Here is a 105,357-nt window from a genome sequence, read left to right as displayed (position 1 = left end):
TTGTTCCAGAACTAGACTGGCCTGAGATGCAGGAGTGGACAGGAGCATTTCATGGTACTGAAGGCTGATCACTCAGGCTTTCAGGAGGATGCTCATGCAAGACTCAAGTTCTGTCTGAGGCTAGCACCAGACAATAAGATGTTAAATCCATGTGATCCAATTACTTCTAAACATTACATTTTGATTTCCAGAAGAGTTTCTTCGGATCCTTTTCCAAAAGCTCTGAGTATCAGAGAGTTCAGGTTTTTTGTCTTTGACTAATGTATTTGGGTCTTTTGTACTAAACCAACCTGATTTCTCCAATTGAAAGTGTAACTTTCACCAAATTTTCTGTAACGCTTGGGAGTTTTCTGAAGAGGATACAAGAGATAGTTTTTTACTGAGATGTATTTGGAGCAACTAATATACCTTATTTGAATCTTTGCCTCATAAATGGTATAATAATTTCAAATACATGCAGATTGAACCTTTATGCTTTTGTGGCTTCTCTGTTAAAGAAGAGTGCCAAGAGGGTTTGTGAAGCATGGTGTGGTAGGTAGGATTTACTGACGTGCATTTGGCTGCATTACTCATCACCAGTTGGACTAATGGGCAGGACACCCTAGATATTGTCATTCCTATTTTTATCCAGCAGGACATGTTGATACAATAGGCACAATTCCATCTGTAGAATTTCTGAGGTAGTTCCTCATTTTCTATAAATACCAACACCTTTTTTGTCAGTAACTCTGATTTAATAGCACTTCCTCAGAGCGCCCTGTCTGAGAGAGGAGTGTGTCCTGCTGGATACTGCCAGTGCTGGGAGGCATGGTGGGAAGGAGTTCCAGCTGGAAGGAGCAAAGGGGAGTTTTGTAAAATTAGCATCAAAGGCTGGGTCTTTTAAATATTTCAGTGCATGCATAGACATACTTCTGTGGGCAGCACTGTTTACTGCGTTTTCACAGTTGGAACCTAGTTTTATAGATTATAACAAATCTCTCACCTCAGAGTAACTAATGATATTGCACACCATGGCCTTTCAAAGCCTCACAAATGTATCCTGAAATGAGCTCAAGCTTTCTGTCCTGAAAGACAAAGACTCCTCTCCCTGAAGCTAAAAGAATACCCATGTGTTGTAAGGAGGCCTCTGCCAGGGATGTGCAGTGCCAAAGACACAGCTGAACAGAACTAATTTCATTTTGCCAGGAGCATTGACACAAATGCAAAGTAGGTAGCTTGATAAATCTGCTTTGCTGTTATTGTAACAACAGTGTTAGCAGGAAAACCTTGATGTAACTTTTTTTTTTTTGAAAAACATAGTTCATGGCATTAATCTAACCTGACTTTGTACATCTCTAAGCTAAGCAGTTGGCCTAGCTATTTTCCTAGGCTTCCTCTGGAGAGGTGGAGGCAGCCACAAAGGTGATTCATCCCAGATCCTTATCATGGGATGGGGTGTGTGGCTTTCTGGTGTCTTGCAGTGACACTGCAGGAGCCTAGCCCAGCGAGGTTAGAGCACATCACTCACTTGTAGGTGAGTAGACTTGAACGAGGTGAATTCTGGCCTACATTCTACCACTGTGGTTGTAAATTTGGAAATTCAAACAGTGTCACATTGGCTGTGAGATGCCAGTGTGGCACTGACAGCCTCAGTGAGCTGTGGCAGTGGAGCACTTACTCCCGTGTTACTGGGAGGGCAGCCTGTGCCTCAAGGATTTGGGAGCTGGACCATCACATCCCTTCTTGGTGATCTGTCATCATCTGTCCTCAAGGTCATAATGGCTCCTGAGACCCAGCTGTGGGAGGAAACCAGCCAGGGATGTTCAGGCCAGTATAGACAGGTCACCTGAAGGAGCAGAAGGTCTCCAGGGACGTTGGCAGGAAGGATCCAGGATGACCCTTGGGGATCTCTGAGGGTCTAGACCTACCACATCTTATCTTGAAACTGCTGCCAGGGCTCTCTTGAAGCTGCTCCCAGGGCTCCCCATCCTCCTGATTCTTCAGGGGATGTTTCTTGTGACCCTTGGGCCTAACTAGAGCCTATGTGCAGTTCATTAGATAGTAAAGGGTAGTCACTGATGCTTAATTCGTTTTGTTACTTTAAAAATATGCACACTATTAAAATTATTATGGAAGTAATAATCAGATGAACAAAAAGCAAGGTGAAAGGTTAAAAACCTTTCCTGATTAAGTGCAGTAAACATTTTGTGTTTACAGAACTGCCAGCAGTTTCTCTCCCTACCATCTCTCATTCTTTGTAAAATTAAAGAAATACAAGTAATCCATCTTGAAAATAAAGCCTTTTCAACAAAACTCTAAAATAAGCACTTTTGTTCACTAAGCCCATTTTTCATATTAATTTTTATATTTTATAAGGTCAATTACCCCATAACACATACTTGCATGCCTTCTTCAACAATATTTTGATAGCATTATTTCAACACTGAGAAGAGACTTAGGATCATCTACTTCATTGTTAGAAAAGTTTTAATATGCAGATATCCTAAAATATCTTGCATAAACACAGTATGACTTCTCTGAAATCATATGAGTTATTTGATGCTAAAACACCCTTAATCTGTCTTCTACATAGAACTAATATGTTACTCTACATCTTACTTTTATAATGTATTAAATATTTGTGTTTTATTAATATTAAAAAAATATTGATAATGAAATACATTGCAAATATTAAGTGGATAATAAGACGATGCTACTTCACATATGATCAAAAGTTTGTCATAGGAACAGCAATTTTGGCTAGGTCTTTCAACACCTTTAATGGCTTTTTTCATTTTACCTATATAACACAAACACGTATAAACATTAATTTAAATTGTAAATAATTTAATATATGGAACAAACCCTATGGATATTCAGTACCCTATGGATATACCCTATGGATAGTCTGGATTTTTTTGACTAGAAGGCAGTAAATTGAGGCAGATTCATATTGTCAACAACTGCTTCTATGACTTGGCTTTTGAAACAAGCCTTGATGAATAATATTGCATAGTTATTGCACTATCAAGCATTTTCAAAAAATAATTAAAATACTAATTTCTTTTTAATGAAACTGTCTAGAATGCTCAACCTGCTGAATTTTACATTGGACCTTTGTATTCCTTAGGGAATAACACTAGCAATGTTTCAAAAGGGACCATTTTTTCAGGGGCAAGGCAATATAAAACCTCTGAGATAGGAAATTTTTGCTGCTTGGATAAACATAATCAAAAATAGAATAGTAGAAATCATGTCTTCTGTGGTGTTCAATCTGTGCTGATTTATGCTTTTTGTTTCTTTATCAGTGGATATCAGACTGATATCAGTCTTCTCATTTCTAAAGTTGTTTTTGTTAAGAGTTTTCAAGTTCACCTATCATTTTCATTTGTCATTACATTGGATTTCTCTTTGTCCAGATCAGGCTGAAAATTTTTCTTTCAGTTTTCCTCCAAGGTTTTCATAGGGAGGAAAGAGGATTGTTCTGAGTGACACTGGCATGCAAATAAATAACACTGAAACTTGGAAGAGTGCTAATTAAAATTTATTATAACCTGACTGACCTGACTTGGCACCATGGTATCTCGCCAAACTGGCTCTTTATTCTTACACGTGTCTGATTTGTGTTTGTGGTGTGCAGCTAATGAGCTCATGGAATTGTTTGGCCTAATCCTGCTCTCTTTACACTCCAGAAGTCTTCTGTGAGGAAGAACAAGGAACATCAAAATGAGGAAGAAGAACAAGGAATATTAAAATGAGGTTCACTGGGTATGACTCGTGGTGATTAGCCCAAGTAGTATTTGGTATAGACTGCTATTTTAATGAATTCAGGTAGATGACATATTGAGGCTGTTGTTTGTACACCTAGATGGGATTTACATTGTTTTAACACTGGCTTACACCTGTGTGTAAGCTCCATTGGCTTCAGTGCACATTTTTTGTGATTCTTACCTGTGTGAGGCCACATAGGGTCCACTGAAACAAATTAGAATGTGTTTAATGATGTAATTAATCAATAATAATGTAACACTCAATTTGCTGTGACTTCTGATCACATTGCCATCATTTTAGCTCTGCAGAAGAAGAGCAATTTGGGTGGTTGTGAGCAAGAAGGACTGGAGTCTTAGAGAGGTCTCTCAGTTAAAAGAGAAGCATTTATAGCACTTTATATCCATTTGTGCTATGTAGACAGCAGAAGGCTGTTTCTTAGAGTCCTTGAAGTGAGATGGATCTAACAATTGTCCTGTTCCTCATTCCCATTCCCAGAGGGACACTGGGCTGGGGCTATGGAAGGTGCAGGTCTCCACCTCAGCCCTCCTTCCCAGCTGCTGCTGTGCTCATTACCGGGGTGGAGCACCCTGGTGATACACCTCTGCAGCATCTTGTTTTGGAGTTACTTGGTAGGAGTGCTGTGCTGAGCTGTGCAGCCATATCCTGCTTTTAACTATAGGCTTACATGAGTAATAATTCAGGTAGTTTAACCAAAGTTATTGAGAATATGTAGCACAGGTGATGCAATTAGCAAACACACGCTGTGGGACCCCGCTCCGTGGCCTGTTCTGTATTCAGGAATGCTCAGTGTGGTTTGACATGTGACCAGCACATTCTCAATATGTTTTATCACACTGTCCTTTTTTGGCATCTCCTTTTTTTCATAAATGTTTGTAATATTTCAAGAAGAATGCCTCGATTATTCTCTCTGTTTCCTGAGGTATGCAATAGTAGCCACAGTCTGACATTACATTACATTGCATTATTTACAGTACATAAATGCAATGTTTTAATGTCCATGCACCAGTAATCCCAGCAGACCCAGGCAAAGTAGATATTTAGATATTTAGTAGATATTTAGACTTTTGTAGATATTTAGTTTGAATTTAAGTCTGTCCATGCCCCTGCAAGCTTACAGTTTAGAAAGAGGAGACAAAATGGAAAGGTAACATGGACAGAACAGGTTGAATAGGGGGGATTTCCCTCCCTCCTTCTGTACATTCATTCTTAATGTTGGCATCACTCTTTCAAACTATTGGAAGGGAAATTATTGCTGAGAAGTGAGGGGAATGGGAAAGGAAAGACAAATAGTGGCACAGCAGTGTGAAGAGAAAGAGCAGAAAGAATGAATTTGACTCAGAGAAGCTTTTGGTGACTGACTTCATAGAAATAATACAATAGAAAGTGGAGAAAAAGTCCATGGTCAAATCACATGAGGAGTCAGTCCAAAATTTCCAAATAGGTCGCTGATGTTTGCTGGCAGCTTTTAACTTCAGCTGGAAGAAAAGAGCCTCTTTTCTCCACAAACCAGAATTAATCTGTAATGCTTTTCTCCTCCAGCTCAAGTGACTTGTGTTAAGAGGGCAGCTTTGGGACAAGGACCTTGGACCGAGTCCTGTTTGGGTACAGTGGAAAATTTCCAGCTGTATTTTAAAGCACCATTCACCTCTTGTGTCTGAACTGTTAATTTGCAGTGGGGTCACTCCCAGCTTCCACTACTGCTAGGACATTAATGGTCTAAATAACTGCACCTGCTATGTTAATGAAAGTGTGCAGAAAAGCTCAAGTAATTTAGAAAATTATGTATTGTGTTGGGGTGCCAAGAAGGACAGAAAGGTGCAAGTGGCAAGAAGTTGGTCAAAAGAAATGGGGATTTCAGATCACTTGCTGTATTATTGCCTCAGTGTTAGCAGTGCTGCTAATGCTTTCAGTATTTTACTGACTCTATTCAGCTTTGTAGTTGAATGTGTTGCAGAGTGGGAGGGCTTTTTGACTAAGAGAAGGCATTGGAATAATGTTTATTTTTTAAGAAGTCCTTCTTATTATTTTGCTGGCAGGTTTTTAAGATTGTGAGATTTGTTTAAGACCAATCCTTAGTAAAAAAATAGGTCATTAGGCATCTTTGGATCAAAAAACCACAGGAGAACAGAACTTTAAGCAATCCATTCCTTGCTCCAGTCTGCAAACACGAATCCTACCAATATGATTCCTGATAAATGTTTGTCTAACCTGTTTTTGAAATCTTTTGCAGCCTCCTCAAGCAATCTATTCAAGTCCTTATTATGCCTACTGGTAAAAGAAGCCATTTCTAATGTCTAGTCTAAAACTCCCACCTGCAGCTCACACCCATTACTTCTTATCATGCCATGCTGGGCATGAAGAACAGCTTAATTCTCTTCCTCTCTGCATCCATCTTTTATGTATTAGATAATGCTTGCATTCTCCTGCATGTGCCTTTTTCTGTGCAGCTGGACTTGGATGAATATAGATTAAAAGAAGGAAAAAAAGAAAATAAAAATCACGTTTCTGGCTGAGACAGTCATTTTAGCTGCTCAGGCAGCAAGTGGCTGAAATGGAGGAGTTAGAAAATGCTGGGCAGGGCAGGGTGATTTGCTAGAGAGAGAGAAAGAGGGAGAGAGGCTGGTGCCTGCCATGTGTTGCACATCTCTCATGACAGTGCCTGTTTGGCATTTCTGTCTCACCTGCCCATGTCTCAGCCTGCGTCTCTCACCTGAACTGTGGCCAGGAACCGTAGGTGCTTCTGTGGAGCCTGATTTTCAGGGATTAGGTCAGTTCTCTGCTTCCATTTTTAGTTGTCCCCATTTTTGAAGATGGGTAAGAAAAAGTAGGGAATGAGAAATGTGGCAGTTGGTAACTGACCCACGCTCCTTAATTCAGCCCTCAAATGTCATGCTCCAAGATACAGGAGATATCCATGAAATACCTTCCTCCTCCTTTCTTTACATCTTACAGGTCCTGGCAATGATCCCCGAGACTCTGCTGTCCAGAATTATCCCAAACATGAATCCCTGAGTGCTCTTAGCATCTGCTCCAGACCAGTATCCCTTAACACAGGTAAGACAGAGGCTTCCCAAGTATCCTGCAGCCATTCCTAAGCACTTAGGAGCCCCAGTCCTTTGGCTGTCCACTCTGCCTTCCCCCAAGTGTCCCAGCCATGCCAGCCTTTCCTCATGGCTCATTTGCATCACCTATATGGTGACACAGCCTCTGGAATTGCAGGTTCACTTGGTGCTTGGTTTACTTGGTGCTGCCCGTGCTTTGGGTGCACAGAGCAGCTCTCCAGTTCTGCAGGTGTGAGATACACACGTGGGTGGGTGAAATCCTCATCTCATGGGGATTTGGGGAGGTGAGCAGCCCTTTGTTCCTTTGGGGCTGACAGCTGAACAAAGACACAGAACAGTTTGCATGATTTAAAGCTGTTATTTGCAAATCTGAATAGTCACTGGGGTCACAATTTCTTTTCTGTGGTGAAGGTCATACACTTACTTTTAAATTAAGAAAACTCACGTTCTCCTGCTAGTTGTGAGATTCTGAGAGCTGGGACCTGAAGCATAAGGCTATGCTATTTATAATGCCAAAATATTTAGAGTGAATGGGATTCTTATGAAGTGGAGAAGACATAATTGTTTCTCATGTCACTTAATTTTTGAAAGAGAAAGCCTATGGAAATTTTTCCTCAAGTCCATGAAATCTAGAATTGCCTCATTCCACTCCAGTAGTGAACTTCACAAATGTGCAGTATGACAAAATCTTACCTGTAGGCTAAATTTGAAAGACAAATCTCCATTTTGCTACATTTTTTTAAAAGAACACAGTTTGTATTAACTCTGATTTTTTTTTTTTAATTGAGGAAGCCATTTTCTCCTCTTGGAATGGGAGTGGGTATTAACATTACAGGTATAGGAATTGGTTTGACCTCTGATGATCTGAATCCCAATTGAAATGAACCTGGAGAAGTCCCCCAAGCATTTTCTGTTGATAACTGTGACACCCAGTGGTTATTTAAAGAAGTATAAAAATGTAGTACAGTAATCCTAAAGGCTGCACAAAGTACTGAGGTTTATACAATAAATGTGTGCTTTTAGAGTAGTACTCTTTTCTTTAGTAATATGTTCAGATACTAAATTTAAATTAATTTCAGGCTTTAATCCATTAGGTTTATGTTTTGTCATATTTTAAAATACACACAAACATACACAAACATATAAATATATTTATGTATTTACTTATACAAAGCTTTTTAATACATTGTGAGGCTGAGTTTATAACTCTGCTGAAACACTGACAAAAAGTAGCTATGAAGGATGAAATGGCTTTTAATTCTTGTTGGCGAGGAGCTGGCTCAGGAGAAGTCTGGCAGATAAAGGAACCTTGTTTCCTCTCCTTTGTTTGCCACTGACTCATTGTGTGGCTTAGAACAAATTGCTTGTGTGCATGGCTGATAAGTGCTTCAGTCTGTTCATAAAGGTGCAAGGTGTAATTAGTATTAATCTAGGTGGCATTCACCTCCAACCATTTATGCCAGAGTCAAGAATGATTAAGTTACATGCTGTGTATAATGCCTCATATTTATATTCCAAAGCATAATATTACTTTATGAGCTGTGTTTTATTACAGGGCACTGAATACAGATTTACTCCCATATTCCTGGTAAATGAGAAATTAAACCCTATTGTTTAGGGATCACTGCCCACTAAATATTTACTCTTGGTGGCATGTTTAAAATAAAGGAATGCCGTTAAAATTCAGAATATCAGTGCAGTGGACCAAGCAGCAGGAGCCCATTATAAACAGATTACTGTAGCTATTGTTTGGGAATGTCTCAGGGAGCTGCTGAAGCTTTTTCTTACAGGTAAGAAGAGTTACAAAGCAAAAGGGGCAATGTCAGAAGGCATCCCCTTATAAGCCTGGAGATTAGACAGAGCTGCAAAGCCAGTTGCTGCCTAAGGCCCTGTCTTGGCTGCATTATACTGCATGCCTCAGCAGTGCTCTTCAGCTCCCTGTGTGCCTTGTCTACATCCAGAACTGGGGTGACATCTGTATTCCCACCCTTTATTCATCTCTACCCTATCCAGTTTTCATGCAGGGAAACTGCAGCCAGAAGGGGAGAAATGAGACATTCTGGCAAGTCCAGCCATATCAGGGTGAGGAGAGAACACACACACACACAGAGAAACACAAGCTGAATGGCTGTGCTGCAGCATCACCTTGCAAGAACATCAATATTATCTATTTCACACTATTTTTTTATTTTTATGATCATCGGTGTTTCATATTTAATAGGCTCACATGAAATATCAAATTGTCATAACATCCTTAAATGCTCAATTCAGGATAAAAATACCTTAAAACAACTGCACATGTTGGAGCTAAACGTGTTTATCATGAAACAAAGCAGGCTTTGGGTGTATTACTTGGAATTCTGTAACATTTAGTAGTCCTTGTTTCACACCTGCTGCCCAGTCTTTACAAGGACACAAAGAGATGGAAACAGAAGAGTGAAAATGAAGTAATGCTTGATAAAGTGCAGTGTTTACTCTGCTGCTAACAGATTGTCACCTGTTGTTGTTAAGTGCAGGATGAAGAGTGCTTTTGTCTTTCAGCCTCTGATAAGAACAAATGTATGTGATAAAATCTTCTTCTAACAGAAGAATATACCCTGGTGCTTACTGATATACTAGCATATATCCTGGTTTAGTCTCCAGAAGGAGATGGTGAACAGACCTTTTGCTCTTTAACCTAATCCTGAAATATGGATATGCAGAAATTTGGTTTTGCTTGGTGTCCCTCCACTGTTTATTCTATACTCAAATGACTTGACTTCTTGAATTCTGGCTCTGGGTCATTGATGCCTACCTTTGGTTTGGTTTTTTGAATTATATGTAGCTCATTTCAATCCTTCCACTAGTTTGGCTGGTTGATTGTGTTGGGTTTTAGTGTTAAAAAGTTTGCTTTTATTCCTCAAAGACTGGACAAATCATGTTAAAAAACAGATTGTCTTCTGCTTTGTTTATGGCATATTTTGCTAGCCAGCGTAAACAAAGCCTAGGGCAATTTGCCATCCTATTCTAGACAGGATGTCCAACAAGTGGAGTAAGTGCAAAGTCTTCTGTTTACACTGTGAACTGAGTCTGGAGTTTTTTGCATCCCTGTTCTGGGTTCTTTATCCCAAAAGTGCCTTCTGCTCCTATGAGGAGAAAACTACAACTCACAGTGCACAAATCTGCATTTTTAGGTCAAAATATGTAGTAGGTGGAAGAAATATGTCCCAATACTTGGATTACAGGAAAAAGAGTACTCTGAGGGAAGAAAGAAGTCTGCCATGTATGTTGACATTCACCTTAGTTTCTGTTGGGAAGTTGGGAAGAGCGTACTTGAAAGACATGAGAAGTGATGTGCTTTATCCCTTCCCACACACTGGGGCTTGGCATGCCCTGGAAGAGAGTCTCCCAGTAATTGTTATTTATGGCTGGGATGCAGCACTCCAGCGGCTCATGAAGTGCCTCTGGTGTCTCACTGAAATGGAATGTTTCAGATACAGACATGAATATCATAAAAGCCACTTTTCCCAATAAAGCTACACCCCTGCTGATTAGCCAGTGCCCTGAGGTCTTGTGATAATAAGATGTGACTTAAACCTCCACACTCATCCCTCTGCACGCCTCCCTTCTGTGTCAACGCAGCTCTTCCAGCACTCAAGTTCATTTCCATAGCAAAAATTTGGCTCCTCACCCTCAAGAACATCAAGGTCTGGCTCTTTGCAAGTGGTGCCTGCTAGATATGCACGTTAATTTATTAATTTCAGGGAGAAAACAAGAACAGGGGAGAAAGAAGAGAGCTTAGGAGTGGAAAAGGGGCAAGAAGGTGGCTCAGGAGCAGCCCCACAGCCTGGTGGTAGCAGGGTGAGCCACAGTGCTCTGCCAGGAGATCAAAACAAGTGGATCCACCCTCATAATCTTCTTCTTGCACAACCCCTGACATGGCTGTGTGTGCCTGTGTTTCACACTGAAAAGAGGTGAATAGAGGACAGACTGCTGACTTAAACAACATTTAGAGGAGATAGAAGTGAATTTTTAGACAGTCCTTGCAGCCAATTCACTGAATAAACTGACAAGTATAAAGGGTGTGGTAAGCAAGTTGGTTTTGTATCAGGGTGCAACTAATTTAATAGTTACCAGACCAAACTCCTGCCTTCTGGTGTTTTGACTTCTGAGGTATGAAAATAAAATGTGTGAAGTACAAAATAGGATTTCTAGATGGTGGGAGCGATCAAGATTTTATTAAGGATGTTTGTTTAAATACTGCTACAGCAGATGTAATACAGATCATAACATCTCACTAAGTCACAGGAGTTCAAGAGTTGAAAATGGCCATTTAAAACTTGTGTGTATAACTAAGTGTCAGGGAAACTGAATAAATTCTTTTCTCTTGAAGTTGAAAAACCTTCTCAGACACCATAAATGACAGAAATTTCATCTTATTCACCAGTAAGCCTTCCAGAGCAGTCAGTGACTCACAGATTCAATGTCAGTCCTAAAAGCCTTCCAACCTGAGGAGAATATGAAATGATGAAGCATCCTCTGCTGCACATCTGCTTGAAGTACAGCATAATGCTGTTTTAGCACCCTTGATTTCAGTAACACAAGCACCAGTCTCAAGCCACTGAACACCCCTGTTGTGGCAAGACAGGACTGTCCCTTTCTGTGGAGTTTTTTGTTTAGATTTGGGGTTTTTTTTGGGGGGGTGGGTTTTTTGTTTTTTGGGGTTTTTTTCCATCTTCAAGCACAGATAGCCAAGGGGGGAAGTAACTGACTGATTGATTACTTGTGACTACTGAGCAAAGGCCCTTTTAAAGAAATGTCTCTGAGCTTAAGCAGACAAAGCCATCACTTGATAGCCTGTTGATTTGCAGTAGGAAATCACTTAAATAGATATTCCTCCTGGAAAAGTCCTGCCTGCTGCTTTGCAGAAGTTCAGATGGAGCACTGTGCTTTGCTTCATCATCACTTACAATGTAGTATTCCTGCAGGAGTGCAAAGAACGGGCAAGAGACCAACAGAGAAATTTTCAAAAGTTAGTGATATAATATCTTGGCCATTGATTGTAGCAGGATTCAGCCCAGCTGTGCTGGAAATGTGCTCTGTTAGTTTGGACAAGCAATTGCACCCATTGGCACCTCATGGCCTTATTTGATTTAGGACAGAAGTTTCATGATTAGGTTAAGCCCATCTGAGACTGGACTGCTGCCAAAGGGACATTCCTCCCCCTCTTACATGAGAGCAGGCACCCACATGCTCATACAATAAACTGATCCATCTGAAAACCAGCCTGGAGGGTGGGCAAAGAGGGAGAGATTACTTGTTTAAACCAGAAAGTTAAGCAAGAAGCCAGAAGGTTGCTGGGGCTTATGAAATGGGTGGACTGGTAACAAGGATCTGGGGGATGGAGAGGTGAGACCACCACCTCTGAGGCAGTGGGATTCAGCAGGTGAGTGACATTTGAAGTCCCTTTAGCATGCAGTGTGGCCAGCCAAGAAGGTTTGTTCTGGAGTGTCGCAGACATCTTTCATGAAAAATCCTTTCTTAGGATTTTTCCTTGTGAGAAGCTGCATTTTCAGCAACCAAAGTAAACAATGGTTATCTGCTGCTGTGGAATGCAACAGGTAGACCTGGGATTGGTCTCCTGTGGATGTTGGGATTTCCTGACCACTCATGGCAGAGCTGGCTCTTGCTCTGTCTGAGACACAGATCTTTGTTATTCATTCTTGTCTATTCTTAGCTAAGCTAGCTTCTGAAGAAACCTTTTCCTTGCTATTGCTTTTTAGTATAGTCTTAATGTAACATATATCATAAAATAATAAATCAAGCCTTCTGATCATGGAGTCAACATTCTCGTCTCTTCTTCATCCTGAAAACCCTTGTGACCACAGTCACACTGGAGAGAGCAGCAGCTGTGCTGAGTGTGTTGGAGAGGCTGTGCTTCAGGTTAGCTCTGGGCTTGTTCCTGTGGGTGCCTGCTGTGATGGGTGAGCTCCTAGAGTGTCTCTTCCACTTTAGCTGATCACAAAAACTTGTGTGGATGCACCCAGTGTGCACCTGGGGACACCACTGGTACTCATATTTTCTGAGATGTCGAGGTGCTCCCATCATATGGAAATATTTAGGGTCTGTTTAAACTCTCCTGTTTGGGGGTGAGAGGCAGGAATATAGCAGAGCCAGGGTGGAGGCAGGGTTGAGCAAGTGTTTCTTCCACTTTAGTTGATCACACAAACTTGTGTGGATGCACCCAGTGTGCACCTGGGGACACCACTGGTACTCATATTTTCTGAGATGTCGAGGTGCTCCCATCATATGGAAATATTTAGGGTCTGTTTAAACTCTCCTGTTTGGGGTTGAGAGGCAGGAATATAGCAGAGCAGGTGTTGAGCAAGGAAAGAGAGACCACAGGGATTTAGTCTGGTTTTATCCCCACAAGAAACTGAGTCTGCTCTGTGGTTCTGGTTTGAAGCAATGAAGGTGTGCCAAGGCTGAAGCTCAGCTCTCTGTGTGGCTCCTATTGGCCATGGTGCACTCAATGTTTTTCATTTTTGTGGTCATTCCCAACAGAGAGCTCTGCTCTTCTCAGCTCCTGGCTGCTTCACCAAAGCAGTCTGTGAACTCACACTCTTGTTTAAATGTGCCTTTTTGAACAGCATCCTTAATTTGCCCTTTGGGGGTGTTTTGTGCAGTTCAGTGTGTTTAATCACTTACTCATATTTTTCATGGGTCATTCTGGTAGTAAAAGACAGCAGGGGGCACCAAATCTGCATAATTCTGTTAAAATTGCAACATCTTGGTCCATGCTCATAAAATTTAAGTTATTAGGCATACTTTCAGTTTAACAGTTATTAAGCATACTTTCAATTTAACATCTGTAATTTCATTCTAGTACCAATATTTTCTAAGATACCTTCTTGCTTCTCAAGAGTTGCAGTGCTGGAAGTTGGGGCTGAATTTCCATGCAAGTATACATTTGGGCCAGTAGCAGATTTTCTCCTGCCTGTTGTCATCCCATTTCCTTCCCTACTTGGGGCTGTAGGCTCCAGAGTTCATGGCCAGGAGGATACTCTCTCTAATACTTCATTCAGGGAGCTGTTTGTATTTGCAGAATTGGATTACCTGAAGGCTGTGCTTTTCAGCTCCAAAGTATCCTGGTATTTGCATTGTGAAAAGATTTTGTGCTGAAATCAGTGTTGAACTATCTAAAGGACTTCTCAATGGCCATGCAAAATATTTTCAAGCCTAGAATAACCAATGTAGCTGCCTCTGTTCTTTTGGAGAAGCTGGAACTCAACTGTCTTACAGGTTTTTCAAGAAAAAATCCTCTGCAAAATAAAAATGAAATGCAAAATATATTCTCTAATGGCTCTTTGAGTATTGATTTTAAAGTAATCTGTGAGCATGGATCTGATTCAAAAGCCTTCCTAAACTGAGTGGTTCACGCTCATGAGACAGCTGTGGGTGCACTCAAAGAAGTAAACCCTATTATTTGTGTATATAACACACAAGTATTATTTGTACTTTGGAAATGCTTCAGGGTTGGATCCTCATTTGGTAACATACAAAGAAAAGTAACATTGCAGTTTGACAGACACTTTTAGAAATGTATTAATAGTGAGCTACTGGTAGTGTATTTCTGTAATGCACTCAAGCCTTGCTGAGATGGTCATCACACAATTTTTTTTTCCTGCCCTGCATGCCCAGTCTTGGATTTCTGTTCTCCTAAATTTAAAATCCTTCTTTGAAAAATCAGACCATAAAGAGAGAGAAAGTCATGCAACTAGAAAGAGAACCTGGGTTTGAGATATGACTGCTCATCCTGTAGCTTCTGGTAAGTCATTTTAGTGTCAGATTCATAAAGTAATTTGGTTGTTTGAATTATAAGTTCAGCTGGGTAGCTGCATGCCTAAATAAATAGCATTTCCAGGCTTATTTATCTACTTTAAATGTAATCACTCATTGGGTAAAACAGGCAAACAACAGACTTGCTAAGCTTTCCAGAACAGCATGTTCTTACAGGCAGTTGCTATTGTTTCAGTCAGCAGGAAAGAAATCATCTTGTCAGATGACCAAGACTCAGGTGAGAGCAAATAATGTGCATATTAACAGCTTGGTAAGTGTCTAACAGCACCTGTCCTGCTCTGTGCTGAACTGATGGCACATGCTCCACTGCTCTGTGCATGTACAGTCCACCCCGTTTTTTTGGAATTCAGTGATTTGGGCTGATCTGAAATGTTAAAAGCGGGAGCTAGAAGTGTGATTTCCTCCAAAATACAACTGGAATTACTCTTCATGATTGGTTTCCTGAGCATTTTCTCTTTGGGTTCACAAATCTTGTATTTTGGACTGTGTGGTCTCACAGATTTGCTGACCTTACAGCATTATTGTGAAGAGAAGTACATTAAATATTGGGAAGAGTACTAATAATACTGCCATAATGGGGATTGCATAAATATTTTGTGTAGGTAGACTCTACATTACCATTGATTTCTTCTGGAGAAAATTTACATCCCTGAACTTTTGGCTTCTCACAATAGCAGGTTAAAATAATGATTTCAAACCCATATTTTACAGTCACCTGCCAAAAACTGTGTAAGACTATAAATAATAGATTTGGACAGTTCCTTAATCATCTGTAGGATTGCTGTGTTTTTTGTGTCTCCATGGTTCTTAAACCTTGTCAGCTGGAACATCTCTGGAAGCATCCAAGGTCAAGCTGGATGGGCCTTTCAACAACCTGATGAAGCAGAAGATATCCCTGTGTGACCATGGTCACAGGGGTTCCTGGATGAGGGAAGAGACAAGAATGTTGACTCCATGATCAGAAGGCTTGATTTATTATTTTATGATATATATATATTACATTATAACTATACTAAAAAGAAAAAGAAAGGAAAAGGTTTCCTCAGAAGGTAGCTAAGAATAGTAAAGAAAAAATGGTAACAAAGGCAGCTCTCTCAGACTCTGTCCGAGATAGCTCAGTCCTTGATTGGCCATTAATTATAAACATCCAAGATGGGCCAGTCACAGGTGGAGCTGTTGCATTCCACAGCAGCAGATCAGCATTGTTTACATTCTGTCTCTGAGGCCTCTCAGCTTCTCAGAAGGAAAAATCCTAAAGAAAGGATTTTTAGTGAAAAGATGTCTGCAACATCCCTGGATCTGTGTGCATGACAGTTCTGAAGGTGGGTTATGGAAGCATGGACCATGGTTTGGTTGGCATTTTTACATTACCATTAATGTCATGTAGGGAACATGCAAGTTTAGTGATGTATTCTCACTTTCATTTCTTTGTAATTTTTACCTCCTAATTTAAATCACTTTTTGTAGTTTCAGACCATTACATTTTACCCTGTCTGTGGTGGATAGAGAATGTTGTATTTCCACACTTACTACCACTTTACGTTTATGTTTTCATATGTGTCTGCAGAGTTTTCTTTTGGTGGAATGAGCTCAGTTCTTTCTGGCTTATCTCCAAGGCCAATAGCTCTAATATCTCCTGAATTATCTCAAATATGTGCATGCAGCTTTAAAAAGTGTAATGTCCCAAAACGTCACTTCTTCACATGGTCAGTGTTACTTTTTGGCTTATGCATCCCAGTACAGTGTTTTCTGTTTTCATTCTGGATTGATATAATTCTGTTTGTTCCATTTGTGATAAAACATGCAGCTATTTGTTCTGAGTACTGCTGCATCACTGGGAAAATGCAGCTGGTTTTACTAACCATGATTCATCATCAAAATGAAAGGACTCTGCACATGGGATTTGCAGGATCCTACCTCAGGTCTAGCACTAGTCAAGACTTCCATTAATATTTTGGATGACATGGTACAGAGGATTATTAAATAGCATCCAGCCATCAGCTGCAGAGGATCCCTTAACTGCCTGTGAAAGGGTAGGGTGGAAATTGAGAATCATCATGAGAGTTCAAGAAATCAGTGTGAAAATATACACAACTCAACAAATTAAAATGAGAGCTACTTCATTTAGGTTGGAATAATTAAATACACAATAGTAAGAGTGGGAACAATCAGACACCACTGTGAAACATTTCAGGGCTAGTATATATGGCTTTAATTGCTCATTCTTTTTCCCAAGACCTATTACTTTGTTATAGAAAGAATTTTGTTTAGTTTCATACAATTTCTGTTTGATTAATCATTGGTCCTTGCTATTTTTTTATTGCTCTCTTCTGGATACTTGTTTAATTTAAATCAAGAGAAAAATAATAGAATAAGCAATTAAACATGCCAAAATGTTGACTGTTCCATGGCTATTCCTTTTTCTTAAGATAGTTTTTATCTTTACCAGTCTTCTGGAACCTCATCTGTCTTTCGGGATTTCTCAAATATGCAGTCAGTCTGAGATTACAGCAACTTCTGAAATATAAACCAGACTGGAAATGTGTGTCAGTCTCCTTAAATAAACTCACTTTCCTGGAGGGATGTTTCATGCATATCTCAGACTGCCTTACTATGTCCTATAGTATGTAAGAAACATTTTTATTGCTGCCAAAGATAGTAAAATATTACTTTTTGTGGAGAAGCACATTTTCACAGTATATAGAGATGCCATAAAGCTTGCATATTGAAGCAGAATCTCATTGAAGAAGTTGTATGGACAGAAGGGAGAATATCTGCTGCACTTGTGAATTTGAGAAATATTCAGATATAGAGTTGTGTGGCAATCCACTTTCACAACATAATATGACAGTAAATTCAGATACCTCAGATTTGCAGGGTTTGGAAGGCATGTATGATGTTCAGAGACAGAAGACACTAAAGTTAACAAAAGAGACATAAAATACATAAAATGTGTTTATACAACTATGATCTGTGCAGCTTTGGACTGAAATACAGTCAGGGAATTGCTCTTGGTTTATCTGGAGACTCCCCCCTGTTTGGTTTCACACCTTGCCTAGGAATTCAAATAAGCTGAATGTATCTTTGCCTTGCAGCACTGTTAAATTAGTGTTCCTACAACTGGGATTTCTAAACTCAAAGTTATCTTTTTAAAGAGGACCCTGGCTGTGTAGTGGGGAACAATGGAAGATTTCATGCAGTTTCTGTGTGCTTTTGTAGTTAAGAGCATATTCTTATTGATTTAAAATAAAGTCCTACACCTGACAACAAAGAATACTGATAAATACAAACAAAGAACAGCAAACAGTCTAATGTGTTTGGGCTCAATTCAGGCCTGGCAACCCTACAGGATGAAATAATCCATGCAGGATAATTCTGGAATGGACAAAGGCATAGAGAGCCTCCGGTGCAGTCTCTGGATTTTAGTGTGGAGTTACCATTTGTTGGAGCAGAAGGATAATTAAGATTTTTGTTCCTCTTCGCTTGCACCAAGATGATTAGCAGGGGAATCTCATGCTTCTGAATTTTCCAAGGCAGACACTTTTCTGATAACAATTGAATTTGCTCATTTCAGCCAGTCTGATGAACAACCATCAGAGGACAGCTTCTCCCAGCCTGTGTCGGGCACACCTTGCCATGCTCAGCTCTCTTGGCTCCTCAGCTGAGCTCTTAGTTAGCAGCACATCAAACTCTTTGCTCAGCTGCTTCAGGCCATTTGCAGTAATTCTGCCTTCCTTCCTTCCTTGGGATGCAATACTTCCTCCTCTTCAAGGTGAGAGGAGTTCTGTAACTCCATTTGTGGACACAGCTCATCTTAATTCGTTTTCCAAGTGACTTGTGCTACTTCTATGATATAATTTTTTTTTTTTCTTTCTGGGCGTCTATTACCCTGTCAGTCTGCTCCAGCCACCTGCCCTATTTATGGGCATTTTAACAGAAGGAAGTTTATAGAAACTCATATTGGGTGTGAATTTTCATTTCACTAATTCTCACCATTCTTGCTGGGAGCAGGTCAGTGTTAAAGGAAAAATAGTTTACAGTACTTTCAAAGCCAGATTGCTTTCTCCCAGCCAGACAAAGTGGCCTTAGTGGGAACTAGGGCAGCTAAGCTGCAGTGCTTGGAAATTTACACCCTAATTATCACAAATTAGCTTCTCCACCCGGACCAGAACAAATATCTGGAGAAACTCAGAAGATTGTCCAGTGAGTTACCTTTTCCTACAGGGTGATCTCCACTGAGTGCACGTGGGTCATACTGAGAGCATCTCAGTGGAAAACCCTTTTGCAGTTCAAATTAGCAAAAGTGCTTTCTGATTTTCAGTTCCCTGAAAGTTCAAAGTACCTCTCAGAAGGCAGCATGCATGTAAATTACAGCAGTAACTGATGGATTGGAAAGACCTGTACTGCTAAAATGTCGTGTTTGCTCCCATTTCAAGCCTGAGTTCCCCAGCTTGGCTGGCTTGGCTTAACTCAATAGCTTTGCTTATGTTAATTGCTTTAATGGACACAGAATTATTGTCACTAAAATGAATGCTTCAGAAGCCAAAATAACCCCTCACTGGAATAATTGTTGAAAAAGATTTTTCTTTTAGAGCACTGTGTCCTCAAAGAAAACCTACCTGGAGTTAATTTGATTTTGAAAGTTGCTTTACTTGCAATACAAAGCAAACTCTTACAAAATCTCTTTGTAAGAGAAGAAAAAAAAAAGTTAATTTCTGTTATGTGTTGTTTCACAGAAGTTTATAGGTCAACAATTTATGTAGCCCAGTCAGCAAGAAACACACATAGAGCATCTACTTCTCTGAACCAGAGAGCTGGCTGATGTCAAGGTAATTACATTGATATAAGGCTGTTGTAGGCTCAAGGAGATGAGAGCTGAGTTTCTCTATAGAAGAACTAAATGCCTTGAACGGAGAAGAAGACTCTGTGTGTATGGGTGCCTTTGTGAGCAGTGCCTGTGAGTCATGATATTTTCCAAAAGGCTGTTTAACTTTCTGAAGTTGATGTGAGTCACAGTTCTCTTCTCAGGTAATGACTAGTTAAGATCCCATTTAGCTCTTCCATTTCTCTAGTAATCTCTGAGACCTGTGTTTCATTGATCTTCCAGTGAACAGCAGCCTCAGAGCTCTGAGTGACAGGTGAGAGCTTTAGGAAACAACACAGATCCTTCCATTTGGAGAGCAAATGGATGACTAGGGCTGGAACCTGTCACTGCTCAGCCACTTTTGTCACATTAAAGTGACAATTGGTTTAACAAAAGCAAGCTTGTACTAACTGTTTAATGTAGGTACAAAACATACAGGATCGGGATAAAGGTGACTTTGAATGACACAGAATAAAAATAGGCACAAGGGCAGGTTTTTTACTTATGACATCACAAATTCTTTTTCTCCTAACTATTGCTAGCGTTAAATTGAGTATTTCAGAGGGCATACAGAATATTTTAAAGATCTAGACCCAAACTTATCTTGTGATTTAGGGAAGTTTATCTAGCCATTTCAAGGTTACAGAAAGAAAAAGAATCACAGAGTGGGTCAGGTTGGAAAGGACCACAGTGGGTCATCTGCTCCAACCTCTCTGGGGTCATCCTAGAGCAGGTGGATTGTGTCCAGATGGTTTTTGAATATTTCCATGGAAGGAGACTCCACAACCTCCCTGGGTGACCTGTTCCAGTGCTCTGTTACTTTCACAGTAAGGAAGTTCTTCCTAATTTGCAGGGGGAGCAAATTTCTGTGTTCCAGCTTCTGCCTCTTGTCCTATTGCTTGGCACCAGCAGAAGGCAGAACAGAAACTGAAATGCTTGCAATACAAAATGCACTGGAACCTTTCACCAGGATTTCAAACCTTCTCTTCTTTGTAAGAGATAGGTAAATTGCAGAGAATCACCTTGTCTTGCTTGCTCTTCTTCAGACTGGCAATAAAAATATATGAGGATGTTCAAGCCAGGATGTATTAAATGTATTAAAGATTTATATTTAGAATAAAAATGATCTTTCAGCACAGTGTTCTCATGAGATTTCTTGCTAAACATGTTCCCAACTCCTCCATTGCCACCTCCAACCTTTTCTTCTGGTATTTTTCCAATTTACAATATGAATTCTTCAGTACTTGTTGTCAAATGCTAAAAGAGTTTTTATAAGGGATTTTAGCTGAAGTGACTAGAAATTCTAAGTGATACAGAGTGCTATAATCATTAGTTTTACTCCTACAGTTAAAAATATCCCTATTTATGGCTTTTCTATTTTCTCTGGTTAAACATGAGGAATATGTTCCAAAGTTACAAAAGCTTAGGGGATCAGTTTGGAGAGAGTTTAAATTCAGTGTTTGATAAAGAGTTGCATTAATAATACAACTCATGGTTTTTTGGCAACTGATTTATTTGTTATTTTCAAATAGAGATCAGTCAAACCTGATACTAATTTAATGAGTTAGAGGACAAGGAGACAGGGCTACAGGGGTCCTGAGCTGATGGCAACCAGATAATTCCTACTGTTACTGCAGCACATGCTGCTGTACACCTGCATGGCCTCCGCTTCCTTTTGTACCATAGATGAGCTCACCTCTCATAAAACTGCATTAAAAACAACTTTTCCGAATTAATAAAGCCATAACTGAATGTTTATATATTCATTAGTCAACACTGTTACTTATGCAGACCATATTGTAGCTATTCATTTATGCCTGCAAGTTAAAAATGACTAAGACCATTAATTCACTGAGAACACATATGTCAGTTTGGTGAAATAATGATTTTTTTCCCTAAATTATAGCAAAGACACCAGGTCTAGGTTTTCTGGAACAGATTGTTATTTTTGGGACAGCAGGGATGAGCATTCAGTATCAGTCTCAGTACAGAAAGACAAAGAGCATTTGGTTTAATTGGAGATAATTTAATCATCCTCTGAGAAGGAGAACTTTTGAAGGGCATTGCATATTTGACTTTGCTCTGGCATCTCTGTTCACAGTGATGGAGCCATGGGGTGTGATCTGATACAGCCTGCAGTGGGTGGAAGCACCAGCAGGTCTTGGAGGTTAGCAGAGTTTTACAGGTAAATGAAATATTGTCAAAATCAGAGGAATCTGGCCCAGAATGTTATTTCAGTGTTTGGAAAAATGCATATCTTATGCAAATTGTCTTATTAGAGGTCTGCAGGGTCTTCAGTGACTAATGAAGGATTTCTTATAAGAAAGCTTATTCAGAAATTTGTCATTCCTTTTTCATTTCTTTGATGGAAATCAGTTATTCAGAATTGATGAAGTTGTAACCCACTCTCTCCCCAGCACAGACACAAATTAAATTCCTTCTTGGCATGATTAAGCTATGTTAGCAAGAATTACTTCTGTATGCTTTCCTTGTATTGATTTGAAGCAAAATAGGTAATGTAAAAGGCAATTAAGACTGTTTCAGATATTCTATGTTAAGATCTTACTTTCTATTCCCTTCACGGACTCCCATTTTTATGTTTGGCTTCCCCTCCAGACCAAAGGTCTTGACCAGTTCAGAAAAATCTCCTTGGGAAAAACACACAGTTGCTATTTTGCCAATGCTGAAAATTTCATTACTAATTTATGGAAGGTTCCTGCCTTCCATGTGTTGGAAGAATTTCACATCTGGAAGGAGGTAACTTTTGCACAATGAAGATGACTTCTCCCGTTGCCATGAATAATTATGGTTTTGTCTAATTCTAATCCTTCTGAAAATTCCACACATAGACATTAGAGATGTGTTGTAATTAAGCAAATCCTTTCCCCAATCCATCTCACTTCAAAGCAGGACCTCCCCTGCAATAGCCTTTTCCACTTGCTTTTTCTCCTCTGCCCTGGAACCAAGGGCAGAGATCCTGTCCTTCTGGGGGGATGAATATGCTGTCAGATATTTCACCACTGGTGAGAAAGCAGTCTTGATGAGTTCCCAGGAGTTAAATCTGGATTTGGAGATTTAATATGGAAGTGAAAGGCAGTAGATGGACCAGGCTGAGACTATGAGCTAACAAGAAGATAAGGGGAAAACAGGCTAATGGGAAAGAACTGTGCAGTAGAGGGACAGAGGAGGCTGGAGCAATAGAGGAGAAAAGAATATTTTAAAAAATACGAGGTGGAATGGCAACTATGCTCACAAATTTGCTCCACTAACCCTGCAGGTAATGGGAAAAGTCACAGATTCCCTGATGACAAACACTCATCTAATTGCTAGTAGATCACTGGTGACATGAAGAATCAGCACGAGTGCCCTGCCTCTGTGGTTATCAGAGCATGGCACAGAACATGGCAACAGTACTGAGATCACTTTGTTTTCAGCTGGGGGATCTGAGCTGCAAACCTGAAGCCCCAGTTTTGCCACTGTCCATTATGGATATGAGTGGGATTCTGTGTAATTCTACACATTACAGGCTGGCAAGGGAACAGTGGAAGCAAAGCAACTATAGTGTCATGCTCTGAAAAGTTTGTTTTGCTCTTTAGGAACCTTTCTGTATCACATATTAATTAATTCATGCTTTTAAAACTGGATTTCTATAATATGGAGTTTGTAGCCTGACAGGAACCTTACAAACTTCACCAGGGCCAAATGTAAACTTGTGCACTAAGCAGGGAATAAGCCCTGGCAATGAAACAGGCTGGGACCTGACAATTCTGCTGGAGATGACCTGAGACAGGCAGTGGAACAGGTTGTCCAGGGAAGCTGGACTGTCTCTGTCCATGGAGGCTTTCCAGACTGGTCCAGATGAAGCCTTGAGCAATAAGCCTGACCTTGCCTTTGTCACTGCTTTGCACAGGAAGTCGGACTAGAGACAGCCTGAAGTCCCTTCTGACATAAACTTTCCTGTGATCTTATGATAATGTACTTAAAATTTATTCATCCAGGTCCTACAAAAAAAAGGTGGGAACAGCTGGCAGTAAAATGAGATTATTGTCAGTGGGTTTGTGAACTATCTTATTCTTGGAAATCTGAAAATGAGACTTCATTAACAAAATGTCACTTGCCTCTATTATTGCAAAGGTAACCTTTGGAAAATGAACTGACCATGAAATAACAGAGTAGTTTCATCAAGAATCTGCAGATAATCTGAAATAATAATGCACAGGGGTATGAAATGCTTCTATTAATCTCTGTGGGATATTAGTGGTAAAGCCCAATGATAGCAATTTGTATATAAGCATTGTTAATAATTTAGTATTACTTAAGGTTCACAAAAGAGAGAGTCACATGTATTATTAAAAAATAATCTGTGAATGAGAGTTCTCTAATTAATATAATGGCTTTAACAGGCATTCAGTAACATGTTACACTTAAAGAACAAGAATGTAGCAATAATATATAAATCTTAAAAAACTATTAACTACTTTGGCTGAGGGTGTATCACGTGTTGGGTGGATTTACAGTGATTTTAGCCTCCCACTTCAGGGACTGCAAGCCTTATAAAGACTTGTCCTTTAGGTTTATCCAGTTGTGGTAATTATTTGGGAGTTGAAAGGACTCATTAGCAGTCCCTTCTCATCTCTGATGCTGTTCTGTAAATTAGCCACTGGAAATTTCTTTGAGTACCTTCGAATTCTTTCATTATCTAGCACAAAAGGTCATTTCACATAAAATCAAGTGCTCTGAGACCTGCTAATGTAAGGACATGCTGAACTTGTGAATCTATTAAATCTGTTTTCACAATCTGTTTTCACAATTGGGTGTTGTTTGTTTTTGAGGGCTGTCTACTGCTCACCAGATGTTCTCTCTTATTATTTACCTAGTGACTGAATTTTTACGGCTCCTTCACAGAGGTCCTCACAAAGTAAAAAACCATCCTTAAGTAAAAAAGTCCCTGATCCTGTTTGTGCTTTGAGCTATGGTGATGTTTGCAGAGTGATAGCTTTGAAAATCAGCATCTCAGTACTACTTGTACAAATGCAGCACCACCATCTATCTGCTTGTGATGACTCTGTGTGAAATTGGGATCAGACTGTACTGCAATCATATCTTTCAACAAATATGCAAAATAAAGAGAAATTCTTTCTGTTTACAAGCACCAGATCCAAAGAGGGATAACTAGCATTCCAAAGTTGAACCTCCTCAAGGAAAGCCAGAGCCCTCACAATCTTTTGTAAAACCCTTTTCTCCACATGGTTTACATATGCCCTGTCACGATGTCTTTGTGGATACTGTGGGACAAAGCCAGCTCATGTAAAAACTTGTGCTAGGAACTGTTGTCAAGCTTGAAATGCCTTGTGTACCTATTATCAAATATATTTAAAAGAAAGAGCCTCTGGTTAAAGATGAAACCCTTTTTTAATCAGTCTGAACAGAAATTACTTTCCATTTCTTACCGACTCTCTACTTGGTCTGCAATTCATCTCATGGTTCAGCTTTCTGACTATTTTTTCTGTTTTCACAGAGTTACAGGTGTGAGCCACAGAGAGAGAGAGCAGCTATCCCTGGAAATGGCTTGGGAATACCATGGAGGAAGCAGGAGCATTGGTGAGATTTTGAGGACGGAAGAGTGAAAGATGAAGTGCTAAATCTGAGACTGTGGCTGCTAAAATGAGCTGCTGAACATCAGAGAGCAGGAATTACTGCATTTCCTGAGATTGCTGCAGAACCTCTGAGCCTTTTATTTTTTAGTAGTAGAAATCCACATGGGTCTCAAGAAGTGTTAAAATAACAGCTTTTGAAAGCAACAGTTTTCCATCAAGGCAAAAATATATTTTATATGCATAAAATAGGTATCTTATGCTCTGTGTTTATCTGTTTTGCCCATTCCAGGTCCCCTGAGCAGATAATGCTGCAGTCTCAGCTCCCACAGCCTCCACCCTCAGCTCCCTCTCCCTCCACCCTGGCTGCTGTGCTGTACATCATTTCCAAGGAGCACAGTTGGGTACTGGACTGTAATTTCTCATGCAGCTCAGATCAAGTCCATTAGTTTATTTGAAGGTTAGGACCAAGACCATGGAGGTGCATGAGGAGCTAATAGACAGACCGGTGCTCCTGCTGTGCTCACGGGGGCTTAAACCAGGGAGAAAATAGTCAGGCACATCCATATTATTTTCACCTTTTGCTTCACGATTTGCAATAGTCTCATTCATAAATGACAAAGAAACAGCTCCCTGCTGTGAGGTCCTCATACCACAGAGAGCTGTAATGAGTTTGTAACGAGATGGAGATAAGGAAGATTTTTTGTGATTACTCAGACAAATCTCTGAGTGCAAATCAGAGATGTGCTGAGCGAGGGGTATGTCTTTCCATCACTCTCCATGGCTTAAACATCTGAGGATACTTAAGGTATTCTCATGGTATTTTGCAAGAAGAACTCAGTAAGACAAAAATGTTCTAAATGCATCTTTATGGATTTCTTGCCTTCTGTGTGTGTCAGAATCTTTTGTAATTTGACAGCCACTAGCAGTGATTAATGGCTTGCAATATGGCTAGGGGCAATGTGTGTTTCAAAGTCAGTATCAGGGAAGCCTCTGTGATCTGGGAAGTCTTTGGCTCTGGAACTGTCTCCTTGCAAAATCAGAAACAAGTGTTTTGCCTGTGTGCTCCTTGAAGAGCTCCAAATAAACAGCTGGAATATTAATGAAGATGAGAGTGAAAAACAGGGGAATATTCACCTTGGAGTATGGTGCTAAACTAAGATTTAAGGGTTGTTTCTGTTTCAGTCTTTTATGACAGCTATAGTAAATTTATATTTTTCATATGTATGCATATATATTCATGGAGGTGTATACATATAAATGCTCCAGAAAGAAATATTTTATTTTCATTTCCTTAGAAGAATCAGGTGTTTTCTGTGTTGAATCTTAGCATGGGTAATATATATCCAGATATTAAAGTAACCATGGCAAAATAATTAAATAAATATTTCCAAAGATGACTCCTGTACCTCATTCACTGTTCTTTTCAAAAGGTATGGTTATGAACAAACTATTTACATCCACAACTACATGCTCTACAGGATTTCAGGTACAAAAAAATTAAAAGGTTAGAGAATTACAATAAATAGATTTACTGCATCCCTGTGTAACATAAATCTCTTTTCTATTTGCCATGTCCTGTCCTTCTTAATTAACACATCGGACCACACGTACAGTCTGGAGCAGCTCAATTATGAAAGGTCAGATCCATCAGTTTATTTCTGATTGGTTTATTAATTACTGGCCTTGACTCTTGATTCAAATCAACACTCTTTCCTCAGGATAAAAGTGGTTATTATGTTACAAATAATATACTGTACTTTTAAACAAAAATATATTGGAAACATTTACAAAGAAAGCTTCCACTTGACTTGGCTTTGATGGAATTATGTTCCCTTGTGCCATGAAGCCTGACTTTCATAGGTGACCACTGGCAAATTTCTAAACAGTGTTGTTACTGAATCCCTTTAATCCATAAAATGAATGAAAAAAAATGTAATGTTTTGTACAAATGTTTTGTAAGGATGTTTCAAATACATAACTTTCATCCACAGTTTTCAAGATATTTTTAAATGGGATTTCTGATGGTTCTCTGATATTTTCTCATGAAAACTTTTTGCTTGCAAACCTGCTGTATTGTGCTAGCTGATGTGCTCCAAAGAAGTGGAAGAACTTTTGATGGTAAATCAAAACCAGATCTACAGAAACAGCTAAGTTGTGTCTGGAGACACTGTGGATGCTGTTAAAGACAAGGCACTAATGGATCTATCCATTAAAAATAAGAGAAGGCAGGAGCTTGCTCTTCCTTTGTTATTTTACCTACGTACTTCAGCAATTTGGGTATTGCATAAACCTGAAAGCAGTGGCAGTTAAGAAAGGCTTTATTTATTTACTCCAACAGTAGATGCCTTTTTCAGCTGATGAGAAAGGGCAGACTGATCTTGCTTTGCTCAGCTGCTCTGCTTTGGTTCATGAGCTCTTGGGCTGGGCTCCTGTCCCCTCTGCCTCAGAGGATGGACATCACCGCTGGTCTGAGCCTGGGGAATGCTTCACCCTCTTTAGCTGTCCCCGAAAGGAAAAAAAAACCCAAAAAACTTCAAAAACCCCCATCAAAGCACTTCAAGTTTAGGCACATAATTATCTTCCCAAGATTTGGCCCGAACTGATCCCAGCCTACGCTCCTTCCTCTCACGCTGTCGTGACAGGATTTCAGTCAGGAACACGCGGCTCTCTCTGCCTGCAGAGACGTTCGAGCGGCAGCGGAGCCCCCGGCCAGCCGCGCTCCGCCGAGCCCCGGACCCCCAGCGCATCCCGCCGGGGACCCGCCCCGGGTGGAGCCTCCGGGGGAGCGGATCGCGGCCGAGGGGCCGGGCCGGGCCGGGCCGGGGGCGTTGCGGGGCTCGGGGCGGGCCCGGGCGCGGCTGCGGGGGGCGGCGGCCGCCCGGCCCCGGCTGCGTGAGGCACTGCCCGCTCCGCCGGCCGCGCCGCCGCTCCGGGGGTCGCCGCTCGCCCGCCGGCACCTCCCGCCCGGCGGAGGGGGGCGCGGAGGGCTCTCCCCGCCATGGCCTTCACCTTCGCCGCTTTCTGCTACATGCTGTCGCTGGTGCTGTGCGCCGCCCTCATCTTCTTCGCCATCTGGCATGTGAGTACCCCAGCCCCACAGCCCCCGCGCCGGAGGCGGCTCCAGCCCCGGCCCGCGGAGGGTCCCGGTGCCGTGAGGGAGCGGGGCGGGCTGAGGCGGGGGCGAGCAGCCCCTGGCCCGGGCAGCCGGGGCGCAGCGTCCCGCGGTGGGGCCAGGGCGGACGGAGCTTGCCTGAGACCTCCGTGTGGGGGACGGTGTCAATTACAGCGCTGGGAGCGCACGGAGCCGCGGCCACGGGGCTGTGGCAGCCCGGGGACCGTCCGTGGCAACCCGGGGTCTGTCCGTCCGTCCGTCCGTGGCAACCCGGGGTCTGTCTGTCCGTCCGTCTGTGGCAGCCCGGGGTCTGTCCGTCCGTGGCAGCCCGGGGTCTGTGGCAGCTCGGGGTCTGTCTGTCTCTCTGTGGCAGCTCGGGGTCTGTCTGTCTGTCCGTGGCAGTTCGGGATCTGTCTGTCCGTCTGTGGCAGCCCGGGGTCTGTCTGTCTGTCTGTCTGTGGCAGCCCGGGGTCTGTCTGTTTGTCTCTGGCAGCCCGGGGTCTGTGCCAGCTCGGTCCCCGCTGTCCCGGCCCCGCGGTGCTGGCGGCGTTCGGCGCTCTCCAGGTAGCATCGTCTGCTTCTCTCGCCTGCGAACAGAGCGCTGTGACGGGGAAACCACCCCGTGTCTGATGAAGCAGATACGGTGTTTTCCCTTAATAACTTCCTAAAAACTTGGGTGAGAAACTCTCTCGTCCTTCGGATACGCGACCCGCACGCACATTGTGGTCCACCGTCGTTAATTGCACTCCACAGGGCTGCTGCTCGCTCCGTACTGCTCTGGGTGTCTGTGGTAGGCGTAAACGTGTAACTCGGAAGATGTGAAATCATTCTAATGCGTAACTTGCAATTCTTTTCAACTGTTGCAAATTTTAGAATTAATTACACTTCGTGTGTGCTACACGATGACTCCGTGCTGTAAGCATTCAGGATGGAACAGGGTAAGTTGGAATATAGAGCGAGTCTCATGGATGCTTCTACAGCTACCTGATGGAGTATGATTAAAAGAAAAACCCTCCTTTCACTAACAAGCAAGGGAGCTGCAGAATTTGTTTTTATTGAAATGGAAGTAAAACTGCTAGCTTAGTTGTATTTGCACTCTGAAAGAAATCCTTCTGTTGCAAGAATGCTTTGAAATTTAATTATTTTATACTCTTTGTGGGACTGTTACGAGTTCTTTTTTTATTATTTTTTTATTAAAGAAACCACAAAGCTGTGATGGTATTGCCAAATGCTGTTGTGATGTCAAGTACTGCAGGGCTGGAAAGGATCTCTAGCAGCCAGCTACTGCACTACTCTGAAAAAAGGAGTAGTAAAATTTAGATTATTACTCATGTTTTCTCTCCTCCTCTTCTGCAAACCTTTAGGTCTCCAAAAGTGAGAATTCCACAGCTTCCTCAAGGGGCTTAGAGTTAGAAGTGTGTTCTCCTTTGAATCTCTAGCTACAAATTAAACTGCAGCAATTTTAATGGTTGTTTTATGTGTTTTAAGTCTGTCACTGTGTCCTCTTTTTTTTTGAGTCTGGAGTTGATGTCCTGTGAATTCATAAAGGACTTACAGCAAATCTGGCAAATAATTCTCCCATAAATGACTGCAGTTACTGCAAATTTACTCTTATTGAAACATTTTTTAAACTTTCATTCTATAAACTCATGAAGAGCAATACCTGAGTACAAGAGCTCTGTAAAGGCAACTAGGAAAGAAAACCTTTTCTTGATACACTTATGTTTATGCTGCATGTTTCTTACATCTGTTAATAAATTGTTGAGGGATTGAAATGGAAAATGGCTGGAAATGCTCTTGTGTTGTAAGAGAAAAATAATTGGCACTATCTTTTCTAGTAAATAGAAAAATACTAATAAAATACATGGTTTGTGAAGGAAAGTCATGGAATAACAGATTTAACACCCTGCCAAAATAAACTTTTAGGTGTCCATGTTATCCACATACACAGAACACAAGCATTTTTATTATCCTTTCTCTATGAACTGGTACAGTCTGGTTTCTTCTCTAAGTTATGTATTGAGTCATAGGAGTTTCTTTCACCTTAAACATCTCAGTAGTGAAAATCTTCCCAAGAAACAAAACTCCTACTCCTTCCCTGTGACCTGATTTTTCTTCCACTGTAATATACTGGTAAGGGACAGTAAATATATTGCACATAGGTTCTAATAATGGCAGAGGAGTGTTCCAGTGATTGTGTTGTTCTGTTTATTTTTCTAAGACATTCTGCTGCTAAGAATAAGTTGAGTGTCCTATCACTTTGGAAGATTTCTGAGAATAAGAATTTATATTTTGTAAATTATTTTAAAGGATAAGAAAAAAACTGTAGTATTTGGACTTGATATTGTTCTAACCTGAAGCTGAATGAGGTTTGGGCATATATCTGGAATGATTTAACAGCAGATTAAGTAAAACTTCATTTTCTTCCTGCTGGCAAGTCAGATGAATTATGAGTTTCATTCATATTGATCTAAGAAGTATAATAAAAACTGTACAACCAAACAAGAGAGTAAGATGAGGACTTTTATTTTTGGACACTGTGCTTTTCTGGTGCCTTTCCTCTGAGAAGTTAGACTGTACATTCCCATGCTCCTTACTCTTTGGAAGCAGATAGAATGAAGCTGCTCAGAGCATTTTAAAGGAATTGTGAACAAAATGCACACAATCCAGATACCTGGAATATATTGTAATGTTTTTCCTGCCTCTGAGTGATTTTCTTGTATAGGTAGCCAGAGGAGTCTGTCATAAAAAAACCTCCCAACAAAACCAAATTAGATATTATCAGAAACATTTGTTTAAGTTCTGAACAAGAATTATCTTACTGTATTATTGCTGGAATTTCACTCATATATATTAAATGGAAGAAAAAGGCTTGAAAATCTTCATGTACTGCATTAAACCAATGTGACACTCTGTGGTGCAGGAATTTTTACAGCATTTAGGTTGTTCAGTGACCACATTACCTCTGGGTGCAATGTCACAGTATTAGAAACACCCTATAGAAGTGTGTGATACAACTAACAGCAGAATTTGCTCTACTAACTACATAATTTGATATTCTCATCTGATCTTGTTGGAAGCTCAAGAACAGTGTTAGTCCTCCTACTAACCATCACAGGCACTTTGTTTTGCTGTCCTCAGCTCTTTTTCTTCTCCATATACAACTTTTTACTGATCAGTTTTATTCTATTCCTAAATGATATTGAGCTGAGATTTTAGCTTCTTGCCAACATTGAACCGAGCTGGATCAAGTCTGTTTGAACTCCCAACAAGACTTGACACACCACATTCATTTCTAGTGTAGCTCCACTGAGTTGTGTCTCAAGTGAAGTTAACTGAAGTTGACCAAGTTGTGCCTTATTTCTCCTCAGTTAAAAAGGGATATGCTTGTGTTGAGTCCTGCAGCACTATGCTCCCTTAAAGCATATTGGTTTTGAGTAATCTGAGTCCTTCCCTTCTGGTGATGTTTTAAGATGAAAAGACTTACTTTGAGATTTGTTATTTAAAGGAAAGCTTTAAGAAAACAGTTTTTCAAAGTGGTCCATGGCAAAGCAATTCATAAGTACGAAGAACATTACTGTTAAAAAGAAAAGAATTTCTGTGGTGGGCCATCTCTTTTTCAAGTTGTACAAGCAAATCTTTGCATGTGACTGCTTCATAACCTAAGGATTGCCAGAAAGTTTCAGGGGTATCATGCCAATGAAAAAATTGGCAGTGCCAGTGTGAGAAGTTGTGCCACACTGGATGCTTTTTGGAGTATTTTGATACAGTTGAGAACACAGATGAATCCAGGAGCAGCCCTTTGGCACAACAAGAGCAGCGTGTGTTGAAAGTGATGGCAGCTACTTGAGCCAAGCATAAGGAGGATAAAACAGCAGAGGATGGAGCTTTCTTGGTTTATGCCCCCCACACCACCTTATTTTTCTTTTGGATAGTATTAATCTTGATAAACTACTTAATATAACTTTGGCTTCACTTAACAGTTACAAGTTCACAAGTATAATTAAAAACAGTGGCAGGCTGTGACTGAACAGAGTAATTTAGGCTAAGATTGACTTGTAGTTTTAATCAAAGCATCCTTTTTTTCCTTACAAACACCAGGGAATTAAGCCCTTGTGATCTGTATTCAGTGTTGTTTCTGCTAATGGCTTTATGTGTTATGTTTATCAGATACCTTGAGTTATCTATGCCTTGTTTTCTCATTTGCAAAGTGTGAGAACTAAACTGCAAGTACTGCCTGTCACTTTATTTAAGACTATTCTTAAAATGTCTTTGCTTTCTGACAGAAGGCGCTATACACATGTAAAATGTTGCCACTTCTGGTTTTTGTCACTGTAGCATCCTGGTGATGTGGACTGTGTTTTATTAGCACTCAGGTTTCAATAGCTCAGGTAAAAAATTCAAAAGCTCTCAAAGAGTTGCGGATGCAGAATTTGATGAGTATTTGGTTTCTGACTTACTTAGGCTTCTTCATAAAATTCCTAGTTTAATTTTTGATAAATTGTACAGCCTTAATTTTGAAGATACATAGAAAGCACATAAGCTTGGCTTGATAGCAAATTCAGTTGAGCAAAACACTTGGGTCACAAACTGTGCTGATCTATCAATGTTCTCTGTGTATCTGTGTCTTATTGTTTCTGTAGCTTAGGTTTGGAGGAGAGCTCTGCCCTACCTGAAAGCTGTAAAGAGGTCTGTGATCTGACTCGAATCTGTGCTTCTCTCTGGTGAAGGCTGTCAATCATCTCAATTTAACCTCTCTGCAATGCTTTAGAGCCTGTCTAGAAAAGAAAGTCTGTAATCTCTTTGCAGACTTCTGGTCAAGCCTGAATTCTTTTCAGACGTTGAAGTTCAGTACTGTTCTCTAATGAGTCATTAATGCATTTCTCTGAGAATGTTGGATAATTATGTGCTTAAAAATAAAATCAGATTAAGGCTTGATGAAGGGGAGCACAAATGCTATTGCTGTGTGTTATACATATTTCTTGAAAATGTCTTTTCTTGCCTAAGCAGCTAAGCACATTGTCCCTCAAGGTTTTATAGTCAGGACAGTTTAAGGAATGAGTCTGATATTTCCACTCTTTTTAAAGACAGAGCACAGCCAGATTGCCCTGGATGTAACATAGCTTGACAGTTCCCTTACAACTTTTCTTTCAGAAGTTTGTCACATTAATGCTGACAGACAGATATTAGGCCAGGCAGCACAGGCTGTGGAGCAAACTGTATCTTTTATATTGGAAAAGAGGTATATCTCAGTTTATTAACCTTGCCATGCTTAAATAATAATTAAAAAGATCATAGAAGTCAGTCTATGGGCTCCAGCACAGACTTAAGCAGGATCTCTGTGTATGCTTGAACTGTCATGGTGAGATTTATTTGGAGAAAGATTTTAAATTGTGTGTGTTTGCCACTGGCTGTAATTCTGGATGCCTCACAAGTCACAGTGACTCCATTATCTGTGTAAAATAAATTATTCTGTGGAGTCTCGTGCCTCCCACAATATGTGCAGAGAGCTATTTAAATCTTATTTGGTTGTCACATATCCGAGGGGTTTTTGGTCTTAGGATTAGTTGTAAAATCTGCTTACTAAAGGGATTTATATCTAAATTGGTAAAGAATGTATTTCTAGTGCTTTTAAGTAACTGCTATGCTTGTTAATAAGCAAGGCAATATAGCTGTCATATTTTATTAGACCATGAGTAAAACTCTTAGACTGAGTTGGAGGCATGAGTTTATAGCTCATTACATGTGTTTGTTTATTCAGCCACCACATACTACATTAAATCAAATTTAAAACATTGAATTCAGCCTTCAGACCTCTGGCTTAGTGGATTACCCTCACATAAATATCCTTTTAGCAAAGTATTTTTCAGAAGGAGGAGGAAGCTCAGCAGAGAATGTTTTCCATACAGATGACAGACATCTCTTTGACCCATTACTCTTTGTCAGACATGCCCCTCATTTGTAACTAGTGTGGCTGCTGACAGCTGGAGGTGACTCTACCAGGCAATGGAACTAGGTCTCATTTAAGTTGTAAACTGGGGATACTGGCAGGCTTACTCTTCTGGTGATGATAGTTTGGAAAACACTTCCAATTTCTGTGGAAACAAAGTGTCTCTCCCACATGAAACAGGTAAGAATTGTTGTTACTTCCACTCTGAAAAGAGTCACTTAAAGTCACAGGGCAGAGTCAGCTGATGGGGTAAAGGCAGAAGAATGTCAAATACTGTTTGATTTACTAGGTCACCTTCCAGGGTTTCACAGTTGGAAGTTCCCCGTTAAAAATTCAACTTGTGGCCGTGATGGTGTGCAGAGAGCAAGAAGCAATTTTATTAACTGAGTGGTTCCTCTATTCCTTGATAGTAGTTACAACTTCAGAAATGTCTTGTTCCTGTTAAAAGAAATGGTAAAAGGTTCATAGAATAATTTTGATTGGAAGAAATCTAGGAAATCATGCAGTCAAATCTCTTCTTCAAGGCAGGCCTAATTTCAAAGTTAGGCCAGGCTGCTGAAGGTCTTGTCCAGACCACTTATGAACTCTCCATGGGTGGAGAGATGGAACACTGCCTGGATGGATGAGGGGAGAGCTGTGGATATTGTCCACCTCGACTTCAGCAAGGCTTTCCTCACTGTCTCCCACAACATCCTCGCAGGCAAACTCAGGAAGTGTGGAGTGGATGAGTGGACAGTGGGGTGGATTTGGAGCTGGCTGAATGCCAGATCTCAGAGCGCTGTAACCCGTGGCACAGGAGAGTGGTGTCCCCTAAGGGTTGATACTGAGCCCAGTGTTGTTTGGCTTACCCATCCATGACTTGGATGAAGGGGCAAATGCGTCCTCAGCCAAGTTCACTGGTGGCACCAGGCTGGGAGGAGTGGCTGATACCCCAGAGGGTTCTGCAGCCTTCAGAAGGACCTCGGCAGGATGGAGAGATGGGCAGAAGAACTGCCTGAAGTTCAGCAAGGGCAAATTCCAGGTCCTGCACCCGTGGAGGAATAACCCCAGGCCCCTGTGCAGGCTGGGGGCCAACCTGCTGGAGAGCAGCTCTGTGGAGAGGGACCTGAGGGTTTGGTTGGACAGCAAGCTGTCCCTGAGCCAGCAGTTTGTCCTTGTGGCCAAGAAGACAAATGGTATCCAGGGATGCATTAGGAAAACTGTTGCCAGCAGGTCAAGGCCCATGATCCTGCCCCTCTGCTCAGCCCTGGTGAGGCACATCTGGAGAGCTGCGCCCACTTCTGGGCTCCTCAGTACAAGGAGAGATGTGGAGCTGCTGGAGCAGGAGGCTGCAAAGGTGATCAAGGGACTGGAGCTTCTCCCTTCTGAGGAAAGGCTGAGGGAGCTGGGTCTGTTCTGCCTTGAGAGGGAACCTCATCAATGTCAGTATCTGAAGGGAGAGTGGCAGAGGTTGGACCAGGCTCTTCTAGAGTGGTGCCAGTCAATAGGACAGGAGGCAACAGGCAGAAACTGATGCACGGGAAGTTCCACCTGAAGATGAAGGAGAAATTCTGTACTTGCAGGTAACTGAGCACTGGGACAGATTGCCCAGAGAAGTTGTGGAGTGTCCCTCACTGGAGATATTCCAGAACCATGCGGACACAATCCAGTGCCATGTGCTCTGGGATGACCTTGCTTGAGCAGGAGGTTGGACCAGGAAAACCACTGTGGTCCCTTCCAACCTGATCCACAGGTGCAGCTTCTGACTTTTATGTCATCCTCATGGTGCATTCCCCTGAGAAAAGTTTTGTGCTAACTTCTATGGAACCCGCCCCAGGAAACTGAATGCAAGATCATGGAGCAAATCCTCCTAGATGCCAAGCTAAGGCACGTGGAAAAGAAAGAACTGGCTGGTGACAGCCAACACAGCCTCACCCCACGAAACTGAATGCAAGATCATGGAGCAAATCCTCCTAGATGCCATGCTAAGGCACATGGAAAAGAAAGAACTGGCTGGTGACAGCCAACACAGCCTCACTAAGGGCAAATCACACTGAGAAATTTGGTGACCTTTTACAACTGTGTTGATGGATGAGGGAGGAGCAACAGATGTCATCTGCCTGGACTTGTGCAAAGCATTTGACACTGTCCTGAGTGGCATCCTTGCCTCTAAACAGGAGAGACATGGATTGGACAGATGGATAACTCAGTGGAATCAGCTGGACAGTTGCACTCTCAGAGCTGTGGTCAGCAGCTCGATTGTTGAGACCAGTGACAAGCGGTGTTCCTTGGGGGTTGGAACTGGAACCAGCGCTGCCAAACCTCTCTGGTGACATAAGGGTGGGACCAAGGTCACCCTTGGTGTGTTTAATGACACCAGGCCATGGGTGTGGTCAACATGTGGGAGGGAAGGGATGCCATCCAGAGGGACCTTGACAGCTGGAGACAGCTGTGTGTTGCAATAAGGCACGAAAATGAACGACACTTGCATGCTGAGATGTCCAAGGCAAAAAAAGGCCATTTCTGGACCTCCATATTTATAGAATTCTAAAAGTGACCGTGGATTGGAGGATGAAATTGCCACTTCTCCAACCACACTGGTTCATCAATTCTCTCTTCCTCCAGAAGGGAATGCAAGACAATAATTATTTACGTGAAAGTGCGTGAGAAACTCCATTACAAAAATGTAAACATCAGAAGGCTTAGAAGAGCTTTAGAAGAACAGGGCAACAGAGGTGGGCCTGTGTGAGCCTTGTGACATTCAACAAGGCCAAGGACCAGATCCTGCACCTGGGTCAGGGTAACCCCAAGCACAAACACAGCCAGGGTGGAGAATGGATGGAGAACAGCCCTGAGCAGGACTGGGGGTGTTGGTTGATGAGAAGCTCAGCATGACCTGGCAATGTGTGCTCACAGCCCAGAAAGCCAGACATGTCCTGGGCTGCATCAAAGGAGCTGTGACCAGCAGGTCAAGGGAGGGGATTCTCCTCCTCCACTCTGCTCTCCTGACATCCCACCTGGAGTGCTGCGCCCAGCTCTGGAATCCCTAACATAAGAAGACCTGTTGGAGTGTGTCCAGAGTAGTTCCACAAGATTTGGAGCACCCTGAGAAGGCTGAAAGAATTGGAATTGTTCAGCCTGGAGAAGAGAAGGCTCCAGGGAGACCTTACAGCACCTTTCAGTACTGGAATGGGGCCTACAAGAGAGCTGGAGAGGGACTTTTTACAAGGAACAGAACAAGAGGGAATGGCTTTGAACAGAGGATCAGTTTAAATTCAGAGAGCCGTCAGTGCACTTTGTGAAGTCAGGACAAAAGTCTTTACGTTTTTCTCAGCTTCCCATTCAAAAGGTATTGCTATAAAGCAAGGATTTATTTTAGGATTGTCATTGTGGAAAGTTACATTAAAATCACAAAACATTTACAATGGAAGTAGGTTTTCTCAGCAAGATACTGCAGGAGTGCTGAACTTGTGGCTGCAGTTTTGATAATGTGAGCACATGAAGCAGAACGTAGGGCAGATGAAGAGGTAGTGCCATCGCTGGGTTCTCCCATTGTACACAGGTTGCAACTCCCTCACCAATGTAACAAGTCATGAAAAATCTGAGTTGGTCTTGGATCCTTTTGTATTTCTATGCTTTTGCAGGTCATGTCATATTCTAGCTGTCAAATATAGGTTGGGCTTTTTTAAATACGTCCAGAAGTCTAAGCACATTGCTGGAGAAACCAAATCTTAAAGAATTAAGGAAACTGACAGTAAAATGGTAATAATTAGTAACTTATAGCCCTTGCAATTATCTCATACCAGATAGTGTGCAAGTGCCAGGCATTGTTGATACAAGCACCATTTTTTTAATAGAATGACATTTGATTTTTTAAATGCATTTAAATGCCAACCATCTTCACGCTGTGTGTGAGTCACAGTTTCAAGTGTGTAATTGTTTAGTCAATCTTCTGTTGCATTATTATTTTATCATGCTATGAGTTTGGCTAAATAGTTCACATTGTATTACCATCTAACTAGAAACTTCTTTATACATTCACAGAATGGGCAATTATAAGCAAACATAATGAAGGCTCCATTGAAATCAATTTGATTGCATGTGCTTCAGAGTTGTTCATCCCTCAGTATTATATAAACACTATTAGTAGATCCTTTAGAAAATTGATTTGCTGATCATCCAAGTGACAGACCTGTTTGGAGCTATGCTGGAATGTATCTTTATCCTTAATCATGCTTTTGTACTTAAACTAAGGAGTTTTATGAGAACATGGCTGAACAGATGAGGATGTTTTTGGGTGTTGTTCTTTTAATCTCAGTTTTTGATGACTTTTACACGTTGTTGTGTCCCTTGCCCTTGCCTCTTTTCTGCAACCACAGCTCCAGTGCTGCTTTATTGCTTCCCCTTGCTTTAGCCCTGCAAACACAGCTGTGTGGCTGAGGGCCATTTCACATGTGTCTATGTGTGTGTCTTGGCCTTGGAGTTATTTCCTCCAAGTTCTGCCTGGCCTCTTTTTGGCCAAGAAAGAAAACTTGGGAAGGTCTTTAATGTTGTCATCCCTGCCTGGTGCTGCCCGCATTTAGAAGAGCCCCTGTTCCATTGTCCTGCCTCTTGCTGGTCCAGCAGGGCTCCTGCTGTGCCCCTGAAAGTCAGGAAGCACAGATCCAGCAGAATTTATGCCTCCCACGGGCTTCTTTCTGAGACAGCTTTAGTAGAACCCCACTGCTGAGTGGGTAACGGGGAATAAAAATGATGTGGGAAGGGAGAAAATGGAACTGGGGGAGGGAAGACTTCAGGGAGAAAGATGTGAAGGAAAGAGGAAATGAGAGGAAGAAAATCCATGTATGAGCAAGGGGACTAACAAGAGGGAATATTTCTGTGTTCTCATTCTCATTTGGGAGGCAATTATTTGGGCAGAAGAGGCTGCCTGAAGCCAGAAGGTGTGGTTAATTCAGGTAGTGGATGTTTTTGGACAGCCCATGTTATGAGTCTTCTGTGTGGGTATGGTGTAATGTGTGACATGCTTGAACAGATTTTTTAGTGACAGAACCCAGATTCCTTTATGTGACTCCTGGGTTTTTGTGAATGTGCATAAATTGCTGCTCGTAGGAATGGAGAACACGGGAGAGGGGGGGGAAAGTATCAGCAGCAATGAGAGGAAAACTAAGGAGTGTGTGGGGGAAAGGAAGGCAATGCTTCTCCCAAGCATGTATCAGCATAACAGAACTTTAAAATATCAAAATAATAACTTGTAGCAATGTGTAGGAGTCTTTGGAAGCTCAAGAAAAGAACAAATTGTGTTGTGGTGATAAGACTGGATACTTGCTTAGAGACAGAACCAGCCAGCTGGCCAGTCTCTCACCCATGACTTTTATCTACTGATACTGAAAAGAATCTTCTCTTTTGATCTCATTCTCTTACCGTCTTCTTTGGGGCAAATATTTTTTTCTAGTTGTACCTATTTTGGTACATTTTCCCATCTGTTTACTACCCTTTCCCTGAATTTATTCTGCAGAAACAGTCTGTTTATTCCGAGCTTTGGATTTTCAGCTTTGAGCTGTTAAGTAATAGAAAAAGTGCTTCAGTTCACTTTGAGAATAATTTATGAAGATGGAGCTTTGTGGCTGTAATGCATCTGTGTGTTTCTCCTTGCATATACTATAATTCTGATGAGAACTAAAAGATAAGTAGAAACATTGCATGGGAGCACACTGCATTTGAAGTGAGATAGATTAGAGATTATTTGTAATTTTGAGGAAAAACAAGGGCAGAAGAATAAACCCTCACCTCCATAGGTAGGCAGTTATCTTGCTTCCATACAGAATAAACCAGAATAAAGCAGCTATTGGTCCACTGTAAGCAGGCCACCTTTCCTGCTCCCTTGTGCACCTGGCCAGCCTCTTGTACAGGTGTTTCACCAACTCATGTCTAGCCTGTCCCTAGTTTGGTGTGGAAAAAAACTGGATAGTGAAGAATTTGGCCTATGCAAGTAGCAGATGTACAAATCTGTAGTGGTGCATCTGTGATATTGAGGCTGTGAGAAAGACATTGGAGCTAATTTCTTACTGTGTTTTTTTAGTTGATATGGAGTTTAGTATAAAGTGAAGCAAGGGCAAAGCAGTGCTATCTCTGGTGCTGAAAGCAGAGTTCTGCAGCCTCTTCTGGACATGGATAGAAAATAACACTGCTTTCATCTCCTCCTGCTTGCTTGGGGGACCTGCAAACCAATTCATCTGCACTAGATATTCCCTCAATCAGAGCCACAGATCTGAGTTTGACACCTCAGCTGTAAAGCTTGGATCCAAACTCCCATCATCTCCGCTTGGCCCATTGAAGAGATCAAGAGTAGGGATGAAGTCTTGGCCTAAATTTATACATATTCTTGTTCAGTTTATCTGAAGATGTGGTCCTTGTTTACATCCTTTCCAGGACAGAAGAAAAAGCTGGTGCAAGAATCTGTAAGACTTTGTTCCGATGACCTTTGCTTTGATCAAGGCACTGGAGCATCTCCCTTCTGAGGGAAGGCTGGGGGAGCTGGGCCTGTTCAGTATCAAGAAGGGACAACACATTGGGGACCTCATCAAATGTCTGTCAGTATCTGAGGGAGGGTGCCAAGAGGACAGAGCCTGGCTCTTCTCAGTGGTGCCAGTCAATAGGACAAGTGGCAATGGGCAGAAACTGATGCACAGGAAGTTCAGCCGGACTGTGAGGAAGAACTTTCCTGTGCAGTGATCAAGCACTGGAACAGAATGGCCAGAGGAGGTGTGGAGTGTCCCTCACTGGAGATATTCCAGAGCCATGTGGACACAGTGCTGTGCTGTGTGCTCTGGGATGACCCTGCTTGAGCAGGGAGGTTGGACACACTGTGGTCCCTTCCAACCTGACCCATTCCGTGATGCTGTGATGCCTTTTCTTAGTTTGCTGAGTATGTGGCTGTGACTGGGAATCCTTGTTGTAGCAGGTTGTTTGCTTTTCGAGTCCTGACCATCACATCAAGTTAATACCTAACTAAGAAGTGACAGCATTCCCAGTAAGGACATGTCAGTTTGATGTCACTGGTGCTCTGTGAATAATTGATCTCGGGGTTTTGGTGCTGAACTGAAGAGATCAGAAGCAGTTAGAGACTGAAATGTTTAAAAGGTTTTGATCTTGTTATCTAAATTGAAAAAACCTGTTTGTTTTATAAGGAATCCACATTAAATACCCCAGTGCATGTAGGAGGAGGAGACCATATGCATGAAGAGAATATTGGCAGCATACTTGTGTCAAAAGCACAAGGAGTGTGGGAGATTTATACTCTGTTCCCTATTGCTGCAGAGATTCCACCTGTATTTCCTCCAGCCTACAATGATGCATAGATATTGTGCCTTTGGGGCTGGTGGGAAACACTGTCAAATGCTCTGTAAGATTTTATTGGAAAAAAGAGAAGAGCACACATACAAGTGCTTGGGAATGCCAACCATACCTGCTGCCTTTGGTTCAGACCCTGACATTAACTCACCACTGACCCACGGAGTCTTCAGCCAAATGAGGTAGAACAATGGTTTCTACCACACTGAATGTAATTAAATGGAAGCATTGCATCTCTACATCCAAGAAAGCTTCCCTTCTGTTCAGATGGTGTATTCACCAGTTCAGGTGCTAATTGAAAATGTGGGGGTTTTTTTCTTCCTATTGGTAGCAAGTGTTTGTGTCCCACTGAGGGGTGAGCTGTGGAGTGTGTTTGATTCACAGAACACTGCTGCTTTCTGAACTGGTTCCCTGTAGTGAATGCAGTAAAGTAAGGTGTAAAAAAAAAAAAAGGGAAAAAAGAAGAAGAATCATGACAACAAAATGATGAAATCCTTTGAGAGGGAAAGAAGGACGGCAGTCTGGACACACCTTAAAAATTCCTCCTCTGCTTGAGGTCTGTTTGGAAATGTGTTCTAGCTGCAGGGAGCAAAACTATTAACCTATTTAGAAGCAGGCTCTGTACAGCTATATTAGCGTCATCCCTCCTGCACAGCTTGCTGCTTGTCTTCCTTCTCTTAACAAAATGCACTTTATATGTGCACAGCTGAATTTTGTCTGGCTGCATTTCAGCTGGTGTAGACTGGAAGACAGCGAGTGGGTATAAAGTTGTGATAAAAGCCCAGGTCATCTCTGTCTGTGGTGAATCAGTGGGACATTTGTCTCTCTGCTGCAGGAGGGGGTTGACATCTCAGATTCAGGATGACTGGGGAAGATATTTCAGTATCTGTGGTGAGTGAGTGAAATCTGTGACCAGAGTCCTGTTGTTAGCCAATAAAAAGTGTTTCACCTTGCAGTTAGATGAAATTATTTTTAAAAGCCCATTTTATACGAGTTGTAGAAATCTGTCAATAGATGCTTGTCAAATCATCCTTCTGGAAGCATTGTGTGCACAACAGAATTTTGCGGTTGCTGAGGGCTTTTTAGTGGTTTTGTCAAAATTAATAACATGAATTCTTTACATTCAGGAATTAGGTTGCTTTTCCAAACTGTGATCTGCAGTGTTGCAATAATAACTGGTACCATGGACACAGTAACTTTCCAATCAAGGCACCCAAAGCTTGGTACAGTGTGGTTGTATTCCTGAAAATAAATTTCTGTATTTTTTCCCAGTGTGGATGGAGCTTTTCATGCTTGTGCCAATAGGTGCGGACTGTTTTGAGTGACTGCCAAACAGTTATTCTTGATTTTTAGTGGTTTCCCTTGCACCTCACTGCAGGCTTGGAAATCTGATTTTGTGTAGCTGATGCAGTAATATTGCTTTTGCCCATCTGTATAAAGTTGGGGTGGTTTTTATTTTGCTACTTTTTCACTTGCATAGTTTTTATCTATGCAGGGAAAAACAGAGGTGTAAATATAGCAGTGCAGGCTGGCATGTTTGTGCACACATGCTCTCAGCAAAAGAGCCTTCCTCTATGGATTTTAATCAGTATTTACTTACAGCAGTACAATTATACCTCTGTATTTCCACTGGTAGGTAGGAAATAATTTGGAGTCATGTTTACAGAATGGAGATTATGCATTTTTAAATTTGCATCCTGGACTTTCTATTAGAAAAGCCTTAGGATCTGGCTTAAATACTGGAGAAATTACATTAAGATTTTCATTGCTTTAATTTGCTTAAGCTTCCAGTTAGAGACTAAAAAGTTTAAATCATGTTGTCCTAAATGTAGCATCCTTTTACAGACAAAAGAACTTCAGTAAAGGACTATAGACTGGGTGCTCAAGTGTTTGTGCAGCACTGGATAGAGCCACATTTTGGATTTCTGTGTGGAGGGTTATTTGATGGTGGCAGCATGTGAAATTCAAGTTAAGTAGAGCAAGGAAATGTCATACAGTTGTTAGTGTGAAATCTGACAAATAGAACAATTTTCTACCCTTGAGTGACTTAAAACCATTTGCAACCTTAATCCAAAAAGGCTCTGCTTAAAGCAGTGCTCTGCTCTAGAGATGAACAACAGCACAATAATCAGGCAGAAGTGCATGGTTTCACTTCTCATGTTATCAGTGTACTGACAGTGTTCTCTCTTTCCCTTAAACTTTATATGGTGCAACAATCCAGAGGCTTTGGTTCTTCTGCCACTGATTCTGTAAATAATTTAATTTCTTTGAGCTTCGTTTTTTCCCTTGTATAAAAAATGGAAATTATATTTGCCTTTGCTAAGACCTTCATTGCCTTGGAGGCAGATCTATAACTGCAAAGCATTGTTAATTATTATTGTTTACTTTTGTTAATATGTGGTGAATTAATTACTCAAAAAATGAAAGAGAAGAGAAGAAAGGAATACTTTCCATCTCACTTTTTTCTTTGCCCTTGATTTGGCTCTATTGGTAATGTTCTCATCAACACCAGCATGTCAGATCCACTGGTCTGGGAAGCTGCTGTGTACCATAGAGAGGTATGATGAAAACCAAGACTGGAGACTTCTTTCCCTTTTTAATGGGAGATGCTTAACAAGTGGATATAGATAAGAAATACAACATGATAAAAAGCATAAAATTCACTGGAATTTGGGGCAGGTCACCCCTCCATTCATATGATTTTGAAATATCTTTCATGCTTGGTAGCATTAGGCAGATCAATTCAACCAGAGAGCAAAGAGGGATGAGTAACACCTCACAGATAAATTTCTTGTTCACGTTCATTTCATATAATTATAAGAATTGGGTAGCAAAAAAAAACATTCTATCAATCTGTCACTTTGCTGTTGTCCCTGTTCTCTGTAGCTCTTTATGGGCTCCCTCACATCCAGGCAGTGACTTCCCTTCCCTTCCAGGTCCTTTTTCATTCCTCCCTGACTGACTCTTACCTGACTGACATTTTTTCAGTTGCTGCTTCTGCCCAACAAAATCCAGCCAAGTACCTCAGCCAATTTCCTCATGATTCAAACGCATTTTCCCAACACAGTTAATATCTCTGGATGCATTGCTGGGCAGCCATGAAGTTGAGGAGCTCCTAATCCTGCCTTCTGTCCAAGTGCTGACCTGGGTCAGTCAGCCTGGGTGCTGTGAAAGCTGCCTGGGAGAGTGGAGGGCAGACAAATTGTCTAAAAGAACCATTAAAGACAGCTCCTTCAATATGGGATGGTGGTGCATTGACAGGGTGGTGGCAAGGAAGCATATGTTAGGTGTTACTGTTCTGTTCTGTGGTTGGTGTGCTTGTCATCAAGTTCTGTTTTATCTTAACTTTCCTGAGATGCCAGTAGGCAATAATATCCAACTTCTTTGCTGTCACTGCATTCACACCTACACCAACTTCACTGCCACCCTAAACCACCACATTCTCAATTAAAATATGTTTCTGTAAGTGCTCAGTGATTTTAAAAAAAAAAGTATCTTCCCTAAAAATGAGATATCATAGCTAATTTCTAACATCAAGGTAAATTTTCATTTTGGTGGGTACATAAGCATAAAAAGAAAGCAAAATTCATGTTTGGTCTTGTGTGAATACTTCCTTATTCAGAACTGTTATGGTCTCTCTGATAAGCAGAGAGAGTGCAGGCAATTAAAACAAATTTTATAAATATACTTGCAATTGAAACATGTATTGTCATCACGATCTCATTGATGCATTATGTGCATAAATTGGGGCAAACTCCTTGCTGGCTTGTACTGGGAGCTTTGAGATTTGCAGATGGTGTGAATCACCAGAGACTGCAAGCAGTATTTTTATAGAACTTCAGTTTTATTAGGTGGAAAACACACACAAGTACACTTCTCTCACCAGGAAAAAGCATGGCTAGGGCAGAGGCAGAACAAACTTCCTGCAGTGATTTGCAATGTGGATTCACAGGGAAAATTCCCCAAGACAGAAGGTAATGCAATATCCATTGTCCATTCAATCCCTGGCCTGTTTCTGCAGTAATTATAAAAAATACTGCTAAACATGATGCTCTTTTTCTTTTCCTCATAGGGCTCTGCAAGTCAACAGATAACTTGGTGTTTTGGGTTTTTTCCTTCAAGTTCCTAAATAAATGTCAGATAGTCCTTATTCTCTATCTATGAAGCTGTGTACAACATTAATGTTTACTAATAGAAATAAATCTCTCCATTTTGTGAGAACCAGTCTCTAGTTTTCACGTTTCCATTTGGAAACATGTTTCCAAATTCTGCTCAGCTTTGTGACCAGGGGCTGGTCATTTTACTTTGGAACAGTGTTTTTATTGTGTGGCCTTTGCAGAGACTGGGTTGCTGATGTCCATGCATGTGCATGATTTGTGGTCTTGATTGCCACCCTCCATCAAATTAGATTGGATAGCTGAAAGATAATGAATGCTTTATAAAATACATTCATTTACAGGGGTGAAACGATGTCATTTCTTAAGAAGTGCCCTGCCTGGGATATATTTTATTGTCTCAAGGTGAGATGAGATGAACTCATGGTGATGGTGATCAGCTCAGGATGCTGTGAGTGTGGCAGGTTCTGAGGTGAAACAGCCCCTGAGCATGTCCAGGTGCTCTCCTGGAGCACTCAGCAGCTCTGCTCAGTGGATGTGTGGGAATCGGGATTATTGGATTTGTGGGGTGCCCCAATGAAGGAAGGAATGATGAATCTGACTCCATGTTCTCAGAGGGCTAATTTATTATTTTATGATACTATATTATATTAAAGAATACAGAAAGGATACTTACAGAATGCTAAAAAAATAATAATGAAAACTCGTGACTCTTTCCAGAGCCCCGACACAGCTTGGCCCTGATTGGCCAAAAAGTCAAAACAATTCACAGAAAACCAGTGAAACAATCACCTGTGGGTAAACAATCTCCAAACACATTCCACATGAGCAAAACACAGGAGAAGCAAATCAGATAATTATTGTTTTCCTTCTTCTCTGAGGCTTCTCAGCTTCCCTGGGCAAAGGGATTTTTCAGAAAGTGTGACTGTGACACAGGATGAACTGCATCCAGCTCAAAAGGGAGCAGGCACAAGGTTGTTCATCTGGCTGTGGTCAGAGCACTGCAGTTCCCCTGAGAGCACTGTGAAATACTTCATGGAAACAAGTACTTGGTTATTTGGGGTTTGGATGGGAAAATGGCAGCTCCAGCCACTCAACGCCCCAGGCCATTAAACTGCCACAGAATGAGACTTATAATTGAAAGAGGAAGATGTTTCCTAATTAATTATGCAAACTCTGCTGCAGCACAGCCCAGCTGTATTTTCAGTAATATAATAGAATTTGTTGCACAATTACTCAGTGTGTTGTGAGCAACTGCTAATCTTAAGAAGCTACACTTTTACTCAGTTGTGGTTTTAGATTTAGGACAAACCACATTGTAAGATCTAAAAACAATGAAAAAAACCCCAACACACTCCATTCTCAATAACAAAACAGAAGAAAACCATGCCCCCAAAATGCTTTAGGAGTTTCTTTTTATTTCTCTAATTCTGACCCTGCCTATGCTTTGTATTTTTTCACTGTAACTGAGAAATAGGAAATAGGAATGTGCTTTTTCATAAATTAAAATAGGCATTTTCATGTCATCACCAGACTATTTCTGGAGATTTAACAAAATATAAAAATGTTATGGAACTTTTTTAAAAATAAATTGAGGAGGATTTATTTTTGTCAGCCTCCTTCCAGAGAGACACTGAAACTTTCATTGAAGAAACATTCCTCCAGTCATGTGTGCTTGAAAGCAGACCTCAGTCTCTTTCAAGTGTAGCAGGAATGTCTCTTAACGTTGTCATAACTTGCAGGCTCATCTCAAAAGGTTTGTCTGTGAGACTGTTGCATTTACACTTACTGGTTCTGTGAAAACCATGTGCTAAAATACCTCTCAGATGTGTTTCAGTGCACTTACTTATAATGCAAGCATAACATAAATTATGTGCCAGCAAATAAAGAGTGGGGGTTTGGCTGCAGAGCTGGGAATGTTGGTGAAGTTAAAAAAAAAAAAAGCAGGAAAAAAAAGAAAAATATAAGTAAACATAAATGTGCAGTATATTTGAGGCTAACCTCTTTTCCATCCTTCCCCCTTTCTGTCAGTGCTGATGCTGATATCCAGTTGCAGAGACACCCAGTTCTAGGTGTGTCTGACTCACCTGCTCACAGGTAACCCTCTTAGCAGTTGCTCCAGCTGGAGGATATGAAGACCTGTCCAAGAAATATTAAATACAGAGGTGTCAGGAGCCTTATTCTTCACAAATGTACTGCAAGCCCCTCACAGCTTCTCTCAGTTGTTCTTTTACCATTGTAGATCTAATTCCTAACTTGGAAAGATACTGCATCCGTAGGGAGAAATGCTTCACTTGTAATCACATTTTATAGTTCCCTTTGTGGTTTATTCTGCCACTTTGACTTGTCATAGTTGAATAAATTGAGTTCTGTGGAGTGCTCTTGTAAAATGCCACACTTTTGATTTTTAAATGAGATGTGTTTCAGTAGGATGAGTGCAGCATTAGAGCAGGATGTGGAGAGGTGCTGAAATTCATGGATTGTAGCTCTGGGTTTTATTCTCGAGCGTCTCACCATATTATTGTGATTCAAGAACAGGCCATTTTCAGGTTTTCTGCTCCTGCCTTCCATCTCTGTTAAATGAATGTGTTTTGGCTATGCAGCAGGTCTGTGCTGACACCCAGTTGGCTCCTTTCTGAAAAGCCAGCCTGCAGGCACGCTGCTACACATCAAGGAATGGCTGTTGCACTCATCTGCTAATTACCAGACCTGCTGCCTTGTACTTCCATCATCTTTTATTAAGAACAGACACTTTAGGCTGTAAAGTGTCTAAAAAGGAATCAGTGTTTTAACATCTGTTTATGTGGTGCCTGTCAGGGATCTTTCCTTCCTTGGGTGAAGCAAGACAAAAGCAGCAGAAAAGGTATTACTAGAATGCAAACACCAAGTTAAGAATATGCTTTGAGATTTTTGAATGAAGTGTGCTGAGGATTATTACAGCTATTTTCTTTCCAAGAAAAGAGTCTTCCAGGAAAATGCTAGCTCTTCAATAGGTCTAACTCAAGATCTTCCAAGAAAATGTTATAAAACACTATTGTTTTTATAGACAAATTGTCTGCTGTACTTTAAAAGCACCAGTGATTACTAGATTGTCTCAATCCATCTGTCAATGGAGGAAACCAAAGGACCTGAGCAAAAGACATCTCTCCATTAATGAGGTGTGAAGTAAAGTTCTAAAACCCACCAGAATTTAGGAAGGACATGTTTGCTCTAGAATGCTTTGCCTTTTGAGAAGTGTGCTTGTTAATGAATAGCAGCTTAATGGTGAAGCTGATACTAATTCAGAATTAATATCTGAGGTAGGTTTAACAAGGGGTAAAAATCAGCTGTTTATGTACTAAACCTGGGACATCATATCAGATGCATCTCTGTGTTTTAGACAGCTAATGACTTTTTCCATCAAATATGGAGATGTATTCGTTTGTGAAGCAGTTTTGTGTCATGTGGAAATCTGAAAAAAGAAATCTTGCTGATTTGAAGGAAGAAATATGGAAAGTAGCAGCACTGAAAAGGCTATAGATATGATTTTGCAGAGTGACAGATTAATGAGTTCTAGGTGTCATACGTAGGAGTATCCCATGTTTTGTTTTAACTACTTACTTCTAAAGGGAGTGTGTCAGGGAAGCTATTTTCCTGTATTTTCCCTGGAAAGTGAGGAAGGCAGGCAATACATCTGATTAGCCCCTTAAGGAAAATAAGTGTTTGAAGGAGCATTCATTACAGGACTTGAAAAAATTGTTTTTCAGAAAATAAGTTTGAAGGAGCATTCATTACAGGACTTGAAAAAATTGTTTTTCAGATAATTGCCTTCGATGAGCTTCGGACAGACTTCAAGAGCCCCATCGACCAGTGCAACCCAGCCCATGCAGTGAGTACAGCCTGGGGGCTGGGGCTGCTCCAGAAACAGGGAGCACAGAGCTCTTGGTGAAGGATGAGTGTGGAAATGAACTGGGAGTCTCTTGTGAAGTCAGCTGTGGTTTGGAAAATTGATTTATTGGGCCAGCCTGAGGAAGCCAGATGGCAATTTTTATGTTAATGGCTTTCCTCTTTGCTGAAGGAGGCAGGAAAGTAATTTGGAAATTCAAAAGCTGAAGAATGTCATATTATGCTAATGCTTTCTTTTTCACCTTTTCATTCTGTGACACAAGTTTTCCTTTTTGAAATGCTTTGCTTTCTCTGTGTTCGAGCATGGGATGGCTACTTTCTCCCATACTATCTGTGTCAATGAGCCAAAAACTTGAAAGAATTTGTTAAGAGCTGCATGTCTGGACCTCTCTGTCCCATGGCAGGCCTCTGGACTCTCCTATGCTTTAGGAGTAAATATCATTTTCTGCTGCATCTGCTATAGGAGAGCATTAAGTGCCTTGGATTGTAAACTCAGTTGTAACTAATGAACCAGAAAGGCAGCCTAGATTTAAGCATATCCAAATTCCTCTGTTAATTAAAGCTGTAATCTAGGGTGATTTAGCTGACTACAGCTGCACGTGCCAGTTTGTACCACCAGAACTGAGAGCAGAACTTGGCTCCCCATCACCTCACTGGGAATGACAATGATTGTGGCAGGTGCTAAATTTGATCTCTACAGTAGAGTATCAGGTTGTTGAATTGCCTACAACTGATAACCAGATGCATTAGCTTGTACTTTGCCACTTAACCTTGTTCCATAACTCAGCTGAGGACATGTACTGCTTAGACCACTGATGATTTTAAGCATGAATATTTATAAATAAATATATAAATTTATAATCCTAGAATATATATATATATATTTTTACTGTTCACTAACATAATCAAAGAATGAGAAAAAAAGAAGGAAATTGTATGAAGAAATCCTATAGAGGACATCAATGGATGTCATCTGGTTTTGAATTTACTGGAAGTAATCTGATTTTCAATCCACTTTATCTGTTTTTACTTACTATCTGAGAACTACACACTGAATTTATATGTACCAAATTCTAGTAAATTGTTCACTTCCAAAAAGTTGGGATGCTCTATGGAGATAATCTCATTGTATTTTAAAATGGTAATGAAATTGGTCTCCACGATAAAAAAAAAAAAATAACAAGACTCCAAAAAGAGGCACAGTATTTTTCTGGGGCCTATCAAGTTGCCACTGCCTCTGTGGCTCTCAATGGCTTAAACTTGGGGACAGAAAAGGAAAAAATCTATTTATTTGGAGATTAGAATTAAATTTGCCACAACCTTGAGTTTTAAAACATTTGAAAAGCAAAAGGCTTAGGGAGAGTTGGCTTCTCACATTGTTATAGTACATTACCTGTTTAAAAACATTAATTGTTTGGAATATTTTGCCATATCTAAATGAAAATATCAGGTAATCTTCTGAGGACAGCAAGCCCACTCTGCCTTTTGCAGTGTAACTAACACTAAGTAGAATCTTTCACAGTAACTCCAGCCAAGGGGCTATGCAGTGAAATTTGGTTTTGCTGGTTAGCTTCTCATTATGAGCCATTGAAAAGAAAGCCTGGCTTTGATTTATCTTCTTTCTCTGAGTTGAGTTTTTAGAACATCTTTTGAGTCACAATGCCTAATTACAGTGATTCTCAGTATTTTTGAATGTATCTGTTGTTTCAAGTGGCATTTCTAGGCCATTTCAGATATTTTTCACTAACGTGTATTGTATTTGCTAGGTGCCCCAATGAAGGAAGGAATGATGAATCTGACTCCATGTTCTCAGAAGGCTAATTTGTTATTTTATGATGTTATATTAAAGAATACTAAACTATACTAAAGTATACAGAAAGAATACTTACAGAAGGCTAAAGAGATAATAATGAAAACTCGTGACTCTTTCCATTGTCCTGACACAGCTTGGCCCCAATTGGCCAAAAAGTCAAAACAACTCACAGCAAAATCCAGTGAAACAATCACCTGTGGGTAAACAATCTCCAAACACATTCCACATGAGCACAACACAGGAGAAGCAAATGAGATAAGAATTGTTTTCCTTTTTCTCTGAGGCTTCTCAGCTTCCCAGGAGCAAAATCCTGGGTGAAGGGATTTTTCAGAAAATATGACAGTAACAAATGTGTTAAATTCTAGTATCACATGTTCAGGCACCATCTTAGTGATAGAGGAAGAGCTGCCATGCAAACTTCATTGTTTTTCCCACTCAGATTTATCTTGAAGCCAGAGGTTGGGTGCCTGAAAATGCAAGACCAGGTCTCTGTGGTATCAACTGGCACAATTGGATAGAGCCACAAATGATGACTTAAAAGAGTTGCAGCCTCTGGCTGAAGGCTAACACAGGCTTGAATCCCCAGCTGATATTGTTACACCCAGTAACAAAGGAGAAATAACTCACTGGGACTTAGAAATGGGAAAATCATTGTGTGTGCAAGCAGTGGATAAGAAGTGAGTGCTGTCAATCCAGATTAATAACATGTGCTGCTTCACTGCAGCCATTAATTAAAACATTGACCCCTTGTAATTGTGATATATTGTCTTCATTTGTGACACCAGCTAATCTCCTGCCTTTCCCCCGCTTTCTCTTGACAGAGGGAGAGGCTGAGGAATATTGAGCGGATTTGCTTCCTCCTGCGAAAGGTGAGTGTGAACCAGCCAAGGATTTGTGAAGTTTATGAGAATTAAAGCCCTCCTGTGGCAATGTGCATTTATTTTCTCTTTGATCCTCATACTCTGTTGATGGAAAGCTGGATTCAACTGAGAAGTGAATGTCAGGATGACCTTGTAAGGACAGAGCAAGACAAATTGTAAAAGGTTGACATAATAGAGGTTGTCTGGATAAAAACTGAACTTCAGAACATCAGGCCATTTATTTTGGAACGAGCTTTTCCAAGGTAGCAAGTCCTTTTACAGCTGGAGCTTCTTTTATAGTCCTATTAAACTGCTGTTACAGTTGTAGTACAGGCTTTAAAAATACCCTTTCTTTTTGAACACTGGCTTAGTATTTGACATGCTGAACATTTTTATTAGTTACCTATCTAATGTTCAAGGTTTCTGGTTGATGGAATAGAAAAGTTGGTAACAGTATGTATTTCAGCTTGACACAGGTGAGATGCTGAGTGCCTCAGCTTCTGAGACATTTGAAGGAGCTGATAGATTGTGGGTTACCTATTTGTGGCTTCAAATAGGATTTTCATAAGCAATCTTTGTTTTTCCTGTGTCCCATTGAAGTAAAAATAATCATGGTTCCAAACAATTTTATTCTGTGTTCAAGGTTCTATACATTTTGTTCTACAGAGTGGTAACAAAGCCACCTAAATCCTGCATTTTTCCTTAAAAAGGTCATCACTGCAGTGGGGACTGCTGAACACAACCTAATCAAGCTAAGACCTAAATTCAGATAGGGTTTTAACAAACATCATCCTCAGAGGTTTTGGGAAAGCCAGTGCTGGGGATTATCACTGTGAGCTGACCCAAAGGCATAGCTGTGCCTCCATGCAGAACCTCTGGGCTGCCATCCTCTGCTCAGTCAGAACCTGAGTCCTGTCTGTTTGGCACCCCTGTGAGCATGTGGGTGCTCAGAGCCACATCTGAGTACTTCCTGAGCCTGGTTATGCCACGTCGGATACAAAAAGAAAGGAAACTACTTATTACCAATAGCTTTCCTCTTTATCAAACAGGCAGCCAGCCAGTCTCAAGCTGTGTCCCAGTTTCTTGGTCATAAAGCAACTGTTGAGTGGTAATGGTTTAATATATGTGAGCCCCATGGGAATGCCTTGCCTGCATCAATGTTTAATTTTTATTGCACATTGGCCTTGTTGTGAACGGCAAAATGGAGCGTTTTGGCTAATTGCAGACTCTGTATTCATGAGGGATTGGCTTGCTTCTGTTTCACTTAAATGGTTTGTTAATTCAGCCTCTTCTTCAAAGTTCTTTGGGGAGACATTTGTTTTAATTGAGAGATTATATGCAAGAAGAGGAGGGTGCAATAACTACAGAGATTTGTAGCCTTCAAATCTGACAACCGCTAAAAGCAGCTGTGTTTTATGTAGCATAGAGGAAAATTGAGGAAAAACAGTAAAGAATTGAGTGCCAGCTATATTGATACAGGAAAATAGCTGTTAGGATTCTTCCAGCAAGTACTAAATATATCCTTCAATATTGTGTGGCTTTAGGGTCTGTTTCTATTTTTATGAAACAACAGCATACCTGTTTTGAAGTCAGGAAGTTCTTTTATAGGGCATTGAAAACTGTGGTATCTTGCTATTTTTGACATTAGAACTTAATGTTTAAGAGCTGATGTAAATTTGTTGTTTTAAAGAGGTTAGAGGTGGGCTATAAAAGTATGTTCAATTTCATTATTCACTGGTTTTAGAAGGGGTCCTTGGGAATTGTTAAATTGTTAAATATGTCATAGAAATCTGATTCCAGTGAGCAAAGACCTTTTTAACGATGTGTTTTTGGGTTTATATCCAAAACACTTGGAGAAGTTTATTGAGAAACTGTGACCAGGTGTGTGATATTTCACCAGCTATTATATATACTTATGTAACTTATTTACATTTTCCAAAATAGAATGGAGGATGCAACTGTTTTGCAACCAGGCATTTTCTGATGTTTGGTTTGGAGAAAATGCTTCTGTATCATTAAAACAAGAAGGGTTTGTGTGAAGCAGGTCTGTATGGTGCTGGCATGTAGACATGCAGGAACACATGGCTCCTTGTTTCTACAGTGCTGTAGGATTGTATAAACCTAAATTTTCTTGTTACTGAATAATGATTGATTCAGCATAATGAAGATATGAACATTTCACAGCCACAGTCAGGTCTCTCCTGCCCTGAAGTAAATGAGAAGAAGGCTTCTTTTCTGAACCCAGCACCATGTGAGGTCCTCTCAGGCTGCAGGTGCCTGATTGTATTCAGTGCTGTGGGGTTTTCTGGGATGGATCTGTGTTCCTGTGGAATATCCCATCATGCAGACATTGGTTCCATACAAGTGTCAGGTGATTTGCACAGGACACACCGGGGTGAGCAAATGCTGTGGAGGCTTTTTTCCCTCTCAAGTGCCTTTGTTTCCCTAAGGATGTGATTCCATGGCTCCCTGCAGTGCTGTCCAGAGGACACAAGCTGGTGGTGGGTGGGAGCAGAGCAGTACAGAGCAGCTCAGACTTCTTGGGCTTATCAGCCCTGCTGAGGGGTGCCTGTGATGGGCCAAGATGTGCCTGTGAGGTCTACCATGACTTTTACAGTCAAATATTTGGGGGGGGCTGTTAAAATATGTTCAGTTACTGATGACAGTGATATTATTTAATTGCAATTGCAGTTGTATTTAAGAAATCCACCTAACAGCTTGATTCCTTATTTTTTTAATTCCTAATTGAAACTTACGTTAACACTAAGGACAATTAGGAATTTCCTAGATTAAAATACAGTCAAATTCATTAATCAAGCACTGCAATATTGTTACTTTACCTTGGAGGAAATTTAAATTAAATTTTGATTAGGTTATGCATCATAATTTTGGAATTAATTCAATAAATCCTCACTAAGGAGGAGAGTTGATTGAACTTCTTGCTCAGTGAACACATTTCAGGTTTCAGTTTGCTCATGCCAGACACTGCTCAACAATTTAAGTAACTCTCCTCCAATTATCAGCAAATATTTGTTTTTAAAGCCCATTAAGCTAAAGTAAGAATGATTTCTGAACATCAGAACTGGAACTTAGTGTGGAGGGAGTTGAGGTTGATCAGACTTTTACTCATTTTTCTGATGTAGTGCGGCATTTTAGTTAAGTTATGCCTAAAATTCCTAAAACTGCAAGTGTAAGAAAATACTGTACCAGAGCTCAATCCTTTTTCTTGATTTTATTTGGGGTTTTTTGGCTTTTACGAATCCTTAAGGGATGATGGGAAGAGAGTAAATTCAGCAAGAATTCTAACCACAGGCAAGGTGACATTAATCTCAAAGATGTTCCAGATGAACTTGAACTGTCTTGAAGAATACAAACACACAGACAAAAGCCCCTGCAGGGACTGGGTTTGAATAACCCAGCTCAGCCAGTTCAGCACTCCAGTACCAGCAGTAGTATAGTAGATAGTGGATCAGGAGCTGGGGTGTTTTAAACAAAACAAAAAAAACCAATTAACCTAACATATTTGAAGCAAATTTTAATGTTTTAGTCAGGTGGTTGGGCAGTGCCAGTGCTTGGTCTGGTCTTGTGCCTCTGTCAGTGTGGTTTCCAGTGGAGCTGGATCTGCTGTGGTAATGGTGGAAATTTATTCTGTATTCAGTAGTTCTGGTGTTTACAAGGTTCAATTCTGGTTTTTACCACTTTGCAAAAGTAAAATAAATGTCTATCTTAAATTTATATTTCATTTTATATGTCCTAATACCTGTGATAGTTATGTTTTACTGTATTTACAGGTTTTGGTAAATAACCAAAACCCACAGGACCTCAAAGAGCGATTGTAGAATTGCCATTCTGTTCACACTGAGACAGTGTAAATAAAATGTAAAACCTAGTGAGTGTAATACAGAATTCCAGACACACACTGTCTGTACAGTTTTGTTTCAGTACATTTCAACATTTACATATTCTGTAAAAAAAGTTAAAATTACTCCCATGTGTTCAAGTAACAGTAATCCAGAGACATCCAGAGCAAGCAGGAGCTTGAAGGGTTTTGGGTTAACACCACAGGTTCAGCTGTGGACAGAGCATTCTGAGGATGGAGATAAGGCTTGGTCCTGTGTCTGTGTCATGCCTGTTTGTCAGCAGTGAAAGCAGACTCCCAAAGTTTGGACAAAACCGCACAATATGTCCAGTGAAACATTACTGAGCTCCTTGGATCAGCTAACAGGGAAAGTTAGCTTTTAGGCTTTTCCTTAATAGCAGAAGAGGATTATTTGAGTACAGAGCTTCTTTTCCTTTAAAGATCTCTAAATATTATGTGAAATCAACCTTGTTAAAAAGCTCTATCTTTCCTTTTTTACCCTTGTCCAGCTGACTTTTTTTTTTCTCCCATATTTTGGCTGGAGGAGACTGACCAATATGCACTGGAGTAATTGCCATATAAAATATATATTTTTTTTTTACTTGGACCTTGATAGGCTCCAGACCTTCACCTTCCTGTGGCTCCTAGCATTCCCTGCTTGCAGCATCTCCAGTGGCCACTCTCCTTTGAGGAGTGTCAGGTGTCCCAGTAGCTCATTTCAACGACTGATCACATTCTTTTCTTCTTGATAAATTTGCTAGTTATTGCCAGGATCACTCTCTGTGTTGTTCTGCCTCATGGTCACTGGCAAGCCTGAGATAATGTGATGGATTTTAAGAGTGTGGGTTTGGGTCTGTGTGTTGATTGCTTCATCATGCATTTAGGGATTTATGGATGTGTAGCATTCTTTTACCCAGTCTGCAGGCTGATGGTCATTAGCAGAGCCCTTCTGTAAGCCTATAGCATGGCTCATTAAAATGCTTAATGTGAGCTTATATAAGCAAATTTAGCAAATGTGATGCATAATCACAAGGAATTTTGAAAGTGGTGTATAACCATCCATATTGTAAGAGGGAATCACACTTTCTCCCTGGGGCTGAGAAATCTCCTCTAAGTGGAAACTCCAGCAGCAAGACAATTAGTTTGTTGTGAAACTGGGAATAGCAGCAATGGTTTTACTTTGGTAGTGCTCTACATTTTTTACAACCTCAATAAATGTGTTTTAATTCCTCTTCAAGTTGGACTTAACAGAAAAAGAAAATGTTGCAGCATTGCCACACTTAGAGGGATAAGTCTGCAGGGTTAATATATCCCAGGTTTCCTCTTACCTGGTAGTGGACTAGTCTTTGAAGCTTAGGTGCTTGTGTTATCTAAGAGGAAAACAGAATTTTCAGTCTAATCATTAGGCATTTTTGGGCTGTGGAAATGGCAGTGGTGTTCTGCCTTACAGGAGAAAGAGGATGATGTTTCCAGAGTTCTGATAAACTGCTGCTCAAACAAAGATCACAAAAGGGAACAAAAAATGGCAGCGTGTGACATTTTTGCTGTTAGCAGCGATTGTTACAATGATGGAGCACATGAACTTTGTCCACTCTCATTAGAGACCAAAGAGTTCATCATTGCTGCTGGCTTCTCAGTACATGTCATGTTTCTTGATGTATCTAATGCTCTCTCTTTTCACACCTCATCAATGTGATGAAACTGCTGAGTTTTGAGTAATCTTCTGGGCAGCAGGAAAACTGTCAGGAGACCCTTCCCACAGAGTGACTGGGAGCATAATCCCCAATCAAGAGACAATGTGGATATCTTCAGAAGAGGGAATATAAAATTCTGTGGGTAGCAAAAATACTGCAGATACCCAGGCTGTCATTCAATGTCTCCCTGTGACTCAGGGCAACACAGAAGGTTATACCCAGGCAGTGTATAAAACTATTTAAGTAATTACTATGTATTTTAAAGATTGTTTTTATAATCTCAAAAGCCTTTACTTTTTTTCCTCCTCACTCTTTGCACTGCAATTTCAGTGGTTCAGAACAGAGTTGAATGCTTTTGATTGGATTCCATGAGATAGTTTTGTCATGATCTGAACTTGCGATTAACTGGCCTGATAAGCAATGTGAATCTGAAACAGATGTTCATTAATCCTTTCTTTACAGGTTTAAACAGATGATCTGTTATTGGGACTACAGTGATATTCTGAATTAACATTATCAGATGAAAACTTCATGTTTTAAAACTGTCTTAAGTCAAAAGGGTAGCTTTAGTACACATTCTCCTTTTTGGAAGAAAATGTAATACAAGTCTACTTTTGTTGTCTTTAGGTGGATGTTCTGTTGTCTTACATTTTGCCACTTTTTGAATTTTGCATTCTGTTATCTTAGTTGGATACTTTGATCTTTTAAAGGTTGTGTTGAGAGATGACTTTCAGCAAGACTTGGCTCTCCTTTTCTATAATGTTTGTGTTGGTGTTTGTTACAGCAGTGCTTTTGGTCTCAGGTAAAGAGTAAAGCCTGGTTGTGCCAGATGCTACAAAAACCACATGGTAATAAATATGAAGAACATTTGTTTACACCAGATATGTACACAACAGGAAAGGAAAGGTTGCACAGTTGTTCTGATGATAGAAATCTTGTTTTTGGAGATCTACTTGGTTTTCTTGTTTGCAGGCAGAGCTTGAATGTTTTATTTTTGACCAAAGGTAAAAAATTCCTTGCTGTTTTTGAGGGGTCTGATGTTTTGTTGGTTCAATAATTGCATCTTGGATCTCTACAGAAGCTGTTCAAATCCAGCCCAGTTTGGAGTCAGACCCAAACTGCTGTGGTCACATTTCAGATTGCTGGGAATTAAATTATCTGGTGTTGTATGCTTGCAGGCTTGGGATGTTTGCTCTACAGAAATACTAATGAACAGGGGCAATAAGATGAGCTAGATCTCTGTCAGTATCACACTGAGTGGGAGCTACACCCCTCTGCTATACATGCACACACAAAATTCCAAACTGCTTCCAAACTGCCTCAGAAGAAATTCCAGGGTTTGCATGTAGCCACTGGAATAAAGGATATTGCTGTTTCAGAGGCATTAATTATACCTGCAGATTTTGCAGGGTGTCAGCTTGCCATGCTCTGCATATTCTTTCCATTAGGATTTGGACTGTGATTGCAGCATGCTTCATAAAACTAAATTCATTGAAGTTCTCCATTGTTTGAAGTGCCCCAAAACTTTTTGAAATGCATTAGATTCTAAACATGTGTGAGAAACCCGAAACTGGTCTGTATTTCAGTACTCCATTCTTACTTGAAAGGTACTGCTAAACTTCTATTGCATGATAAAGCCAACTTTATTCTGGCCTTCAGAGTGGCTCTGACAAGATATTTTTACATTAGGAGAGCGTATTTTTTGCACTTCAAGGGTAAAATGTGAAGTTAGCTAAAAATGTATTAGTACACAATTTTGAGTTTATGAAAATCATGACTTACGGTGGAGTTCTTTTTAGACAACTTTCACACAGCATCTCTCACTAGTTTCATACAGAAATATGATAGATAAATTCTAAATCTTCTGTTCATGTAAACAGTGAGGCTGTCCTTAGGTTGTACAAGGGAAAGAAAGAAAGAAGAATTATGACAGGAGAAGTGGAGATACAAGAAAAGCAAGTAAAATATTTGTAGCTGAAGTATGACACACTTTCACTAGCTCTGTGTTGGTTTAATTGTTTTCTGCAGCTTGCCTAAATGAGGAGGGAGTTAATATATTCATAGTGATTCACACTTGGTAGAGGTTTTGTTTGCACCAGAAGGATGAAGGACATAATGATTTTCCCTGAATCTTGTAATAGATTTCCAGGCCTTCAGTACCTTTGTTACCAAGCTGCCTTTTTCAATGCTGCACTCTGACAGAAAATTCAGCATGGATAATCTAAAAGCTTCCCTCTTTCCCTCTCTTCACTCTTTTCTGCCTACTTATTTGTTTTCAATGCTGCATTCTGACAGAAAATTCAGCACAGATAATCTAAAAGCTTCCCTCTTTCCCTCTCTTCACTCTTTTCTGCCTACTTATTTGTTATCTATGAAGTGTGGAATGGGATAAAATTGGGCATTCCCTATTCAGTTAGTCTTTTGGGCACCCACATAGTTTGAATTTCATCAGAAAGAATGGAACTTGGCCCAGAAGCTATTTTGCAGAACTGATAGTAGAATTGGGATCAAAGAGCTGGCAGTATTTATACTTTGTACACAAATTATCCCATAAATGTTGTTTGACTAGAGATAGTGCATCTCTTCTTCACACTTGCTGTTTTATTTTAAAGAGGTTGTATTCATATTTACTAAACAAAGTATTACTATTGCAGTAAAAATACTGAATATAATCCCTCTTGTCCTTTCTTTCGATACTGTATCATATCTGGAAAGAAAGCCCTTAAAATAGGACTAAAGGACTGAGAGGAAGTGTAGTACTTCTGGCAGGCAATTCATTCACTACTGACACTCATTGATTAAGTGAATTGTGCCAACACTATTTTTAGTCAATTTTACAAGTTCCTGAATTCAGCACTTTTGAAAAGTTAGAACATAACAATTGTTATTTTTAGCAATAATTGCCTAAGGATGTCTGTGTGCTTACCTAGGGATAATGAGAAGATAGATCCTGCTGTGTCTGCCAGGTGCTCATAGCAGGGGGAGCTTGTAATGGGAAAAGTTAGGAAAACTATTGCAAGAGTGAAGAGTTCAAACTTTTGACTCAGTCACAGTTTGGTCCTTATTCATCTTCTGCTCCAGGGGGGAAGTAGGATTTGCCAGAGTGATGCCTGATGAAAACTGGAATATCCTTTAAAGGGAGATATTCACAGTGTTATTACTCATGAAAATATTTCTGTATGAAACTATTTCAGTTTAACTGGCTATATTTTGCTGCTAATCTCATCTCTAAGTGTTTAGTCAATAATCAAAGTGCCAAACAAAGTGTCACTCTGTAACTGATGACCTCTTGCTCTACAATTCAGCTTCTCCCAGTCCTCTTCTCGAGGGCTTGTAAACATAAGTCCTTGCAGTGGGAGAACACCACAAGTAACGGTGGAATAAGCTGAAGATGCAGCAAAAATGTAGATGAGTAATGTTGTCTGTGCTGTGCTCCTGAGAGCAGTGTACTTCTCAGCCACTTGGGGTGATGCAATTTATGCATCTGTTCCTCAGAGCTGTGTTGAAATATTGGCAGAATTTGACTTGCTAATGGCCTATATTTGCTCTAATTCAGTATGCAATAAAGTAAGTATTTGCATTTTAATAAAACGAAGGAAGTTAAACCAGAGGTCACTGTTATGTTTGGCAGAATGTTCAGTGTGGCTTTAAGTTGGGATCACACCTTATAAAGCTACTGTGCAATTACAAAAAGCAGTATAATTCCTGAATGTAGAGCACAGTGATTCCACCCCATGCCTGTTTATGGATGCAGGTTTCTTTTCTGCTGAGAGCTAAATGTCCTGCCTTGCATCTCGTTGCTGATGCTTTCTATAAAGCTGTTGTAGTGCCAGGAAGGGAAATGTCTTTGCCATGATGATTTCACCCCATGCCTGTTTATGGATGCAGGTTTCTTTTCTGCTGAGAGTTAAATGTCCTGCCTTGCATCTCGTTGCTGATGCTTTCTATAAAGCTGTTGTAGTGCCAGGGAGGGAAATGTCTTTGCCACGATGATTTCACCCCATGCCTGTTTATGGATGCAGGTTTTTTTTCTGCTGAGAGTTAAATGTCCTGCCTTGCATCTCGTTGCCGATGTTTTCTATAAAGCTGTTGTAGTGCCAGGGAGGGAAATGTCTTTGCCACGCCTGCACTGCACCAAATCTGCTTCCTCAGACTGCCACTCTTCACACACAAACAGCCCTCTAGCAAACACTTCGTTTTCAGCATTTATGGAAGTGTCAATCTTGGGCAGACCCCCAGGAGAAGGCCTGAGGGCCCTTCCTGAGCCCTGCAGATGGCTGAAGTTCATTTTGATCATCCCTGAGGTTTGTGCATTCATAGCCCTGCCTGTGAGCCGGGGGTTGGTTTTGTAGCTCCTAACGAGCAGCTGCTGCGCTAATTGCCGCTCTCCCCACTTTTGGGGGAGCAGCAGACAAAGGCGGCAGGAGCTCTTGGAGCAGCCCAGCTGCGGGGTGTCCTGGCTGCTTGTGCCTGAAATACCAAAGTGAGGTAGGGCAAGGAGAGGTTTATTACCCTGTTTTCTGCCAGCACTGTGGGAATTAGAGGAGTTGGCGCTCCGGGGTTGCCATCCCAGCTTCTGTTGCTGGTTCGGAATTAGCGTTAGAAAAAGGAAGGTCATAAAGATGTCTCCTGATCCCTGCTGAGTGGAAAAGAACAGTTTGCAGAGGAGATGCACTTGTAAGATCACAGCACATCTGCCCTAATGACGTGCCTGCCAAGCATGGGGCACTTCTTGGATTGTGCTGGTGCCCTGCAGACCTTTCAGTCTTTTTTTAAATCCGTTTCATAACCTTTTTACCTGTTGTCTGCTGTGACCTTCCACGGGCTCTGCAATACCAGAATATTTATGGATACTCCTGATGAGTGTCCTGTGAAGACCTGATTCTCATCTCTCACTCCTGTTGAAGTTATTACTGGTCTTAAGAAAAAGCTTAAATATTCTAGTCATAAACTAGCTCCAGTGGAATATATAGAATTGAATATAATTATCCCCATGTAGCAGAAGAGAGAGAGAGAGACAATGAGAAGTGAAATGATAGGCCTAAATATAAATGTGTTTAGTAGCTGAGATGGAAAGAGCATCCAGAAATCCTGTCTTTTAATATTAGATCTTGTACTGTGTCTGAGATGGATATGGAGTGAGAATAGTAATTAGGCTCTTTGTGTTACTCATTTCATTGTCTGGTATTTGTGCTGCGGAGTGACTTATGTTCACATTCCACTTAAGAGAAATGTCTAAAGAAATTCCAATAGCTCTTTAGAATAATTAAATTACCTTCACAAAGCACTGGCTTTTTGCTGCTTTGTTTCATTGTGATCCCGAGCAGTGAGTGAAGGGGTGAAAACACAGATGTGTTATCCTTTTTTTTTTTTTTTTTAATTTGTGCTCTGCATTTTGTTGGTACCATTAAGTCTTGCATGTGTGTGCAGCTCCTCTCCCCCAGATAAAATGTAAAGCTGCATATATTAATTTAGTAGGTTCAGCTGCACATTGTCCTTTTGATGATCTGGAATCCATCTCCCAAGCATTTTCTTCTGAACTACATGCACAAATCTACCTACCAAACTGCTAAATACTTCTAGGGGTTTGTAAAACATGGTTTTGAATTACTTAAAATGGTTTTGTTACATGTTTGTGTTCTAACAATTTGATGCTACTGAATTAGGAACTAGCAAACAGTCTGTAGAGACACAAGCAAGTGTGGATTTTAACAGGAGAATTGAAATAAATTGGACCTGAATATTTGGACAGAAAACCTTAGTATATTTACTGTGACAGCATTGTACTGGGCTCTAGGGCAGCCTTTCAGAAGAGGTTTTGGAAGTCAAGTAACCCAAATCATTTAAAGTAGATTAGAAAAGTGGGAAGACTTCTTATATTTCAAGAGTAAAATTTAGTGTTTGGTCTGTTTGATCAGAGCAGACAGTATGTTTAAAGCTGTTGGAATTATTAAGATGTATGGTCTGTGTATTTAAATTACACATAGTTGACCCTTCTTCTTTGGTTTGTGCAGCAGCAGGAGGAAACAGATGATTTGTTTCAGAGTATGTACATTCCACATACACACACAGTCTGGGCTAAGGCACATGCTGCTACTATTTTTCTGTATGGTTTTGCTTTCTTTTTTTCCCTTTCTTGCACTACACTTCTGATTTTGCCAGTCTGTGCTGTTCAGTTGGGGGAATTTTGGAGTCATTAAATAATCTCCCTTTGATCTCACAGTGTCTTTAACTCAGCTGACACTCTCCCCAGTAACCCAGGTTAGCTCTGGCAGGCTCTGTAGGGATGCGCTTTAAAGTGCTATTGAAATAACTCCCGTGTCCTGAAAACCTTGGGTACACCTCCACCCCCTCTTTCCCCTGCTATTGATGAGGACTGATTCTGTCAGCTTTTTTGAGGGATGTGGTGGAAAAAGCAGCAAATGAGCCCCATAGTGACAAGCTGCAGCCATCCTCTAGTGCAGGCAGATGCAGTAGCAATAACCACTGCAATAAAGCAGAGTGCACTTAGATCAGACCTCATCTGGCCCTGTGATTCCACACATGCACGATGCTTGAAGTTTTCTGTTGCTTTCAGGTGGATGGAAAGGGGCTGGTGTGATTTTAAGGTGAACAACATGTTTGCACTGGGGTAATCACCAGAAGGAGATTCAACCCCCACTTCTCTGCAGGGTTTTCCTGCCATCTGTAGGAGGAGAGGGCAGGCATTAAGAAGGGAAGTTGTTTCAGCCTCCAACAGTGTAATGAAGACTCTCAGAAGCTCTGGTAGGGTGGAGTGTGTGATGGCTGGCAATTTCTGGGTACAGTGTAAAATCTGTGGTTGCAGTGTGGAGGTTGACAGGCACAGATGGAGACTGATGGAGACTCTTGGGTGTTTTGGGGAAGGAACAGCAATTCTGTGAGAATTATTATTATTATTAGTGTGGAACACTCAGGAGCATTGGTCTAAGCAAAGTGCTGGAAAGAAGAATCTTGACATTTCAGTGGCTTAAGAGTGGGAAAACCGTTTGAGATTTGTGAGAATTTAATAGCACTGATGAAGGGATATTATTATTCCTTCCATAATATCTTTCCAGTTCTGTTTTCTATGAGGTATTTTATGGACCCTGTTCACTGGTGAGACAAAACTGTAAGAGTCATTCCATGTAAAAATGATATAGTGTCCTGTAAAATCAAAATTACATTTGAGAAGGAGGTATCCATCTGTAATAAACAGAACAAGGAGGAAAGATACAGACAGAAAAAGACAAGTTTATCTTTTGTATAAGAACAACAGAACAGATTTAGGAAATGGGAAACAGAAGAATGTTATTTAGGACTGAGCTTCTCTAAAGGGCTCTTTGTATTCCTATAAACAGAAAGAAGCTGCTGATAGGTGCTTAAATTCAGTGCTTGTTTTCCTGCTCTTTAGTTCAGCCAAGCCTAGGTGTCTGTCCATAGCAAAGCCTGCTTTATTTTCTATGGAATTAGAGAAGGATCAATCTCCATGTGCAGTGTGTGTGTACTACTTTGTATGAGAGTGCATTTCTTGTGGTGAAATGGTAATGAGCATGATACCCACCTAAGGTTTTACATTTTAAATGTGAGTGATAAATTGTGAATAAGGGTTTACTGATGTGGACATTTACTTAACTATGCAGTTATATCAGAACAACACTAACAAAGTTAGAGTGGTTTCATTTTCCCTTGCTTATGTTGTGGCATTTCTGATTAGCAGCATTTTTTTTGTCCAGAAACTGACTTCCTTTTCAGGTTTTCCTGTGGTTTTCCACAGTGAAGTATCAGCCATCTGAATTTCTGGTGGTAAATTTGTGGTGCCATTTGAGCTTGGGACTCAAAGTGACCAAGTTGCCTCCCTTGAGAGTTATGCTGCTATGCCAGTTTCTCCTTCTCCTCCATGTTTCATAACCATCACAAGCTTTATCTTGAGCTGTGTCAGAAAGCAGAGGTCGTTATCTGAATCAGGATGTTCCTGGTTCAAAATAGAAGTGTACTATTTATATCCTAACATGTTTACCATCTGACAGCTTCCTATGCTCTCACAGGAATGAATTAAAGACATTGGCTTAGTTCCTGTTGCAGTTATCTGTATCACTGAAGTTGCTTTTCAGTTGAGTACCTCAGCAGGAACTACAAGGATTGACTGCTGCTTGTTTCTCAGCCAGCTTTCTTCTCTCCAGGAGCTGAATCCCATGTTTGCTAAAGTTGATTTCCAGTTTTCATTGTTTTCAGAGCATATAGTGTCAAATTGCAGGATGATTCTTACAGCCAAGAACTGAGGGCAGTGTTTTATTTTAGTTATTTACTTGACCTCATAAGCCTTGCTGTTAGTTAGTGCCTTTCTATACTTTATGCTTCCAAGTCTCTCACCTCCTTTTAGATTTGATCTCTGAAGTACATCAGCTGAATGTAACTGGCTTTGCAGGCTGGGCTTTGTTTGCTTCTTTGCACAAATTCTCTCCAGAAACAGTGATTAGCAACTATCCTTTCTTATTTATGTCTACAGGAAAATACCACTCCAAGAAAAGGTTGAAGAGGCATCAATGATCCTTTTGCTGTTCTACCACAAGTATAGATAGATTTAATTTACACCAGAAATTGTGACTGGAAAGTGAGCCTACCTCTGAGAGCCCTCAGCTTCCTTTGTTTCCTTTCTAATTTCACTGCAGATTTTTGGTTTGTTTTTCAAGCTCTGTCTGCATAAATATTCACCATGGGTTTCCTTCCCTGTTATTACCAGCCAGCCCACTGACCAGGCACCAGGGCTGCAGTCTAGCTAAGTTTGTGTATTGTGTTGGAACCAGCAATCAAATATGTGAAAATGAATGTAATATGCTTTTGAGTGTTGTGATGTTCAGTGGGCAGATGTACATCATGAAGACCTTTCTTGTCTACAATTTGTTATGAAGATGAATCATTCTTTGGGGAAAGGTTATAGTCATGTTGTAAATCACATTCTCAAACGGAAGAAAAAAAAAAGATCCAGCAGTGATAAATAAGTACCATCTGGAATCTGAAGTATATAATTGTATTATGATTTCTCATCCACATAAAATAAGCCCTTGAGAATGTTTAAGTTGAAGGCACAGTCACGGAGATGCCCAAATCTGTTAAGTTCTTCAAGTGCTGAAGTGAAATGCATTTAAACAGTGTGTTCCATGTGAGGTGGAAAGACTCCTAGAGCCAAGATGATGGAATTCCTTGCAGCACAGCTCTATGGGAGTAGTTATTTGGAAAAACTGTGTAGTAAATTTTACCTTGTTTTTAAAAAAAATAGGGCTCGCTTTAATTATTTGACAGATGATAATGAATTGTCATCAAAAAAAGCCCCCAAATGCCTTTTGTGATTTAATTTTGGTTGATATATCTCCAAGATGAAGCAGTGGATGCAGATGAGTTGTGTGTGAGTTTGTCTAGCTTTGAGAAATATGCACTGCTGGAAACTAGTCTTTTCTGTGACTTGAAGAAAATAATCAGGGATTTCTGAGAAAAGACATGGGAAGAAAACAAAAGAAGAAAGACAGCTAAGAAATGGGAAAGCAGTGAAGAAAGCAAAGTGCCTTTTGAAATAACTACTCTGAATCAACATCACATACATTTCTGCTTCTGCCAGCTGCCCACTCATTTTCTCTTTTAATAGAAAGAATCGTCATGGTTCTGAAACAACAAATGTAGGGAGCCTTGGATTTTCTTAGGAAGTGAGTTTCCTGTCTTAGTGGGTTTGTGCTTGCAAGACTGACTTGGTAATGGATTTGATCTCTTTATGGTGTATATAACATATCAAAATGGTAGAAGCAGCACTTTGTTTTTCCAGAGACACTCCTCCAATGTAGGAGCAAAACTCCAGGAGTAGCTTTGTTTCCTTTCTGAATGCTTCAGTAATAAAACTTCATTCTTTGAAAACTCTTTTACTGGCATTCATTTAGTCTCAAAATGCTTTTGTGAGGGAGGCATTAATACAATGTATGTTTTGTAGACATAGATCTGGAACACCAGATGAGACATTAAGTGATTTGTCCCATGTCTTGGAGTACAAACTTGGGTAGAGCCTTAACAAACCTGGCCCTGGGTTCTGTGCTCCTTGCTCAAAGCCATGCTCTCTGCCAGCTGAGGTGTGTCTAGGGACAGACACACAGGAGACTTGCAAGACTTGCAGAGCTGATTTGTTCTCTGGAAAACTACCTAGGTGACTAAAATCAAAGAGGTGTTTGTTTTACTGACTTCTGTTCTTTCTGTTCCTTTCCTTTTAGCTGGTGCTGCCGGAGTACTCCATCCACAGCCTTTTCTGCATAATGTTTTTATGTGCTCAGGAGTGGCTCACACTGGGGCTAAATGTTCCTTTGCTTTTTTATCACTTCTGGAGGTAAGCCCTTCTTTTATATGCTGACTGCTTGTTAGCCTTGGTTGTCAGCTCAGCACACATGCAGGTTTTGTGAACAATGAAGGACAGTGATAGGAGTGGGGGTGAGCACCTCTTGCCTAGAGGCTCTTGCCTATAAGGCACTGAAACTTACATTTCCAGAGAAAAAGGAAATTTTTTCATGATTTAGAATGGCTAAGGAGAACATATGATAATACAATGTGGCTTTCAGTTACTTGGATGGATATTCTGAAGGGTGCCAGGATGCACTCATCACAAGTGAAAACATGGAAGTGAAATAGGCTGGGATCTGAATGTGGAGCTTAGTGAGGCTCTAAATACTTCACAGATGGGGAGTTGCAAGACTGTTCATATCTGAAAGAGCTTGGACCTCTTCATTCAGCCCTAGCAAGGAAACCTTTCCATTGTAGTTGTGAAACAGACTGGGAAAGCTGACAGATTTTTGTGTCTCATCTTCTTTGGCAGCTTTTGGATTTTTTTTTTCAGTGTAAAGTAAGTCTTTTCTTTCTGTACAGTAGGGAATTTCTGTTCTGCAAGGGAATCCTCTTTTAGAGACTCGGGGAGTAGGGATTGGAGCAGATGAAGAGCTGTTTCTTCACACTGTCCATATGAAGAAGTGGGGAGTGTTCCCACTCTGGACCTCTGAATTGTGTTTATATTGACCAAGGGGCTTCCAGAACTGATCACACAAGACTGCTGTTGTTTTCCAGGCAGGCAGTGCAGCTGCTGCTGCTGCATCTCCCTCTGCATTCTAGTGGAGGATCAGCCTTCTGTTGCTTCTGAAAATAACCAAGAGACATCAGTTTTTGTGGTTGTCAGTCTGGAGACTTCCTTAGTTTCTCATTTTCACAGTGTTTGTAAAAGCAGAGATGATTTTTGTCTGTCGGGGTCTCTTTGTGTTACAAAGGTACATATGGTAACAGAAGAATAATTCTGTAAAGAAGTCAAGATCATCATCTCAACCAGGAACTTTTTTACTTTTTTTTTTCTGCAAAAGCTCAGTGGTAATGCAGAGTCACATGATAAAGTGTATTATTCAGAAATTAGAGTGCCAGTATAGTTATGAGAAGGCTAAATTAAATGAGCTACAAGTGCTTTTCTCTCTATTGTTGTGCTGCAATAAAAATGATGTTTTATGCTGCTCTTTTCCTAAGGGTTAACAACCCTTAGTGTGACAATGAGACCCATTAGAAAAATTTCTAAAAGCAATTTTTTTCTTTCCAAGGGGAAAATGATCTGATTCTAAGTAATGATATCAACCTTTGGAGAAAATTTTTAATTCTCTTTTTTTTTTTTCCTATGATTCTTCATATGCTTTGCTATAGATACTCCATAATTACTTCTGCTTTAACCACAGGCAGGTTTGGGTTCATTGTGTAAAGTTCTGCACAGAACCATGGGAAGACACTGTGTAATGTCTTCATCCTAATGAAGAGAATTAAGCAAGATCCCACCTGTGGTTCTCCATAAAAGAACTTGCAATCTTATTAGAGGTTGTAAGTGGATGTGACTAACACTGGAAGGGAGAAAGGCAAAGTTATTTTGAGAACATCTCCTTTGAAAGTTTGCTGCTGGTCGCTTGCTTGGTGTTTTTATATCTTCCTCTCTGTCTATCCATCTGTAAGCAATCAGCAATCTTCTGCTTACTTTGTCAAAGCAGCAGAAATAACAATATTTCCTCTGATTTGTGCTGATCTTAGAGCAGTTCCTTAACTTTGTTGAGGACTTCTTTTTTTTTGTTTGTTTTGCTTTTGCTTTTTACTGCAAACTACCTGAGACAAAAGCTCCTTTGCCAAAAAAGTTTTTCCATCATGATTTTCTCACTCAGTCATTGCTGAGAATAATTAGAAATTTGTCCTGCGTAAGAAGAAAAATATTTTTTGAAGAAAATTATTTGGATGATAAATCTTTGAGCAGTGCCACATGTAGAAAATATTGGTCAGCCACTTCTTACATTACTCCATATTGGCTTTTTTCCTTTTCAGAGTTGGAGGAACTTAGCTACCAGTTGGTTGGGACTGTCACCTTTCATCATGTCTGAAATCAGTTGTGTAGGTGCAATAAAAGCCCTGTAATCCTTCTGTGTGATCACAAACCACCATATATTGTCACTCACAATGTGTGAGTTATGAGTGCATAAGCCATAAATAACTCTGTAGGAAGGGGAAATGTTTTCATCTGAAGAATTAATAGACCACAGTAAATCCACATTCATTAATTGCTTGGTTCTGTAAGAAAGGAGATGATCCAGCATCCTCATTTTTACGGTGTCTGGAAGTAGAGACTTGGGAAAAAAAGAGGAATTCCTTCTTTATCATGGAAGATGGTAGTCAGATGTGTATCTGCACATACTTAATACAGATTACTACAGAGTCATTCCAGGTGTCTTCTCCTGCTCTTTCAGGTATTTTCGTTGCCCAGCAGACAGCTCAGAGCTGGCCTATGATCCACCTGCAGTCATGAACGCAGACACCTTGAGTTACTGCCAGAAAGAGGCCTGGTGTAAGCTGGCCTTCTACCTCCTCTCCTTCTTCTATTATCTCTACTGGTAAGTCTGGCCATTTCACTAAGCTGCTTTTCATGTCATTTGTGGAATTGCATTCAGGAATGACTGGAATCAATTGGACAATTTCCTTAGTCTCATAAAAGGTTGCTTCTGCTGTTGATTCAGGGAAGCACTCCTGCTGACTGCTGGCACTTCAGTACAGAATATTTAGTGTTGACCTAAGGCCTGAGCCAGGACGCAACACCAACCAAAGGAAATAAATTTTGCTTCTCTGCATGATCTTTTGGATGGTAAAATAGTGAATATTGTGCTAATGGCATGACACCAAAAAAAACTGTAATACCTTATGATTCAAGAGGATCATAAGGAAAATACTATACCTTTGGTATAGTAATACTCAGGATGGTAAATAAATGGGTAGGTAGATTTTGGCTGGGAGCATGGGATGCACCGTGCCCCTGGTCATTCGTACAGGCTCCCTTTCATGACAGGGCAAAGCCTGAGCATGATCCAAACCCCTAAATAAGGTACATTCATGGAGATATGCCCACCAATTGGGCATTGTCCCCCTGCCCCTTTCAGCTGTCACATGTCCTCAGCGCACAGCCACAAATGCCCAGTGCAAAAATATGTCAGGATCATTTAAGGTAAGGCCTTGCCAGGATCCCAGTGCTTTTAATCACACCATAAAAACTACTGGACAACAAACTCTAGCACACTTTAAATGGAGGCGGTGCTTTAGCTGTCTGTCTTCTACTCCTTCCTCCATGATGTATTTGCATAGAGTTGCCTCTTCAAGCCAGTCTTGCATGTCATCCCTCTGCAAGGAAAAGTGTGTTTTTCTCCTCTGATTATTGGTGTCTGACCTGTTCTGCTGTTCACCACATCTTGAGGAGTCACTGCTGCACGTTGTTGTTTCTCAATATTCCTTTTAAATGCTGTTGAGATTTGTGGGAAAAAAAGCATTTTTTAACTCCACGTTTTTGTGTTGGGATCAAAGTCAGCTCAGCAGTGTGGTGTAGCGTTTCTCCTGAGACTTTACTGCTGTGCAGCTTCCTCTGAGCCCTTCAATCTAAAACATGGCCACCCTCCAAAATCCACTGCCTGGTGCTAGATAAAATAGTATAAATTACAGACATTTTTCCAATGCTTTCCTGGGTATTGGCAGAATTAGAATTGCAGCAAAATGGAGCTGTGGCAATATATACTGTTTTCTCTGCTTTTCCGAGTTGCATTTAATATGTATGGATTCAGTCCAGCTGGTGGCTGCATTTTATGTTCCTTCTAGTGCACAGAGGTTTTTTTCCAAAGGAAACAAAACAATGCAATTTCATAGAAAACCTTGCCTGCCCTGCCGAGAGTTGCTGGTTGAAGTTTGAAAGATCAAACATGCTAAAGCAAAATGGTTTTGTTTCTTTGCTGTTCAAATCCAGACATCAGACTGAGCTTTAAAAAGCTCAAACTCAGCTTGTGGTGCAGTAGGATGTGGATAATGAATTTGTTATTTCTTGAGTGCCTTTTGATACCCATCTTGAATGCACCATAATTAAGATGCTTCAGAGAGATAGAAGGAATGCAAAGGAAAGCACAGGCCATTACAGCCAGACCTGAGGAACAGACAGCAAAGGGTTATAAAAATCAAAGTGCTCTGCATGCTTCAAAGGGATACTTTCATATTGTGTCTTTCTTTTACATTCAGCATGATCTACACTCTGGTGAGCTCTTAACTGAAAGATCATCACTAAGGACTGAAAACAACAAAGGCTGGAGGTGCAAGGACGAGTGAACCAAGGGATGCATGATTAAAAACAGCAAAGAGGAAAACTTTGAACCCAAGCAGTAAATACGGTACATGAGAGAGAGATCAAGCAGAATACCATGGGAGAATGGCTGAGTTAATTCTGTCTCCTGTTTCTCAATGTATTGCAGCAAATGATTTTCAAAATCCAAGCAAACAAAAAAAATTGCAACAATGTGGGCCAAATTATACAACTATTCACCTTTCCAGGGATAATGCTGCTTGGTTTAGTGGATTCATTAAAACTTTAATGCCTGTAGTCCCTGCTGTCTTCCAGGAAGCACCATTCCTTTTCTTAAGGACTGTTCTGGACTGAGGAAGCACAGGACAAGATGATCTTATACAGAAAGAAGAGCTGTACAACATTCTGAAAACAAGCAGTGAGTGGACTTTGGATGGATATGTGACTGAACTGCAGGGCTATTCTCATGACACTAGTCAAACAGGGATGTCAAGTCTCATGGAACTGCTTCAGTGGTTTGGTTTGTTGGTTGTTTTTTTTCCCCACCAAAACAACAATACCAAAAGAATTTGCAGTTTCACTGTTCTGTATTCTAACTATATGCTATTCCTGCAGGTGAACATCCAGTATATTTCTGTACTTCATTTGTGATGCACCAACACCATTCAGTGAGATGTTAATTGGGTAAACCAATTAACCAATACATTGGGTTTAACCTAATCAGGCCAAGCACTTATCAGAATAGTGTTCCTCTGACTGGAAAAAAAAACCCAAACCAGGTAAAAGCTGCATCTATTTAAAGAGGATTGTAACATAGCTATTATATTCATCACAATGCTGGATGGCAAATACTGGACCAGCTAATTGTGGTCTGTAATTCTGTTTTGCAGTTTTACTTCTGCTGTAAAATTTAAGCTGGAACAAATACACAAAATGTCTTTGTCTTGTATGAGGTTCCTATTGAAAGATGTTCAGTTTTTTATAATTTAAAGCTTTTAAAATTTTGTCATAGAATTCTCATTTGAATTCCTTTATATGGGCTGCATATCTTTATACATATGTATGTATACACAAATACATATCTACATAAATACAATCTATTTACATTTTAGGTCCATCTGTTTGACAGGTCAAAGGCATCAAGTCTCCAGAACTGCTGCTAAATATATTTCAATGCTGATCCAGGTGAACCCAGACTCATTCCCTCAAAGTCACTGGTGCTGTGGGTAGTAGCAAGGCTGTAAACTCGAGGCTAACACCAGAGCCTTCACAGACACTGCTTAGCTCTTGCATAAGGTGGGTTTCTACCAGAGATTGGCAGAGAACAGTGTGGAGAGGCCCGTCTGTCCCCTGGCTTGTTCACAGCTGGTCCTGTTAGCAGGAGCTCACTGATCACCACCTTTGGTCTGGCCATTGAGGGCCAGCAGACTGATCCTGTACCCAGCTCTGAGGTGTTTTTAGGCTGGGCACAGCAGTTCAGCTGGAGAGATGCAGTCTCACCATGGCTGCTGAGTCATCCCATGTCTGGCATGTTCCCTGTGGAGCTGGAGTTACTGTGTGCCTGCAGTGCCAGGACTCACTCTGGTTTGGTCTGTGCAGTAGCAAAATTAAATCCTGTTAACCAGCAAAGCACAGTGGCTGCATGATAACTCTGCTCCTGGGCCATGCCAGCTCCCAAATCCTGCCTGGGCATTGCTTGGAATGGGGCTAGCTGGCCTGTGCAAGCATTATACTGGGATCATTCTAACAATATTTATATGAAATTGTCCCAAGGGCTGACATTCTTTAATTTACAGTAGTTTGTTTTTATTGGGTGCATTTTATCTTCATACAATGTAGTATACCCAGTTCTAGAAGCATAAGGCTGCCAAATCAGATGTTGGGAAGCTGATTTGGACTCTGATGGTTCACAGGTTTGGATTGCACCCACCACAGAGGTGGCTGAACTGCTCTTGAAATCACACTGACCCTGCTGGCAATACAGATATGTTCTCTTGGAGTGAGCCTGTGCTAAGGAACTTCACTGCACCATTACAGAGCCAACTGATGGAGCTCTGCTGCAGAGGAATAATTAATGGACAACCCATGAAAAACTGATGGCTGTCTGGAACTGAATTTCATCTCTGCATCCTGACTAAATCATCCAGTTCTACAGCAGTATAGGAACCAGATTCACAGGAACAAGTCACAGTGAATAACTTGTAGATGTCTTGCTACCTCATAAAACTTTCATCTCTGAGCTCTGAGCAGGTGACTGAATCGTTCCATGCATCTCCTAGGATTTCATAGGAGATGAAAAGAAATTACTTCAGGTTCCCTATATTCCAAATACATGCTTTCAAGTCAGTTTCATTGAAAGGCTTGGAATTTTGTGAGGTTGGATGGGTGAAAGTATGATGGCTTCTTGCCTGAAAACACACAGTTTTCAGATCCTGAGGTTCAGGGATGAGCTGGACTGGCAGGAGGTCAATTATTTGCCTGCAGGGCTGAGTAGAAGCTCTGTGAGTTTTTGTAGCTGGCCTTGAGCTGGAATTCTTGACTTTGCACAAAAAGCAGTTGTTTATGTGGGTCTTCTGAATGTAACCTCAGGGGACTTCAAGGATTGCAGTGGATATGCTTGGTCATTTGAAAGAGGTTCTCTATTGCAGGCAACTTCATCAATACACTTACCAAGCTCCACTGGAAAGCAGAACACTTCATTTGGTCCTACTACTGCTTTGAGTGTGTGTTTCCAGGATTTCACTGCTCTGGTACTTGAAATTATATATATATATATTTTTGCGTTTCCAGAATAAATTTATTCTTAGATAATTTATTCCACTTGCTTTTGAGCCAACATTAGCCTAAGTACACTTTCTCTCATGCTGCTTAAGATTTCAATATATAGAGAAAGAAGTCCTTTTCACCCTCCATTCTGTTAAAAGTGAGCTGTCTCCTGTCCTCCCATAGAAAACTCTATTCTCCATGTCTTCTTTAAAGGGTTTCTCTGTTGTCTTTCGAGTCAAATTAATCTTTCTTAAGAGTGAATAATCACAGCTGTTCAGAGTATTCTGGAGAGTGTCTTACTCTAATTAGTCCTTGCTGTGAGTGGACAATGAAAGCTAACAGTCTCCGTTCTTTCCAATAATACTTATTCAAAAAACTAATCACACAGCTCTCAATAGCATTTTTTTTCTCTTTTATATAAATCTTAAAGCTGATGGAAAAACTGATTATGTTCCCTTTCATTGAATTCAGTCTGCAGAGCCAGGAGTTGGACTTGATGATCCTTGTGAGTCCCTTCCAGCTCAGGAGATTCTGTGATTCTGCCTTTACCAAAGCCAGGGAAGAATAGAAAAGAATACTGAGATCTTTGGTCACAAGGAAGTGTCTTCCCCATGTCACACTTTTGAGGGAGAAATAATCTGTGTTATGCTTTTTGTCTCCAGTTCCTCCTTGTTGGTTAGTGGAGGCTGGAGATTTCCTCTGCAAGCCTACTTTCTTCCTGTCCCTTTTCCCGGAAGGCTGAATGTTATTATTTAGGAGCAGAGTTCTCTTCTCTCACAGAGAGAAGAATCTTCTGGGATTTATTTGATGATAAATCCCAGAAGACACAAGAAAACACATCATCACCCTTTGCTCCTTCAGGAGCAGATGTGAAATGAACATGCTCTTAAATGAGTATTCATTTTCCTCAGCTCCACTATCTGTGAAGTGAAAGAGGTGATACTTACCTTGTGAACTCTTCCCATACATGTTGTACTCTTTTTTTTTTTTTTCTTTTTCCAGTAACTGTTGAATCTGCTTAAAAGAAAAAGGTAAGAGGTGGAAAAAAATGGGAGAGGATGAGACTTGGATGAGCTGCTTACCAAAGAGGCATCTACACAGTGTGCTGGCCTTTAGCTGCCTGTTCCTGGAAGGGATGAAAGGCAAGGTCTCCTATTTATAGTCAGGTAATTGCAGTGATGCTGAATAAAATTGTTGCTGCTCTGACTGTTTCAGTTTCAAGTACAGCAAATCAGTGCTGATAGCAGAATGCTTCGCCTACAAATAATTAACTGTACTTAAGCTGTCAGAAATGTTTTTCCATCTGCTTCCTTGAGCCATATTCTTCCTTTTGCACTAAGCCCCTCGAAGAGAAAGAAAAAGTTCTTCAACCTACACCTTACAGAAACTGCTCTGAGGTTGTTATGATCTGGCAATGCTGTTGGGGTCATGAGTAATCCTACATTGTTAGCAAGGGTATTAGCAATCTGTTGCTTTCCCTTTCTCCATTCCATCTCCACACAGGTATTTTTGCCAAAAAAAAAAAAAAAAAAAAAAACAAAACCAAAAATCACAGTGCATGATCCAAAATTCTTGAATTTACTGAAGGTAAATTATTAAAATTATTATTTGTTGTTTCCATTTAATGCCCATTCCCTCTACGTGGGGAATGGGTTCACACTGGAAACTCTCTAGGCTTTTGTTGGTAGGATTCTTTAGATCTTGATACCACATCCATTAAACTGAATTATGTTAATGGAAAGGGAACCTGCATTTTTGAGGGAGAAGGGTAAAATTTCAGTGCTCATGTTAAGCTACCACAGGAAGCTATACCAGCTTGGTAAAAATCTGGCTACATGGAAGTTGATGGAAATCGTGCCTTCTGTTTCATGTGAGCCCCACTTAACAGTGCACAATTTCTACCAAGAGGTTGGTGGAAATTAAAAATAGAAGAAAACCCAAACAAAGACAGTAAGTTTAGTTCATCAAAAATGTTATTGGATGTTAGATAAAGCTTGAGTTGCTACAAATAGAGCAGGAGATGAAAAGGTCAAAAGAAACCAAGAGTTCTTCATTCTTTGGGAAGCAGCAAGTACTAGGCTGCCATCCATGCTCCACTGAACTTTACATTGGTGATCTCAGTCCAGATTCCTGCTCTGGTGAGTTTTTCCATCATCCATTGCTCATGAACACATTGTTCTGATTTATTTTTGTTCTGCTCAGTAACACAGTTGCAGGTGGGAAGGAGGGAAAACTCTCCCATGAAATACAATATTCCCCTTATTTTCTCCCAGAAAACATGTGAACATGCTGGAACAAAATTCTGATGATGTGTTGCAGTGATACACCTCAACCAAAGAATGAGGTTCTTCGCTGCAGACAATATTCTGATGCAATCTAATAAACCACAGGTCTAGAAATATTTTTTAGTGCTTGCACACTTGGAGTAGTTATTTTATTACCTCTAATTGCTGGCCAACTTCCCATGTAAGAGAAAATATGCTCCTGTGGCCCAGCTCCATGAATTTTAGTGAAGTCAAACTCTCAGTAAAACTCTGAGGAATGTAAAGTGCTTTTTAATTTTTTTTTCCTAATAATGAAACTCCGTATTTGAATACTATGTTATGGCAACAGAATAAAGCATTAAAAGCCAAAATACCTTGTTTAGTCTAAATCTCAAAGAGATGTTGCTCCTTTTTTCCTACAAATTTTCCCTAATATCACCAGTCTCCTGACAGACCTGAAGAAATTTGTCTGTCCCACTGTTCTGAGTTTCAGTCTTTTTAAACAGATTTGCAGCCACTGATCATCAGTGTGAAATGCTGACTGGAAAAAAAACAACTTTTACAGAGCACCCCAAGGTTTATGGAAACATTTTAAATAGCACAGAAGTCATCCAGTCTTATGGAATGGCTCTCACCTGTGCACAGTAATGCAAAGTACCAAGCACTTAATAGTACAAGTAAAGCATAGTACAAGTCTTGTAGAACAAGCAAAGCAGGATTTGTTCTGTGTTTTATGAGCTCTTGGGAGATGGAGGCATTTCTCTCTCTGAGTAGTGCCTGGTACTGCAGAGCTGAAATCAGGAATTACACATCTAGATGGTATTATAATCCTAAATAATGAGTACTTTTTCTCGTAGGAGGAAACAATGGAGTTCAGTGGAATTAGTCAAAATGCATTTGTTCCACTGCCACCAAGACGGGTACTTGACCTGGGCTGGTGCTGTGCCTCAGGGCCTACTGACAAACTGAAGTGTGCTCCAGCCTCTGAATGCATGTGTGCTGTAATGTGATGCTGCCAGAAAGCACTAAAATGTAAAGAATAGTGATCAAAACTGCTCCCCATGTCAGTGTTTTGCACCCTTCTAATTCGTTTGGCTTTACCCATTTATCCTCTTTCTTTATCACCCATTGGATCCTGTTTCATGCATCTTTCAGAGCTGCATTTAAAGCAAACCCAGTGCAAGCTCAGACTAAAAAACAGTGGCACTAATGCAAATCCTTCATCTGCTTGTGGACATTTATTTGAGAATAAAATTATTCTAGTTTGGTTGTAACTAGGTACAAATGGAAATCAGCTATTTTGATAGACACCCTTTCATCCTGGAAAATGAATAAAGCCTCATTCCTACAGGAGTTTGATGTTTAAATGTGCAATAGCACACATTTGTTATTAGCCTAGATCAGCAGCATAGAAGTTGCCTCAATCTGGCAAAGGATGATAAATTTTTGTAGGCTGCAGAGCAGCAGAGCTGTGTTCACAGGGGGAGCATGTCCCATTTACAGGCACTGGTGTCACCTTCCCTGGTGTGGAGTTGAGCAGGTTGCTGGGGGGCATTTGGCCTGTTTTAACCCCTTGTTTCATCCACTACAGATTATATCACCCTTGAATTTTGCCGCCTAACATTTTGGTTCTAGGTCCTCAAATTCAGCCCTGAAGCAGGCTTTTTTAAATACATATTGATACATGTTTATATTGTCTGAGACATTGCATGAGATGAACTCTAAAGGAATATAAAGTGGGTTTTGTATCCCCTTTATTGTCTGTTTATAGGCTTTTAAATACTTCAGTATTTAATTATGTGCTCCTTGATATGCACATACCCACACAGGCCATCTAAAAGCTGAATAAATCCTTGTCTGTTAATATAATGAAAAAAGGAAGTGCTCTTCTGTTATCTTTGTGTTTTATCTGCCACCTAAAGCAGGTCCAAACAGTAACATTACTTATGGGGTTTTACTAAACAAGAAAAGGAAGCTGTATTTCTAACATGTTAATTTAGAGTACATTTTTGACAAGTGCTGCTGGCAGGTTGCTGCTGTGGGGTCGTTGTAAGCCATGCCACCTCAGGTCATTCGAGAGCCTTTTTTCAAGGGATGTCAAAGATATTCCCTGAATGTGCTCTTTCTCTGACTTTTTGGCCTTGAAAACCTAGATGCAGTTAGCAGGGTCTGCAAAGAGAAAACAAAAGCTGATCAGTCCTGCCTGTCACCCAGAGCACTGCCATAATCCCAGCAGCATGCAATGCTTTGGCTTTGAATACCTGTGGAGGAATCTGTTGTATTTTCTAGCATGTGTTTGCCTGATGAGAGCAGCCAGTGCCCCTTTATGTTAATTACTAAACAAGATTAATAAGTTGTATTGGAAAATATGACTCATTCTTTCAAAACCTGTTGCCTTTAAGTAGAAGCAGTATTTATCCTCCAAAAGCTTCCTGAAGTGCTAGTGGCAGCAGCAGAATTTTAATGTACCCTCTCTCATTCATCATTTGAGGTCTACAACAACAAGCAATGAATCTTTGATGAACCTTGTCACGCTTCCTTTGGATTGTAATAGCAGTTTTATAAGCTTTAAAGAAGTTCAGAAGTAATTTGCTATGACTGTATCTACTTTTTTTTAATCTATGAGCCCTCAGCCCAGCACTGATAAATCACCAGATTAGAAAGTCTTGCCCCTGTGTTTCTGGTGTAAATGAAAACCTATGTACCATACATTACAAGTATATTTTCCAGAGAAATCCCAATAAAAGCTGCCAGACCACAGAGATCCCTTTAAATATATATATATATATAAAATAAATCTGTTGATAGTATCTAGAGACAATCTCTTATCCAGGAGCACTGGGAGCAATTATGAATTGATGATGCTTCTTTCCATTGGATTGTAGGGCTCTGTTTTCTCTCTGCAGCATGTTTTGACACCCATGAAACACACTTCCATGTAGATAAGAGCGATTATCACACTGCAGATAAGAGGGCAGATTTTATCAGAGATAAAGAGTGTGTTCTCAAATGAGGAGATTACTTTTGTCATTTCTTGTTTTGTCATCCCGTTTTTGTGCCTTGCTGTGCTAGAGGGTAGAGTCAGAACTACTGAGCACTCAAAGACCTGGAAATTTGTTTACTGTTGAGACAACCTTTGCAGTCACCAGCATTGTTGGCTACAAAAATAACTTGTCCTTTTAAAAGGAGTTTGCCCTGAGACTTTATGACTTGCAGAAACTCTGGATGTAGTTTCTCTCCAGAATTAAGGCACATCACCATGGCTGTTTCAAGCCTTTCAAAAAGACAGAGCAACCAATCTACAAAAGATTCCCGGCGCTCTGCGAAGCCCAAATGGAGGAGAGCTGCTTTGCCACGTCCTTGCCAATGACTGAGGGCCGTGTGCTCTTGGTTGGACTCCATCCTGCCTTGCTGATTCTGGCAGCTGGAATGGTTCCCAAGGGGGAGCTGCTGGCCAGGCTGAGATCAGCTCTCTTACCCTGTTAAATGATGGGCTACTCTGTCAGTTCTGTGTTTCTCCAATGGTTCGGTTCAGCAATGTGTCAAAGGGATAGAGCAACACTGGAGAGGTGCAGCAAAAATATACACGTTGCTTAGTGGGTTTCTGCTGGTTGGTGGTGAGGCTACAGACTCCTTAAATCCTCTCAGGGCAGGCAGGTATTTATCAGTTCTACCCAAACATGAATATTTCAGTTTCAGTCACTGATGACTTAAGATTTTATGTGCAGAGGTGAATATATCAGGGAAACTTCTTCATCAGTGGTGGGTGAAAGAGGTGACCAAATGATACTGGGAGTGTTATGTCCTCTTCTAAGCCTGACTTTGAGTCTGCAGTTTCTCCAGAATGTTCAGAAAGCTCTCACAGGTCAGTCTTTGTAATCTGGCTGTGAGATTGGCAAGATTGAAGACGCTGGTATATCACCTTTACAATATTCATTATCAATTCTGTGATGAATAACAACATCTTTTGTTAGTGAGCAATACCAGAATTCTGTGTGCTTCTACACCTATTTTTTTATGCCTCATCTCTCTTTCTGTGATGCCACAGCTGAGTATATTTTTAGCTGGGGTGATATGAACAACATTTTTGAATTCTCTGTGTTATTCATTGTTCTACTTTACATGCAACTGTGCGTGGTTTTCTTTTTTTTTATATTTAAATTGCAGCTGTCATCCAGGAGTCTTCCCTGAGCTCTCCAACTCTGATAGCCAGTTGGGCAGATATCCAGCTGGGCAGATTGAACTGAGATTGGTCCAGCTGGACCAATTCCTTACTTGGATTTGGAATCCAAAACAGCTACTTTTAAAACTGAAATACCTTGCAATCTCTGCTCTGGCCTCTGATTCTGCAGAAGCAGACAAGTACACCCCCAAATGGAAATATTGCTCATCCCAATTTCTCAAGCCAGGAGAGGCAGATTTGTAAGAGGGAGAGGAGAGAGGGAACACAGAAGTGGATGAAGAAAATTAACCTTGGAGGGAAGCAGGACAGTATGACAAAAGCAAAACATCTGTTCTTCCCAAACAGCCAGTTCTGTTCCCCCAATCTGAGGAGGCTGCTTTGTTTTAATAATCAATGTTATGGGTAGGTGGTCATCTGAACAGGTCCACCAAACCTTTGTTGGGGTAGATTTTTTGTGTCATTTCTGCAAATGTGAGGAGCAGATGAGCTATTGTACTCTGACACAGGCTTAGTGTGTGATGATGGCCAGGTGGCCTAAAATTTCTATGCTGCTGTTATTTCATCCCTGCTGTGGAGATTAAAATGCAGTGTCTCGACACCACATTGTCAGGTTTATCTATAGCTTGTAAAAGAATTTGAATGCATCAAGTGTGGCACATTTCACTAATAAAAGAAATCCTTTTCTAATGAAGAGAGGCAGCATATTTTAATATTTCAAATACTTGACAGGGGAGTCTCAATTTATTTCTGATTACCCTAGTGACTTATTGCCATGGAGGCATCACTTCATTTTAAAGAGCACTGATTTTCCCCTCTCTCCAAATTTGGTTGAGTGTTGAAACATCCTGCTTTGTAATGCATAAGGAAATTTCCAGATGGAGAATACCAGAGAGCAAAGCACATTATCACAGCTCACAAGTGCTGTGTACCCTTCAGAGGATTTTGAATGGTTAACAAATTGCATGTCTTCTTATGAAAACTGCCTTGGCAGCAGAAGTCTTAAAAATGGCACTGTGAAAATGATGGCATTGTTTTTAAGAAATTGTAAGTCCTTATTTGCATAATAGCCCAGCAAGTTCATCTGCTCAAATCCTGCTTGCAAGAAAACCAATGCATTTTGTTGGTGCTCTGAGCAGTCCACAGCCACATGGGTTGTGCCACAGGGCAAGGAAGTTTTCCAAGTCTGAGCACAGGATGGCTCCCAGGGTTATAATGCTTGGCTGGCTCTTGGAGTTACCTCGGTTTATTCATGTTCATCAAGTGAAGGGGGAGACAAAGACCCTCTGTAAAACAGTGCTCCTGTAATCCTGTAATTCAGGTTGGGGAAATCAATTCCCTGGAGGATCTGAGAACGAAAACTCACACAACCAATATTGATGCCTGACAAGTGATCAGTCATCTCAATTACCAAAGTGCACTTTTTGCTCTCAGCAGCACAGCAGGTTGAGTTCTGGCTTACAGAAACAATCTCTTGTAGTGGATCAAAAATCCATTAATTTTCATTTGGAGTATTTAATTTATTAGACAAGTTAGGCTTGCACAGTGGTATAGCAATTCCATTATATTTCTAGCTAAAAAAATTTGCAGTTAAAAACAAAAAACCCATGACATACTGGCTATTTATTATGCTATCAGAAAGTTTGGCTTAACTCTTGACAAGTCCATAAGGAGATGTTCTAGTTCTGTTCTCTGAATTTTGAACTGCAGCTCCCAGGGTGGGACTGGGTGATTCCCACCAGTGCTGTGCTAAAGCATGAATTTCCAGAGCTCTTTAAAATCCTAGGGTAAAGAACATAATTGAGTTAAATTTGATTTGGTTTGGATTTCTTTTATTTTCTTTTATTGTAGGACTTGCAAATCACTTCCTATCTCCATAGCAGCAATTATTTCAAGGCAATATCTATAAACTTTCACTATTTTATCTTGTTCTCTGAAAGAGTTGTAAGAGTAGAATTACTCTTCATTTTCTACATTAAATTTACTGTCTGAGCCCAAGCTGTGATGGATCCCAAACAGCTCAATTTTGTATCTCTGTTCTCAGACAAAACAATTTTGGTTTCGCAATGAGATTGAACTCTTCATTGGGTTATTTGTAATTTGAGAATATTCTGCCTAGGTCCTAACTTGCCTTTCTTGTTTCCAAGTTGCTTCCAGTCATTTGAAGAGGGAAAAGTTTATGAACACTTGCTAGAGACAAGAGGTAAAAAATAAGAAACAAATGTTAATTTCTGTTCATAAATTTAAAAGATATGCAGTTCTTGAAAATGTTTTTCTCTACTTTTCTCTGTTGCTTTGGTAGTATCTTGGGGAAAATATGCTGGCTCATCTTCACATAGGAGTTAATTGATGATTAGCCTGATGTAGCCAGAGGACACTTTCACTTCCCTGCTGTTTTTATTGCCTCTAAGAAGCTTGGGAAAAGCAAAAGGAAGAAGCTGTTCTGCTAAAACCACTGAAAAATGGGAAAAAAGGTAAAAAACACACACGCACAAAAGAACCCCCAAACACAAAAGCTATAAATGCTCTGATAAGCCTGATAAAACATGCTAAAACCCACTAAAACATCAAAAATGGCTTGAAACACCACAACCCACCATGTGCTGTACAAGACTTCATAGAATCTCAGGGCCTCCAGCCTGTGTTGGTGTTGTGCCAGAGACGGGACACACAGGAGCAGGGCTGGTCTCTGCCACACCACACACTGGGTCTCATCCCTGCTTCATGATGGAGATTCAAGAAGGCAAACTCTGAACTTCAAAATACGTCCCTCCAACTTCTTTAAAAATTCCACCTCACTGCTGAGGCATTTGCTGCCTGCTTGAGGACGGTGATGATCCAGGTCATCAGGAGAAGTGCTGACATTTGGCACACTGGGCATTGAGCAGCAGGTTGTGGAGGAGCTGAACAAAGCCATCAGCTTTGCCCTGAGCTATCACTATCATTCTATCACTATCAGCTATCCACTAAGCACATCAAACATTCTCAGAGAGATTTAAAGAATAATGACACCATTTGCCTAATCACTTGCATAGTTAACTGATTGTTTTGACAGTAAAATTACTTTAATTTAGATGTCTGATCACATAGGACATTAATTTTTTTTACCTTTTTTAATTCATCACTTCTTGCCCTGCCACTATTTCCATTCTATGTTCCCATGGAGTTTAATCCTCATGTCTCTGAAATATTAAAACCACTTGAGGCACAAGGTCAATGTTTCCATGCACACAGTGAATACTAAATCAGATGCTGTGCTTCATATTCCAGACTGAGGCTTCCAGGAGGAGGAGGGATCAGGAGACCTTTCAAGTGCTGCACTAACATTGACAGCTTTATTATAATGTAAATCAAATAAGAGGAAACATGTTTAACAAAACATCAGAGTTTGCTGGGGTTTTTTTAATTATTTAGGAAATAACACACATGAAATGGAATTAAGTTTGTGGTCTGTATTAAGTGGATGCCTAAATGCAGCTGTATACAGGGAGTTAACTGTTAGATAGAACACTTGTGTGAATGGCAAAATCTGTACACAAACCAACGTGTGCAACAGACTGTGACTTATTTCTTGGCATGTAAAGCTGCCTAAGTGGAATTCAGAGTTGCCTGGCAAGGGTCAGCAGTTGCTGCTTCCAAGAGCTGCTGTCTCACTTATGTATTACCACAACAGCTGAGTAGAACTCATAAATATTTGGTGGGTCTTCATATTGTCTCACTGAACTAGAAGGACCTGGTGATAAAGGCATTTATTCAGCATCTGTGCTCTGGAATCAGGAGGGAAGAGTAAAGGTGGGGAGAAAAGCAGGCAGGTAATCAGGCAAAATTAATTGATGGAAGAGGGGCAAAAATCCACTTGACAATGGAGAAGGGCAGACAGGTAGCAAAGGGAATTTGAAATCATAAATAAATCTATTCTGTCTGTCCATTATATGTTTCTCACTGCTCATCTGAGTTCCAAGAAAACACAATTCCAAGTGTGGAGACTGGGAAGATTGCAATTATTCAGAGCACAGGAGCGAAATAATCGTGCCGAGTGCTGAACTGGAGCTTGCTCATTTCAATTTCTAATCAGACCTGTGCGTGGCACAGAATAAATGATAATTATGAGCACTGCAGGAGCTTGTTGCTGTCATGACTGAAGTCTGATCATTCTGTATCTGTTATTTAATTAAATTTGCTTATAAATCCCACATTACATGACATCGAAGATAAGACCCAAAGTTGTTCTTTTAATCCATCAAAAATTCTAGGCCCAAACTGATCTGTCATGCTTTCTTCCCAGGAAAAACCAGCTAGTAGCTAAATCTGTTATTTTTATTGTAACAGCCTGCTCCTTTCAAACTCATTCATGCATTGAAGCCAAGGGCTGGGTATTCCACAGTGACTTAAACTTTGACTTGTTTTTATTAAGTGTAATGGATCTGATTAGCTATTTATGGAGGCAATCATACAGCCACTGGTGCAGAGCATCTGAATACCTGCAACAGGACCAAAATTATCAGGATTTCCAGCCTTAGGGGATTGTGTTTCTGATTTCAGGTTTAACAGCTCAGATGCTGTACAGAAATCATGCAGGCACAAGCTCCTCACAAGTTCTTTCCCTGCTTGAGAAGGATTTGTAGCTGGAAGTTTGGGGCAGAAGAACAATTCAGAGAACCAAATGAGGCTCGGCTCTGCCACTGCTCAGACTTGGGCCTCTGGGTTTTTTGTGGTTTGTTTTTTTTTTTTTGGACTATTCTTTTTTCTTCCTTTGTTTTTGTGTTCATTAATTTCCACATAGCCTGAATTTTACATAAAGAATTAAAGGGACTCAGCAGTGAAAGTGGTCACTTCTTGGAGGGGTTTGTGCTTCTGTGCATCAGTGACAACTAGATGCTACCATTTCTTACCTTCTTGAGGAGAAGCCTTAATATTCTAGATTTCCCTTTTGTTAAAAATGCAGGATTATGTTCCTAGAGGCAGTGTTGAGCCAACTAATTTACCTTTTGCATATTATTGTTCTTTTTGCCCAGACTGACTTAGAATTGTTTTACTCTTCTTGCAGTTTTGATATCTTTCTTCCCCACCACAAAATGCGAACTATCAACTGATGATGCTTATATGGCTTGTTAAAACTCCCTTTTTTTCTTTTACCAGCAAAATATATCCTGACACATAAACTAATTGAAATTAGCTTTACATAAAATGGCCATTTGTCATAAAAACTATTTCCTAATATTAATCACAGGATGGTTTGTATTGGAACCTTTAAGATCATCCATTTCCAACTCGGAGCACTTTTTCCTAGACCAGGTTGCTCAGAGCCCCACCCAACCTGGCCTTGAGCACTTCCAGGGATGGGGCATCCACAACTTCTTTGGGAAACCTGTTCCAGTGCCTCACCTCCCTCCCAGCGAATAATTTCATCCTAATATCTCACCTGAACCTACCTTCTTTCAGTTTAAAAACAATTCCCCTTGTCCTGTTCCTCACGCCAGGTCTGCAGTTCCTTACTCTGCACTTGGTGCTGTTTTGTTATCAAAAGCTGTTTGATGGGGAAAGGGCTGATAAGAATTTGTGAGGGTCTGTGAGAAATACAGTGGTTACACAGGGGTCTGGCATATTTTATGGGTTTCATATGATACATTCTCTCTTAACTACAAAGGGTCCTTCAAGTAAAAAATAGCCTTTGCTCTTAGAATTCATTAACACAGAGGCTGTCACACCCCCGCTACTGCTCTGCATGTTCATGTTCATATTTTAATTGGCACTGGACTGCACTGAGATATCAATTTCAGTTGGCTTAAACCAATTTATATATGAGATGTGAGTACAGGCCTCTGCATTGTTTTAATTAATGTGGTCTCTGTCTAACTAGTGTTTGTAAAACAAATCATTTGTTATAGCTTGCACTCAACTTTCTTGTTTTTCAAAGAAAAACATGCTGTTGAACCACTTTAATCATCTTGAATGAAGATTAATTGCATATTTGCAGTAATATATTGTCCTCTTTGTGAGCAATATCACAATAAAATAAGGGTGATATTTTGGATGAGAAACCTATCTTTTTCAATGAATAACAACAGTAAATTACAAAATTAGGTACAACTTCAGTTTCATCACTTTCAGCTTGACCACATCTCCTGTAGTCTTCTCCAATAAGCATTGTGGCTTTGTTAAATATGTCCAGGCCAGCCTAGAAAATTTACTTTTCTATTTCTACTGCCAGAAAGACCCTCATGTTTTTCTGCTTAACTTAGCCTGGAGGCAGTTTTTCATACCAAATCTTTTTTTTTTTCTTTTTTCCTCCAGCCTTACAGTTCATAAATTTTCTCATACATTTTGCTTTTTCTGCTGTACGTTACTGGAGGCTGATGAGACAGCCCTTAGTCATTGGAGAAATTTGTACTTGCAGGGTCCTGTGATGCAGCCAGAGCAAAGAATTCCCTTATTCCCAGGATTGCAGGGAGATGAGAGCTGTTATTCTGCTGAAGGAGGGGAAGAGGGCAGGTCCTGCTGTGTTTGATATCGTGTGTGAGTGTGTCTGTGTGTGTGAAGCCGTGCACTGGGTGAGGAACAAAGCATTCCCACCTCACAAAGCTGCTCTCCTGCTGGCTCTTGGGAATGGGAATGTGATGCTGCAAAGCACTTTGGTGTTTTTTTGTTTTGTTTTTTTTTGTTTGTTTGTTTGTTTTGGTTTGGGTTTTTTTGGGTTTTTTTTTGTTTTTTTTGTTTTTTTTTTTGTCTGGGCAAACTTGCCAGGAAAACAATGCCTTTTGCACTCAGGAACTGGTGATCATTGTAATGAATTGTCTAGAAACCACAGCTACCAAGGAAAGATTTTCTAGCTGCTTTATTTTGAGCATGAACATACACACACACACACTGCCCAGATACTCCATGATTAATTAATGTTTTGTGAGTCTGAAGCTCCTTAATTACACCAACAGTTTGAAATTGCATTCAACAATTTAGGATGTAATTTATATTAGAAATGCCCATAGTAATTATCAAGACTGGAAAAGAGGCAACCCAGACAGGATTTAACTAAAAAATTGTCAGCAAAAGAAATAAAATAAACTGTGTTCCTGGGAGATGAGAAAAGAAAGTCCCTGATCACTTGCTTGCTGGGTGATTTTATGCAGAACTGGTCTGTTTTGCTAATTCAGGGATTACTTCCTGATATTAAAACCCCCCTTTCCTTGTTCTTTATTTGATTTCAAATGGTGAAATCCTTTAAGAATACACCTGTAATATCAGGGAGAACCTGTCAGATTTCTACATGAAAATAACTCTATCTCAAAAAGTGACCTTTATATACATCTTCTAGAGTAAGCAGCTATAAATCATTAACATTCTAGTAAGAATTTACTCAATGCATTAATCATAATGTATTGAACATAATGAACATAATGAACTTTTGGGGTTCTTTAAGCAGGTTGTCTTGGGGTTTGTGATCCAAGGCTCATGTCTATGGCACAACAAAGCACAGAAGCACCATGGCAGATGGGGGAAGCCCAGATGTGGTATTTTCAGGGTCCCCAAGATAAAGGAGGAATTGTTGAATCTGACTCCATGTTCTTAGAAGGCTAATTTATTATTTTATGTACTTGTATTATATTAAAGAATGCTGTGCTAAAACTATACTAAAGAATAGAGAAAGGATACAGACAGAAGGTTACAAATAATGATCATAAAAGCTCGTGACTGCTTCCAGAGTCCTGACACAGCTGGACAGGTATTGGTCACTAAGTCAAAACAATTCACATGTTGGATAAACAATCTCCAACCACATTCCAAAGCAGCAAAACACAGGAGAAGCAATCAGATAATTATTGTTTGCATTTTTCTTTGAGGCCTCTCAGCTTCCCAGGAGAACAAATCCTGGCAAAGAGATTTTTCAGAAAATATGACAGGGACACCCAAATAACTCAGAGGTTATTTCCTGGGAGGGTTGTGACACATTACAGACACTAAACTCCATCTCTGCCTATTGTGCTGAGGGAGGGCACTGTGTTCTGTGTTTGTGTGTGTGCATTTCAGTGCCAGCAGCTCAGGTGGGGACCATGGGTCACAACAGGGATCTTTGTGTCCAGTGGAAGGGATGGGGGTCCACTGCTGCTGCCTGGGTGCACATGCCAGGTGTGGTCACCAGCAGCTCTCAAGCAGGACCAAGGGCTTGGGAGCCTGGCAATGTGAGGTATTCACATGCCCTCTGAACAGAGAGAAGCAGAGAAAAGAATGATCAAAACAATTCTTTTCTCATTTGCTGCTCCTGTTGTTTTTGCACACGTGGGATGTGTTAGGAGGATTGTTTACCTGAAGTGATTTGTCAATTGGATTCTGCTGAGGATTGTTTTGTTTCCTTGGCCAATCACTCAAAGCTGTGTCCTGGCTGTCTGGAGACAGTCACAAGTTTTCTCTAGTATTCTTTAATATTCTTTGTAGTATGATATAGTATAGTATAATGTAATATAATATAGTTTTAATAAAGTGAGAGTTCAGCATTCCAAAGCCTTAGAGTCAGATGCCAATCACTCCCAGACATCAGGGGCTCCCTGATTTTACCATAGCAATGAGGTGGCTGTGAGTCTGGGTCATGTACTGCAGAGATCAGCATCACAAGGTGGCTGCTGCAGCCACCAGGAGGTCCAAGCCAGCTTCCAGTGAGAGCCCAGGGTCTGGGGCTGACTGGCACCACTTTGTTGTCTGTTTCTCTCTGTGGGGGGAAATGGGGCTGGAAGAATCCAAGGCCCAGCTGCTGGGGCCGTGATGGACGTGCATGTTTGTATTTTCCATTAATGGAGCTTCCTCCTGATGGGAGGAAGGGAGGGGAGCAGGATGAGGCTGTTGGTGCTGCCCTGTGCATGCACGAGTGTTTCTGCCTGAGGGAACGTGTGGGGGTGTTTATTCATCATCACCTTGCATGAGGAACGTTGCTGGTGTCTCCTGGATACTCTTAAGGGGAACTTTCCTGTCCATCAGCTCCACTGAATACTGTGGGGGAAAGGGAGCAGAGCTGAGGCAAATGTGTGGACAATAAAAGCAAGGTACCCTTGGATCCTTCCCTTTCCCTGTGGATGATCTATTCCAACAGCAGCAACCATTTACTGGATTACAAATACACAGTTTGCTCTATGAATATAAAAATTATTCATTATGCTGCTTTCAGCTTGAGTCTTCCAGCCCAGAGAAATGAGGACATTGATGGGCATGAATAATCAATCAGTGGTATATGTCTTTGTCAGCTCAATATTCTTCCAGAGATCTGGAAATGAAAATGAGAAAAAAATTCTATGAGCATGTTTGTATTGATGCATTAATGGCTGACAGTTTTAATTATTATTTAATATTTCTATTCAAGGCACCAGGCATTTAGTCATCTGATTGCCCAGTCTCTTCCTCAGCATTGCATCAGGTTTATGAATAACCTGTAATGACAGATGGCAAAGGGCATTTTCTGACAGCTATTGATTTCCCTGGAGTTGCTGAGAGATAGAGGCAAATAGCTCCATAACCATCCATGGGAGGATTACAATACTGTCTGCTCAAAATAAATTCCTGGCATAGCAACTTACTAAATTTTCCTCTTCTCCTGAATATTCTTCCTAGTTTTGCTCTTTCAGAGCCTCTTGAACTTCTGTGGAATGAAAGCTGTCTGCTTTTATTTGCTGTTTTAAACATGTTTCAGTAATAAAGAAAGCCATAGTCAGCTGTGGACCAACAACATTTTCCCAATATGTTGGCAAAATACTTTCTTGTGAAGAATTTCAGTGTGTTACATGGAACACATTCATTTTCTGAAACAAAAAATCCCTAGAGCTGGTCCAGAGACCTGACTGCAGCTTTGTTGCCAATATGTGCTTCTTTCTTCTGGCTTTTTCAAAAATTGCAACACAGAACATTTTAGTGGAGTCCAACATTAGCAGTTTGTCTAGCAAAGAATGTGAAATCCATGCTTTTGAAGAAAATCAAACTCATCTTTCTCCTTTTGTTAATACTGTTTGAAGTATATCCTTAGACTTGCCCTGCAGATCACTAGAAACCGAGTTTCAGGTCTGCAGAGCTGATGCACATCAGCATTTGTGGATACATCTTAAATGAAACTCAGAAGACAAAATGAATCCTGCACAAGGCAAGGCCATCAAAAGCCATAAGAGTTTATTTTAAAAGAATTGGACTTTTCTGCCTTTTAGGGCAAAAGCTCAGCTCTCATAAAATGGAAAATGTTCATATAGGTTTTCAAGATCACTAGGTGGTGCTTATTTGAAAATCACAGTATACATGGCTTTCCCCCCCCCCCCTTTTCCTATTTTTAATTTATTTTTTTTTTATTAAGAGTTACCATATTATGTGCTAATTGTTGCTAATCTCTGTATAATGTTTAGGCAGCCTTCCAGTTGCCAGCAGGAAATGGTTTTTCAGCTGAGCTGACCACAAGGTTGACAAGGTTGTCCAATTCTGAGGGCATTTTCTGTGCTGTTGGTACCTGCAAACTGAGAAAGAAATTAATTTCTACGAATTTCACACTGACACTCTGAAGTTTGACTAAAGCTTGAATAAAGGAATGATAATGCCATTTAGTTAAAATGACAAAGAGAGCAGAACAGTAGTGCCAAACTTCCATAAGGACAAATATTTTGATCTGGGAACGGTTGGAGCTGCTGTCTTGTGAGTTCTGATGCAGCATGCTTAGAGTTTTGTTCACAAGTCTCTGCATCTCTGCCACCTTCTTGTTGCTCTAGCAGCAGACTCAGGCTATAAATGCACTTCCTACAGGGGCAGGAAAGATCAATACACAATTCAGGAAGTTTCTCTTCCAGGCCAGAATTCCATTGCTCAAAAGGAAGGACAGGGGGAGCACTGGTCATATAAAAAATACATAGCAAAAAAAGTCACTCTATTCCTCATCTTCCTTCTTCTCCTGGTAATTATTTGCCATAATTTCTTTCTCCTGGTACATGCACATTTAGCAGCCTGTTCTTTTGCAGGGTGATTTCAGGTCTTTGACCAAAAAAAAGCAGATTTCCTGGCATGCCAGCAGTCTGAGCCAGATGTCACAGCTACCTCAGCATTCTCAGCGTGGCTCTTTCAGAGACATTCAGCCTCCAAGCTGTCCAGGAACTTTCCATGTTTTTATTCAGGGACTAATCAGAAAGAACAGGACCAGCAGCCATTTTTCAGGAAGATGGGAGAAAGTGAGGGAGGAGCTGATAACAGAGCAGTGATTACCTACTGCCCAGATAACAGTGTGCAATTCCTATCTAGATATCAATAAATTTACTGATTATCTGGCAGAGACCACAGTCACTTCCTTGCACATATCTGGGACAAATTTGTCCCACAGCAGTTCATAGATGCAGAAACAACACAGCCCAGAATAGACAAGCAAGTCCTCATCTCCATCATGAGACTGTCACACTGAGAAACTCAGATCTGGAATCCTTGGAGGAAGGATAAATTGGCCAAATGTTAACGTGGTCCTAGAAATTACATTGTTTGCACTAGAATAAAGCTTGATGTTTGCATGTTTACCCTTCCCTGGGTCAAAACTGCACAGCTTTTTTTGCTTTTTTTAAAAGCTAATTTATTCTTGATCTCAGACCTAGCACTGCACCACTGGTCTGCTGTCATCTTACTTAGCCCAGTAGGTCAGTAGAATCTTCCTCAGTAGCAGCCCTCATTATGAATTATATTTTGAATATTGAATTATTATACATTATTATACATTATTAATTCTATTTTCTGTGTGATAACATGCCATCCAATATGAAAAGTTATTCCAAGTTATAAGACCCCTGCAAACCTGTCTGGAAAGAAGGACTGTGGTATTTAAAAATTCTCTTGTATTTGAGTCTATGAATGGAGACTTTATCTCCAAAGATACAGGTTGGTTTTGGGAGTAGGAGCTAACTGTTCCATAAACCCTTTCTTCACAGTCTCTCACTGAGAGTGGAGTTCTTACAGAAACTTGTCAGAAAAACCTAAAAAAAGGAGTGGAGAAGGAGACTGTAGAAGTGGATGGCACAGTTCTGTGCTAAAAAGAGCTTTGCTTTCCAAAAAGAGGTGAGAGAGCAAAATACACAAATACTAAATAAGTTCTATTGAAACTAATGAAGACTGTCAGTTTCCTAAACTGTGCTTTAATACAACCTAATCACTCCTCAGAAATACTTCCATCTTCAATTTCCATGCTTGGATTCCTCCTCTCAGCTTCCTCTCAAGTCACCTATTAATTAGAGAAGACTATTAGCAGCAAGTATTGTGATGCAAGGCAGAATTCAGGTCCTTACTGATCAAATACTTTATGATGTATGGGATGCAGTCCATTCTCATGGCTCAGAACAGATAAAAATTGAGGTTCCATTCCACAAAACCTCATTTTTCACAAGCTGAGAAGTTCATATCTACAGCTTTCATGTAAGTTTAGATGCAAGGGATCAATTAGTTCAAAATTCATTACAGAGAAACTTCAAATGTTAAAACAGAGAATTTGCACTAAAATACCCTATATATGGTTTTAACCCAATCTAAAAAATTCAGGTGTTCTGTAAGAAAGCACCAACAATAGCAGGTCTGTAGTTGGCTTTTAAGCAAAACCACTTTTCTTCTAAATTCCCATCTTTTGTTACTGAGTATTCTTGTTCCTGCAGGAAAAGGCCTCACAATAAAAGGCAGCAGCCTTTCAAGTTTTCCTTACAAGATTCCTAGGAGGATGACTTTCACTCCCACCACTGTACAGGTATTAAATATGTAATCAAAATGTACTCATGTAACACCTTTCCAGGCAGAAGTCAGCCTAAAAAAAAATTTAAAATGCCCTACATAAAAATACTGTAAATCTAGGGTTATCCTGTGGATACCAGAGTCATCCAACCAAAGGGCAAAAAAGAAATTATGCAAAAACAACTTTAACACTTGAAGAGAGTCTCCACAGGCTCCCACACTCTACTACAATATTTTGGGTTTGGACCACTCCTGCATCACCTCTAACCTCTCTGAGGTGCTGCATTGCCCAGGCCCAGAGATCTGCCCAGAACTGCACATGCAGCAGCACTTTCTTTCATTTATTTTTAATTTATTTCTTTAATTTGTGAGTCCAGGAGCTAACCTGCTCCTCCAGAATTAGCAGAAATCTGGCCACAAGTTTTAATGGTCTGATTTTGGACTTCTGGGCTCCTGGATTTAGCAAGGATTCAAGAACACACTTTTGTGTTTAACTTTACTTGCACAGTGTATAATTGTAACAGTAAACTCTCAGTCAGACTTTTAGGATAATGGAACTACAGCTAGGAGGATATCCTTCATCCTGACAGTAAAAGAAACCCAATTATTGAATTAAATCTGCAGCAATGTCTTGCCACCATGCCCTCAGTGTGAGCTGCATCCTTGAGATCAGCATGCCTCATTAGAAATCAGGTGGTGTTTGGGTATTTGCTTCTGCAGCGTTGCAAATTAAAAGTAGTTGACAAATTAAAAACAGTTAATTGTGCACTAAGTGGCAAATTAAGCATTTATCTGCTTTGAAAAAATTAATCATGGGAAACTATAAAGGCAAGTGCACTTACTGCAATAAGCACAATTTAGATAAAAAAACCACACATTTTTGTAAGGAGGTCAACGAGAAAAAGCAAGAATTTCTGAGCATTTTAATCCTTATATTTTATATACACTATCTATGGAAAGTATAAAGGAGCATGAAAAGATATTTTGAGGATTTTTTTAAAATCCTAAATCCAGACAAAAATAGTAATCTAAAAAATACAGTTCAGCAAGACCACTGTATTTTTTAACCACCAAAATATTAATACAGAGGGAAAAAAGCATTGAAAACCAAGAAATAACAGAGGTTTTCAATCCTGATTTGCAAGTATCACTGAGATATCAGATTTTCTTAGTTTCCCAGTTTAGGCCTCCCTTTTCCATTTCCTTAACATGCTTCAAAATCACAGCATCATCAAAGCCCACCCAGCCATGATAACAGATAACCTGGTAAACCTGTCAAGTGTTATAAACTTCATTATGAACTGCAACTATATATGAGATTAAAAAAATAGATCAAAATAGATTGCTGCAAATCAGCATCTGTAAAAGTGGGGGTAGGATCTGGCTCAGTGTGTGCAAACCCCAGCCTGTTCTGTATCCACCTCTTGCAAATGCTGCTCTCTGCTGACACCTGGTTAAAAGTGTCAAGGAGGACCTGCTCCCTCCTTCCTCTGGTTTGGTCTTCGTGGTGGACAGGAGACAGATGTGCAATAGGAGAAAGTGGTTTGATTTTTCAGGATTTTCCAGGATTTCCATCTCCATCATCTTCATTTCACATGTTACCAGCTTCCTACCCGTGTCTCACAAAAGTAAATACTCCCACTTCCCACTAAAAAAAGGACTGATGTCCCAATAGCTTCTCTCTAGGGAAAAAAAAAAATGCATTCTATTCTAAATCTTAGGAGCTATTGAAGGCAAAAACTTAAATTCAGAATGGTCCACTGAAATATTGTTGCATATTACATTTTCAGTGATGTTAACACAGTTCATAGAAGAATAAATCTGCATGAAGTGTCAGTTGCTGTTGTATATTATGTAAAAAGAAAGTATCTGAAGTAGAGAAAATAGAGGTGAAGGTCTTGCCTTGCTTCACATTCAAATTGCAAGAGGCTTAATCATTGGCTACAGTGTCTTTTGTCTGAGATTTAAAATTCAGTGTACTAAGTCTTGCCAGGTTTGTTCATTCCTGTGGGAGTTAAGGAAACAACAGCTGAATATAATTTTATGAGGCTGCAAACTTAGCTGATCCCCTGGGCTCAGTTTCCTTATCCTATTTCTCTAGGATCCACAATTTAGGGCCCTTGAAATTAGGAAATGGAAGGAGAGAGGGCTTGTCTTCTGGGATATCCTCCAAACTCACAGAGTCTTCTTTAGTTCTGGGTATATCCACAGTGGCAGCAGGTCCCTGGATTAAAGATAAAGTGCAAGATATGCAAGCATGACCATACCTTAAATTTCACCCTGTCCTGAAGAGGTTTGCTGGATCCTGATGTAGCATTAATGCGGAATTGTAGTTTTGCTGGATCCTGATGCAGCATTAATGTGGAATTGTAGTTTTGCTGGATCCTGAAGTAGCATTAATGTGGAATTTTAGATTTGCTGGATCCTGATGTAACATTAATGTGGAATTTTAGTTTTGCTGGATCCTGAAGTAGCATTAATGTGGAATTGTAGTTTTGCTGGATCCTGATGCAGCATTAATGTGGAATTTTAGCCTGTTTTGGAAGGGTTGATAACAATCCTGTTTTGAAAAGCGGCCCATTCCCTTCCTGTGGTATTACTTCATAAACTGGGTTTGTAACAGTCTGAAGCAGTTTCTGCAGGGAAGTGCTTTGAGAATTGGCTGCTGAGACAGCTGAAAGCTGTGCTGACCCTTCAAACCTCTCCTCCTTGATCCCCTCACTTCCTGAGAGACCAAAGTGCTGCTCTTTCCTCACCACTTCTTGCCACTCAAACGGGAGCTCATACTCCCACAATCAACACCCTTTCAGACATCACCTGCATGTTCTTCACTCTGTTTAGTACTGAACAGATGGTTCAAAGCAATCCAACAACCAACTGTGCCCCAGAATTGATCAGGGCAGAGTTAGCTCATCTATGGAAGTGTCAAGCTCCAAATCAGAAGTAATGAACTCTTTTCCCACACCAGCCAGATCCAAAAATACTTCAATCATGCCTTGAGGGGGCATGTACACCAATAATTCTATATAGGTAAAACATTTTCCTGATACAGAAGCAGCTCTGGTGGCGGTAGCCATGCAGAAGTTATTAATACCTCTAACAGTGATATCTCATATCTCTGCCAAGAATCAGCTGTTACAGGGACAGACTTCTTCCAGCTACACCCCAGGCTCATTCTGCTAAAGCCTGAGGTGTAACATCATTGGGAAATACAGAGGACATGACTCTGCCTCACTCATTTCATTAACTTGTACAGCATAGCAAGATGGGAGAGCTAAAATAGGAAGGAAAACTGGGAAGACTGAAGACACCATTCATTTTTCTTGACTAGAAACATGGTTAAAAACTGCCTATTGTTTAGGCACAAGGATCAAAACTGACAGGTCAAAGTAAAAAAAATAATCAATGATTTATTAAGGACTGAACTGACCAAATACTATAAGGAATCACTGTAAGAAATCCAACCAATGGTCAATCAAAATGCTTAATTTTTTAAATTGCCAGCAAAAAAAAAATATGGAGAAACTAAATGGAGAAACTATATGGAGAAATAAAATGCATGTCTGCTTGAAAACTGCATGATTTTTTAGTCTCTATCTGCATTGTAAATACCTTGGTATGTGCAGGTCAAAATTTAAAAATAAGCATAATCAGCACATGCACATTTGGTGCTGTAACGAAGCGGGACATGACATCAAAGCCATCAAATTCTTGTTATCTCCTGGGTTCATGAGGCATCAAAATCTGACTGGAGGGCACTCACTGCAGCATTGAAACCTTGCAGCTGAGAGGTGAACATTAATTTTTGGTGAAAACTGTTCCACAGCAATGCTGGGTAAAGCCAGCAGTACATGAGTTCATGAACTTCTTTCAAAAATGTCTGTACTATGTCTCTCCCTTGTGGGGAGACACTTCCAGCCACAGGAAGTTCAAGATGCCATTAATAAAGCAAAAACTGAGTTGAAATAATCAGATGTTACTACCCCCTCACCTAAGTGATGATCCAGCAAAGTGAATTTTTTAAAGGCAAAACTGTTTGGTACTTCAGTATCTTGAAGTCAATCTGTTGATCAGTTTTCTTGAGCCCTTAGTGCATACAGTTTACAGCCTTCAACTTGTTTCTTATTAATTCTCATATTTTTTAAATAATTAAAAGAACACAATATTCTTTAAGAAATGAAGGGCTGTTTTATCAGAACTGCCAGACTGTCAGAAATCTGAAGAGGGAAATAAAACTTTGCTCAGGACTAACTCATCCATCCTAGATTTGACCATACATGGCTTTCCCTGAAGATGCAAATGTGACTGAGCCCTTTATTTGTTAATCTGAAATTCTTACACTCAAATAAAATATGATTTCTTCAAACACATTAATGTGAATAAATCTGGCTTGGTGAATCAGTTGCAAGTGCCATACTAAGAAAATGGAATCTCAAGAGACAACAAATAATTAAGTCCTTGCAGGAAACTCATCTGTTTTCCCACTTACCCACAGGAGATTTACATGCAAAGCTTGCATTGAAACTACTTGTAATTAACATTAAGCACTTAAAAGAACACAGAAAGTTGGAATGCTAGGGGGAAAAAAAAAAGCAGTGTTTTCCAGCCATTAAGATCTATGTCTTAATTTAGATCTGCAGATTTTTATGCTTATAAAAGTTTTGGGTTTATGAAGCATGTACAAAGGATGGCTCCTGAGAACTGAGACTTTTGGGATTACCCTATTATTCTAGGACAGGTTCAACTGAAAAAGTCACACTTTAATCTAAAAATAAAAATTCCATGGTAAAATGCAATTAATTTGAGGAGCAGTTCTTATAAAGTTTATTGGCTTAAATAGTTAAATGAATCTGGTTAATACCTGTAACCAGGAACATTCCATGTGGCTTTGAAATTACCTTCCAGTGTTGCACCTCTTTTTGTTACATGTGACTTTTGTATAGACACAATGTTTTGTAGATTTATGCAGGGTAATTTCCCTCTGTGTGGGAAATTTGTGCTTAGGTAAATCATATTTCTGCAAAACTGATTGAAGGATCACATGCTCCCATCCAAGTAAAGCAAACAAACTCCAAATGAACACATGCACAGCTTCCTAAAGTAATGTATTGCATTAGGGGATATGAAGTAATGTCTCTAAAAGAATTTTGACCCTAGAACATTGCAAATTTAATCTGAGAGCACTCTGGACTGGCTGGGGAATGTCAAGAGGAATGGCAGCTTTCCAGTATGACACATAAATTCACAGTATGACACATAAATGTAAATAAAAATCTTTAAAACTTTGAATAGTGCATTCAGTATATATAACAAGAAAAAACCTTAGAGAACACTTAGCAGCAAAACTGTTTGATCCACCTGAATCCTACAGATTTTCACTGAATTGTTTGTCTTGTGCTCATGTGAAGGAATATGTGTAAGTAATGAACATCCCACTGTGTTGGCAATCCCAAGAATAACACAGATAAATGTCCATGAATTTCATGAGTTATGAGCCAGCTACTATAGAAACTGATGGAGCAAAATTTTCCTGACCATTACAAAATGAAGTAATTTCTAAAATCCTGTGTATTTTCACATCAAAACCAGTACCCCTCCAAAGAAAAACTGTTTTGCCTTATTAAAGTGGTGATGAAGTACCAAAGTGTGACCCTGAACAACAAAGGCTGTGCAAGCACAGGCCTGGCTTCTGAGGCCAAAACATTCTGAAACTCATGCTCCAGTGCCTCTCTTGTCCAGTGAAGAGATTTCTTGAGGAAGCCTTTGTCATTGCTTTTTGCAGAGGTATTGGCAAGAAGAAAATTTTTCAGGAAAAAAAGTGATGGACAACAGGATTTTCCTGCAGCCTCTGAGGCTCTCCCAGCCCAAACACCCCTTGGGTTTGCTGCATGGCTGCTCCTCTTCAAACCTTGCTGAACCTTCACATGCCAAAGCTGTGCCATCAGAGTGCCAAACCTGTGCCATCTGAATGTCATGTTCTCTGCCTTTGCTTTTTTCCAGGTGGCTCTTTTCATGCCAGGATTGCTGTCACATGAATGACAGTGACACTGCTCAGGCTGCGCTAACTTGGCTGCTCCATGTTCTTAGAAGGATATGATATGATATGATATGATATGATATTATAATTATGCTATACTAAACCTATATTGAAGAATAGAAAAGATACAGACAGAATGCTAAAAGATAATCATGAAAAACTCGTGACTCTTTCCAGAGTCCCGACACAGCTGGATGGTGATTGGTCATTAAGTCAAAACAATTCACATGAAACCAATCAAACATGCACCTGTTGGATAAACAATCTCCAAACACATTCCAAAGCAGCAAAACACAGGAGAAGCAAATCAGATAATTATTGTTTCAATTTTTCTCTGAGGCTTCTCAGCTTCCCAGGAGAAGAAATCCTGGCAAAGGGATTTTTCAGAAAATATGACTATGACACTCACTGACCTCTGAAAACCAGCTGAAGCACAGGGGGGGTTTTCACACATTTCTATACCCTGAACACAACAGGCTGTACAACACCCTCTCCATCACATTGGTCCTCATGATTTCATGGCAACCATCTCACTAATTTAGCTGAAAATTAATTAAAATACTTTATGTGTGTGTTTATCTCCTCACTAGTTTAATTTTCAGCCAGATTAGAGAACTAAGGCATCCCACCAGAAGCTCTGAGTAGTGATAATCCTAAAAGAAGCACTAAAAATAATACCTGTTAAGAACATCATTCCATGATGTTTCATCATATCTTACTCGTCTTTGAAGACAACTCAACTTTGAAGTCCCTTTTGTCTTTAGCATCGATTTTGGAATTAGTATGACACTAAACTTGCATGGATTAAGCAATAATTGCATCATTTACACAACTGTATTGTTGCTGAATGCTAAACTTCATGTTCTATATACCAGATACTTGATTTGAAAGTCAGAAAATCCCAGGTATAGCTCAGAAATTGCTGCAATTACTGTTGTTAGAATGGAGAAAATGTATTTTCTACCAGTGGAGACACTAAGCTTTTATAAAACTAGATGGGTAGAAAAGAAAAAAATGTTGGGAATATGAATGGGGGAGAAAAGGTTCCAGCCTTGTTCCTTTGCCTTGAGAATGCTTACTGTAGCACAGGAATTTTAGGTACAGCCTTGATTTAAGTACAAAGGGATGTGTTCCAAAATGTCTGCAATAAAGTATCTACTGTTTGTTTTGGCCAAACAACAGAATAGTGCATTCAAAATAATTAATTAGTGCTCAGTATCCAGTCTTCTCTCATTCTGCCATGAAAGATAAGAAAGATTTCTACAAAAGTACATCTACCCATTGCCACTTTACTGTATTCTTTCCAGTCAGGCTCCAGTCCGTAATTTCAAAATTATCCTGCTTTAATTTGTCATTTTAATCTCCTTTCACACAGGTGTGAACATTCTCTTTGGATAACTGAGCTCTATTTGCTTACCCTGTTGTTGGTTTTGTTCTCAGATGCTGTTTGCAAGATCTGGCAGAGGTTCAAGAAAAGGTTTTTTGGAGTTTGCTGCCAGAAGGTGTTAAGGTGACCACCCTGTGGGTGTAGCAGCTGTAAGCTTGCTCAAAATTAAACAAAAACTGCATTGGTAGGCAAAATAAAACAGTGATTTTTTGCCTCCACTGAGGCCATCTGTATTCATACTTCTAGTCTTTGATAATGAAGGTTTGGAAATGCTTGACAAATTCTTTTTGAAAGTGATTGCTATTTTTTTTCTTGATTCTTTTGCTGGTTTTCTGCAGGCCATAATTTAGGAGAAATGGAATTAACACTGGTGCCAAAATGGCCACGTGAAAGACAGCTGCCTTATAAGTGACTCAATTTCTATTTATTTTCCAATTTCATGTAAGGAAATGAGAAATAAATTAAAATTAACCAATTACAGTAATAATTTTTCACTACCTCTATGTGATAAAATGCCATCTTAATACTGTACTGACTCCTGCACAGATATTCAAGAATTTAAAGAATTAGAGAATCTAAAGATTATGTAATAGTTTTTTGTTCTTATGTCTAAATTACTAAAGGAACTAAACATCTTAATTTTTTATTTTGATTTTTTTTTTTGTTTCTTCTTGTTTTTTTATCCTTAGAAAAAGTAGGACTATCTCTGGTAATATCTTCCTACCATCTTCCTATGCACTGAATTTTAGGAGGCAAGTAAATTCTTCCATTTTTTCTCTTTCTTGCTATAAAGACTGCATGAAATAGCTAGTACTGCTCAAATTATATAGAATGCATTCCAGAAAATTATGTAGTGATAAACAGAAGGAAATATTTAGTGGTGAATTTATCACATTTTCTTGGCTATTTTGAAAACATCAGTAACAACTTGGTAGCTGAAGTTTAACCTCTTGCTTAGATAAACATGCAACATTATTCTCCTACACATTCATTTCCATGTTTTTTCATTACTTTTTAGAGGGAGATACTTCTTTCTGGCTGAATCTGGTTTGAATTTCACACATATTTGAAACTGTACTTTATGTTTCCAGTTCCACACTCCACATTATTAAAAAAAACCCCCAAAAACAAAAACAAAGAAATCGTGATCTTGTTCCATTACATTGCTCCAGAAAGATCTGGGAACATTTGCTGTTACTGAATATGTGTGTATATGTGTCAATTGGTGAATTGATGAGAATTAATGATTGCTGGGATGGGAATGTTTGGGAGACAGATTAAGTGTGGCATTCACATTCTCTGAAAAATCCCTTCGCCCAGGATTTTTCTCTGGGAAGCTGAGAAGCCTCAGAGAAAAGGAAAACAATTCTTATCTCATTTGTTTCTCCTGTGTTGTGCTCATGTGGAATGTGTTTGGAGATTGTTTACCCACAGGTGATTGTTTCATTGGATTCTGCTGTGAGTTGTTTTGACTCTTTGGCCAATTGGGGCCAAGCTGTGTTGAGACTCTGGAAAGAGCCATGAGTTTTCATTATTATCTTATTAGCATTCTGTAAGTATCTTTTCTGTATTCTTTAGTATAGTTTAGTTTAGTATTCTTTAATATAATATAGTATTATAAAGTGATAAAATAACCTTCTGAGAATATGGAGTTAGATTCATCATTTCTGCCTTTGTCAGGGTATTCCCTGCAAATACAATAGATAAGTCAATTTGAAACTTTTGAACAAAATTTTATTTGACTCTCATTCTTTAGCTACACACTTTATGCTAATGCTTAGTTCATGTCCACCTCAGCCAAGTCACTGCCCTCTGGATGTGGCTGTCCCAGAAATACCTCATGCACCTCTGAGCCCACCCATCAAATCCATCTCTCTGCAACTTAAAGAAAAGGATGCTGTGGGAGACTGAGCCAAAGGCCTTACAGAAGTGCTAAGATGACATTGAGGGTCCTTCCCTTGTCCACTGGCCAGCACAGGGATGTTTGTAGCTACAATACATCTCTGCCTAAGCTTCATTGTCCATGAATCTGTGCAGCGGAGGGAATGCTTGGGAGGAGGTTTATAAAGCAGGAGCTGGCCAAGTAGACCTGCACCTGTCTCCCAGCTGCCCAAGTGCTGCTGTTGAGCTGATGGGACAGCAGGTGGGACAGCCTGCAACATCCACATGCCTAAAGAATTGTTTCTGCTAGTCCTGGGATGAAAAAATAATTTCTGGTCTGGAAAACCAAAGTCAGAGGAAGCAAGATGAACAAGATCAAGACAGTTTGAATGTAGCTTTTTCCTGGGAAAAGAATTAAAGATTGCTTGATCTTCTTCTGCCATACACTTCACCAATTTTTGTCTAATTTCCCTTTATAAATCAACAAAGACCATCATACAAATGCCAGAGTACCTGTTGATAACAGCATGGAAGACTTACTCTGATAAATTTTTAAGGTTCTGTCATCTTGCTGTGTAGGAGCCTTGAATTTTAATGTGGGGAAACCTGAGCTTTATTCTGATGTTTGTCTGGTGCCAAACAGGCAGATTCTGCTTTATGACTAGGGAGTTTTTCTGTAAATAAGATGAAAATAATAATTAATACAGTGTTCCATTGTAAAATGACAGTGGTTGCACTAAATCCAGGATGAATGTGGGCTGAATGAGAGGATGGAATGAAATCTTTATGTTGAGATGAGTTAACAATACCCCATCACACTTCATTCTCCTTAGGACCATCCTTTATCAGCACGTAAGTAACATTTGTATTGTGTAGGTTTGGTGATAAAAAAGACCTTGTTAACTTTTCACAAGAGATTGCTTCTCACTTTAGTGGAAATGCATCCTGTAGTTGAGATCATTCTGATTGATTTTTAATTAGTCCTTGTGTTAGGAAGAGATTCCTTTCTGTGGGTTTGGGTTGTGCTGACAGCATGTGGGTTAGATCCTTCACTTGTGTCTAGGGATAAAGGACAGGGAAAGGCTGCTGGGCTTCTTCCACTTGAACTGACAAGAGGGAAAGGCATAAACTGCCAGACTCTGTCTGCCTGATATCAAAGCTACTGAAATAGGAAAAGTATTTGAGTAAACAGAGGTTTTAATTGCAAGTCTTTAATCTGACAGTTACGGACTGTATCATTAAAAGTAATAGATGATGCGTCAGCTTCTGAAAAATATATATTTTTGTCTTTGCTTGGCATTAGTCAGAGCCATTTTTATTAATTCATGCATTAATGCTTAGCAGGTACAGAGTGTTTTCCCTAATAACAGATTTTTTGTAGGTGACAAGTTCATCAAAATTTAGTTGGGGCACTTTAAATGATCTGACTGCAGAATATTTTTAGTATGTTCAGTCAAAATCAGACTTGTCTTTTGAAATGTTTTAATGTCCTAAAATCATGTGGCCTTATATGTTAACCCTTCTATAAACCATCTCTATGCTTTAAGGAAAGAAATTTCAAAGATTTTTTTTTGTTGGACTCGTTCAAATTCTTTATATTTCTTGAATGTCATGTTGAGGTGAGCTCTTTGAAGTTAATTCATGCCATAAATAATATTTGCTTATGCCAATCCTCATTTAAAAGTCATTAACAAGATTATTCAAACACAGGTAATGAAAGGCAAATTCATTTGAGTT

General features: G+C 40.2%; 1 protein-coding gene across 6 annotated transcripts; it reads left to right on the top strand.

Annotated features, from left to right (window-relative positions):
* Positions 1–27,780: 27,780 nt before the first annotated feature.
* On the top strand, positions 27,781–97,894 carry CNIH3 (cornichon family AMPA receptor auxiliary protein 3). Of its 6 annotated transcripts, none has more exons than XR_011678460.1 (7): positions 27,781–28,212; positions 49,439–49,507; positions 52,159–52,206; positions 68,001–68,113; positions 70,536–70,679; positions 72,337–73,693; positions 76,166–97,894. XR_011678460.1 is itself a non-coding variant. In XM_071422087.1 (6 exons), the coding sequence occupies exons 1-6, from the start codon at positions 28,132–28,134 to the stop codon at positions 72,362–72,364; spliced, it is 483 nt and encodes a 160-aa protein (XP_071278188.1). In that variant the 5' UTR covers positions 27,781–28,131; the 3' UTR covers positions 72,365–97,894. The 6 variants fall into 6 exon arrangements, 2 of the variants coding, with proteins under 2 accessions (XP_071278188.1, XP_071278212.1); XR_011678459.1 differs by having other exon boundaries at positions 75,046–97,894; XR_011678456.1 differs by having other exon boundaries at positions 72,337–76,329; positions 83,755–97,894.
* Positions 97,895–105,357: the final 7,463 nt, after the last annotated feature.

Source organism: Agelaius tricolor, unplaced genomic scaffold (genome assembly GCF_023055355.1).
Source record: "Agelaius tricolor isolate 1412-34295 unplaced genomic scaffold, bAgeTri1.0.p SCAF_1, whole genome shotgun sequence".
Taxonomy (NCBI): Eukaryota; Metazoa; Chordata; class Aves; order Passeriformes; family Icteridae; genus Agelaius; species Agelaius tricolor.
Note: the sequence above shows the minus strand (reverse complement) of the source record. Positions and strands in the feature narration are given on the sequence as shown.

What these genes read in the sequence shown, in the direction of transcription:
- CNIH3 (XM_071422087.1), top strand. Translation starts at nt 28,132, where the DNA reads ATGGCCTTCACCTTCGCCGCTTTCTGCTACATGCTGTCGCTGGTGCTG. An exon ending in AGTGCAACCCAGCCCATGCA is followed by an intron (nt 49,508 to 52,158) that starts GTGAGTACAGCC and finishes TTCTCTTGACAG; the next exon opens with AGGGAGAGGCTGAGGAATAT. An exon ending in TTCTTCTATTATCTCTACTG is followed by an intron (nt 70,680 to 72,336) that starts GTAAGTCTGGCC and finishes TTTTACATTCAG; the next exon opens with CATGATCTACACTCTGGTGA.